This window comes from Agelaius tricolor, unplaced genomic scaffold, assembly GCF_023055355.1.
Source record: "Agelaius tricolor isolate 1412-34295 unplaced genomic scaffold, bAgeTri1.0.p SCAF_11, whole genome shotgun sequence".
NCBI lineage: Eukaryota > Metazoa > Chordata > Aves > Passeriformes > Icteridae > Agelaius > Agelaius tricolor.
In genome coordinates, this window is record NW_027269271.1 from 13720362 (window position 1) to 13830385 (window position 110024).

At 40.2% G+C, this 110024-nt stretch overlaps 4 protein-coding genes and 1 long non-coding RNA gene across 10 annotated transcripts; 1 reads left to right on the forward strand and 4 right to left on the reverse strand.

The window, feature by feature from the left end:
- Positions 1-17810: 17810 nt before the first annotated feature.
- Positions 17811-28684, reverse strand: RWDD3 (RWD domain containing 3). 3 transcript variants are annotated; one of them, XM_071436223.1, is made up of 5 exons: positions 28557-28669; positions 24294-24444; positions 22862-23340; positions 22044-22159; positions 17811-21945 (listed from the first exon to the last, which is right to left on the reverse strand). In XM_071436223.1, the coding sequence occupies exons 2-5, from the start codon at positions 24313-24315 to the stop codon at positions 21831-21833; spliced, it is 732 nt and encodes a 243-aa protein (XP_071292324.1). In that variant the 5' UTR covers positions 24316-24444; positions 28557-28669; the 3' UTR covers positions 17811-21830. The 3 variants fall into 3 exon arrangements, with proteins under 3 accessions (XP_071292324.1, XP_071292323.1, XP_071292325.1); XM_071436222.1 differs by lacking the exon at positions 24294-24444 and having other exon boundaries at positions 28557-28684; XM_071436224.1 differs by lacking the exon at positions 28557-28669 and having other exon boundaries at positions 24294-25655.
- A 6581-nt stretch (positions 28685-35265) lies between these two features.
- HCCS (holocytochrome c synthase) lies at positions 35266-42246 on the reverse strand. 2 transcript variants are annotated; one of them, XM_071436225.1, is made up of 7 exons: positions 42106-42246; positions 41528-41677; positions 40667-40815; positions 39931-40079; positions 38682-38801; positions 38065-38151; positions 35266-37640 (listed from the first exon to the last, which is right to left on the reverse strand). In XM_071436225.1, exons 2-7 carry the CDS (start codon positions 41640-41642, stop codon positions 37442-37444), a joined length of 819 nt encoding a protein of 272 aa, XP_071292326.1. In that variant the 5' UTR covers positions 41643-41677; positions 42106-42246; the 3' UTR covers positions 35266-37441. The 2 variants fall into 2 exon arrangements, with proteins under 2 accessions (XP_071292326.1, XP_071292327.1); XM_071436226.1 differs by having other exon boundaries at positions 42111-42237.
- A 3879-nt stretch (positions 42247-46125) lies between these two features.
- On the reverse strand, positions 46126-72476 carry TLCD4 (TLC domain containing 4). Of its 2 annotated transcripts, none has more exons than XM_071436227.1 (7): positions 72149-72476; positions 67033-67198; positions 62429-62518; positions 59638-59696; positions 57704-57798; positions 55765-55838; positions 46126-52489 (listed from the first exon to the last, which is right to left on the reverse strand). In XM_071436227.1, exons 2-7 carry the CDS (start codon positions 67185-67187, stop codon positions 52174-52176), a joined length of 789 nt encoding a protein of 262 aa, XP_071292328.1. In that variant the 5' UTR covers positions 67188-67198; positions 72149-72476; the 3' UTR covers positions 46126-52173. The 2 variants fall into 2 exon arrangements, with proteins under 2 accessions (XP_071292328.1, XP_071292329.1); XM_071436228.1 differs by lacking the exon at positions 72149-72476 and adding an exon at positions 71796-72055.
- Positions 72477-86006: 13530 nt separating this feature from the next.
- Positions 86007-86458, reverse strand: LOC139594310 (uncharacterized). The gene is made up of 2 exons (XR_011680593.1): positions 86295-86458; positions 86007-86163 (listed from the first exon to the last, which is right to left on the reverse strand). It is a non-coding gene; the product is annotated as an uncharacterized lncRNA (long non-coding RNA).
- Positions 86459-86729: 271 nt separating this feature from the next.
- Positions 86730-107006, forward strand: ALG14 (ALG14 UDP-N-acetylglucosaminyltransferase subunit). Of its 2 annotated transcripts, none has more exons than XM_071436231.1 (4): positions 86730-86960; positions 89199-89350; positions 93397-93523; positions 106326-107006. In XM_071436231.1, exons 1-4 carry the CDS (start codon positions 86825-86827, stop codon positions 106505-106507), a joined length of 597 nt encoding a protein of 198 aa, XP_071292332.1. In that variant the 5' UTR covers positions 86730-86824; the 3' UTR covers positions 106508-107006. The 2 variants fall into 2 exon arrangements, with proteins under 2 accessions (XP_071292332.1, XP_071292331.1); XM_071436230.1 differs by having other exon boundaries at positions 86770-86960; positions 93397-93519.
- Positions 107007-110024: the final 3018 nt, after the last annotated feature.

Sequence of the window (110024 nt, forward strand, 5' to 3'; positions counted from 1 at the left end):
CTCCGCCCGCCGCAGGGGCAGCCCCGGCCGCGACACCGCCCGCAGCGGCCCTGCGCCCCGGGACACGTACCGCTCCCTGCGCCGTGCGCGTCCTCGCCGTCTGGCTCCTTCTGGCACCCAGCGAGGAAAAAAGCAGTGGGGAAGCTTCCAAAATGTCTGTTCGTCTCGTTAAAATGCCGTTATCTTCAGACAGGTGATTTACCAGACAAGCGCTGGCATTTCTGCAAAAATTTCCTCTCAAAAACTTCCTCCGATCGCGGCCCTGGGTTTAAAAGGCCATGTATGATATTAGGCGTCGCATATGGACCCCGATTTTCGGGCTCGGCTTACCGAGGAGCCTGGGAGGAGCCCCCATGTCGCCCCTGGCTGCCAGGACCCCTCGGCTCCGCACTCCTGTCCCAGGACATGCAGAAAGCTCAGACTGCTCCACAGCCCCGGCCCAGACTTGGTTCTGACAAAGGCTGTTGACTCTGCAAGACTGAACTCTTCCTTCAGTACACCGGAAAATAAAAGTGGTAAGATCAGACAGTTTCTGGATACAAAAATCAGTTTGGTTATGAGTTAAAAAGATCAATGAAATCAAATAAATCACTGAAAGGGAGGAAAAAAAGCTCCACTGTAAGTTTCTACTAAATGTCACTTTATTTGAACAAGAAAGGGAAGAATGAATGTGAGGAAAGCAAACAGTGTGAATAATCTCAGCCCTAGCGATTAATAATTGCTACTTACCTGACATCCGAAGGCCCCCGAGAGCCCTGGGGACAGGGCTCTGCAGCTCTCTGCTGTGCAAAGGCTCGAGGGGCTCATGTTAAACCCCAGGCATGGGGGCATCAGGCTCCTGCACACGAGCTCTCTACACAATCTCTTCTACATCCTTGTAATCCACCGACACAGCGCTCTGGAGTCACCCAGGAGCCACTGCTCAGTACTGGGTGCCTGCTCAGGAGCTCAGGCCACTTCACCATCACACCCTGGACCAACATAGCTCACAATGACCTCTTCATGAGGACAAACCAAACCACTGCAAGCTATTCCTTCTCCTAATTCTGCCTTTTTTTTTTTTACAGGCAGAGCTGTGCAGGCACAGATCCATCCGTGGGTTAGGACAGCACCAGCAGCTCGTGTGCTGCCACTGAGCTGTGGGAACTGAGTGCAGGAACTGCCACACTCTACTGCTGGAAGGAAGAGATGAAGCACATCTGCCTAAATCACAAACTCTAGCACAATGCATGACTCGTTCTTGCACCTAGAAAGGAATTGCTTTTGCTCAGGTGGCACCAGCAACTGAATTTTACATCCAGTTTTCCAGCTTTGCTTGCTTCCTCCCATATGAAAAAGTGGGGCCCTGCATTTTTCAGACTATTCTTGGAAGTGGTCTATTTCACTGTGCCTGCATGGTACTAAAAACACACCCCATCACAGACTACCAATTTTTCAAAAATAAGTGGGCAAAATCAATCTCTATTAAAAAAAAAAAAATTAAAAAAAATCTTAAAAAGGGAAATAAAAAAAGACCTTTAAGGGCCCCATCTGAAGTTACAAATATGTCCAGGATCATTCAAGCACATAAAGGCAGGTAAATTAACCCCCAGCATTATTTTTAAGTAATTATCCAACCAAAACAAATGCAAATGGTTAAATTTAATCTAAACAGACTGCACTGGGCAAGCAGATTCTGGACTAGGGAGCCCACAGAAACCTAAGTGTTTAAGAGTCACAACATTAGGGTATCTACCACTGAATTTTTGAGCAATATATTTTGATCAACTCTTCTTTTCCTCCCCCTTTTTATATTCAATTGTCTGAATTGTCAGACAATTGAGCTTGGAAGGGAGCGTGAGAGTCCATCCTATCCAGCCTGTGCTCAGGACAGGGTCAACCAGGAGACCAGACCAGGTGATTCTGGGCTTTGTCAGGCTCTTGAGAACTTCCAAGAGAGGAGGCTGCCCAACCTCCCTGCTGCACTGCTAGAGCTCCCCCACCATGGGGAAAGTGCCTCCAGCAGGCTGCTGGAAGGTGACCAAATCCATCCTCCATGCCCTCCCCTGGCTGAGCAAGTCCCCTTCCCTCACCTCTCCTGCCAGGGCTCCAGCCCCAGACCAAGGTGCTGGCCCTTCACTGAAGGGTGTCGTTAAGGATGTCATTGCTGTATTGGAGGTACAAACTTCATGGATATCTAGACAAGATCTAGCAAGCCTTGAGAAGAGATAATCACTTTCCTCAACTTCCTGGCTTTGCTCCTGCTGAAAGCCCAGGATGCTATTCTTCATTTCTGCTGCACTTTTCCACATAGCTGTCCCCAGACAGCCCATCCCAGGGGAGCCCCAGGGGTTTCCCTTTCCCCAGGGCACAACTTTGCATTTGTTGCTATTGAATTTCATGAGATCCCTGGCAGCTCCCTTCTCCATCCTGGCTAATTCTCCCTATAGATCAGCCCAGGCCTCGAGTATGTTGATAGGTATCCCTCCCCCAGCTGCAGCTGGTGGCACCTGCACACTTGATGAGAGTGCACTCCATCACGTCCCCAGGTCCCTGACAGGGATATCAAACAGGACAGATCCCAGGACAGACCTGGTACCACACTTGTGACATGCAGAGCAACACCCATCACCCATAACCCCCGAGACCTACCCTGGCTTTATATCCTCACAGCTTTCCACCCATCTAGGTCTGAGCAACCTAAGCTGGATGCTCCTATTTAAAAGTGTTTTATCTTGTACTGACGTAACACAAAAAGAAATGTCTCCATCCAAACCTCCTCCACAGGCAGAATAAGCAACTCAATCACTGGAAAAGACCATTACCCCTAACAAAGAGTGGAGAAATAAGAAAACCACAGCAATGTCCTACACTTGACTTTAGAGACAAGCTTGTTTATGCAGCATTGCCTTATGCCATAAGTGCCTGAGCAATTCAAGGAGTCATTACACAGTGTAACAGATGTTTCAATACTTTACAGATCTAACTGGCAAGTAAAAGCCACTCCATGCTGCTGTCATCTGCTTCAATGCAAGCAGGAAAAGATTTGAACCCCCAACCCCATTTATTTTACATCATTAACTTCTTTCTTCACCAATTGCCTCTCCTCTGTCCCCACTGCCTGTGCCTTTGCACCTCCCTGGGCCAAGGCCCCCATCTCCTCACTGTCCCCAGAGTCCCTGTCTCAGTTTCCTCTCTCCCTTCTACTTTCACTGAGGGACACAAGCAGCCAAAGCCAGACAGGCCAAAGCAGACATTTTCCATGGTCAGAGAGACCCAGGTGGGACTCTCCTGACTCTCACCTGTATCCTGCTGGGGCTTTGCTGCACCTTCTCCAACATTTCATGACAAACATTTTCCATTACATTTTCCATTTCCAACTGTCAACCTTTCTATCATACGATTCCAGGTTAAAACAGCAGGAATTTTGTACGGCTTATCTAGTACAATGTGATCTTTCTGTCAGCTGCTGAAAAGAGATTGTAGATGTTAAAGCCAAAAGCCAAAATCCAGCTGTGATTCATCTCCAGCCTCACCCTAGAAACTTAACCTCATCTCAAATACCGGAGTTTTTCTAACTGAAACCAAAGGCTTACATACATGAACCATCATCTGTAACCTTAACAGTCACAACACACTTTCAGCCACCATAAACAGATTTTCCTCAGCTCTGTATGTTTTTTACTGATTAACAAAGTACAACAGCTAAAATAGAAAATACTATGTAGTTTCAGCTACTGAACCTGTATTTAACAGCTGCTCACTGCCCTGTGGGACTGTCAACACTGCTTTTGCTCCAGGCAGATAAAGGAAGAGTGTGAGAAGAGTCACGTTGGCTTAGACCACCAGGGCATCCAGGCAAGGGCTCTCATCCCAGCCAACAGGGAAAAGGAGGAGAACACACACACCTACAGGGATATTCCCTCTGGCCATCTGTGGCCTTAGAGAGAATGCCTTTATATTAACAAGAAAACATACAAGGAAGAAGAACACCTGGCTGCTGTTTCCTACTGCATTCCTAAAAAAGGGGGAGAAAGCTTCTGACAAGAACAGTCCTTCCCCAAACTGGCAGTTTGCAGTGCTCCTGTTAGAACAGCTCTTCCAGGAGACCCAGAGCAAGCTCATGCCCTAAACCTAACACATAACAGCTCTGCAGTGCCACATGATTTATATGAATTCGACTGGACTAGAAAGAGACAAATTATATTTCTGCCATTTAAAGAAAACTCCCATATTTAGACTTTTGATATCATTTCACAGAAGGCTCCATACCCTTTTAGCAATCTCATCTGTAGCCTGTGGCAGGTTTTTCCATATTTTCCATCTTCCTCATGTCAGAGGAGTGGTTCCTGAACTGCAACCCACCAAAGCAACTGGTCCCCAGGAAAAGGCACAGAGGGGCTTGCATTGCCTTTGTAATGCTGAATAAAGTTTAATGAGGAGGACACTCATTCCTCCAGTGGCCACTCCTTGCAACTTCATAGTTGCCTGTGCTGGAAAGGCAAAAAAAACTTAGGAATCACTTTCTGCTTTCTGTTCCAAAGAATAATGGCATTAAAATGAATTTTTCCAATGACAAAATTCATCTGATCATATAACCAATTAGGATAACTAAGAAATTCACAAAAGTATGTCTCTGCAGCAAATGACAAAGATTCCAGAATTTTGCAAATCCCAGACACTAACTGGCTTGATCTTCTAATTTACACTGACACCACATAACAATGACCTGCCTACATCTGACATTAAGCATAATTTAATGCTTGTTAATCAACAATGAGGGGAAATGTAAGCCCTGTGTTCCTTATCTAATACTGTCCCTTTCCTCTGCTGAGAGAGTTAGAGGATTTGCCTTGTTCTGTCTATCATCTTCTTTGGTAAATACCAATCACTGCAGTAAATCTGGTAAACAGGCTGACTTCTGACCTCTTTGTTCTTATTTGTGCCATATATAAATATGTTGCTGGCAATATTCTCTGGTGCTTTTTTAAACACATTAAACAGAAATGCATTATAGAATAGAACAGAAGGGTATTTCAAAGTATTATAAATATAGGATTAGGAAACTTGCCAGCAATATCTATTGCTGACAGCTGACTTTATTAAAGTTCATCAGCATTAATTGCCTCATTGTTGAATGACTTTTGCATGTAATTATCACCAGTCTAAACACAGATTGCCTCAGGTACAGTATCTAATGTGATCATGCATTCTGAATCCTATTAAAATAGCCAAGATGTAGCAGAAATTATTCTCTCCCTACCAGTAAGGAAGTGGAAGAAGCAACAGAAACAGGGGGAATTTCTTTTGTTCAGTCTAAACAGTATTATTTCCTTGTCTCATTCCAATGTTTCCAGCAATACTTTGGTGCCATGGATGCTGAAGCAAGACTTAAGAGATGCCAATTCAATACCAGCGTCATTTATCTCAAGGACAAGTGGAAATTCCTGTGCCCCACTAGAAAGACAATGCCCGAGGCATGATTGCTAAAATGGGCTTTAAACGTCATGCTATATTTTAATAGACAGAAAGATGGATACATCAATGTCTAAAATAATAATTCTTAGATTATATTTATCAGAACAAGGAAAGGCTTGAATTGCAATTTGAACAAGTCTAAGTTCCAGTACTGTGAGCTAATATCCAAGGAGAGAGGACACATAGATCCTTCTTTGAACTTCTATGCTGTTTTAAGATGTTTTCAAGATCTAAAGGCTCAGCATCAAAGACAAAATTTCATACTTTTTTTACACCTTCCTAAAATCTTCACACCATATTACTATCCCATTCCCAAACCCCACTTTCCCAATAAAAAATAAATAAATTCCATTACTATTCTCTTTTCTCAATGTGCCAGCTCTTTTGAGAATGAACAAAATATACTCTGCTCTTTGGAATCATTACATGCAGTAGACACATGAAGGATTTTTTTAAAAAATTAAATGGAATAAAATTTTGCAATTTAGCTTGCAGATTTATTTAAAGTCTTCAAAAGGATAGTCTTAAAAGCTTCAATATCATCTTAGAAATGAGTTGCTCATAATAGCAAATTCTGTAAATGTCAAATACCCACCATTCTCATGCATCTGCCTCCCTATATGCACACGTACCTATTACCAGCCAGGCTTCTGGAGTGACTTTTAAGAGAAATTCATATTCAGGATTGTGTTTCAGCCACAGATTTAACAGCAATGGGTATCAAAACTATTACACAGTATTTAGAAAAACAGCATGAAAACCTACGTTGAATATGGACTTTCAGCACAGAAAAAAGATTTTACTATGAAACACAGGCAGCTTCAGGAACTCTACAGTCTTTTCAAATACTACTAAGCTGTTCTCCATTTGATGTTGTCTGTTGTCAAGGCTTTTGCAGTTCTCTTGTAAGAAAAATAGCTGCAGAAATAAATGCTTGAATAAAGACAAAACTTGCCACATACTACCTTCCCTCACCCCTCCTCACATTGCTTTCTTTCACAAGTTTATTAACATTAATAACTGGAAGCACTGATGTAGCCTTTTAGGGTATTAGACCAAACCTGTAAATTAATGCATTGGTTCATCACAATTCATTAATCAAGCCTGTGCTGGATTTAACAGACAGCAGATTATTAAAGACACCAAATTACACAGACGAAAAAGCCCAGTTCCCAGAGGGTCAGCTGTAATGTGAATGGTTTTGCATAAAACCATAAACCTGCTATTAAATTAAAAACAGGCAAAAATTATGTCCACTGCTTATCTAAAGTAATTTTTTTTTTAAAGGGATGCTACGCTAATTTACTTCTTAACTGGTCCTGGTTACACAGCAAAGGACTAAAGGTTAACAGCAATGGCTCCTCTGATGCTTGGTTAAGCAACTTACACCAACATATCCTGACTGAGGTGAAGAAATTAATGAAATTACTACTGTAATTCATTACTAATGGAAAATTGTCAATGCTTTCAGCCAGCAGTTCACACAAATTTTCTGCAGGCATGAAGACCCAGTACAGTGACTCATGCTCTTAGACTTGCTACTCTTATTTCAAGTCCTGGCACCATTCATCACGGCCGAACTTTATGCCATGCTATCCAGCAAAGTTGAGCAACCTTTGATCTCAATAGCTGAGGTCTTTCTACTTCTGTGACACTGCTTTATGAAGGAGGAAAAAATAACATGTAATTTTCAGCATCAATCCAGGGAATGCTAAAATAGAGGAGAGAGGCAGAATCACTGCAACCAGAATCCAAAGTATAACAAACATAGGAAAGGGTGTAATTTTCTAACTAATGATGCCAAAACCAAACAGTGTAAATTAGTGTAAAGTTTATATATCAATTACCAATTTAAACGACAATATCTGTAACAAATAGTGAACATTAACAGCTAGTGAAGAACCTAAACAAGCTTGTCTGGTTGTACTAAGTAGTCTCGGCTTATCTTTATATTCCTCACTAGACCACAAAACAGAACATCAGATCAAGGATAGCAAAATTATCCACCCCAAAAGAGAGAGCTATTCATCTGTGACTACTCCAGTAGTTGTCATCTACAGAGAGCAAGAATATGTAATATTCACTCTGACATAAATAAATTATTTAATATTACTTGACTGCATATAACAGGAAACTCCTAACAGGAACATTATTTTACATTAATTTATAGAACAATGTTAATTTATAGAACATTGTTTTATGGTTGTGGAGTTATGCAGGGAGGAAGCTAATAAAGATAATTTTTATGATCTTCCCATTGATTTGTTTTTCATTTGTGAGCAAGAAAGGTACTGTTTCTGATGGCCATAAATACCCACAAGATGAGAATTGTGCAGCATGCTTCCCAAAGGAGCAGCAGGGTTACATTTATGCAAACAAATTAAAGTTTGAATATCAGTATGATTTTCTCCCATGAGGAAAAGCAGAATTAAAAGAGGTAAGGAAATCCCTACCCCTATAGGAACTTGACAAAGCAGTTTTGGATGTGCTTTGACTCTTCTGTGCATCCCGTGTGAAACAGAAAGATCTGGCGCAATGGTAGTAACATCAGCATTGGGGAGGTTTTAATGGAAGAAGATGGCAGATTTGCTGTCACATTCTTCCCTTCCTGTGGGGAGTGGGGCTCTGTGGGTAACATGGCCAGAAAGTCACTGTACATCACCTATTTTAAGTGATAGATGCTCTCCTCAGGAGAAGCCCGTGCAAGTAAAAAGACCAAAACAACACGGACCAGGGAGGAGCCTTTCTGCAGATACTGCCCATTCCTTATCCTTGTTCTACAAGCATCCATCAGCTGCTCCCTGGGAGCAAGTGCTGAGACAGACAGCACCTCAGTACTCCAACCAGTATTTCTCAGGCTAAGCTGAGTTCAAAAATTAGCATTTCTCCTAACTCAGAGCAGGGTATTATAAAAGCTCATACTCAAACTCCAGCTAACCCTGGCATCACAGTGCACACAGAGAGCAAAACACTGTGTAAGAAAGTGTCTGCCCACTTCCCTTTGAGCTGTTCCTGCCACGGATTAATACAGAGCACAGGTCAGAAATGCAACCGAGAAATCACAGGAACAGTAATGTCTTCATGGAAAAAAGATGCTCAGAATGTATGCAGTGTAAAAGCCTCCAGTTATGTTATTTAATACATAAAAATTGCCTAGACTTCTAAGCTAATTCTCACTGAAATCAGATGAGAACTGCCTTTGCATACACATCTATACTGGGAGAATACAACATACTGCATCAAGTACAGCCCTTTTGCCTGTGCCACAGGCCAAATCTTCAAACACTGAAACCTACAGCGCAAATCAGCAACCCTTCTGTCAAGTTTTAAAGCATTTTAAAGCATTCTTTTATTTATTTTTATTCTATATTAATGAATTATTTATATTCTTATTTTAATCTTAAGGCATTATTTTGCAAACCCCACTCTAGCATTCCATGGGACAGTACATAGTCCCGTCCTTTATGCCAAGTGTCCCCAGTGCCTGGGGGATTGGGGAGACACAGTACATATATAAAACACTGCTGCAATAGCTGGACTTCTCTATATTACAATCAGGTGAAAACAACAACTAGCAACAACAAAGCACACCTTCTTAGCACTATAGAAATTACAAAGTGTTAATGAATGTGTTGAATGCATTCCTTAATTATATAAAACTCTGAAAAGAATAACATGATTTAAATTTATTATTCAAATGCTTTTAATTTATAACAGATTGCTACTTCAAATACAAGTATTAAATCTCTATTAGATTCGTTGAGGTAATGCACTAATATGCATGACTGAGATCTTAAATTCCTAAGCAGCAATAGTGTTGGCTAGATGCAATAAGGATTACCTTAATTAAAACACTATCCTCAGCATCTCAGAAGATTTAATCCAAATCTTTATATAGGGCACATTCATTATCTATCTCCAGTTAATAAAAATATGACCTACTTTGGTTACATTTTAGAATTTAATCTTGATTACCATTTTGTTAATAGAAATAAGATACTAAAGACTTTAAAGACAAGCCAAAAGCAATTTCACCAGCCTAATTAAAATACTATTTAATGGCCTCAGAAGGAGCTTTATATTTATTCATAACTGTGGATGTAGACTTTTTAGAAATGTTTTTAAAATATCAAATTAGACAACAGACTCCTAAAAATGAACCTTAGAATAACAAGTGAGATTTATAACCAACGAGCTTAAAGCAGAGCCTGAAGAGATTCAGAGAACTCCTAAACCCCACAGGGACACTTTGGAACACGCGAGCTGTTCTGATAAGCTCAACAAGACTCTGCACTTCTGTAGGAGGAGGCCCATACCATGTGTCTTTGCAGAAGCAAGGCTTAAATTAATCATAACACTCCAAATGTAGCGTCAAGTTACTGCTAAGTAGTAGTTTCCAAGGAGACATGATGCTTATCAAAATACTCTGATGCACTGCAGGCTGCCAGATCTAAGACAGCATCTGAATGGTTTAGTGAACTTCTTAGCAAAATGCAGCTTATTCTGCTTTAAACCAGAGACACAGCAGGCTCAGCAAGAAGGCAGAGTTTTGTGAGAGCCGGGGGAGCTCACTTCCACACCATAAACCTTCTCCTGTACACACTACTGACATATTAAACAGCATAAAACGAGTAAAGAGAGATCACAGCCAGCCAAAGCATGTGGTCAGAGCCCCCACCACTTCCCCAGAACACCCATTCACCTCCTTGGATTTCTCAAGCTGAAATTGTCCTTCCAGAGCATTGCTCAGCAAAATGTAGCCTCCCTGTGCATATTGCCTTTTCCCTGCAGAAAGGTTGGACAAAAACATGCATCCTACAGAGAGAGCATATCCTTCAAACTCCCACAAAGGTGTCACCTACAATATCCTAAAACAAAATACTTACTTTTGAAGGTATGAATGTCAAGTGATGGCTGAATTCAAAGCCTTGTCCATCTATCACCCAACAAAAAATTTCTAGCATACAGAGTTCTGCTTGAGAAAATTAATTCAGATTGGATAGCTCTAGCTATTACTGGGTTTCATTTTTTAAAAGGGCTTGAGAGATGAAAGAATCTTGTTGCTTTCAAGAGACACAATGCTTATGGCTTTCTACTAAAAGTGATTATCAATTCATACATTGAAGATGAGGAAGCATTCTGGGTGAACAATGCCACAAACCTCTCACCAGGGTTCTCACCACAAGAGGCAATTCCCAGTTCAATTAAAGTCAGTACACACAGCTTTCTCTTGATCTCCATCATGTAGAAGCCACCTGCTCCAAACAAGGGAACCAAGCAGTCAGTGCCTACACTTGGAGTTTACAGAGGTTGGGAGACAAAGTGACATGAGTGACACTGCTCAGAGGAGGCTGCAGGGAGACACAGAAGCCTTGCTGCAGTCTGTGGTCTCCACTCACACTTTCTGCTCTAACACACTGTGCTCTGTCTGGCACTCTCTGCTCCCTTCCCTCACACTGGTTTTGGCATCAGTTTCTAATCCAATGTCTTTTTCCTCCTCCTTCATTTAGTTTTTAGTATAGACTCTATTTCTTCTCTATTTTGTAATTCTTTGCTGGCCCTTATCAATAAAAAGTGTCTTCCCAACTCTCAAATACAGTTTCAGGAAAAAACAGGGATAATGATGCACTTTCATAGAACCATAGTATATCCTGAGTTGGAAGGGACCCACAGGACCGAGTCCAACTCCTGTCCCTGCACAGCACCATCCTCAGAAGTCACAGCATGTGCCCGAGAGTGGTGTCCAAACCACTCTCTTGAGAGAATTCTTGAATTCTTCAGAATTCTTGAATTCTGCCAGGCTAGTGCTCCCTGAGGAGCCCATTCCAGTGTTCTTCACTCCTCTGGGTGAAGAACCTTTTCCCGATATCCAACCTAAATCTTCCCTGACACAGCTTTGGGTCCTGTCACTGTCACCATGGGGAAGAGACCAGTGTCTGCCCCTTGTCTCCCCTCGTGGGGAAGCTGTAACTGCAATGAGGTCTCACCTCAGTCTCCTCCAGACTGAACAATTTTGCCACACACAGTCTAACAGCAGCAGCTGTTGCCCAGAGCCATTTTGATGGCCACATGCCCATGGCCAGCAGCATCCTGTCCTGTGTCTCTGAGTGTCCCCAGCCCCACAGCTGCCTGGTGCACCCCCTGCCACACACACCCACGGGACTGCTCTCCACACCTCCCAAAGGCCGATGGCCGAACATGAGGAGTTAATTTTATAAGAGATACAATTCTGTAAGCCTAAAAAAACTGATGACATTAGAAAGCTCATTGTAAATTTTACATAAAGAGGTCTTGTCTCTTTATCATGTACATAAATGTCACCCACTGGAAGACTGTTGTCACAAATGCCTCCCATGAGTGCCAGATCTGTCTGTACATGGCATATAAGATGCTTGTTCTTCAAGTATCTGCACTTTTCAGCAATTATTAATTCCTTAAACATTTAAAACAGACCTTTTCAATTGTGCTTTCACCTCTTGAGGTCAATGCAGCAATCTCAGCTTGTGTGGCTCATAGTCCCCCTTTTAACATTCATTTTCAAAGACATATAAAACACCCAGACAAACCAAGAGTCAAAAGCAGACTCCTGAGGCTAAGCTCTGTTTTTCCCAAAAAACTCTTCCATATGTTAATATGGAACCCTTTTACCAGGCTTCATGCATGAGACAAGGGATTCTAAAATATTTCTTATCTCAGGGAAAGCACAATAGTCAGGATTTTTCCCCTTTCAACTCTCAGCTATTTCTCTCCATGAGACCATAGGCTGCAAAGATGATAAGGAGAATATTCTAGCAGATCTATCCCTCTCTCTTCCTCTATTATTAAGAAAGCAAAAAAATAAAAAACCCATTACCTCCAAAATGGAGGCAGGAATTTTGTGAGATAAGCCACTCCTCCACATCATGTATTCTACCAAAGGGATTCATACTGGGCTCAGTATCTTCTAATGGTTTCATCAGTTAACATTAAATTGGTTTCAGATAGGAAAAAGGAATTTTCCTTGCACTGCACTAAATAATATGCCTTTATAGAGACTCCATAAACTACATTTCTGAAGAGGAACAACAATTATTGTTCCATTTCTATAAGTGACAGATTGACAGTTACATCCCATGCTGTCAGTATTTTGCTGTCTAGTTGACTTTCACCATTTGGTTATTTTCTTACTGCGTAGAAATGGAAAGACATGTCATGGTAAAAAGACAAAAGGATGGTGTTTTGTAGCACAAAGCTCTGGAATTAAGGCCTTCCCACCCTCATGACAGCAAGAGAGTCCCTTGTGTCAGGGCTAGAAATGCCCATATACACAAAAGCACCCCTGTAAATTGGACAGTTGATGGGACAATGTGACACATAATGGATGTGGGGTGACAGTCAGGTGTCCCCACAGGCACTGTCAGTACCAGTCCTCATGCAGCCTAAATCCAGCTCTGATAGCCACCTGACCCTTGTGCCTGTCACAAGGTGGCCAGGAACAACCACTGCTGGGAACAGCCTCTGCTCCCTTTGCCTGGACAGAGCAGACATGGCTTTCCCATTTCTTCCAGCCCCAGCTGCCAGAGCCCCTTCCTCAATTCTGGGGCCAGCCTGAGGGAAAATTTGCCCATCTGGTGCCCTTGCAGCCAGCAGCTGCACTAAGACAAACTGCAGGAGAAAGCCTGGGAGAACACTGCTCGCAGCATGTGCCTGCTCCTGGAACAAGCAAACCTCTGCCCTCTTCTCTAGGTGATTATTGCAAATGGAGACACTGAAGTAACATCCAGCCTCTCCTGACCACAAGCATCCTCCATGGGAAGCAATGGCTTTACCATGCCAGCTATAGCTTTCCAGGAAAATGACACTTCATCACTAAAAACCTTAGGATGCTGCCATCATAAGCCAATCACTACATCTTTATTTACAATTAATAATTAAATTACAATTAATAATTACTAGTCTTTTGTGCAATAACTAAATAACACAGTAACAGCTGGAGCTGGTGCCTCCGAGGAGGGACCCTGAACAAAGGAGCTTCAGGGCTTTTACCCCTCACAACCCAAGGGTGGGAACATGTGGGGGCCCTGGGCTCCTGTCCAGTGCCCAGCTGGGCCAAGGTCAAGGGCAGCAGTTCAGGCCCTTTCCCTGCAGCTGGGGCTCACCCAGAGCTCCCTGCACTGAATGTATTCCCCAGCACACCTTTGGAACAGCTCACATCATGTTTGACTTTGAGTGGCAACCTGAGGTTTACTGCAGGTTACTGGTTCACATACTAGTTCTTGCTCAAATGTTTCAGCGCATTCCAGCATCCTTTCTAGCTTTAACAGGAAAAAAAGAACAAAATCAAACCAGAAGGCACCTGTGCAGACAATAATCTCTCAAATACATGTGCACAACCCAAAAGCTATCACTTCAGATTGCCACAAGCTATATTTTACCATTAATCTTTTCCCTGCTCTGGGGTTCGATGATGTTTGGTTTTGAAACTTATGAATGAGACATACAGATTTGTTAAAATCTGTTACCCCTTCATGGTATTCCAGAATTATATCCCTTTTCTTTCTGATGCCAGAAAGCTGGCATAAATGGAAACTCTTTTCTGGCTAAGGGAAACAAAATGAAATTATTACTATTCAGAAAATTCTGACTCCCCTTTGCTGCTAATCCCAAGGGTCTCTGCAAAATACTGAATAACAGCAGTTATACTCACAACTTTTTCCTGTAGTTTATTCCACAGCAGTTGAAATTTTTCTAATGCTTGTGTCAGTTCTTTAATGATTTGCTGTTAATAAGACATTTTTAGGGAGCTGTAACTCATTCCTACTTCAGATCCATAAGAAACCTAACAGTTAAAATTTCTCTTAGAACTCTCTCACATTCTACCTAAAGCAGAAAAACTTTTGCTGATAAACAATTATCCACAACTCATTTGTTTCAACTTAGCAATGAATTTCTAGAAAAAAAAAACCATAATCACATAAGCAAGAATCAATGTTTTTTCCCTTTTTCACAGCTATTGCTAAGAACCATGTAAAAAAAAATCCCATGGATTAGCTTTTCATTGTCTCACTGCTGAAAACTATCCAGCTTTCCAAAACCAATGCTCTCCAGTACTGAACAGCTTCAGCCTCTACAATCACCACCTCTCTTTGGGAATGATTACACAAATTCACTTTTGTTACCTTTTCTAATAGACTTGATCTGTTAAGTAAGAGCCAGTACCAGAGCTCCTGTGGATATTACTGACAGTGTTGCACAGGGAGTAGCCCAGCTTTCATGACTGTTCAAAAGCTGAGACCCTAAAAATTGTCAGCGTGCTGCCTGTGCTTCCAAGCTTTTCCTTTAGCTGTCCCCAGTCTTCCAGCACAAAAAGCTCTTTAGTGCCAGCATCAGGCACTACTGAGTAGAAATACCTGTTCTCCTCTGCTAAGCACTATCAGCTTCTACCAGAGCTCGGAGAGATGGCAACTCTGGACCAGTGGGGGGACATCTTTATTCACACTCTGCTTTATGATTCTTCTTCTTGTGATACATCTTTTTTTTTACAGCTCTAATATGTAAATTAACAGCTTCTCCTGAGATTTTATCTCTGTTCCTTTATTTGTTTTAAAAAGCATTCCCCTGCTTCTTCAAAATTAGTCTGAATGAAACCTGTAGCATCTTTTAGTATCATAAGAACAGAATTCATAGCAAGCTCCCTTTCTGCAGCTGCCTTGAAATAAATTAAAAATTAAAGGGGGTGAAAAACATAAATAAATCTGGTGCAATGCTGGCAGAGAAGACACAAATACTGTGCCCAGCACTGATTGTACAGCCCAGAAATTCTGATTGACTCCCTCACACCTAGCTGAGTTTACAGCATTTGGCTCCTTGTCAGGGCAAGGGTAACCTGTAGTTTTCCTTTGCCACACCAGCACCTCAGAAATATGACTTCCTGGATTTCTTGTAGTTATTCCAGTGGAAAGTTTTCTTCCCCTCCTGTTTTTGCTCGTATTAGATGTGCCTTGTCTAATTAATAGTTAAAAGCTGTTTCCTAATTCCAGAGCAAATCCTTGATCCAGAATAGGTCTGCAGTACTTAAATCTTTTCATGCCACTGACCACCAATATCACCCAAAAATCTTCTTAATGGATGTGGAACTGAAATACATCAGGTTCCCAAGACATTAGACACTATTTGAGCAAGGACCATCTAAAATCTCTATACCATGTGTCTATTGTATCAATGCAGAAAAAGTCTTGTAAAAATTAAACACTTACCTGTATTCTCTGATTCCACAAGTAAGCAGATTTTTTTTCCCCCAGAAGTGATTTGTCAACCCCCTTAGGCCTTGCTTTCCAGAACGCTCAATTTTTGTAAAAAATCTGCTCCTGGGAGCTGCTGGGCACCTCTTCCATCAATCCTCCCAACTGCTCAGAGACACAACAGCCTGGTTTTCAAACCATGAGACTTTTGGAGTTTGTTGTCTCTACAGAGTCTCTGTCATTTCTGAGTCATTTGAGGACAATTTCTAAGAACTGTGCTAATTCCTGCATGGACAGCCTACAGCTCTTGAGTGAGGTTTGTCATTTCTATACTCGTGAAAACTTCCACTACTTGTTCTCAGTTCTACATGCTGGTTCTGCTAAAAAGAGAAAATGACAATGAAGCTGCATACTTATTTCAGACATTTCTACTTGAAGCTTGGATACAGTAGAAACTTCTTTGCTTATACTCCAAAACTTCTTTCCAGAGAGAAATCAATGCAAAACCCCTTCCTTTTGGCTTCTCTGAGAGCCACACCACCAGTGTTTTTATTGCTGTCTGTTCCTTTCTAACACCTCCACTTCCACCAAATAAAAATCAGCCTCTGGCACAGCTCAATCCATACAGCTCAGCTTCTGTTCAGCATCTCACGTGGACAGCATTCTCACAAGCAACTCAGTTATTTTACTTCAAAAAAACCCAGCTTTTTACTGTATCTTGGCTGAAAGGTAGTCATAGCACCATCTCCCATAAAAATGCATCCTGTCTCTGTATACCACTACAGATGAGTGACTGATCAGAGACCAACAAAATCATTTTACATTGGTCTTTTTTCTAAGTACAACTAAAAAATGGTCAAAGTACATTGAGTTTACCACCTTCAGTCTTAAAATCATGGCACTGATCTTGCTGTGCAGTGTTCCCTGGGATTAGCACATGTGTAAACTTAGTTTATTACCCTCTGTGGCTCTAACCTAAAAGGAGTATCAGAGAGCTTTCCTGATGTAAAGCTCAGATCAAGCAGCAGCCAACCACTCACCTTCTGCATTGGTGGAATTCACTCCATCGATTCTCTACACAAAGTTCAAGAAATATCCAGCTAATCCCTTCAGTGGCAGTTAGATGTTATCAAAAGTGGTCCCACAAAGCCCTGGAGAGCAGCCTGCCTCCACCCAGCTGGCACTGAGATCTAGTGTGACACACTGGGTTGGCCTGTTAAGCTCAGCTCCAGAAAACTTGGACAGCCTCCCATAGCTGCAGGAATGTAAAAGTTGACAATGGGAAAAGCAGCACAAAGTAGTTAATGGTCTCATGAAGAGCTCTTTTGTAATGAGTTTCATCCTAAAATGATGCTTTGCATTCAAGTTACAATAGGTAATAATGTATATACATATAAAGAATCAGAGATATTTACAATGGGAAATACTAATAAAATATTGACCTGAATTCCATGATCAACTATGTTGTAACACAGGGTACAAACTGATTACTGGTATCACATTAAGAAACACAAAGAAAATTCAAAAAGTGCAGCAGTTACTACCTTATTAGCATAAAATTAAAGCATCTGAGTGCATAATTAACTCAAAACATTAAGGGCTTCACCTTTAGAGTCCAAAGAATTCCTTAAATTTAATGTATTTTAGGCAGATTTTTAAGTCACCCTAAAGAGTTCTCTTCACTGTAAATTAATACTTTGAAGTTCAACAACACAAACTAACATAAAAGCCAACACATGAACATAGCAGAGAAAAATTGCTGCAAAATGCTATCAGCATATTTATATTCCAAGTTCCATTTATGTCTATAATTAAAAATATAAACAATCATAACTCTTCCATAAGATAACAAAAAATTAAGTATACATACAAAATATAATACCATAGCAGAGTGCTGCCAGTGTTGCATGTGTTATACACAAAAAGACAGGAAGATAATGCTTAGTACCACTATAAGATATATTAAAGTTGATTCCAGCAGTTGCACTATTTCATAATATAAGCAATTTCAGTCTCAAACTCTGGCAGAAATATAGCAAGTGCAACATTTCATCATCTTATTTCAAATGTACTATAGCATGGTTATGTTTGTATTTTCACAGATAAAGCTAAACAAATCAAGGGACACTAGGCTTTAAATCATCCATACGTAGGGTTTATTAAACTATTTTTAAAAGAAACAACGTAAACAAAATATTTTTTCCACTATGAAGTTTCTTAAGGCTCATTACAGTACCTCTGCATATAAATTATACTCAATTCAGTGGGTTTTGTGGGTCATTCACACCAGAAGAGACAAATGCTCTTATTATAGGAAAATGAGATGCAACTACAAAACCACAAAAATCAGCCTGATCCACAAAACAATCAAATCTACTTTCATTTATTTTTAATTGATTGTGTCAAGGATTTTCATATATGAGTTCTTACAGTGTCCTGTCCTCCCTGTAACATCAAATAACAAATTCAAGGGTGGTGGGGGGAAGAATTACTGAGACTAAGCATAAAAACCAGGTGAATTCCCAATACTGATGTCCTCCATTTATCTCCCTCCTCTGGATTGTTCTTGTTTCCTCAACCTATTTTTTGTTTTCTTCATACTTAATAAGCCAAGGTATTCAAAAAGACCAAAACAGGTATTCAGAAAGACCAGAAAACCTCAGTTTTGTCCTAAAAAACTTGATTCTTCAAGTTGCCATTCCTATTGCAACATCTTTCATTTTAGCCTGATTTTTAAAGGAAACTATGATTATACATCTGCACTGTCTATACAGAAGCAAGCATATTATTACTACAAAGTTTTCCTAGAACTTCTGAATTTAAGTCATTTCAATTAAAATGAAAGGTTAACAACCTGAAAGAAACCAAGTACCTATGACTTTGATGAAGAAGGTAACAGGCGAAAAAATGCTACTCATACCTTAAAGATTTATGCAAGAAATAATCAATTTATGCACAATCAATACCAGGCACAGGGGAACCCACCTGGAGAGCACCATCAGGAATCTATCTCCTGCAGGGAAGACTTCATGTGTGCTATAGCTTAGAAACTAGGAAGGCCACAGGAAACAAGGCTTTACTGACCATGCTGTTTGAAGAACTGTTTATAACATCCCATCCACAAGAAAGCTAGCTTCTAACTTGTTAAATCACCTTTAATTTGTGGATTTCTTCTTCCTTGCAACTGAATTTTCAGATCCAGTAGTTACATGCACTTCACTTTTTACACAGTGATGCACTTTTTCCTTGCTTCTTATTCTTCTGCATCTGTGCATTTTGTTCTTCTGTGTCTGCCTCAGCTCCCTTGGAAGGCAGAACATGCACCACAGGACCCATTCTGATGACTTTTGTGCCCCAGAGGCTCACAGGCTAGCTCGGATCTTTTTACAATGAATGCAAACAAACCATCACTTAACAGACAGCTGCAACATCCGTCCAGAAGAACAGCCTTTAAAAATATTGTTTACTTGTCTGAACAGAAGATATCCTCCTACCCTTCAAAATAAGTGACTGATTGATAGGTGGGCAAAAGCATTTGCTTTAACAGAATCAGACTGACATCAGTTCTCATGTTCTCTGCTGTCTGAACTGTATCAAGCTGATCAGATTTGTAATTTTCCTGAAGCACATCAAACCAAGCTATCAATTGTAGTCCTTTCCTACAGTGAACTTGTGGATTTGTCCACTGTGAGCTAGTGAGTAACAGATTTAACCATGGTAAAAATCCATTGTAAAAATTGGATTTTCCATCTCCTGAAACACAGAAATCATCCAGCTTCCTACAACTTCATTTGGCAGGAAGATGAGCACACTCTCTCAGGAGAGAGCTGCAACCCACCCAATTATTAACTTTTTCAATTGGCTGTTCCAAGGCCAGCTCTGGCCAAACAGTTGACCAGGAAGGCATCAGGCAGTAAAACTCAAAAATACAGGTTTATATTCAAGTGCAATTGGTAGCCACTGACACCATAAATGGCTTTTCTAGTTGAGAGGAAAACTTCAGTAAGTCTGCATCTAATCTTGCAAGAAAGATGTGATCACAACTTACGGCTCCGTTATTTTTGAAGTCACATGCATTTTGAGATCACATGAGTAGGTAATGCCATTCAACCTGATTCCTAAAATCAGCAGATTTACAATGCATCTGGCAAAACCTTAACAATTTAGTTTTGCAGAGAGATACTGATTATGTTTCCTTATGCTGTACATGCATAGGCCTTGAGTTTGATATTTGTCAGATCAGTCACACAGAATAAGGAGACATTCTCTACAGCTTTTCAAAACTTTATACTGCACTGACACAATTTTTCAACACCTGAGAACAGCTCGATTCTGGAAACTGTAATTTAAAATACATGTTATTTTAATATTTTAAAGATACTTCTGTTTTATTCTTCTTTGTAAAAGTGAGGATTCATCTTCACAAGCACTTAAAATGATAGAAAATTAGATTTCCTGTCCCTCAGGAAGCAATTTCAAAATAATATAGAACAGATTTGTAAAATCTGTTCAAGCTAGTCTCTTTTCTGCTGAGCCTGAAGTACTGTATGTGGTAAACATGAAATACTCACTAAGAAGAACTTTGCTACTATCTCAGTAAAATTGCATCAGTGCATAAAATAACATGCAACATACATATTTGAGACACTTTATATTAGGAAAATCGCCAAAATCCTGAAAAACTTTAGAGACTCTCAAACAATATAGAACCCTTTATGCATCTGATATCTCAAACAGTAAAATATAAAAATCTTCCTAGTCTGCTTTAGTTACTTTTCTTGAATATATAAAGGAAGAGGTATGATCTCATGGTCTGAGCATGAAACAGGAAATCAGATCTTACATAATGATTTGCCAAACCACACTTTCAGAACTAAACAAATAGTATTGGTCTTGCCGCAGAACAATGGAAATAAATTAGTTTATACTGAATTGATCAAATCTGTTTAATTACAGAATACATGAGACATTTGGCTTCTGAGACTGAATTTTAGAGAGCAGTAAAGCACATGTTTAGCTACATGCTAAAGCCAATTGAAATGGCAAATGGCAGTGCCAGCTACTAAGAAAATCACGATTGCAAAATTTTTATTACTGGATAATTTATCTAGTCTTGTTAGAGAATGGTTTCAGGTAAAATAGAAACCAAAGGATACACATTAATAATCATAATAAATAAGTATCCAATCCTCCCCAGGTAAACAGAACTTGCACAATTCATAAAAGTATGCATACAATTTGTAACATTATACAGATATAAAACACAAACTACTGATAAAAAAAATTACAGGTTGGCTAAGGCCAGTGGCCAACCCAAAAAAACCCAAATAAACAAACAAAAACAACTTGGCAGAAGCTTTGAAAGATGGAAGACTAAAGTCTGCATATATACTGCTCCAACAGTTTAATTGAATCCATGTATCTGAAGTTGCACAGACAGTAAAACTAGATAAAGTGCAAAAAGACATCTGTAAACAATCAAAGAAAATATTACAACTGGCTCTACCTCAGCTTTTTATCAATTTAAATCCTCCATGTGGGTGTTTTTATAAATTTTAGAATAAAAACTAATATTCAAAAAGACACTTCTAAGTTTTTTTCAGGCCTCAAGTGACATGAGCTTTTTATTCAAATCAACTATCTGGTATTTGTAATCAATTAAAGGGAGAATGAAAAATTAGCATATGAACTCCTAAGGGACATTAATTATATGCTGTCCTCACATATTTAAATGTGTGTTTGCTATGTTTTTATGGAAATATCTTCATACAGTCTTCCAAAGCAAAATTAATCGTGTTCTAACAAGCCATTATTGACAAATTCTACCATGAGAGAGAGGAAACAGAGCATTGAAAAACAGGAACTATAAAACAGAGTCTGACTAGAAGACTATTTTTTTATCATTATTTCTTCCCTGTCTCATGCTTGCCATGCAATTATAACAATCAACATCACATTGTTTTTTGACATGAATGTCAAAAAAGTATCAGTTCTTAATGTATTAATTGCCTTTTTCTTGCAAAAGGAGGACTACTACCGGTATTTCTTGCAGAAAAGCTTCAAGATTGTTTTGCCACATTAGTCCTTTTATCTTCCATCAGCGTCTGCAGTCAACCACTGCTTTGGTCAGAGGTCCAGTGGTTTCTTTTAATTTTACTTTAAGAGAGGAGACACAAACTCAGAGAAAAGAGTTTTAAGTCCTGCAGTTTCAAATTCCTTTTGTAACTCCTCCAGTGCTGAGTATTCTTTGACTTCAAACGTCTGAAACCTACATTGTAAAAGGGAAACTGATGAATATGCCTGGATTTGTCAGAATGTTATTATCAATTCTGTTACTTTTCTACCCACAACAGTACTAAATTATACCTTTTATGCTGGGACTGTAGTTCTGTCTCACACAGTACTCTCATCATTTTCTCTTTGCATTTCTTTCCACTTGAGTCCACATCTACCTTAGAAGTTTTCTGAAGAATCAAGTACTCCTAAATGACAAAAAAATTCCCAAAATATTAAATGTCACCTAGTAGTTTCAAAGTTTAGTAAAATGCAAAAGCTCACTCAAAATGTAGTCTTTCTTTTTTAAACACAGCAATCAAACTTTGAAAGTGCCCATGCCAAAAAGTGCACAACTACTTCTATTCATCAGTTTTAAGTTAAGCAGGCCTAACTGATTAAGAGAACATGAGTTAGAAAAGCCAAAACATTCTCCTCCAACATCACCACAAAAACCCACCTAAGGCAGTGGGAGTTTGTACATACAGACAAAAATTTCAAAGCCCATGCATGCACTAGGAGCACCACATGGTTTTAAGTCAAGGAAAGAGACAGTTAATAATGAGTTAGAAATATGTCTGTTATTAGTTCCTCACCAAAAACTTTTCCACTTTCTGGGGCATTTGGGAAATAGAGGAAACTGAATCTAGGCATATTAAGGTCAGGAAACAAAAGGATATGGGGGTATAGTTCCAGTGGGAAGCAAAGCAATACAGGCCGCAGGTATCACTGTAGACAGAATAGAATACCTTTTTCTTTAATACAGAATAAAGTCACTGGGTCTTCCTACTCTCATAATGATCAATTTGCTTCCAAAATTGTTAATCTTAGAAAAACACACACAAAATATTCAGACACAGAGGTTTCAGTGGTAAATCAATAGAACTAGTCAGCATTCATTGTTCCTGCACCTTAATGCTGTTCCTGTCACCCTGAAGAAGAATCAATATTATCTTGCCCATGAACATCAGTCTTCCAGTCAGCCTTAGATCTGAAGCCCATTTTTCCACAGTTTTCACATATTTTGCTTTTGCTCTCATGTGATCTAAATTCAAAAGGAGCATCCAGATACCATCTTCTGTTACTTTTGACAAAGTAGGTTTTTCATTGAAAACTGCTGCCGATTGTTTAATGACATCTTTAAGATGCTGCTGTACCCAAAGGATCAGATCGTGTACCATGGGCTCAGAAAGATGCTTCTTGGCTTCTTCAAGTAATTTCTCTCTCACATCCATACACTGGGCCCTTGTAAGCTGGTCTGAGGTAACAGAAATATCTGGTACAGTTGATGGGTAATTGACTGGTAAATGAAATAACAGCTTTAAAAGTACATCTGTATCCAGCACTTCTTTCACACTGATTTGAATTCTAAATGAGATTCCATGCGTTTCTGGAAAATAGAAAAAAACCTCAACATTAATAGTTAGCTTGAAGTTGAAATACATATTTATCATTAAATCATATTATTTTCTTTAACAATTCAACTCAAATAATTGACATTTCCTATAAAATAAGAGGGAGTGATTTTTTTTTTCTGCAGGGTGGGGACTTGCAACCAATGGCTAAAGCTATACCTGCAGGGAATCCTGAAATGAAACACTTCTATAACATAGTAGAAGAAAAGTTATTAACACATTCTACAAAGCATTCACACCTTTTGGCTCTTTCAAAGTCTAGACAAGCCAGTAATAAAGAATTGTCTCTCTCAAACACATAACTAAGCTTCCACAGCTCAACAGCAAAAGCAAGGGCAACTGAAAATAGAGACTTTTCTGGATGGGCTCAGCACTGCCCTAAGTTTACTCCTACAGAAATCTGTAAGACTTCTAACATCAATACTAATGCAAGGCAAACAGACTTGCACCAGGTATTTTTTAAGACAATCATTCAAAAGCAGTTCCACACTAAGCAGAGACTTGGAAAGAAAGAAGTCAGATTCTTTGTCCCCTACAACTTGCAGAGAAAATACACTTAAATCTTTTCTGCCAACTCCTCTACAACAGTTGCACTGACATAAGGAAACCATCCCTGTTGGACACCTGACCCTAGATAATATATATCTAATTATGTATGTACTCATATTAATGTATGTTTATATATCTTCATAGCTGCTCAAATCTGTTGTAGGGCTACTTCAGAATTATTTTCAGAGTGGAAAGGATACACTCAGTATGCAGCAGGAAAGGCTGGAAGATCACATCATCCTGATAAATCATATAATCAAAGATGCTTAATATTAAAGTTATGTACAGTATTTCATTTCATGAAATAAAACCTTCTTAACTAGAAGTTTCACAGAAAAACAATACAAAACTTGACAAAGTAAAAAGCACGGACAAAGACCTTTCTTTTGCTCCTCTGCCATGAAGTAAGAGGGTATCAATCAGACAAAAGATGATCTTCTTCAGATGTTCTCTGTCTCACCCCTTTGATGCATTCTAAACACTTCACTCCTTTTCTTTCAAAAATTGCTAAAATGTCAGGTTGATTCACTCTACGAGGGCAGGAGAAGCCAGATTTGAAAGGCAGATTAGAGGAGAGCTGAGTTTCAGAGCCGGTCTTTTGAAGTGACTTGCACTCTTCCCCCTCTACCTTACCTTGCCTTCCTTTACATGACAGTCAGATGAATTATGTTTGATTAGTATTACTGATGCCACTAACCAACCTCTCACATAAAATGTATGATTTTGCATTTGAAACCTACTAAAAAGTGAAAGAAGCTAAAAGTGACTTGGACAGACAGAAGTACTTTAGAGAACTTATCCAAGGGCTTGTTTTCAAACCTCCTTCCTGGGTCATACAAAGAACTCTCAAGGTCAGAGAAGTCACAAAATAAAATCAACACACCCTCCAAACCCAATAATCAAATTCTAGCAGTACTATGAAGAAGTCTCCAAGTCAAATTCAGTGGTGAAAGCAGTAGATGCAATTCCAGTGAATTCAATGAAATCACACCAAACCACGCCCGTATTTACAGGCACCACATGCCAAAAGAGTAATTTCCTGCCAACGGGAGTTTGTCTTCTATCCTCCAAGTCCCTATCAAAGGTTTCAGACTACTTTTAAGACAAATGCATTCCTCAGAAAAACACCAGCCTTCAAAGAAAACCCTTGCACAGGGTCAGCAGTTACTGAGGAGGACCTCAAGCCTTCCCACTCCTAAATTCTGTTTTCTGCTGCCCTAACAAGTGTTTCTTCCTGGGTGCCAGCAGCAGTAGCTCCTCTGCCATTACACTGGGCTCAGCACACACAATCACAGACACAGGCAGCAAACCTGCCCTGCGTGTCCTGGGGCCCCCAGCAGCCTCCTGGCCAGCACGGAGCTGTCTGCACACGCAGCCATTGCCCCAGACAGCGCTGCTGCCCCACTCAGGGCAGCCCCACCTGGCATCTGCCTGAATGCGGCCAGCACCATTGAAATCCTGCCTGAGAATCACTTTGTTTTAAACTATGTTGCCACGAGATTTTAAAATGCACAGCCTATATAAATTGAAAAATACTACTCTATCACCAGCTTAATTACAGTGACAGAAAAACAGGTTACCTTTCAGATAATCCTCCTAGGATTTTTCCACTAGCTTGTCACAACAGACCTCACCAACTCAGAAGGAACAGAGGGATAGACAGGCCAACCGTGCCCCTCCAACAAGGGCCTCCTGCTGCAGTGATCTTATTCTTAAACCTGCAAAAATCTCACACTTTTCCTTGTGATGAACTAACCTGAAGGAGGCAGAACAGCCTCGCATCCCAAGGTGTATCACCCTGAGCCATCAGGAAAAGCCCAGCCGTGCTCATTTACATCTGCTTCAGACTTTACTTTTTTGGAAAGCAGAATCAGTTCAAAACCTTTGCAGGGCTACAGCATCTAAGTTTAAATAAACCTTGCAGCGTCCATTTTCTGCACCAGCGCTGCAGACAGTGGCAGAACAAAGAGCAAACCACCGGCGCGCCGCACAACCTGGCTCCAAAGAAATATTTCCTTTGTTTGCACATGCTACGAGGGCCGAGTTGTCTTCACAGCAACATGATGATTATTTCTGAAATAAAAGGTTGGGTATGACTGTTCTGCTGGCATTTAATGCACTAATCAGACCAAACTCAATACATTTTAACTCATTTCCCCCCATAGCTGCATGCTTATCAGTATATTTAGCTCTAGCATACTTCAGAATTTTTCTTATGTTCCATGTCAACCAGACAGATATCCCCCTCCTCTCCTGCCCAAAGGCATTTTATGCAACACATGCAGTCTATTTTTAAATTCAGAAAATGGCACCTACTAACGTACAAGCTTAGAATATCTAAATATATTTTTATAGCAAGCTTGGTGAACAGACCAAAAGAGAACAGATTAACAATTAAATTATGGATTTCTATCTGTAACACTAATCTTTGCAAACAGATATATAAGGTAAAAAAGATACACTGTAATTAGTTTATTTAAATTCATCCACACATTGGTTTTGATAAAAACACATTTTACATTCTGAATACTTCATTGTTAAATTCCAAAAAGCCAAAGTTTTTACCATACCAAGAGACCTGTAAAAGCATTCTCTCACATTTCTCAAAACCACAAATCCCCAATGGCCTCCTTTTTGATCCCATGGATCTACACACAAATTACTCTTAATGTCTTAGAGATTGCATAACATAACAGTCTTCCTGGAAGTTATGTCTGTGCACCCTTGGTCAATGACAATTTACATGGTTTGAAGAGCTAAAGCAAATAGAATCTAATGACTGGAGTGCAAGTCAATTGTATACTGACTAGAGATTCTACAGCTCCAACAAGTAAATTCCAAGAGTAAGAAAAATACAAATAGTCATCGTTGTAAAATAATATTTTCAATGCCAGCAGAAAATTACATAAACCAATCAAATATACCTGATCCTACCATATCATGAACACAGCCTGGTTAGAGGCCCTCCAAGATCACATAACAATATAAATAAAACAGTCTACTCCCATTTCGCACTTGTGGCACTTCACTTTATGTCCAGGAAGGATTTTAAACCTTTTAGATTCTAGTAACTTATAAACACAAAATCATTTTTCCATATATGAAGCACAGAGAAGAATGTGCCTACACTTTTCAACAGATTTGGAGGAACAGATGTGTATATGCAATGCTCAGATATGCTCACGTTTTTTAAAATTAACATCTGATGAGCCTGGATACTGCTTTTTCAAACTATGCCCAAAATAACATTCTTGGAATTTTCACTTAAAAAAAAACTCAGTTGAAACATTTCATCAATCACGTTTTAAAAATACATGCCTAAATACCAATTTAAAAAAATTAAATGGCAGAATTACATGCCTGCACTAGAGCAGGAGGTGTGTCATTTATCTAGATAGAAAATTGGTAGTTTTAGATTACTGTGGTTAATTGTGCTCCCTACAGACACTAATGCCTTCATCCAGCCTCTCCCCTCGAGCACAGTCACTACAACAGGACAACTGCCCAGGACAATATGCAGCTATTCGGAATATCTCCAGTGAGGGAGACTCCACAAGCTCTCCTGGCAGCCTCCAGCACTCAGTCACACTCACAGTAAAAAAACTCTCCTTATCAATCTCAGTTCTTTAGGGCTGAATACATACATATGCAGACAAAATCTGACCACTACATCCACCTTCAGCAGCATTGCCCAGGACTTCACTGCAGGAGCCTGCTCCCTGTCCCTCGCTGTGCTGGGGAGCTGGGCAGAACTCTGCAAGAGCTCCCAGACACCGGGGACGTATGGTACACAACACAGGCATACTCTGTGCTTATATATGCACGTGTATCTCTCTCCAACAAATATCTAAGAGTTGTCACATCTGTGCTAGGCACCAAGCAAAATTTACTAATGGCCTGGATCTGGACACCAACACTTGCATATCCTACCTGACAATTAAGCCTGACAGAGCTGCCATTGTACACTGGAACTACTGAGATTTATTCTCCCTTGTTAAAGGGGGCATCCTCACAGCATCATACAGCACAGACTGAAAAAAGCCATCTTTTACTACTGTGCTCTGATCAGTGGCCACCATGGCTGGTGCACAAACCATGAAGGCATCCACTGCACTCCTTGTCTACAGCACCCAGCAGCTAATGGCAGCAAGTGCTACAAACCTGATCATTCCACCCACGGCAGACACGACATATCAGCCTCAGTACCCTGTAAAACCTACAGCCGTACATATTCTGCTGAAGCAGCAGTAACGTCTGGCACGTCACAATGCCCAGGTAGTCAGCTTACCCCAGAAAAATACAGAGATAACCCAATGCTTCTTACGCACTGCAGCAGCTGTACCCTACTCAGTATTACCAGAAAACAGCTGGGCTTGCTAACGCGTACAGGATTCACTTGCTCGTTTGCCTAGAGAGCAGCCAGCCCGCTCCCAGCGCTGCCCCGCAGGGCACTGAGCAGGGCCCGCCGGGCTCCGCGCCCCAAGCGCGGCCGCCAGCACAGACACCCAGCGGGGCAGGGACACGCGACCAGCAGCGAGCGACTGCGCCCGTGCTGCCCCTGGCTGAGCCCCACCGCGAGCGGCCCCAGAGCCCGGTCGGGCCGGAGAGCCCGGGCTGTGGGCAGAGAGCGCGGCCGCATCACCTGAGGCCGCCAGCACCTCGCAGGCGCCCGGCTCGCAGTAGATGGCGGCGAGCGCCGACAGCTCCTCCCGAGCCAGCTCCGACATGGCCGCCGCCGCGCGCCGCCGCGCCCCCTGCCGGCCGCGGGGTCTGCACCATGGCCGCCAGGGGGCGCCGCCGGCCCGGAGCGCGCCGCAGGGAAGGAACAAAATGGCCGCTCTGTGGGGCCCGCAGGTGGAGCTGCGTCCGGGTGTCCGGCCCTGTTCCACAGCGGAGCGCTGCGCGACGGTCTGACCCACATGAGGAAGAGCTGGCTCGGTCTCGGGCTGTACACCCCAGGATCGCGGCCACACACAGCCCTGCGGAGAGTAAAATAATGTTACCTAACTCTACTACCGTGGCTTCACAAGCCCGTTACCAGCCCTCACACCGAGGTTGTGCATTGCCAACAGCACCATTATGATGCCCGAAAGACAGGCTGGAAATACATCCCCATAGATGGACGTCTATAGAGCAGGTGTTTGCTTATTGCAGCGCTGGGGGTGAGGGGGATATCTTCACCTAACTCACCCACCCATGTCTGTGCTGTGGTATATTTATGCATAAGTACTGCTTAGTGTCACTGTGTCACTACAACATCATCACATAGGCTCCAGAACTCATTTACACTGTGTGATCTGGTGGTTATTAGATCATTCTTTTACATTGTGCATGTACCTCCCCAATTCATCAGGGGTCTTTGATGAAGGCTTCCAAGGTCTTCTTCACATCTGAATTTTTCAACTTTGTCTTCAGAACATGAGCAGTTACCGTGTCCCTTGGTCTATCTGGTCTTGACCAGCCCAAATTCTTTGCTTTGTGGTTAATTGGCTTTGAAGTTGTCAATTTATCATTAATACTATAATTACCTATCTCTAAAGCTATCCACCTGGCAAGTTTTTTCTTCTTTTTTGTTTATTCAGCATTAAGCAACTAGCTAACCATATACCAGCCATTACAATATATAAAAAGTTATTTATATCAGGTTATATAGGTATGAAAGTTATAATTTAGGTTATATAGATATATAAAAAGTGATGATTTAGGTTATATTGATATCAAGTTATATAGATACATCAGGTTATGCTGATATCTTTTAACTCAAGCTATACAAGCACCCTTATAAATTTGATCTAAATTATATAGGCATCAATTAACTCCCAGACAAAATCTGGTATCTCCTATTACTACAAAATCACTTTTAAAAGCAAGGGCTAAGTGGGGGGGGGGGGGGGGGGGGGGGGGGGGGGTACTTTTCAGGATTTCTAACCCCCTAACTTGTGTTGAAATGACAAGAACTATGAGGTGGCTGAGCAGGGGAGGAGGAAGATGCTGGGAGGGAGCAGCACAGCCAGGCCACTGTCAGAAAGAAGGCTGTAGTGGAAATTAGCCTTAGAAGTGCCTCTATTCTATTATTAAGAACTTCCTTGCCCTGGTCTTTCCCCTTCTCCTCTGCCACTTTGCATATTCCATTTTACATGTTTAAATAAAAAAGTCGATGTAAATGTCTTTTGAATTGACACTATCACAAGACATGGAGGTCCCTATGAATAAGTTACTGCACTCTGACATTTGGAAGTCATCAAATGAGACAGTATAATGTCAGCTTGATATTTTTCACTCTATGAAAATATCAGCTTCATGTCAAAGATCTAAATTCCATCTTAATGTAATGAATTTTCGTGTATTCACAGACAACTGAAAATGCTAAATATTTAAATTTGAAATGAACATCTACAGTTACAATCTGGCCTTCATATTGCATTATTACAAAATTGAAAGTCAAGATCTTATTTCCTCTCTTTCTTTATTTCTTCAAGCATTGAAGTGTTTGATAGAATTTTAGCCACATTCTCTAAATGAATACTTCCCCATCAACACACAGCAAATAAAGTTAAAAAAGAAAAGCTTTGCTTCTTAGTCAGCCTATATTAAACCAGCTCCAACATCCAGTCACAAAACAATTGTGGCACCAGTATCTCCACTTTGCCTGACAAGGCAAACAGAATGCAACCTTCCATACATAGGTTAGATTAATCTTCCCAGGGTTATTTGCAAAAACAGTATCCTTTCCCTCCCACTCAGTATAATTACAGCCTCAACCAGGTGTTGTTTCAACAGCCACTAGTGAATATATATAAAATGGTGCATTTGGACCAGTTTTTCCCCTAACCTGAGTGGCAAATCAGAGGAGGAGTATGTCATTGTCATACCATAAAACTTTCATACCTTCTTTATGATACCTCATGGGCAGCTCCTCAGGGCCAGCTGACTCCTTCCTCTTCACTGCAGCACAGCCAACAAACCCCAATTGTCCCTCAGTTAGCCAGCCCACCCTTTTATAACACTCATTGGGTACACCTTAGCCTATTAAGGGCAGGCCTGTTCTTAATACCTGTAATTAGCACAGCTGCAACTCCTCAGGGGTGAGATTGCCTTTAGCACTATCTCTTATTCTTCTACAATCCAACCTCCCACAGGAGCAGACAGACATTTGGAAAAAAGTAAATTTGGAACATCCATCTGTACCTTTTACCATCAATTCCATGCCAGCCCCTTTGCCACCTCCTCGATCCTAAGTGCAGGCAGTGCTACAAGCACATCCTCCAGAAGGCATTAAAGGACATTAGGAAGTCTAGGGGTCACTGCAGTTGTCCATTTGGGGTTCACAAGACCAACACTGATGAGGAACCCATAACCACCGTGAAGGTGACAGCTGACCAGTGCAACACCTCTGCCTTTGGCACTGCTGCAGTGCCCACATTTCCTGATACAACCAACAGTGCTGCCAGCTCTAAGGCAGCCAGAATGGCACAGCCAGAGCTGTCCTTGCCTGAGTTAAATAGCACCACCTTTTCAGAGACCTGAGAAAGAAGCTACCATTTCTCTAATAACAACTGTAAGTGTTATTGCAATGGTAGAAGTCTTACCCAAAGTGCCTTGTACAAAAATGGCAGAGAGAAACCAACACGAAACCTGTAAAAATCTCTCCAAATAAACTAAGGCAAAAGCTTGAAGAAAACAGAAAGAGAAGCAATCCCAGTAATTGTGAAAATACAGGATAAAACATGGAAATATTTTTCTCCTAGTATTCTTAAGTACAGCTAGTGGAATTTTTTTTCCTGTCGTTTTTTTACAGTTGAAATTAACCCATTTAACAAAAAATTTACATTGCAAATTAAAGCTGGCAAAAATTGCATGGTTTGCTATAAGGTTAAATTCAGCATTTTCATGAGGTTTTGCTTTCCAGTTCTTCAAAATGAGGCAACAAATTCTCATTGATATATAAAAAAAATACTTAATTTGAGGGAAAAACAAAGCAGAGGAAAAACCTTTCCTCTTACTTTTCCTTGTAAGTATTTCAGAAGCAAGTTTTTCAAGGTTTTGTGATCCAGCAGTGCCTTTTAAAGGCACTTGCAGTTATCCTCCATGCATTAAACTGCTCTCAGTCAATTCCCTGAGACACTTAATCTTTTGGCAGATGGAAACTCATTTTGAAAGTGTACTAATGATCAATTAAAGCATTAGCTATCTCTGCAGACAGAAGGTTTATGGGGTCATAGTCTTCAGAAGCTGGAGGCAAGAACAGCAGCATGTTAGCAAAATAGCTAAAACTTTCTGTAGTTACCACAAAATTGGCATAACATGGGAAAACAAAAACGTGACAGTCTTTTTTATTTTTTTCCCATAATATGTAGAAAACAAATGTAATGATTTCTATTTTATGAGAGAGGCCGTGGTCCAAACTGAACATCAGCAAAAGAAATAATCTTTTAAATTTTTTTAATAAAGCCTAATAACTATCCTAATAGTTCCAATAAATCTATATAATCCTTTGAAAATTGGATTCATTCAGACTCCAGTCAGAAGTAGGCACCCACACTGCAGATAGGCACACCCATACTGGGGGAGCTGCCGTTGGAATCTGTGGCTCCCTGGTAATAATGTGTCATTTCACACGTGGCCAAGGCCCCATGATAAGGTCTGGAGTCCAGGACACTGCCCAGAAGTTTCTATGCAATGTGATGTACAAGTAGTAAGACCAAAGAGATGTAACTGTCACATTCATAGAAGAATATAAGATTCTTCCTTTAGGAGTTTGACAAGCCATTTTTTCTTGAAGGAGAAGCACATAAAAGTGATTAGCCATCCAAAGCAAACTAAAATTGTTGCTTTTTATGACCTGACACGTCTAATATGACCATAGATTCCACTGATGAGAGAATCAATACTTACTTGATTCACTGCATAAAGATCTTTGCTTGCAATTTACCTTGTACAAAGGTAGAATGATAAACAGAATACATTTTCTTTCAGTGGGAGTAAAAATGCATGAAGTTGCCTGCTAAAAATTTCTAAAAAGCTAGCCATTCTGTGCATTTCCTTAAATAACATATGTAAAGATACTTGTGGGTAGGGAAGGGTATGATACTGAAGAAATAAGCACACCTAGCATCTGTCCTTAAAACATTCAGCTGCCACATCAAGTACATTGGCTTGTGGAACCTCACTACATGGATTCTCCTCCAGGTGTAAGCAAAGGAGACAGATAATTAGTGTGCCCCTATCATTTAGTAAGTGCTGGGAACAGATGTCTTTAAAAAGTGATGGCTCTGAAAGAGGCATTTCTACTCCCTAAAAAAAACAAACTTTAGTAGAAGTCCAAATATTAGGAAGTGCTTCTTAGTCTGACAGTTCATTTTTGGCTGCTGAGCTACAGCAACGTATCTGCCTTCATCTCCTGCAATTGGCACATTAGCTCCTCTTCCCCCACGCTTGGATGCAAGAGTGGAACAAACACAATGGGAATGTGTAAGATGACAGACTATTTATGACCATTTTCAGAGCACTGAGAGATCCTTTGTCACTCTCACACCTTTTGAAAGCAGAACAGTATTCATCAGCACATTTGAGACTTCAAATTTACAGAGCACATTAAAGTCCTGATGGTAAATAAATTATGTATACACTAGACAAAATTTCACACTAAACTAGCATGCCTCCTTCACCTCATAATTCAAAAGTGGTAATCCAGAACACTTTGCTTTGGCAGTAGAAAGTAGCAATAATCAAGAATGGGCACAACTGTCTTACAGCAACAGAGTCTCTTTCTTTTACAGCAAAGCAGGGCAGAAATTTTAAGGCTTAGCTGAAAAATTCTTAGGGGGATTGAAGCTAGGACCATGAGCATAGTATGAAAGGAAGGAGCAAAGTTGTTTCTAGGGGACAGGGGAAAAAAAAGTAAATGAAAGACAGAAGAGCTACAGCTCCCCCTTCCAAACTGCCTCCAAGGGCAAAATGCAGGATGACTCAAGAGTCAGGAACTCCAGGCATCCCAGAAAGATCAGCCTCTGAATTACTCCCCAGCTACAGAGCACTCATGTTGGCCAGATACTAACAGGACAATCTGCAGGAGAGCACAGAGCTGGTCCCTTGTGACTGAGCAGGGAGGGTGCTGGAGGCAGAGCAGGCAGTCTGGTGCCCCTGTAGAGTGGCAGCAGTGCCAGGGTCCCCAGTGCAGGGCAGCCACTGCAGCCTGAAGCGACACAACTGCAAGTGGCCAAAACCCATACCTGAATGCAGAATGGCTTCCTGCTCCAGGAAATCAAGGTCAGAACCACTCCTGACTGCATGTGATTACAGCTGGGAATCTTATGCTGGAGTCCTTTTCCACCAGTCCCAGAGAGTGCAGTTTCTGGGCTCTCTGACATCTTCAGGGCAGGCCAGGAGGGCACCCCTAACTTGTTTCATCTGCAAGAGTCAAACACAAGAGGTCAAGCAGGGCTTTGGTACAGCGAAGCAGAACACAGGTGAACTTTAGATATCTAAATACAGAACTAATTATAGAAGCAGCTTTTCTTTAGTGAGTGTCTGCATTTTCCCTTTGGAATGTGCACAAGGTTAACCTTAGTTTGAGATGGGTTCCTAAATTTTGTTTCAGCCTCACCATGATTGGGAACCTGATGTCACTGCAGAATTCCCTGAAAGGACTTGATCAGGATACTTCTTCACTTTCTTGGGCTCCATGAACTCTCCATACCTTCCTATACAAAGGAATATACTTCCTATCCTTACAAAGAAAGGATATAAATGTATTTATATATGTATATACACATTTCTTTTAATATAGCCTGAACAATAGTTTTTTAGTTAAAACATCCTTCCTAAGGATTAAAAAAAAAGCCCAATTTAAATCACCATTTTTCAAATTTACATTGGAATTATAATTTTAATTCTAACATCTATGCATCATGCATCAAGAAACCCAGGCCTAAAGAAAACTTCATTTACTTCCTTAAGTCTTACTGCTTGTAGAAATTAATTATTTTCATTTAGTCTTCTAGGAATTTATTTTTTTTAATTTCCTTGCATTCCTCTGAAGTCAGCCAGGCTCAGGATGAATGTATTTTTTGTCATATGCTCTTATTCTGAGAACTGCTGTTTCAGTTAGCAAACACTTGAATTTAGTCCTTGGGTTTTGGTTTTGTATTCACCTGAAAAATGAGTAAGGATATATTCAAAGACATGACAATAGTTAAGCTGTAGTAATATACAATAATGCACAGTAACAATATCAAATATATACTCTATAGCAACATTTTAGTTGTAACAGACTAGAATCTCATATGACACATATAAAGGCTCATTTTAATAATTCTTACAGCTAAAAGCATGATCACCAAATACCAAAGTTTAGAAAAGTATATTTATTTGATTTTCCCTTTAATTTGATGACAAATTAAATGATGACATTTCATCAACAGTAGCACAGAAAAAAACAATTTTGAATCTGTGGTAGATGAAAGGTAACAGGAGATAGTAAACACATGAAGTGGCTTGTGACAGTTTCCCCAGATTCAGCAGCAATTACAATTTCCACACTCTCAACATCACACTGCCAAAATCAACAAAGCAAACTCGTGCTTTTGAAGCTTCTGAAATACTCCCTACAGTGGTTTAGCCTTTCCATATTTAGTTATGAGAAATACAGAATCCTCAGTGTAGCAAGTTGCCAAATACATAAACCAACAACTACCAAAATAATCCCATAGGAAAACAACTCACCACCCCAGAAAGAGTACTCCTCAATCTTTACTGTTAGAACAGAGCAGTTCCTTCATGAGTCAGTTCCTTCACTTGCTTCATACAAACTCTCTTTTCATTTATCTCATCCATATATTGCCTATTTAGATGGAATTTTTTTCTTCCCAGTTTATCATATATATACGTATATATATATATATATATATATATATATCACTGAAAAGCTGAAAAAGGAATGAGCAAAGTGCATATGGGTAAGAGCATGGTTTTCCTCTTAGGATTCTGGATAATATTTATTCCTACCATGCACAACAGTTGTCTCTGAAGTGGGAACTAGTTGTGATCATTAGAATTCCAAAGTAGGAAAGCTTCATTGACTAATTTTTCCCTAAATGGGAAGTAACTTTCCGGAAACATTAAGAGAGGCTTCCTATCAAAAGAAAAAAGGAAGGGAAGGGGAAAGGGAAAAGGAAAGGGAAAGGGAAAGTTCCAATGTCAGTTAAACACAGGCCACTTTCAGAAAATGAAATGTACAGCTACTTTCCCATTAAGGTTGGGAGTTTCAAGAAGGCAGCTTCCCTCATTTGAGAAGGTACAATGTGCTATTCTCTTACTCCTTTCCATTCCCAAGTGTTTTGCACAGCATCTGAAACTTACTGAGTCGTGCAAACTTAAAGCTATTACATGGAAGACTTGAAAAAGTTAGTTTCCCTTACTAAGCACAGACAATAATCAAATCTTTATGCCATGCATCACCCTTAGAAAACACTCCAACCAACCTCCTCCCTTGGCACTTTTGATACCCTTTTAGCCTTTTAGTTATGGACACACCTGTAATACACCTCACTATACTCATGTGTTTGACTGTGTAGCCACACCCCCTTGTGCAATTCCTTATTATATAAAAAACCATGCTGTAATAAATATCATTAATGCAGCCAGGATGTCAAATGCAGAAGCACTGCAGGAGGTTCTTTAAATAAGGCTTAGCTCTGTCCTGAATTCATTACATGACACACATTACGGACATGAAAATACTGTAATAATGTATTTTCTTACATCAGAAAACCATCTTTTAAATATTCAAATAAATAGCCATTAAATATCAATTTTGTCCTTTTAGAAATGCTGTTTTAAAAGTGACACTCATTTCCTGCTTCTAACAGTGTTCTTCGGTTCAAAGAAAAATTGCAGATTAAGGCATGAGTGTTCTCCTTTTCTACATAACATACCTTTAAAATACTCATACCACACTACACCTCCTTTAACTGATTAACTGAAGTTTTCTGAGGATGTATTTGAATAGGTAAAATGTCTATGTGAAAACAAATACATGGTTTTATTATGTAAATAAAACATGTAATTTGAAAGAGTCCGGATCTTTTACCGTTTATTCATCATGGAGGTATCCAAATACTTTAAATATGTGAAATAATGTATGAAATTTCCAGTTTTCAATAATCAAGTAATACTCAAAACTCCAGTCAGAATCAGAATTGCAATGTATTTGGAGAAGCACTGAAGTCATGAAATGAAAAGAAGGAGAGCTTACGCAAAATCTGAGACGAAGAAAGGCTCCCCAGTTCTTAAGAAAATTAAGATACATGTTTTTGCCACTGTAACTTTATTATTCCATTTGAAACACCACAAAGCATTGGTGTACTTAGGGAGAGATTTCCCTGTCCTCCCTTCCCACCCCCAAAGAGGAGTGGTGATGATGAAAGCAATGACAGCTGCAGCGAACCTCTATCTCAAGTCCTGGTATAGACACGTCCATTGTCTAGGAGCAAAGTGGTTATTTTCGGGTACACACCGCAGGAGCAGTTAGGAAGTCCAGCGCCACCAGGCCACCTTGACTCTGTCCCAGACGGCCGAGAGCGAGTCCAGCGCGGGGCGCACGTCCAGGATGGTGAACTGGTAGTTCTCATCCACCGCCCCGCCGTCGTAGTAATCGATAACGTAGCGCACCTCCTTGCCACAGCGGTCAACGATCCAGTCGTGCCTGTCAAAGGGCAGCTCGTACCTGGAGAGGACAGGGAACACCCATGGAGACATTTCATGGGTAATATGAATCTGGGAGAGGGAGTCCCATTCAAGATTTGTTTGTCCATAAGATCCCACTAGTAAGTCTAGCTCCCGGCAATTCTAACGTGCAATACCAGTTCTGAAACATCTTTAAATTAATTCCACACCATGTTTTCAGACACATTTCTCCAGCCTGCCTTTTTGACCAACAAGTGCTAAGACCTGGCTATGCAGTAACCATTGTAACAGGAGCTACAAACTGCACAGGACTATTTCAATGTTCATCCCACCATGTGGACTCTAAAGAGGCTGTCAAGTGCAACAAGCAGGTGGGGAGCCAAGAAACATTCAAAAAAAGTCAAAAATAGTCTAAAAAAGACTATGGGAGGCTGGAGACCTTTTTTCTGAAAAGACCTACGTACCCCATCCATGAACGTATTCTGGCTCTTGGCGAGTACTCCTTTGCTTTGCCTCCAAACCGCATCAGTGATGGCCCACATGGACATTCCCTGTGCACACAATTAAAAAGGAAAAGCGTTTTCACCTGTTAACACAGTCTTATTTTCAGTGATTAAACCACTATGGCAATTTGTTTTAGTAACAGAGAAACTGAGTAGAAGAAAGCAACAGTAAAAAATTAATTACAAGTGATATAACCCAACATTTTTTCCTTTTTCTAAAGCTTTGAAAAGTCATCCAGTTTCTGTCAGCACTTACTGCTGGTATGATAAAGTATCCCTGATCTGCTCCAAACCATTGTTCTAATTTGTAAACAAAGCAGTTCTCTGCAAATCTAATCTACAGATTTAACAGATTAAAGAATAGAAAACCATCATCCAAACTACTGTGTAAAAACGATCGTGGAATTTCAGAGAAAAATTTGTAATACCAGATGCTTAACTAGTCTGTGTCTTGTAGGAACAGGGACTATGCTGATCTAAAAACTGACAGTCTTGTCACCAGTCATGCTAATCTAAGTTTACAACTCATATCTTTGTCATAACAAATATTCCATATGCAACATTTCACAGGTACGTACGTAGCATGTAGAGCTTCCCACTTCAAAATCTCCTTCCAAGCTTGCTCATTATTTTGATTATGAATCTTAATAATGTTGGTCATGTCTTCACTTGTTATGTCATCATCTTTCCACCTCCACCTAAAAAATAAGAACTTGAAAATAGTTTATAAACATTACAGCATAACTACCTTCCTAGCTTTATCTGATAAACTTTTGAATGAAGATTTAAGGCTGTATGCAAGACACAAGACAAGTATGCAAACTTCTAGCTCATCTGCTTAAGCATCTTGAGAACCACTTCATTTTCTGTGCAGAAGTGTGGTTATCCAACTTATCATCACAGAGATCTACAAATTCTACATAGCTAAATTAACAGCTTAACTGGATCAGAAAGTTATCAGAGTGTGCAAACATCACCACATCCACAGTATTCATAAAAAATGCTTAGGAAAAATCCCACTTGCATTCCTAATGCACAGAAGTCCTGTATTCAATACATTTGCAAACACTTAGAAATACTTTCCATCTCTCTTGACACTGCATTTTGACTGCATGTGTGCTTCCTTTTCAACTAGCATAACCTTAACACATTTCAGTGTTTACAGGAGCCAAACTTTTATGTTCCATACAGGCTGCTTATGTCATATTGAGTTATGAACCATATTGGGCATGTAGGAAAAAGAATTCCTATTGCTCCAAAAGTAAACTACCTGTAAACTTCACCTGTTAGAGAATGACAAATCATTACAAAAGAACAAGGAAACATCAGCACAGGAGGATTTTTAGTCTTGCCTACACTAAATTTTTGTAAATACCAAAAATATCTACTTGCAAATTTCCCCAGTTTTAGCAATTGTGCAAAGTTAGATGTTCTCACATAGAACTTCTACTGTCATTTCACAGCATTAGCATGAAACCAACTGGCAATCATGCAGCTGGCATGACTGCAATCATGCAAATTTTGTCTACCCCTGTACAGGGACTTTTAAGAAAATCTTCTGAGCCACTAGCAGTTGCTTGACATTTTTTACCATCCTCCTAATCACTAGAAGACACATGGCTTTTGAGACCAACTCACCCTTTAAAATATAAAGATGTTTATAAGAAAAGTACTTTTTTTAAAGAGCTACTTTATTATTTTTATTTACTGGTTAAAATCCACAAGCTCTCATAAAAAAAAAAAAAAAAAAAAAAGAACAATAACTAATGATACTAGTTCATGAATTCCAGGCTCACAGACATATCTGATAATTCACAGTGTATTTACCCTTTTCTTAGCATAGCATTCCAGAACATTTGCTCTGAAGGATAGACCCATTTCTTGTCAGAATGTGCTCTAGGAATGGAAGACTCTTCTCTAACAGTTGACAATGGAAATGGTTGACCCGGAGATGGCTGCTGATTGGGAGGAGGCATCTAGAGAACAAGGAGAACCAACAACAAACTACAGTTTTAGCACTTTGGTAAGTTACAGTGTTTGAGAAAAATCAAAGCATGATCAATCAACTCCTACAAAGATCAAGAAGTTCAACCTTTACTTAATTCCTCCAATTTTTTTTTTTTTTTTTCAGTAGAATTCTTTGCACAAGTTTGTCATCAGGAGACTACAGGAAAGCTCTCAGCCTAAACTTCAATTTTCAAAAGAGCAATGCTTTTTGTAAATCAGAGGAAATCTTAGAGATGCTAATCAGAACTCAACCATACTGCTGTTACACAGAAACTAAAATCCAACAATGTATCATGAAAAACATTTATGTAAATAGAGAGCAAAAGATATCTTTAAAAACAGGAAAACCACCAGAGATGTAAATTTTAATACAATGTTAAATAAGATGCAACTTGTTTTTAAATAAAAAATTGCCCAAAAAAGCAGTCTTAAAAATAAAACAATAATGTTATTTCCCATACTTTCGAGCTTACATAGTAACACTATTTACATTTTTGGGTATAATACTTCAGAAGAAAGAAGACTAAAGAAAACATGTGAAGTAAGCAAAAGTTACCATATTGCTGGGATCTATGTCGTCTTTCATTTGAGCTGCACCAGACTTCACAGGACATGCTACAAACTCATAAGCTCTTTCTTGATGTGCAGGAACATCATCTGTGTTCTCAGTTCTATGATCAGCAGTCTTCATGTGCATTGGACAACCTTAAACACAACAGTAGTATACATTTTGTTACAAGATGAAAACTCTAATACATGAAATGGAAAAGTTCATTGAAGGCTCATGTAAATGCAAATGGGTATTTCACTATTTCTTCTGAGCTTTTCAACAGTTTTGACTGCTCTCTTTCCTGCATGTCAGGACCCAAAATCATGATAACATCTGAGTTTCCTGTGTAGTCTCTGAATGCTCATTTCCTACCCATCCTGGTCCCAATACTGAACTGTCTGTACTTAAGACTTCCTCGGGGAAGCTGACCCAGTGCATTGACTGAGTCAACAGAAGAGCTGATGTCCTTCTCCAGGCATCCATTGCATTCCACCCTTCTGCGGCCCTTTTCCAGATGCAGTTTTTAGTGACAACCAATCAACCCATCACCATCTGTGTAGGGCTCCCTGACCCTCTGTGGCTGCACCACACCATGGAACAGATTTGTAGGGCCCCTGGGAAACCAGACAATTGGAGGTGACCCACTGCTTCTACAGTAAGCACCTCCTGTCTCTAAAAACAAAGCAGCTTGCACAGTGTTCTGGTGAACAAGTGACTCCTCCTAAGGAAAATTTACTTGAGAATGACTTTTGTTGAACAAAAACCTCGAGTTTATCAGAAGAATTTCTTCCTCCTCCCCCCCGGACAAGATTTTTCATTCTTGTTTCTACATAGAGTTTAGCACATTTAGGTTTCAAGAATGATTACCGCTCATTTTTTCTTGATGCATGGGACATTCTGAAGGCGGAGACGCCGTCTGGTATTGCCTGGATGCATTTGGTGGCTGCTCTGTGGCAGCCGGGGAAGACGCGGACAAACCCATGGCCTCTGCACACCGGGCCTTTCAAAATCAAATTTCTAAACAAGAAGAAAGCAAACACTCGTAACCCAAAACTACACTGGCTATTTATTAAGGTGAACGCCAAGTGCAGGTGCAGTGCTGCACCACAAATTTAAAAATTAATTGAAAAATCTATTTAATTAACAACTTCCACCCAAAACAAAACCCAAGCCCCTGGCGAGGCCGCCCCGAGCTCCTGCCCTGAGCTCCTCACGGTCCCGTCGGGGCTGTCCCGCACTCCCTGAAGGACAGCGGCTCCCGCCCCGGCCCGGCCCCCGCCGTGACCGACCCGCAAGGTCAGGGCAGGCCCGCCCCTCTGCGCGGCCCGGCCGCCCCAGCGCCCGCCTCCCAGCGCCGCCGAGCCCGGCGCTGCCGCTGCCCCACCGCGGCCCGCACATCCTCCGCACCCGCACCCTCATCCTTCTCCTCATCCTCTTCTCCTCACCTCACCTCGCCCGGCCCGGCCCGCGCCTCCGCGGCGGCCCCGAGCGCCTCGCGAGAACCCGGCTCCGCTGCACGCCTGCGCCCGCCGGCGAGGGGCGGGCACGGAGCCGGCTCCCCGCCCAGGGCCCGGCCCCTGCCCAGGTTCCCGCCCGCTGCCGGGGCTGCGGGAGCGGGGCGAGCACGGGGCCGGACACGGGGCCGGGTCCCCTCTCGGGGGCGGGCAGGGGGCCCGGTCCCCTCCCGCCGCCGGGCACAGGGCTGGGGCCCCAGCGGCCCCGGGGGGCGCCTTCACCCAGCGCACGGCTGCCCAGGCCTCGCAGCCCGAGGACACAAGAGCCGGGTCTGAACTTGCCAGCGAGAGCGAACTGTGCCAGCCGAGGCTCGCGGGAAGCCCCGGGCAGCTGCGCCAGCGAGAGCTACGTGTGCTGGTACCTCGTGCTGTGGGCTTGTGTGTGAAATCATTGCCCCTTACAACCGCGAATAATTGCTTAAGTATAGAAGGAACCCACAACCTACCAGCACCACCGATACCGTAAAGGTGTATCCTTTTTAGTAGTAAACTTGCGGAGATAGTAAAGTTTTTTAAGATTATTTTTAATCATCAACTAGCCAAAAAAAGTATCACAGCTCTTTTAAGATTTCATAAGAAAACTGCCTCGTTTCCAAGCCAGAAGATGCATTTTACCTGTACGTGTGAAGTACCGTGCATAACACGCAGAAGATGGAGCTCACTGTGCGCATCAAAGCACAGAATACTGCCTTCATCACTGCCCTTTTTGATCAACAAGTGCTAAGACCCGGCTAAGACCCACTGTAACAGTAGCTACAAACTCCACAGGACTATTTCAATGTTCATCCCACCACGTGTTCTCTGAAGAAGCTGTCAAGTGCAAAAAGCAGGTGGGGAGCCGAGAAACATTCATTATAAATGTATAACAATTAGAACTGATTTAAAAAATAAATATAGTTTTTTTCCCAAATAGTCTATTTCATTGTAACAATTAAAAATAGAACTAAAGGAGAAAGGAATTTAATCTTCAAGTGACATAGTTATTACAGTAGCTCAGGATGAAGAAAATCCAAACTTTTACATGCCATCTTTCAAAGTAGGATCTTTCTTATTAACAAGGACATTGCCATTCAGTGTGAAAATGAAAAAACATACAAGTATAAAACAATACCAAAGATTCATCCTTTCAGTCATTTTTGCCCTTTTATAGTCTTGATTACTTAAGAGGAAATTATTTTCTACCCCCTCTGCACGCAGGAATTATTAGCACAGCATATTGAGGACCTTAAGATAGAAATTTACCATTATGTCAGGAACTGAATCTCTACTATATGCCTTAGAAAACATTCTGATTGCCTCCATCATTTCCCAGTTCAGGCATATTTGGCTTTACTGCAGTATCCAAGACTACACTCACAGTAACAGCTGTGTAAGCAGCACTAAACAATTATTTTATGTCTTCATGTGCTACACGTACAGAACCACAGAACAATTTCAGGCAGAAGGGACCTTAAAGATCCTCTCATTCCAACCATTGTGCCATAGGCAGGGACACCTTCCCCATGAAAGGAATGAGAAGGAGGTGTCTTTACAAACAAGCTTGATGGTAGATATGGTCAGATAGAGAGGTGAAAAAAGCAATGGGGGAAATCATAAATTCCAAAGGAATTCCACTAATTGACAGTCTGCTACTCACTCAAGACTGTGTTAAATCTCTGGATTTAGAGAAAAAGAATGGAGACACAAGGAAAAAGAAAAAAGGGTGGGGGGTATTAGGTGTTTCAGGGAGTCTGTACCTCTGAAGAACCTCAGCCAATGGGGAAAGAGAGAGGAAAAATGCGGCCAGGAAATAAGGATAAAAAGGAGGCTGTGTCCCCTAAAAATTTTGAGACCCCATGGGAATGCCCCATGTCCTCTCCTTTTATTTGAATAAAGTTACAGGACTCCTCCTTTTTGGACTAAACCTCTTGTGTTTGTGGATTAATTTTCCTGACACCTACACCAGGTAGCTCAAAGCCTCATCCAACCTGGCCTTGAACAGGGGCATCCACAGCTTCACTGGGCAACCCGTTCCAGTGTCTCACCACTCTCACAGGGAAGAATTTCTTCCTAACATCCAATCTAAACCTGCCCTCTTTCAGTTTAAAGCCATTCCCCCTTGTCCTATCACTACATGGCTCTGTAAAAGGTCCCTCTCCAGCTCTCTTGCAGCCCCTTTACATACTGGAAGGGGCTCTGGAGTGTCCACAGAGCCTTCTCTTCTCCAGGCTGAACAGCCACAAGTCACCCATCCTGTTTTCACTTAACGACACTGTTTAACAAGATCCTCCCACAAAGCAACTGAAATCTCTGCTTCTAAATATTTCAAGTCAGTGGCAAGAAGGACTCTATGGTAAAACAGATTTTGTCTCTCTGATGTTCTCAAATGGAAAATTGCTTCTACTCCTTCCTCTCCAAGTACATAATGCTGTAGATGTCACTATGCCATCTCCCTGCTTCCACCATCACTCTCCACCAGAAGCAACAACTGCACTATTAGTCATTGTATAGATGATAGTTTTCACTATTGTAAGCTAAGCCAAGTAGCAAAAATTTTTTTACTCAATGTAAAGGCTTCTTTACAAAGAACACCAAGGTCCCAGTCTCAATGAAGCAGGGTCTACCATTGCACTGTGAACTCCAGAAAAGTAGAGCAAAAGAAGACAACACAGTACCCCACCTTCTAAAATATGACAGATCTCCATTGCAAAGATTGAATTTTTTTTTAATATTAGTGCAAAATTATTACACCAATACAAGGAGAGAAACCAAAGTTTTCAGCAAGAATACAAAGAGTAATAAAAAAAAAATTGGGAAAAAATGAAAAGCACCTGTGCATTCAAATATGACAAAGAAGTGGCTATAAAAAATACTTCCTATATCCTACATCTTAGGGAGAGATAATGTTTCTCACACTTTAAGCAAGACTTGTTGAATGCATCAGTTTAAGAATGGCTCACTGAAAGGCATCCCTTGTTCCCAGCTGTGCCCAGTCCTTCCTTCCCACTATTCAGTGTTAAAAGCTGCCTGGTGCCAATACAAAAGCCTCCTACCAAGCCCCATTTTCCTTCCTCAAGCAGTTAGAAATCTGACCTATATAGCATCTGACCCCAAAGAACATCTGTTCCCAGAAACTCCCACTCACTTTCTAACATACCCATTAGTTAATGAGTAGTTTACTTACACTAGCAGCGTAAAATTACTACCTTAAGTATATAATCTACAAATGCAACTAAATAACCTTCAAAAAATGAAAGGAAAAAAAAGTAAAAACACTGTACTGCTTTGTGTTTTCTTCTAGTAATTTAACCACTGCATAACACAAGAAAACCCAAAGAAACCTGTGCTTGGAAGCCAGTGGTTAAGATATAAAACAGCAGCAATCTCTAGGGATGCTCAAAGAAACCTGTGGGCTTTACCACACAATTCATGCTTCCATGCACATATAGAACCTAGGAATTGCCATACTGAGGAACTTAATTGCCATTTGAGTATTCAGTAAGGGACTATGTAGTTCATCATATTTATAATATGCTGACAACAGCAGCTCTTTATCCCCAGAACCTTCAGGAAACTGTCCAACCTATGCCCTGACACACGTGGTAGTGCAAGACAATGCAATAGAATTATACTATCCAATCCAAAAGTTCTTCCCCAATACACAAATTTACATAATATACAATTCCCCAATACACAAATTTGTAGTTTAAGTTACATTCCTGGCCCCTGTGATGTTCTACATAAAATTTCAGCATTCAAAATTTCAGCCACCTGAGCAACAGTGGGACTCAGACCTCATTCACCCATCTTCACCTTCTTTAAAATAAATAAGATACAGTATGAAATCTCGAGATACCATAAAAGCCAGTTGTTTCAGAATTTAACCCCCCAAACTATTCTTTCATGAAGTACTCATTATAGGTACATAAGCTCTTATCATATTAAGAAAGAAAAATTCACAAAATAAGAAGCTGTGTTCCTTTCCTTTATTACGATGTACCAATACCTCGCATACAACATGCAATTTATTGCTTATTGACATTATTGCATATATCAAAGGGAAAAAAAATCAGCCAATATAATTTTATGCAAGCTCCTAAACTGTTCAAACAAAATACAGAAATGCTTTACAATATCACTGAAATGCTAACAAATAATTCAGATTCTTTCCTGTACTAGAAAGTAAATTTAAACCCATAATACTTAATAATTCACTTTGCTATGACGGATTACTTTTATCACCAATCTTCAGAATTGTTATATTGCATGTTTAAATTCTTGTGCCATGATAAGGATTGCTACCCCCATCAGGTCACATTACTAGCTGAATTTAATAATGTGATCCTGATATTTTGTGACAGTATTAGAATTTACTGCAAACCAGATTGTCAAGATTTACCAAAAATCAGTCTAGCAGAATCTACAGTTTTCATCCTGGCTCTGCACATAAGTTAGATAAACTCATCAAGTTTCTTCTTAGATAGATAATATAAACATTTTCGAATTACAGGCTCCATTACTTATGCCTAACTTGTAACTCATTTGTTCCAAACAGGTTTTCTAATTTGATTTTATAACAGGTTAGCTGTGCTTATTCTACATAAATAGGTATCTGTCAATATTGAAGAAAACACTGTTTGGTAAATGCATGCTAGAAACAAATCCAGGACATTTGGATGTGTGCATATTAAGTGTGCAAATTATATAGCCGAGCTCACGATTAGCCCTTTTCCTCCCTTCCCCTTATGATTTGGTGTTTCTTGTGAAACTGGAATAGGATTACTATAAACAAAACCACATTGCATTCAAAATTTTGTATTCTGTATTACAGCTTAGTATCATATTTAAATGTTGCTTTCAAACCTAGCAAATTTTTAAAAATACCAAAATTTAAAAACTTAGAAGACAATTGACATGCAACATGTTCCATTTGGGTGCAGATTCTCATATACTTAAATATTTATAGGCTCATAAAAGCATGTCCTGTCCACAAGACAAGTACAATATTTGACATCCCACACATAGATTAAAAATAAAGATACAATACAGAATATTTTATTTGCTTTTATATTTTCAATTTCAGTAAGTAGGAAGTTATAAATAGCACACTGAATCATTATGTGGTTGATACCATGCCATGCTGATCTCTTTGACCTTCACTCTCTTACAGACACTTCTTTTACTCACAACTAGGTTAAAAATGTATACACTTCGTATTAAACAGATGCCCTCTCAGTGCAGGACATCACACCATGAAACTGTTCTCAGAAGAAATTTTGCCAAAATATTTCTTATACCAAACAATATGATTTATTCTTCATAGCTACCTTCCATTCTTTACTGAGCTATAAAGTGCTTGGTTATTATAAATAGAACAAGACTTGAAAGGAGGTAGCTAGTAGGAATTTTTTAATGGATAAGAAACCTTACCAAGTGTTACCATCTAAAAGTATGACTTGATGCTTTATCCCAGATCTCTAAACAACCTAGGCAGCACATATTTCATCTTCTCTGCCATAAAAACAACTTTCAAGTTGCTTTCAGAAAATCCTAAGAACTTCACCTAACACAGATTTTATCCAGGTTTGGATGAAGGTTAGAAGTTCACAAATATTATCACTATTTCCATCTGGCTGCCATCAATCAGGGTATCAGCAATGAAGTACCGTTCTTTTTCTGCCTGTATTCCACAGACAGAGAAATCTGACCAGGAACAAACTTTCCCTCGTGCAATTCCTTGTAGCCAGATAATGCTGTTGTACTGTAGGATATTAAAATATGAAAGGGGCTTGCAATAGTTTTCAGTCTTCTACACTTGCACTTTTTCATCTGAAAATTCTAGTCCCTTTCTGTTTGCTTCATTGATGGCTTTCAGCAGCAGCCAACAGCACACCAGACCCTAAGCTGGAGTCATTGTCAAGCAGCCCTTTATTTTCCTGACTGGCTCAGCAGAAGCATCACAAAACAATTTTTCAGACTTCTCTATTAAATGGTCTTTTACATAAAGCTTGAACATACATATGCTTAAACACACACAAAGCCATGAGAAAAAGTCCTCTTCATACAATAATCAACAACTGGTATTCCATTTTATACAGCTTGAAAGTTCTAAAGAATAAAATTTAATTTTCCATCGCAAACACAGACACAAACACCTAAACCTTCCTGCTATTTATCTGTCTGCTGTTGTCGCAAGCACAGCAGTAGGAAGACATCTGGATCTCTAGGTGTGTACTCAAAGTCTCCTCCTCCTCTCCTCTTTAAAGCTGCCTGAATGCATTTGCTCACTTGTGTAGGCTTTTACCCTTAGGTTGTTAGTTCTGCAATATGAGTAATTTTCTCCCACAATATTTGAAGCAAAGATGGAAGCCATTCTCTTCAAAACATTGTAACGAATTTAACTTTTAATAAACTTTAGTACATAATTTGGAATTGTTAAGAATTTATATATGAAGCCAGCTCCCCTCATTTTCCTGTGTACATATTTCATTATTCAATGGTTTATATGTTTTAAGCAATTAAGTTATTAAATTATGGAGTTCCTTCAACATAACACGTATTTATAGAGGTAAAGTAGGCTTCAGAGATGTAATTCTTACCACTGAAGAATTCACACAGATAACCCATACAGCATCCCTGTTGTGTGAGCCTCCACTGAAATCCACTGAAACACTCTGAGAAAATGAGTATTTGAAGTATACTTCCTCTCTGCAAGTACTGATTCCAGAAATCATTACAGAACACCTAACCTACCACTCTCCTGCAGTTCTGAAAGTGGTATTTACTCATCTTTTGATGAAAAATTAAAGCCATACAAAAGGGAAACTTGCATTTCTACATACAGCCTAACTGGTACCAACAGTCTGTCTCATGATCAGCAAGCTACTGTCACCTGGTATTGAAGAATGGAAAAGAAAAGAAAACCAAGCTATTTTTTTACAGGAGTCACTCCTTCCATTTGATATGCCCACAGAAAAGACACCTGGTGACATGCCAGGAGTCTGCTTTTACAATGCATCTGTTGAAAAATAAAGTTTTAAGCCACTAATAAGATATCACATTCAAAAGCATTTGTTACGATGCTAATTACCATGCATTTACTTTTTTGCATAAAAAAAGCAAAGACACAAGCTTACAACATTAAATTTTATCAATATTTCACAACATTTTTAAAATTAATAAAGTGCAATTAAAAAATGGGTGCCACAGCTATCTAATTTGCTGTATTATAAGCTTTTAATGGCAGGTAAAAAGTGCCCTATATACTACTGTATTCAGTACATCACAACTTTGCTGCCTGTTTACTGAAGTCTTTGCTGAAACCACAGCTGTTAATAGTTTTTTTAAGTAAGAAAATTTTCTTCTGATGCATCAGGACATAACTGTGATAACTTTTTTTAAAAAATTATAAAATTTAGATCTAATGCATTGCAAGATAGGTTTTTAATTACACTAATTTTGTGCAGCAATCCAAAATACTAGCTGTTCTAAAAGAATTATCTCACTGCCCTTCAATCCTGGATTGTTGGCCAAAGCGTAGTATGCAGAGTTTTGGATTGTTTTTTGTTTCTAAATCTAGTTTTAACATCAATTTTATTATCGTTTGACTTACTTTTTTTTCCCCCATCAAACACAAGTCTATCTAGAAGTGGAAGAAGTAGGCCATTGTAATGAATGGCCTCCACTGACAACAAAATATTTAAAATACTGAAATATTAAAATCAATGTAAGAAATTATAAATTTCAGAAACTTTTCATGAATTATCACCCTAAGAGTTTCTCCAAATCATCTTATCAATTTTTTAATCCTACTTCCATAAAAAGAAAAGCAGACTTCTATTTTCAAGCCTACTTCTCCAAAACGCTTGAATTTACTCAATTTTAGAAAGGAACAAGCTTTGACAAAACTATTAATCACAGGGATCTAGTGATGTAAAAAGTAAATAAAAGATTATTTTGCAACAGGTATACTGAAATCACATTTTAAAAGATACCAGGTTCTGCAAATGAGCATAAAAGAGAGTCCATTGCTTTGAGCAGGATGGACTCTCTGTGGATTTACTGGTACCCAAAGGAGGCACTGCACTCACTCAGATCATACAGCTCAAGAGATGAATTGTTAACTCTCCCAAGGCATAAACAGATCTTTTGTCTGTAGGCTGTGAAGTGTTAATAACCATGGGATCCAAACCCACAAGTACTGACAATCCTTGCTATCTCCCTCAACAAGGCAGGATTGGGAAACTTGTAGAAAAAAGCCTGCTGAGCTGAGCAATGGAACAAGGCTTTCAAAAGTGCATTTTACACAAGTCCAAACAATACTCCCTGACAGCATTTCAGCTGGGGAACTAAACTTATTGCAGCTGCCTTGGTTAGGAGGCATTTCAGCCTATGCAGTTCTCCTGGGTCATACATGCAATTTCTGGATGAGGGGAGTGCCTAGTTCCTCACCAGGGAGGACAGCACAGGCCACTCACACCTCTGACTATGGAGGGGAGAGCTCATGTCACCCAGCTTTGTCAGAGGGAACAGGACTAATCACCTACGCAGGGTAAATAAGCTACTTTTCTATTTAAAAATAAATTGCTTTAAAGATTGCTACAATAATTGGGATGTGCACCAAAGTCGCAGTGAAAATGGACACTTTTACCACACCTACACCAAGGAAAAAAAAACAGATGTTAATCAGTCACAATTCCAGATAAAAGAAGTAAAACAAAACAAATTTACACATAACTATAGCTCTCAAAATAATTTAAAATAAAACATAACTCTCAAATTGTATCACAAATGAGATTTAGGACTATTCTTAGATGGTGAGATTCCTCTCTGATGACCTCCAAGGCTTCAAGTTCACAGACAGAGTAACTGAGTATCTATTGACAAATCTGTGGTTTAAAACAACAAAGAATTGTGTCTATAGAGGTCAACTGTTCCTTCTACAGAATTACCATACAGTTTTAGAGGAGTTTGGCACTGTTAGTTCAAGAGTGTTCTTAGTCAGACCTTGGATTTCTGACTCGATTAACATCGAAAATGTGACAAAAACCCTCAACAATTCATATCAAACAGGCCATTTTTGTGATAAGAGAAAAAAGTATTACTTAAAGTTACACATCACATATACAGAAGATTTTTATATCTTTGCAATTAAACTTTGAATCCAAATAGCCAATGGTTAAAAATACTCTGAGAAGAATTGCAGCACTTCTCAAAGGTAGTAGCAGCAAAGGAAAGAGCACTTCAGTAAGAACTGTGCCATTTCCACACATCACCTACCATATTAACTTACAAAAAACATTCCATGGGGAATTTAGATGATGTACTATTGCATGCAACCTAGGACATCACATGGGAATCCTTCCCATCAATGGGAGAATTTTAACAGCTCTTAAGATATCACGTGGTCTTATAATACAGCATTTTAGATAAAATTATTTCAAAATTTCCCAAAATGGTTTGCATTCATATAAGGCAGAACAAAAAGCAGTAAAAGACTTCATAGAATCAAAGCCAAATTTTTAGCTTTTCTTGCAAAAATTAAAAAGTTGTCAAGAATGAAATCTTGATTGTTATTCCTAGAAGAAAACATAGAAACGTGCCTGGAAAATTGCACCATATCAGGAGTTTGGGGAATTTTTCATTTTCTAAAAAAACAGATATGTCAGTATTCACTGGATTTATAAAACATTTTAATCAGAGAAACCTGAGAGAAACACTTTGAACACACTGGTGGACAATAAGCAGTAACCAGTCTGCTCCTTTCTAATTTCTGATGCTTGCAACTGCTTACAACAGGCATGTGGAGCTCATCTGTGTGAGCTTTTGCTTTTATTCCTCACTGGACAGGATCCGCAAAGCGTGGCCCTGGGTGTGCAGGCAGTGTGGCTAGGGAAAGAGTAAGGTCAGTACAGAGGTAATACCTTGTTTCCATAACAGGAGCATTCCATGGCAGAAATGTGCACTGTTTCAGTGAACCCAAATTATTTTCATAGCAGAAATTTCATTTATGTATGATTTCTAGGCAGATTTTCCATTTCTATGAGTTTTCGCTTCCTCCTGTCCAATAAGACAAATGACCTTGTAGCATCCTTTTGCAATTTTGACCATCCACATCACATTCATAATATCCAAGACAACACTTGAGATAATCCAGGCGCTCTGGGCTGCAAATCCTAATCTCTGGAAACCTTCTGTTCCAAATGAAGAAATGACGTGGCTGTAATACACAGGCATGACAGCAATCCTCACCACGAAGAACACAACTGTCATCAGCACACCATTGAGGATGTTGGCCTTTGAAGATTTGGGATATCCCAGTACTTCAAAAAACCACCTGCAAAAGAAGTGTTCACAAATACCAGGCAGACTTGAAGCCATCTCATTAAAAATTATTTTGCTTCAAGTTTATTTTTAATTCATCATGTATTAATTGCTTCTACCTTTATAATTTCTAAATTATTGCACTTTGTCTTGGCTTAGTTACAAATCCTTCTGCTTGGCTGCACTTTTTCCCCACCACTTAAGCAGTGTATGAGATCCAGTATACTGCAGAATAACACATAGAAAATCCTGATATGAATTGTAAACCAGTTGACAAACCACGTGAATTTCAGTGACTATTGTATAATATACAATAATAAAACTATAAAGACATATTTATTACTTGCTGTTATAGTTTATACCAACAGCAGCTAAAATTCTTTGTCCCATTGAAAGCAACTCTAAAATTGCATTTGGATCTGATAATCCAGAAAGAGCTCTAATTTCTTGTAACTGGGATTTTCTGACTGCTTCTGTTCAGCTCAAAACCAGAACATTTTCAGAACCAGACATTGTGAACTCTTGATCATGTCACAACTTGGAACATTACCCAATGAAAAAAGATAAATCTAAAAACTGCCTCTCCATCTACTGCTGGGTCATAAATGGTCTTTAAAAAAGAATTCTTGCATACTTATTCCTAGATAGACAGGCATAACTTATCTATTGCCTAGCACACAGAATCTGAGGGTTGAAAAACGAACAACAAACTTCTCTAATCCTTTGTCATTCACACTTAAACCAGAATAAACAAGTAAAATTTGTGCAGCAATGGCAAATGGGACAAGAGCAAAATAACTTAAATCACTGTATTCATAATGGGGGATGGGGAAGAGAATGAAATAATCTGTTTTTCTCCAATAAGATACAAGGCTAAAATGATTTAACAAAAAACTAGTTCTAAACCTGGTTTTAAAAGTAATTTTTAATTTAATTACCTACAGATTATAATAATTTATAATTACCTAGGTAATTATAAACACACTAGAAAGATTTTCCAGACATCCAGCTCTAACAGAAATATTCTAGAAATTCATTAAGCATGCAACTAGGACAATTAAAATCCAGGCACTCGAGGTGGCAGTCCAGCCCGGAAGCAAGAGGCCTCACCATAGAAACACTTACTGACATGAAGAGAAAGACCTGACATGTTTGGTCAGATTAACAATCAAAGCTCTCACTTTCAATGATATATACAATACAGAATCAAAAATTAATGTAAAAACTGGTTTTCAAACATACTGCAACATGCCAGTATAGGTAATTTGCATCTGTTTAGCAGCTTCTCTTTCCCAGCAAATAAAAAAAGTCTGTAAATAACAGTTACCATTACAATTTTACCCACCACAGTTCAGAATTAATTACATAAATGCTGATACTAACATTAAAAGATCTAAATGCTTGGCATGGAGACAACATCCAATTAGAGATCCCTAACAACACAGACAGGAAATACAGAGACAGTTCTAAGATTAGAATATCTTTTATATTTTAATAAGAGCTCTTTTGGTAGACTAAGAATGCAAACAAGAAACATAATGTAAGTCGTTATCATTATCCACTACTCACTCTTTTAAGGGTCTGATTCACTTCAAATTTAATGGAAAAAAAAATCATGCACTAATGAGATGACATCTCTTAGTGCAAGGGACTTTATCTCCTGCAGCTATTTCTGCTTTTCTGAGAAAGTGCTAAATGTCAGTATTCAAAGACCCATAATCTCACCATGGGCATTTTAAAAGTATAAAATTACTTTTAAAAGTATAAATTACTTTTAATAGCCAGATGTACCACAATTCTTTCTAATGCCACAGTCGGAAAGGTAAGCATCAGTGTAGGAACACACATAAACCCAGGATGACATCCTATCTTGATAGAAGCTGGGACAACAGCCATTCTCTATGACATGAATATCAATATAAACCCTTTTCTCATTAAGTTTGAGGAAGTGTTTATTTAGTCTTTATTTTCTCTACAACAGGCTGATATCTCCCACTCAACTGCACTGGGGCAGAGGAGCACAGCCTCTGGAGAGCTCCATTATCCCACCCTGTCCTCCTGGGAGTTTGAGTTTACCAAACTGATGTTCAAAAGGGACCACAGCACAATCTTTTTTCTCTCTAAGATCACTGAGGAATGCTACAGTGTCATAAAACACTTCAGAGATTAAGTCACAATGCAGTAATGGGCAATAGCCTGTCTGCAGGAGGAATACAGTTTCTATTTGTTTTATCCTTTCTCTACCAGACATCTGGAGAAGCAAACAGATGCCACACTTGTAGAAGCAGTAAAGCAGAAATACACCCCAAAAAGCATGGTTAAGAAAATGGCATCTGATACACTCACAGTCCTCATCCTACCTTGCAAAAAACTGGAGAAAGAGGAGAAGACTGCAGCCCTGCTCTGAGCCCACCTCACCTGAGGTGAAGTCTTTGTGGGGCAAATCCTACCCCCAGCTGTGGCCTGAAGGCTACAGAGTAAGGGGCAAGGCCACCCTCCTCTCAGCACCATGGAACTCCAATGACAGCTCTCCCCTTGCAGCTGTACGTGGCATTACCAGCCTCCTTTTCTGATACAGCAGCACATCAGGGAAAAACACTTCTACCAGCAGCCAAGGCAGGCTCTGAGCTCTGCAGGACAAGCTTCAGCCCCTTTCTTCTCTAACCACAGGTGTGAAGATTAACCATAACCATTATAGTTAAGTGCTGAAAATAGCTTGCAGAACAATTTTGGAAGGCAAATAAAAGAATATACATTTATATTATTCTAGATATTAATATGCTCAATATTAATATTAATATATAAATATTGATCTATGTGTGTAGAATATTGGAAAATAAACTTCAAATTATACAGGACAATGCAATTCCATTCTAGGATTCTGATGACAATATTATCTTGCCTCTTTTCCTCATCCATACAAAGAAAAAACATCCATGTTGAAGATGGCTTTATTATAAAAAATAAATGAATATACAAAAGTTAATAAAGAATATTTTATTTGTGAATTTTTTGTCTGGTATTTTCATAAAAAGCTGGTATTTCATACAAAGCCTGGTCTAATCCAGAAAGGAACTGGGAGATGAATACATTAGTTATACAGTTGCACCTATAGCAGCAAAATGTTTTCATAGCAAAAAAGACTTTCATATAGTAATCCTTAGTTCAATATAAATAAATTCCCTGTCAGCAGACATTCCACAACTATAAAAAGACTTCCTAAGTGACAGAAATAGTAATGCAGATTCAGTTTTAAAAGAGCTACGGAAAACCTCCCTAACCACTTACCGCTGATTGACAAAAGGAGTGGAGAACTCTGCAAGGAGACGGAAGTTTCCAAAATAAGCCAGCAGACCTTTGCTCTGGTTAGCAAAACAAAACAGACATACAAAAATCAACAATGTAGATGTGAAATTGCCATTTGAGTCTTTAAGTATACACAGAATGATACATCATCTTGACTTCTTTAATCGAACTGAGTTTGCCAGCTGTGGCCAGGTTTCCTGCACTTTCTAAGCAAGTTTTTTCACAAAAGCTGCAATTGTCCTTCAGGTATCTCCAATCAGTAGCTTCTTACTTCAAATAAATCTTTATAAGACCTACAGTTAAATTGCCATGAAAAGCTAACTAGAGAAGACTTGCACAAGTAGTCAGAGATTACTAATAGCATTACTGCCTGAAATAATTATAAACATTTTTGATTTTTCAACATTTAAACAAGCCCAAACAGAAACACTTTATGCTGGAGAAAAATCTCCCTGCATTGCTGTAGGAACATATTTTGCCAAAGCAAAGACGAATTCCAGCTCTAATCTGACGGCAGGGAAGGGCACAGGAAGCCCTTTCTTCCCTCCTGCAGAGGGCAGGGGCAGCCCTGCCAGCGGCTCTGCCAGGTCCCTGCCGTGCCCGTGGGTCGGGCACAGCTCCTCCACGGGGCACATCCACACCACATCCCCTCCAGCTGAGCTCTTTCCCTCAGGTCACACACACTATCCACTTGCACAACTGCTGGGTAAGCAGCAGTTTGCAGGTGTAGAGGTAAAATGATTGGGGGTTTTTAATTTCCTTAGGTTCCCTGAACAATCTATGGAGTGGGTGTCACGATTCGTCTTTCCCCACTAAGCAAGCAAATACCCACCACTTCAAGCTTTTCATTGTCAGTTTGCACTACACCAAAAGAACATCTGTGTGTTTAACAAAATTATTTTTATCCCCAAAAAGCAATTTGGAAATAACATATTTAGGGGTGACTTTCTCTGAAGACAACAGACTGAGAGCAACACACTGGCATCCACAGGCAGAGCTATATCCACATAGAAATAAATGCTTTTAAAGAAGCTCACACTAATATTATGCTTTCTGTTTCCTCCAGAAACAACTAATGAATTTTCTGCACAGAGGATTAGCCTTGGTAGTGGTATTTTAATTTATTTAATATTCAGCTCTAATTCACTTTCATCCATGATAGTATTACTAAATTTAATTATCTTCAGCCAGAAATAGATTATTTACTTGACAGTGTACTTCAGCCCCTCTAAACCCTTACATGGGAAATCTGACAGTAATCTGGCATCTCAACACTTTCACTGTTATTCACACAGTAGGCAGGGAAGACATGATTAAGGTTGGAAAAGACCTCCAAGATCGAGTCCAACCATTCACTGTGCTCACCACTAAAGCATATCCCCAAGTGCCACAGCCACACACCTTTCCAACTTCCAGGGATGGTGATTCCACCACTTCCCTGAACACTTGCCTGACCACCCTTACAGTGTAGAAGTTCTTCCTACTATCCAAACTAAACCTCCCCTGGCACAACTTGTGGCCATTTCTCCTCATCCTGTCACTTGTTACCTGGGAGACAGAAGCAGAACATAACCACTTGAAACCATTTCCTTCTAACTTTCCAACTAAATATTCAAGCTTGTGGTTTTATTTAAAACCCTGTTCTACAATCATATGAAAAGCTCTTCTGTCAAAGTCTCTTTACAGCAAAAACTGAGAAAAGTTTTTAATTTCAACGAAGTTACACATTTTTGTTGGAGTGTAACAATGAAAAGTCATGCATTTACCACAAATAACTAATAACAACATTTAAAATAATGATTCAAAGTATAAGTATGCCTTTCATTAACCAGTGATTTTTTTTAACATTAAGCAAGTGAGGTCTATAAAAGCTGTTTCTTTAATCTAATCTGCTTCTGTTACAAGAAAATACAGCACTTACCAGTACAAAATAGTAAGCATACAGAGCTGCCAAGTGATGTATTACAAAAAAATTGTCACCAATTGCCTTCCAGTAGTAAATAATAAGCAACAGATCTACAAGAGAACAGAAATAACTATAAAAAACTATTTATTATACAATCATTGACCTCAGAATAGCTTCTCACATTTTAGAGAGATACCAAGACATGGCATCAGTAGAAACCCTCTGAATTAATGATGTCCAAAGAGAACACCTTCATCATAAAGACTTTACTTCAGTCAAAGCATTAGGCAACAGCATTCTCCCAACAATTTCCATAAATGATTATTTTCCACATCAATGGAAATACAGATGCAGTAACTTTAGCTGAAGTATTTTGGAAGGAAAAGGTGGATCCTGAATCTCATAGTGACCTCACACTTATAACCCCAAAAATCTGGAACATATGACATAAAAAAGGCAGGTCTGCAGGGGGCATAGCAAACATACAAATACATGCAACAAATGCAGAGATCTATTACAGAGAAGCTCTGAATCAAAAAGCAAAGTATATTAGTAAATTTGGTACCATTTACCAAAACTATTTTGCAAGAGGCATTTGGAATAAGAAGCATATTTACTTTATTAAATCCCAATTTTGTAATTACTGCAAAAGTGACATAGCAAGTTAGTGTTAAAAAGAAAGTTTTAACATATAATAAACCAAAAAAAAAAAAACCCTAAAAATTTTTCTTTTCCCATGATAGTCTGAGAATTCAAAAGATCTTGTTCTCTGTACAATAACAAGCAATTTCTGTCCCTACTTTCTGCAAATGAGTACCTTGGACTGGAATATTATTGACCAAGGTTCCAAATCAAAGACTTTACCCCTGTGCCTTTCTAAAGTCCAGAGTGTGCCTTGATCTCTTTTATATTAGCTATCCTCAGGCAGAGCTCTACATCATCTGACAGAGCTGCTCACTTCCTATTAATAATTAAACATCAACTATACAGGGAAGTGAGAGAGAATGAGTGGTCAGGTTGAGATGCCTGTTGAAAGGCATTCATTAATTCATAATGAAAGTTTAATGTATAATTATTCAAAAATAGATACTGATTAATTTAAACATGGGAGCTGAAGCTATGAAAAACTCCAGACACTTAAAGTAATGCACAGTTTAACTGAATATGCTGATCACCAGATTACCACTTCCACTGAGTGGAGAAATCCAGTATGAGATAACCAAGACTGTGGCCCAGGCTCTGATCAGAAACTTCATCCTAACATGAGAAGTTTTCACTGAAAGTAGTCCAAGTCACAAGTTTTTGCTTTGATATGCCAGTATTATCCCCACACAACATAAAAGAAAGCTCCAAAGCATTTTGTAGCAAAATTCCCATGCCAATTTTAATTGACAGAAAAATTAAGAACATAAAACATATGTAGAAATAAATAACATACAAAATAAATAATTGCCATGTTTTATACATGACTGAATTTTGGCTTAAAAGGAGACCAAGATGGGCAGGCAGGATCCATTTGCCTCAGCTTGTGTTGAGGGTTACTAAAATTCTTCTGCCAGCGTTCTGAGGTCACAGGAAGAAACACCTGATAGAAGGGATACGAGCTGTAGGCACTGAGAAGAGAGTGAAGGGCACTGCTCCAACACCTCCTCAGCTGGCCAAAGGACAAAACTGACCTGGAGCTGGTGGCTGCACATCAAACCATGACAAAGCCACACAGTGGCATTTCCTCAGTGCTTGAGGAGATAGTCTATCTTTGAAATCTGCTAGCAAGATGCTGTGATTTCACCACAACCCACAAACCCATCAGCAATTTTAAAAGCCACAGCATAACTGTATTGTATACACATACCACATCTTCACCACAGTGGCTCAGGATAAACATATTGGTATAGTGACTCAATATAAATAAACAGGTCATGCATGCTGTTTACATGTTGCATAATTACCAGAAATGAGGTAGCCTGTGGTAATAGCAATATTCAGCTTCACAATTGAAGGGTCACCCCTGTAAACACACCAAAAATACATAGTTACAGCCTAATTTGCAAAGGACATACACATCTCAAACACAATGCCATCAGGGCACATTATTCTTGGCTCATCAGTAAGAGATTATGCAATCTAGTTAAGAAGGGTTCTAATCACAAGTGAATTCCTTTTCCACCCAAACATAAGACACCTACTAGCTACCCTAACCAGGATCAACCCCTGCCTCAGCACAGAAACTGCCCCAAGAGCCTTGCTAGAGATTTGAACTGAAACCCAGCAAGTGCTCTGAGCTGGCTTCTCAGGAAACTGAGGATAAAAGAGAACAGCCCAGTCTCTGTCTCTTAGCCCTTTAACTGACACTCTGTGTCTCCATTTTTGTTTTCTGCCAATGCTAAAAGTTTGGTAAGGGTGACAAAAATATCTTGCTCAGCTGGTGCTTTTCATATTCATAATCAGATGGATGTTTATAGGGATAAACAGAGTAGAAGGACACAGGAAAGGAATTATTTGCCAGTTCTCTGAAGCCAAAGAACCTTTGAGCAGAAATGCTTTTCAGAGTAGTTTCCACACCTTCTATCCCTTTTGGTGCCAAACATTCAGCAGGCAAAGCTCTTAGTAGCACACACACAGCTCCAGTTTCCTGTAGAATGTTCAACAAACCCAAACTTGTGAATACAGCTCCAGAAGGGAAGCATCCACGTTACAGCAAGCAATGTTTGTTCTTCTCTCCACTGTCCTCTGTGCATTCCTACTTTGAGGAGTTGACTGCCCAAGACAAGCTGTGAAAGCAATCCTTGTTGTAAACCTTTCCAGAAAAAAGGAACCTGTGCTTACAGCCAACTCCAATACAAAGTCTGCCTCAGCCAGAACACAGTAAAATGCTATTACTTAACTATTTTTTCTTAATCCTATTGGAATGGAGCAGTGGGAAGAGATTTCCTGTATTATTACAATCTGTTCACTAAATTGTAAAGCTTTCTTAGTGTCTAAAACTAACTGTTCCCTCAGTGAAAGGGTAGTATACAGGAAAATAAGACTCACAAAACCAGAATTCTGCTGTTAGATGAAGAAAAACCATTACTAGGAGAGTCTGGAACTCACTCCATCTGTTAAGACTGGCTGTAGATGTTCTTTAAAATACAGCTTGAAATGGGAACGTTTTTCAATGCTTCAAAATTTGATTTCATGAGCTACGTATGTTGTGGGCTGAGTGCTTCTTTAGGTTTAGACATAGAGGCAGATATGTTCTCCTAACTTTAGCATAAACTCTTTACATAGAGGCCTCATGTTACAGCTCCCACCTGCAGCAGGAGCCTCATAACTAAACTTCTTAGGGGTCCCAACACACTTCAGCACATCACCACCAAGACAGCCTGCACTCAAGAGCCTTCATAGTTTCCAGACAACATGCAAAGGGCTGAGTATATGCAACTGGTTCCTTGATAATGGTAGACATGACTTAACTGGATGGGACAGGGAATGGTTCACTCCCCTCATTATTATTTTTCCCCCAGAGAATGATTACTTTGCATCAAACCTCCTCTAAGCTTTCTAAACCAACAGTTCAACAACATATATGGCTGCACTGTCCCACCTGTCACATCCCTTCAAGAAGAGTCTCTGTCAGAATCCCAAATTATTCTCAATAAGTGGAGAACTTAGAATTTAGTCTAAAATCTTCCAGACTTCCTGACCTATCTCCTTGAATGGAAGGTGCAATGGAATCATGAGCCCTGATGTCTGCAGGCCAGTGTTGATGCAAGCAGGAGCCCAGAGTGACAAACAGGGAGTGACTTGAATAAGCAAATGGGAAGAACTATCTCTTTGGTGATTGCTAAGAAGGTATGTGTGGCAAATGAATTACACATGAAGATGCACGGGCAGATAGAACAAACGAAAGAAAGTCCATACAACTGACTTTCTTCAAACTTCTTTGCAGATATAGAGTCATATAAAATGCTAATCAAGCATCAAACTTGAAAAACTGTAATGATTATGAAGTGAACAGTCATAGGAAGGAGCCTGTTCTCCTATGAAGCCACAACTTAATCCACTTATTTACGTCTTCTCCCTCTCCTTATCTGATCTCTACCACCTCCACATTTTCTACCATGTGATTCTCACTACCACAAAAACAATTTCTACATCATCTATGTTAATCTCTACTACATACAGAAAAAAGGAAAAGTTTTATGAGAAGTCCTAGACCACCAAAAACGTGACACACAACACTGATGTCTCCCTGGAGCTTCCCAATGTTCCAGTCCCTGTTATGATCTACTGTATCTATTTTCAGGCATTACCTGACAGTAATACCACATCCTCTCTCCATTGAACCCAAACCCTTTGCAGGGTTCAACAGAGAACTTTCACACAGATATACACTATCCAGACCGACTACAGCTTTTCAATTCCACTTTAAAATTATTGCTGTAAATAGCAGAGTTTCAGTCATACTGACTTATAGTGACAGTTTATTCTTTAATAATTTAATATGCTATTTCAAATCAACTGCTTGTATTTTATCTATTCCACTTCACAGAGACACACTGAACTAAGACACTAATACTGACACAATAGTTATCAAATTTTCAAATAGTACACACATAAAAATGAACACATCACAACTACATATTTTAATGGAAAATAAAACAATAATGCAGTACTTAATACACAGGATTCTTTTTTTTTCCTTCTCAATTGTGTTCTTTTATTGTGTAACCACAACATGTATGCAACATGCCTTACCAGAGATGGTCAGCATTAACAGCATCATCGTACAACAAAATGTAAAGGCAAAACCCTCCAACCACCAAGGCATGGAATGTGGACACTGTCCTGAAAAAGAGATCACAGTCACAAGGAGGTACTGCTGCTCACAACTTCCCATGCTGTGCTCAAGGTAGGATGTATCCCAAGGCATTCTCAAATCTGCCTGCAGATACTTCTGTGGGAGACAATCATCTGTTCTCTATGCTACACCCAACTCCTTACACAAGGACAGGTGGGAAAAAACAATCAAGAAGGAATCTATTAGATTGGAGTGGGATTGACAATATTAGATACAAAGTGAGTCTTAAAAGTAAGGGAGATCTAAGTTTTCTTCAAATTATCCCATATATTAATGAATCCTTAAAGACAGTATGACATCTAGCTCTCTAACAAATGTTTTCTGTATTGTCCCATTTGCTGGAAAATGTATATACAATTTCATACTCAGATTAGCCCAGGAGTCCTGCAACAGCAGGTTTCTCTTTTCAGGCACCAAATTAAAAGACCTATAATAAGTCTAGTTTGGATTTGGAAGGTGGCATTAAATGAAAAATCCTAAGCTTCAGATAGAATTTCTAGTGCATTTGAAGTAGATTCTGGTTTTCAAAGAAAAAACTTGTATAACTTGGTTGTAGCTGAATACCCAAGGTAAAACAGCTAGAGGTTTATATCAATTAGCAGCTTTGTACTGGACTAGGGAAATATAAAATAAACGTCACAGTAATCAAAGTTGCCTTGTCCCTACCTGGGTACTAGACACAGTTTTGCCCCAAAGACAACAGTCTCCAGTTTACAGGCTGCATACACAGGGTAGACAAACTCTGCATGCTAACAAGCATGCACTTTTAGAGAAATATCTATTTACAGAAACCCCAGCAGGGTTTCTGCCAGCACACAGGCCAGGGCCCCTCCTGCCCTTTCAGTCCACATGTATTCTTGGAAGGTAGAACAATGCAATGGGCATGGGTCCAAAACGTGTAACCTTCCTGCTCTAGCCATGGGTTTAACACAACTATAAGCTGCACCTAATACTGTGTAGCTACTGTCAGCTTTCCCACTTTCCAAATGTAATTAGAAAGAAAAAAAAAATGATGTGCAAAAATATCCATAGGGAATCACAGATACTTTTTGAAAGATGAGAACTAAGTTCAGTGCTGTGTAATTGGAAACACTTCACACCATATTCACAGCACCAACAATATACACACAAATGCACAGATGCTGTTAGTTATTATTCCTGTCTTTGTACATATTGAATACATGTATTTGAAAGTCATTAATATTTTAGATGTCCTTAAGGCACTCTCAGGAATCTAAGCTCTACCATGCAAGATTTAAAGAAAACATGTTACTTCCTGCAGAAGACTGCAAAGAAAGAGGTTATAATCCCTATTCCATTTCCAGAAGTGGCATTATTATCTACTGGCAATAGAAGATTCTGTAACTATTCATAAAAGAGACTGTATTTACAATTTGTTTCAAGAGTGTCACTGCACTATTTTCAGCAGCTTTTTCAATAGTGTGACAGAAAATGAATGGAGGTTAGTATAATATGAGTAGTCAAAAACTGGATGAGAACAATTAATAATCATTACAGCACAGGCTGCACTTCTGCCCTCTCATTTTTGAACAAAGAAAGAAAATTTAATTATCAGAATTGTAATGATAATTAATAGTTTAATTAAAAGGTCTACTCTTGTAACACAGGATTAAAAAAGATAGGAACTTTTCTTCTTTTTAAAAACAAAGCAGAACACGCAATATTAGTGTCTGAGAAATACCTGGAATTTTTGAACTTGAGGAGAAGATAATGCTACAAGAACGAAAATTTGTCCTAAAATATAGCTCATTAGTTTACAGTTGTAATTTGGTTTTGAAGAGGCTGTTTACCTGAACCTTTCTGTTTAGAATACAAGTTATACACAAGTAGAACACTTGATGGGAGTGAAATAAAAGAAAAACAAGAAAGAAAAGAAAAACAAGAAAGAAAAGAAAACGCAGCAGATTTCCTCCTTAACTCTGGACTTTGAAGCTTCTCCATAGGCAGAGCAGAAAAAGGGAAATAGTACAACAGTCCATTTTAATAAGGAATCTAGGTCAAGCTATCAAGCTCTGTATATTTCCTTGAAATTTTTTTCAAAGCTTGCATCCTTTAACTCCTCATTAAGCTGCAAACAAAAAAAAGCTGCAACGCTATGTTGCAGACTTGCTTTTTTATTATTGAATATATATTTTTTTCATAACTACTTAATAGCAGTACAAGCATATATTACAGGAGAGGTGACAAGAATATATGCACAACTTGAAGAGTTATACTACATCCATGACCAAATACAGTTTTTAACTCAATTTGAGTGTCCATATACTTCAGATGCCAGAAGCAATTACTTTATTGGTTCATAATTCTTGGAAGGTCAGAATGAACAAACTGACAGCATGGAAAATACAGCCAAGAGCTGCAGCTCAAATGCTTGATTACGAAGCCCTCCAAACTGTAACAATATATTTTCAATGCTACAGCTCATTTCAGGCAGATGCCCTCTTCCAGACCCAGCTGAGCTGATAAAAATGCATAACCATCCTCTGTGCCAGTTTCCTTAGCACTGCCAACAGAATCATTTGTGTGTGCACTCCCTACACCAGTTCAATATAGGACAAAATAACAACCATCTACTTTTAAATAATTTAAATTAAACCAACAGATTTTACTGGGACAAAGTAACTGTCTCTACCTGCAGAGCTCCCTGCAGAATAAATACATACTCATCTGCATTCTCTGAACTTGCAAGATACTCCTTGAGGCCTCTCTTCGTTTCGGTGAAACACTGGAGTGACAGGGCAGTTTGAGAAACACTGTGTTTGGTTAGCAGAGCTGAAGTAACACAAGCACAGCTAGCCTTTCTTTCCCTTCATGCCCTCCTCAGAACATCCACAAGATGCTGATGAACTATGCTTTGTGTTTCATGCCTTCTAACTCCTGAGCTGGATGAAGCCTGGGACCACAACCCATCTGTGTGCTAACATCTACATCCTGCTATCAACCCCAAGGAAAAAAAAAGGTGCAAAGAGGTAAAAAAGGACATAGTATGGGGTACTGTATCAATTGAGCAGTTAAACACCTTATAACAAAGTAGCCCAGAGATTTGAGCAGCTTATTTCCAGCACACTTGTGATGTGTAAAACAATTCACGTTATTATGCAAAGCACTACACCAGTGCAGCACTACCAGGCATGGGGTAAGTTCTCATAAAGCCTATTATGCAATTCAAAGGCCATTTGATGTGGCTTATAGACAATAGCTCAGCTTCACATGGGAACAGTTTAGTTTACTTTTCCTGTCTGCCTCTTATTGTTAATTGGAACAGAGAGGTAAACCTAAGCTGCACTGATACTGGGAACTGGCATCCTACACAGTTGTTCTGGCAGATAGGTAATTATTCAAAGATGGAACTGAAATCAAGATGGTGCTTTTAAGAACACTGCAAGTGGACATTTGCCAGATGGAAGGGCAAGGCAATTTGAGTTGCTAATGCTGCCTTGAACAATGGAAACAACTTTAAAAGTATCCACCTGATACTAAATAGCATCGAGGAGGAACAGAACTGCAACTAATGAATTTTGAGTGCAGTGACAACCATACAGTACACATTTTTGAGCTTTAAATTTGGGAAACATCTAAAAAAATATTTTAAAGTTGTAATAGGCAAAGGTATACTGTACCCATCTATTTCAACTGGAGAACCTTGTGTACTATATATACCCTTGCAGAGTAGTATGTTGCAAATAAAACCTCATTGATCACCCCATTTTCAATTACTATCTTATACTTCCCTTATGGCTTAAAAGACTCATTGGTCAAACAAGTTTCTAGAAGTCCTGTATCTGAGGGGACAAGTGAAATGCAGGTGGATCCATCCCATTGATTGAAATACAGAAACACAGAGAAAGTGAGGAACGTTTTTGGACTGAGTTTCCGCAACTCCTTCCTGCGTGCGTACCCTGTGTCTGCTACAGCTTCCCCTCCTCCTCCTGCAGTCTCCTTTCCCTACAACACACATGAACCTGACTCTTTTCAATACTACACTCAAGTGTCATTAAATTCCTTGGAAAACCTTAACCTATATAAAACAGTTTGTCGTGTAGTAGCAGCAGGTGAAAAACGGCTTTGCTCCCGAAAGCATGACCAGAGATACACTAGGATTTTGAATAAATTGCAATAGTTTTGATTTTCATACATGTTTGGAATGGAATTTTTTATCTCTTCTCTTTACTAGAAGCATCACAGAGCATCTCTTCAGTTTATTACCTCTCACTAGTCACTGTTTTATCTTTGTACTGACTTTTACTGGGGCATCACTGTCTAACAAAGCATTTAATGTACAAGCATTAGTAATGCTGTGTTTCTATGAAGGGCCTCAGCATTTCACATGCATTATTTGTCCAGTGTCTAGAGCCAGCCCTCTGATCTTTACCTTTAACTAATAGGGTTTTCTTCAGTCTTACACACACACACACACAGGTGGTTCAGGTGTCCATGATTTCAGGTAAGTCTTTAACTGTTGTTGTTTTGAACACTTTACCTTGAATTCCATTCGATCTTCCTTTTTTGGCTGAGATTGTTAAAACCAGGTGTTATTCGTGTTGACACCCAAGAACTTACAACGTGGAACAGGAGCTGAAATACAGTAAAACTGGCAAGAGCAATGCCAATAGTCAGGTTGCTGAAGGAAGCCATTGTTCTTCAACCTGTGAAGAGAAGCAGAAGGTAATTTCACTCTATTCCCTATTTAACTATTTTAAGCGAGCACAGAAAGTATTTTTGACAGCAAACTTATCAACAGAAATGTTATTCACTAATAGTTTCTACTTGTTCAATGTCTCTACTTAAGCATTAAGAGTATAAAAGTATGCCCAAACTTTTAGATACACAAGTTGCATTTTGGTTTTGGGTTTTTGTTGTTTTTTTTTTTTTTTTTTGACATTTGCATATTATACATTTTTGTGGCCTAAAACTGCATGTATTTTTGTATTTTTTTCTACACAGAAGGGGCAGTGAAGACCCCTGACCAGGCCAACTGCCAGCTCTGCAGCCTCCACTCCTGTCCCAAGGACCTCCAAAGTTAAAACTTGTTTCATTATTGCCAGATTGCCTGCTGCCAACAGGAGTTCAAAATGCAACAATGCAATCAGATAAGCACGGAAGAAAGGTTTTTGGGTCAGCCCAGAGAAGAAGTGGCCTTGCTGCAGCTCAGTTTGTGCACTCTGCAGAGACAGTAGCTCCCAATTCCCACTGTGCTCAGCCGAGAGCTTGTCCTTGGGATGGCTGTGGGCTATTGGAGCTTTCCTCCTCCACAGAACTCCAACCTCCACACATCTCCACACTCAGTGGAAAGCCATCAGAGCTGCCTGGCTTTTCAATTGCTGGATGCTCAGCTATTTCATGAGGTCTAAATACCTAAACAATTCCAAACAGAACTGTCAGTCTCTAAATGCTTCAGTCGTTTTTCCTGAGTCACCAGTATTTGCAACACAGAATGATATTTTCCCAAAAGCCACAAACCTCTGACATGCATCCCCAATTTGACAGTGAAGTGGTTTACACTCCAAGACTGGCAAAAGGTATAAACTCAAAAAATGTCAATTTATATTATGTTGAACTGGAAAGAGGGAAAAAGTCAAATGGCTTCATTTCAAATATTTAAATAATTAATACCTATTAAAAACCTGCTGTCACTTATTTTAGTTTTACTTAAGAAAATATCTAAAAATAAAATGAAGACTTTTAGGACAGCATAATCTGATGTTACCACAGCAACCTAATGGTCAGCAGAGCGATACAATGACATAATACATTTATGTCCACTTTTATTTCACGTGCATTACAGAATGAGTGAACATGCCTTAGATTTTTGAAATTGTATCTGCATTGCAGATAGTAAGAAACTTGAACTTCAGGAGGAAAAAAGAGGGGAAAATGTCCACCATAATAGCAAAATATTCTCATTCTGGGGTGTAAATGGTGAATATATTGAAACATATAGATCAGAAAAAACATACTTTTATCTTCAAAGATTTAGAAGCAGAAGGTTCAATGGTCTCAAACTTTTCCCCCCTCTACCTCCTTCTTTCTTATTTATTCTCCCTGAACTGAAGACAATAAAACTTCCTCTGACTAGTACCCACAGACCTACAGGTACAAAAAAAACCTGCAGGACAAATAAGAGCAGATTTGCTGAGTGAAACCTGCCTCTATCATGTAGATTTCAAGTGCTTACTTCAGACCAGCTTTAATTCTGTCCTAGGGACTCCACAATTCTTGGAACATATTTGATGTGCTCCTAGGGCCTATCTTCCTGCCCAGCTGAACCCAAAAGGAATCCAGCTTGCATACTCTGGGACAGCTATGCAACACAAATCACAGGGAATGATTCCGTTCATAAATGCCTTTTTAATCCAAACTAAAGTTTTTATGTACACACACTGCAGTGCATTGCATCAAACTAATTGATTCCAGTTGTTTTCTGATTACCTGTTCTAGTGCAGCAGCATATAAGTCCTGCATACTTTTTAACGTTACTCTATCAAAACTTCCAATTTCAATTACAGTCCCGAATATTCAGTATTCTCGATCCTCCACATACTTTTCCATTTGCCTCCACTGATCAAGAAGACACAAACCACAAACCAAATTTTATATCCTTTTCACATAGTGTAAAGTACCAGAGACAATGGGTGTTAAGCTCAACTTTCTAAAACCTTACCATTTGAAGAAATAAAACAATTTAGTTTCTACCAGTTTAAACCCACTGAGAATCACTGTATGGTATCCAGTTCAAGATTCTAACCCCAAGGACAAAGCTTTGTTATTACATTATCTCATTTGTAGCAACCAAGTCTTATCTTGGACAATGTAAGGGAAAAGAAATTATCAGCTGGTTTAAAGAAGGAAGCCAAAATCCAGGTCAAGTACAAATCTCTTCAGAAAAATAGCAAAACACTAAGCATTAACCACACCTCTTTCATCCTTTTGACTAAAATATAGCAATTGTCATGATGCTACATTTTATTCATCTGCAGTTACTACAGCAGAATCTCTGAGTTTCGAAGACACTGACATAATCTCTTGGACAAGAGAAAACCATGCTTTGTTTTGTTTCCTTAGTACCAGAAGATTATATTAGATTATATCAGGTAAGTAATGTTTTAGCTTTTGATAGGTGTTCATTTTAGTACACATTATGGAATTAAGCAAACCTTGCAAACATCCCTTGAAAGAAATGCATTAGAAGACTAATCTTTCACCTAAGGAGCCGTGGATGGAACTCATTTTTAAAAAAGGTACTTGCATGCAAAGTGCATGACCTGACTTTCAGCAAGTGCAGAACCCATGATGCCCATGAAGGAGAATGGTACAATGGTTTTGGAGGAGAAGAGAGGCAGACAAAAAATTAATCACTAAGCCTCTGTGGTTGGTCTCACAGATGCTCAAGTTTTGCAAGCCTGATTTCATATATGCTTATCAAGATGCTGTTTAAGTATAGTAACTACCAAATCCAGAATAATTTTATGTTTTACTTCAGCAATTAATAGTGTCATATTTTAATTCCATTCAAGGACCTGGTGTAAATACAGCATTTCACATGTGTTCAGCTATAAATATTGTCCCATATCTATAGGTTGTTATTTTCTCATATCCCTAGGTTGTTTTCAACTGTATCCTCTTTAACATGAAAATTTACTGGTTTTACCAGATTTTCTTTTCATTTACAAGAAAAATTATTAATGTTGCTGAACCTAAACAGCTTGTTGCATTGTGCTTGTTCACTTAAAACAAGCACAATTAGCTTCTGATTACAATTTTCCGTGACAAAGCCCAAAGTTAGTAAGCCAGGCAGCTTCAACTACACTGTGGGGTTTTTTTCCAAGTATCTTCTATTAGCTGTACAGCAAAGTCTGATCAAGATACAGAACTTCGTGGATTATGTATGAACAGACACTCTATCACCTAAACTGCATAGTCATTGATTACTGTTCTGTCAGCTGATACAGGGTTTGAGCTAATGGGAGGCTGGCTGGGCAGGAGGTTTATTGTAACTACTTTGTATGCAGGAAAAACAGTACAATACACAGTTTGGGTCTCCACCATTAGCATTTGCATTGCTTACCCCAAATTACCCAAATAAACATTCGGCTAGACAGTAACTACATATGATCAGAACTTCACTCTTGTAGCTTTTCAATGGAGTCTTTAGGTAAATAAATATTACCAAACACTTGAAACTAACATTTTTTCAGCAAGGTATTGCTTACATGCCTAGTGTATTTCAAATTACTCCATTGACCCAATAACTTTGAAAAGGTTAATAACACAGGGGTTTTTTTCATAATACTCCATAAGAGTTAAAAATGTTAGTTTTCATTTGCTATTTACATGCAGTGGTTTTCCTGCAATTCTGTTTCTACTTGAAATTTAGAAGAAAAAGCAATATCCATTCACCCCCCAATACGATAACACTATGAACTCCTGACAGAAACAAGTTGGCACTTAATGAAAGAGGATAAAGGGGCAGGAAAGTTATCATCAAGTGTTGTACCATCAAAAGCATTTAGCATTTACGTTCTCCTCCTCTTACTATTTCCACATCATCAAAATAAGAAATGCAACAGTATAGCGACACATGGTAAGAAGGTGCAGTGGAAGGTTTAAGGCCCACAGCCCTTACTTTCTTCGAGGCTGGATTTGCAGATGAGTTGGATCAATTTCCAAACAAGATTACACCGTAAAGCTGCTATTGATACCAGGACATCGCATGAAATACTGTGCTCGCCTGATCCGCTTAAAACTGAAAGCCAAATCCAATAGCTGTAAACTTGTCAGACCAATCTGCAGAGAGCAACACTGGACTACTGACTGTTTCCACATTTTATAATAAGCCCAGTAACAAAAGCAGTGCTGGAGCTCTGCTGTGCTCTTGGTTCTCAATGGTAGATCCTATTCGTCTGATATCTTATTTAGCTCAGTAAATAGCGTTAAGGAGAAACACAACAAAATTCAAGCCACTCACAGTTAAGCCGTTCCCTTTTGTATTTAAGGTTATTCACACCCTAAACTCCACTCAGCTTTCTGCTCTTAGAACATCAAAGCAACCGGCAGATGAAGCATTCTTATAAAGGCAGTGTACTCAGGATGAGGTGGCCGCTGCGATACCATTTACCCAATTTCCTCAAACCCCGCAGGCAGTCTGGGGTCGTAAAGCCCCCAAGAGGGAACCCACCCATACTCGGTGGGCGCGGAGAGCCCCCGGGCTGCCCCCGAGGGACGCTGCCCCGAGCCGGGCATTACCTCGCTGTCCCGGTCACCCGCGGCGCCCGCCGTTCGCACCGGCCCCGAGCGGCCGCGGGGCAGGCAGGCAGGCAGGAGAGCACAGCAGCGGGCAAGCAGCGGGCAGGCAGCGGGCACCCTCCGCGCTCGCTCCGGCCGCGGCGGCGGAGGAGGCGGCCCCGCGCAGCCCTGCGCTGTCAGCTCGCCCCGCGCCGCCGCTTGCGGCCCTCGGCCCCCGGGGCCGCCCCGCGCTGAGGGAGGGAAGGGGCCGCTCCGCGCAGCCCCGGGGGGCGGGGGAAAGGGGCCGCACCGCCCCCGCCCCGCCAGCCCCGGCCTCTCAGCGCCCTACCGCCTTCCCTCCCCGCACGCCGCACCTGGGACCGGGGTTACGGGGGCTGCGGCGCCGCCTCCTCCTCCTCCATGCCTTCCCCGCGCCGGGGACGGGACAGCCCTTCCCGGGCGCAGGATGCTCCGTGCTCCGACGGGGATCGGGTTACGGCGGCTGTAGCCTTAAAGGGGCCGAGCCGCCGCCGCCACCTGCCGCCGGCCTCCGCTCGCCGCCTCCGAGGGGCCGCGGCTTCCCCGAACCCTCCCCGCGCTGAGGCCGCCGCCCCCTCTCCGCAGCCGCCCCCACGGAGGGCCGCGCTGAGCGGGGCTCGGTACCCACGACGATGGCCCGGGACCAGCCGGCAGCTCCTCGGCGCGGCCCGAGCGCAGCCGCGGGGACACCGCGCGGGCAGCACCGCCCGTGCGGGCAGCGAACCCCGCCGGCCACCGCGGATGGCACCCGAGCCCCTGCGAGCTGCCAGCACGGGCTCAGGGGCCCTGAACGCCGCTGAATGTTCACGGTGTTTGTGCTGGGGCAGGATAAAGGCCGGTCAGACATAGCACCTCACCTTCCAACAGCATTTTAGTCACTGTGTCTTTCGCTTGCACAGCCCGGTTGTCTGTACTGTGTCATGGGAAAAATGCTGACGTGACCGTTCGTGCCCTGGGAATCCATTTATGCACTCTTTGGGAGCACTGTACAGCACAGAGCCATGGGGAACACACCCATCATAGAGAGAACAGGTATTGCCAATACTTGCCATTTACTAAGTTCAAGGCTGTGATTTGTGACAATTTTTTTTTTTTATTTTACATTTTTGAGCTGTTGTGTTGAAAAACAGAAGCAAACTTATGCTGACAAAATTAAATATGATAGATAGACATAGTTTCACCAACTAGAAAATGTAATGGTCATGACTGTTCCTCTTGACATTCTTCTGCTATCATCCACATCCTAAACCACCTCAAATTTACATTTCCATTAATGATTTCTGATTAATAAATTAAAAATTCTCCTCTAAAAAAATAATGATGAAGATACTACTATACATCTCACCCTATAGTTTAAGCTGCAGCTGACAAGTCATCTACCCCACTATGTACACTGATCTGTCATGCCAGACATCTCCCACAGCAGGATTGCTCTGGCCTGAATAGAAACTGATGTTGGCTTGCCTTAATGCACCAATCTGCAAAATGCAGAAACCCAGGTGCTGATTAATGAGGCATTGAGCCATTCCTGCTGCAGAAGTGGGAACCTGTGGGAGGTGGGCAGGGCACACTGCCAGCATCTCTAACTGTTTCCAGCCAGCTTGCCGTAATTCATTGCTGGGCATGAACCAACGACCAGGTGTTTGTGTAAACATCAGAACTACTGAAGTTTGCTTTCCTGTGGACTTGTGTCTTATGACTGACCAGCTTTTGAATTGATTTTTGCCAACAAAATTTTATGAGATGTCCTCAGACAAGTGAAGGGGATCCCATTCCTGCTTTCAATCTCCTTCCATTTCAAAAACAGATGGACAAATAAAGACAGCAATACTGTATGAACATAGTATCAACACAATCATCTAATTTCTTAGTGAAATTAAGATTAAAACCTCATGTTTTACTCTGATGTCATATCATTCTTTATATAAATAAATATTTCAACCTATTTTCTACTACATCTGCAATTTTTAGTGAATCAGAATAGCCACTAAATCCAAAGAACTCCATGGTAGGATCATAAACCACTTTTAAGATCACATAAACCATAAAAATTCCAAGAGAATTTTTTCTTCATTAATTCACCTTCCAAAGAACAGCCCTCACTTTTTGCTTAATACAGAATCAGTGACTTTTAAGTTTCTTTAGATATACCCTTTTCTCTTTTGAGTTGTAACAGCTGTGACACCAGTACTCCATATGGACGAGCAGTGGGCTTCTGGGGTGACAGAGGACCTGCAGTGGCAGTAAAGGCAAGAATGGTTGTCCTCAGGCCTGCACATACTGGCAAGGACTCTTTCCTCTCATGGTTAAGAAGCAAAGGCCTAAGGCTCTGAACAACAAGCTCTGGCAGATTTAGCTGCTGTGTTTTAAAATGTGATTTTTCTCAACTGCCTGAGGTCACAATCATTCTAGGAGAGTACAGCAATGAATTTAGGTATTCTTTTAACATGCCAGCCTGTGACCTGGAGTCTCCACTGTGAGAATGTAGTAATACCTAACAGCAGAGTAAAATAGACACTTGAGAGTGGTAATGTCTTAAACTGAATGGGTAACTCTGCCAAAGACCACTTACCAGAGCTCTAAGCCTCAAAATGACCGATCACCATTATGCACTTACAGGTTAGGAAGCATCTAGAAGACAAACCAGACTCTCCCCATGCCTCTGTATCAGGCCTGTGTAGCATACAGCCTACCAAAGAATTCCTCTGGCCCAGTGTGCTGTGTGGGTGAAGAAAACAAGTTTGTCCTGCCTCGCTGCTCTCTTCTTGGCCTGAGATCAGCATGTTGTTGGGCACGCAGCAGATCCTGACCAGAGGCAATGGCCTCTTTCAACAGCCCCATCCCATAACACGTGCTGGGCTGAGAGCTGCTGACTGTAAAGGTGAGAATGGTGATGCACTGAGGATTCCTGACTCTCTCCACATGAGCACACAGCAGGGTACCTCTCACACTTTCGACAAAGGAAGTTTGCAAACAAAACACTAGCTATGGGGAAGCATGAAGGCATTGCAGAAGGGAGACCTGTAGACATGGTTAGATATGGCTACCATATCCAGGTTGTCTTAGATTGGTTGTCTGTCCTCTTTTCCAACCAGAACTGTTTTCCAGGGAGATTTTAAGGACTGTGTATGTCTAGGATTCTTGGTATCTAATAATCTCATCATGTTATGCATACATGCAGCAGTCTCAACCCTGGATGTCCCATGTCCAGCAATCCCAGAGACCTCAGAGCAAACTCCATAGGCCCATATTCTATAGGCAGTATAATGCCAACAAAACTAAGGGAGTGCTCTACCACTCCTGCAAAGTGCTGCATGAACAGACCACACAATTACTTTGGGCATTTCCAGCAAGTCCTAAAAGTATAAGGTTTACTGTACTTGCATGATGCAATTGGAGCACATTTTTCTGCATCAGAAATAGAGCAGCCAAAGGGTGGGATAAAGAGCCACCAGAGCAGTATCACAGCCAACTGGCTGCTGTACAGTGGCCACAGCCTGGCTTTCACAACTAATACACCTCTTCCTCCTTCCCTTGTGATGTGCAGCCATCGCCTTCCAGCTGCTGCAAACCAAAGCTGCCCCTGCTAAACAGCAACTGCCAAGAACTTTCCTCAGTAACAGCTGCAGCTTCTGAAGTGAAGCTTCAGAACAGAAGGGAGGTACTGGCAAGGGGCTTGCTAAAGTGAGCTGCACAACAGAGATTTAGCAACACAAGACAAAAAATAACAGTGTATTCAATATCAACACATATGCATAGCAAAGGTAGGGAGGATGGGGAGGTATCACAGTAGCATTTGCAGGCAGCAGCATAATTTTGTTGGCTTCTGCTGAATCATCTTATTTGTACTATGTAAGAGAAAAATAGGGCTGTGCTTTTCATCTATTCTTTAATTACAATAAAACTTCTTGATTATATTGGTGATTTTCAACTTCATGTCAATTAGACCCATTAATTCCATAAATGAAGAGCAAATTTGGATAAAATGGATGGGATTTGTTACAACAGGACAGTAATTGGAAGGCAACCCAAGATAAGTAGTCAAAGTCTGCAGTAATCTATCCTCAGCTGAGTTGTACACACCTTCTGTACAACTCAGAACTCTGTTCTGTACCCTTCTCCTTCTGGAATTATTTTCATAGTGGCACTTTAAGTATGGTAAAAATTTGTTGTCAGATGACTGCTCCCACTAAAATCTGCAAGAGGGATGTGGCCATAAAAGAAAAATACACAGTAACCTTTCCAAAGTATGCCTGTAATTTCAGAATCGTGCTTTCCCAGAGCTGAGCCTTCTTCTGCCAAGAATGAAGCCTTTATCATGGTTGCTGTACTGAAAAGTGAGACATAGGTGAGAAAGAAAAATACTTATAGAGCATTTGTGTGGTTTTAAATATACACAAGATGTAACTAACCTTTACCCACTGTAGTAAGAATAGATCTTAATGAATGTTTAAAGCCTGAGCAGTTTATGAAAGAAATTATATAACATGGTGTTGTAGAAGCAGTGGATTTAATTCAGTGACCTAAAAAATGCTTACATTTATTTCTGTCTTAGGAAGTTCCTAGGTCTACCTGTCAGCAGCAGAATATGTTCCCAGAAAATCAATTATACATGTAAACAAAAATATCATGGAGATTAAAGAACATATGAAAGAGCAAGCACAACTCTTCTTTCACAATACTGTGAATCAAGAGTAACTTCACTGAAGCCAATGAGTTACAGTGGTGTGAGTGAGAAAAGAACCAGCTCCATTGTCTGAAAATTACTCGGGCCACCCATGGAGTCCAATCACAGGAACTGCAGGCAGCTAATATTGCAGTATTTAATTCAGAAAGCTCAAGCCTGAAAAGAGGAGACTGAAAAGAAAGGATCTGAATTTGGTTTCAGTTAAAAAAACCCTGGAAAATAGCAGGAAAATGATGAATGGAAATGAAAATCTCCATTTCTAAAAAATCCTCCCTCTCAAAAAAAAAAAAATTACATAGACCAAAGAACAAATCTGTATGCTTTGGGCTTTTCTTAACACCCTGCAGGTACCCAGCTAACAGTGGCTTAGCTGTATGCTTCCCTGAAGGGAAAGTGTTATCTTGGCTTTCCAAACAGCAGCCACATTTTATGAGTTGATGCATACTGTGCTACACCTACTCAGGTGAGTGCTGCAGAACGAGTGTCACACCTTTCCAGCACAGGTAACATATCCTACCACATTTTTAGCTAGTAACATACCTTCACTTTCCCTGCTTTAGCTTACTCCCTCTAAACACACACTCCATTTTTCATCAGAGGTCAGTGAGTTTAACTTTCCCAGCTCCTGTCACCTCCCACTTGAGAGAGCATTTCTGCCAGTAGTACTTACTCTCCATAAGAGAACAAAGGCTTGTTTCTGGAAAGCTGTCTGTTCACAAACCTCTTCCTGTCCCTTCTTCAGTTTTCTTCCAGTTTTTCTGTCTTCTCCATTTGTGTCTCTCATCACGCGCTGTCTCTTTCATCTATTTACACCTCACCTGCAGCATTTCCCTCTCCACTGGTATTATTGTCCTGATTATAACTGTCCAGAAGCTACTGAGGACCTGTAAAACAGCACATTGTGAGCTTACCATGCTGCACTAGAAAGCCCTACACTGATGCACCACGTCAGCATTATGACAAGACATCAAACCACATTAAGACAGATGTGCTGAGTATTATCCACAGAATTCGCAGGAACGCCATCTCTCTTTTTCTTTTCCAGGTCACTGTCTCCTTCTTTCCCCCCCTCTTCTACTTTACATTCTATTTTACTAGCACCTTTTCCTTTCCTGTCACTTTATTCCTCCCCTGGTTTCCTTCAGTGTCCACCTCACATCAATTATATTTTCTTCCCTCTGATGTGCCTGCACAAAGGAGCATAATGGAGGCAGTACTGCAGCTTTGTTAAACATGCCCTTGGCTCTTCAGTAAACAAAGCAGTAACTGGGTGCATCTTTGGGCTCTGCAAACCAGAAAGGTCTAGAGAAAGTGTTTCATTCCCAAAGGCTTAAGCCAGAGAGCTCTGAGATTTAGAAAACTTCTTGGTTCCCTATCTCTGACATGAAGCACACCACAAACAGCAGGAGGAATTTTGAAATAACACTCGATTCTTTTCTTCACATGCACATATTTCCTTTTGCTTTGTGAGCTGAGGCTCTTAGCAACAAAAGCACTGTAGAACAGGGTAGTGACTAGAATTTGATGATGTCAGAACAGCAGAAAATTGAAAAATATGTACTTTGTAATGGCATACAATTTGAAAGAATAAAATTGGTGCCAAGCAGTGCTAAAACCAAACAAAGTATTTCCCAATAATTCAACATACAGAGGGTCAGAAAGCAATCTGGGTTTTAATGTTCTGACTGGTAATTAAAATCAGCACAATTCAAGTGCAGAACAAAACAGTGCTTGTTGATACAAGGTATTGTGTTTTATGTGATAGCATCAGACTTTCAGGTAAAAAGACAGAGCACATGCTTTGGATGGCATCACTCATGTGTATGCTAAAGATAGCTCCTGAGCCTGGCTTAGCTCAGTCTGAACTTTGGCACACGGCACAGCAGCTGCGCAGCGCGTCACTGTGCCTCCTGCAGCTTTCCACAGCTTGGAAAGAAGGGCTGGGAAGGATACTTTAATGGCACATGTGTCAGCCTGAACAGGTCAAGTAGTTTCTTCAGACAATATAATTCCCTCTGAATGCTTTGTCAATTTTTTCAGATTTTTCAAAAAACTTTCTACCATGTTTAGTGATTTTTTGATCCTCTGTTGATCTGTGAAAGCCTTGAGGAAACAAGGAAGGAAAATGGCTTGATGACACAAGGAAACAATAAAACCTGATCCATACTCACTTTATATACGTCTAAATACTCTTGAAATCTAATTAAAAAAACTGAGTAAGAAAGCAAGAAATTGTTTTCCACATAGTTGTCAAAAGTAGTAGTCAATAGTATTTGTAATATTTTTTTTCAGAGAACATGACTTTAAAATTTATATTTCTTAAATATTAAAACTTTTTAATTTCATATTTTGGGAGAGATATTAAAGTGGTATCATACATTGTTTCAAAAGTAAATATAATTTATGTCTTAATTTTGTCAGTTTAGGAGGTCCAGAATGTATTATTCATTTTTCCTTTATTACTAATAATGAATTCTAGCAAAGCCCCTGCTTTTACCACTGCTATAGTGATCATTTTCTGATTTTGCATTGGCACTATTATAGATTCTTACCTAGGGTTTAATTGTTACTCTCATTGATATCAGGAGCTGTAGTGATTCCCCTCCCAAGGCCTTGTTCTGTATATTAATTCACACAGACATGTTCCTTTGTACAATTCTAGTCATAGGAAGGATATCATGCTCAATAGTGTTCTTTCAAATCTAAGATTTAAGACAGAAGTCCTGGTAAAAACATTCAAAAAGACATGAAACTACATTAAATACAGCAGTGCTAAAGTACAGAAAGACAGCTTGCCTTTCAAATCAAGTGAGGAATTTTGTTTAGGCTTCTACTTCCAGTGACACTATTCAACACTATGCCTTACTGATTAGACAAATACTAGAAAATATTGACTACGAAACCCAAAAATACCTAAAAATAAAGAAAATACAAAATTAATCCTAATTCTATATGTGAGATATATGGAGATAGATAGATAGATAGATAGATAGATAGATAGATAGATAGATGTTAAGGTCGAAGAGTTTCACCATGAAAATGTATCATGCAAACATTATAAATGGATTTGAAAAGTCACCTTGTGAATTGCACCAAATAACCAAATATATTGTCTAACTGAATAAATTGCAGAAAAATTGCATTGTGATATACACAAATTAGAACATGTTGGTTGTGGGTTTTTTCAGTGTTGCCCATTTCCTTTTATTTTGTTGTAAACATTTTTCTGTGATAACTCTACTGGGACTGCTCAAAGAACCAACATTTCAGCACCTGTTCATCTGATTTGCTGAATAAGGGACATTACATATCTGGAGTGCCTCTGGTGACATCCTCTTCTTCTGTTTGGAAATTATGCTCCAGTGGAAACAGGAATCTCACCACTGAAAGTGGAAGCTTTACAATTAAAGGTTTGTTGGACAACTGTAGTGCACATACACAGACCAAAACATTCCAGTCCAATGCCACGTTCTGCAGTGAGTTCTGGCCACACTGTACCCCACACGTATGCACTCCTCAGTTTCACTTGGAACAAACCTGTTTTCTCTTTTCTGTGTACAGTACTCTTTAAAGGTGATTGCAGTTACAAACAATTAATCAATTAAATAACAGTAATGATAATAATAATAATCATCATCAAGACTTATACCAGCTCTTGGCTTGACTATTAGCTACTTAACAATTGCTTATATATACAATTGTACCAGTCCTCCAACACAAACATACAAGCAAAAAAACCAACATATTTTTTCTTCAAAATATTCTAAAAAGAGTATGAAATTACATGTTTCTTTTTGGAAATTATTTCTGTTTTTTATTTGCTTTAGTTAGTGTTAGTAAATTGGAAGCTGACATTGGAAGCTGACTTAAAACTTGTGCTTCCACATGTATAAAGTTTTTTCTTTTCAGTAATATATTAATCACAAGTCAGCTAAATAATTAACACCATAACTTAATTCTAAGCAATTGTCTCATTATCACTGTTTAATTCACAGGCACTGGAGTCGACCAGCTAACTCTCCTGGCACCTTAACGACACATTAAATTCACAGTAACTAATGCAAATGGTTTATAATTTCCTAACATTCATTAAAACTGTAATAAAGGCAAGGACATTCTTTCCTTGGACTGTCAAACAGAGATAGAACAGTATTACATATCACCTGTGCTTGATGAAAAAAAATGTGAGGCATATCTGTTTTTAAATCTTATCACATAATTAAAGACTGTTAAAGTACAGTGCAGAGGGCAAATTATGTTGGCAATAGCTGGACTTTAGACTGTGTCAGCTAATAGGATTTGCTATGGCTGATATCATACATATTTTAACAAAACAGAAGAAAAAAAAGAATTTCATATTTTGAAATCGTAATATTTTGTCTCACAAGTATTATACACAAACATAAAGAAATTAAACCACTGAAATACCTTTGGCAGCCCTTGCAAACTCTGCAAAGAATTCAATTTATCTCCATTGAGAGCTAGTGGAGTCATTACATTCAATTGACTTAAATAGTACTTGATCAAATCCCTAAATCCACAGCCATACCTGGCAACATCCCCAAAACAATAGTCAACAAATTATATATTTTTAAACACAACTGCATGAATAAAAGATGGAAGGAAAATGGGAGGAAAAGAACATGAAAGACAGTGTAGAGCAAAACCAGAAGACATCTTCCCTTCTCTTTTAATGTGACCAGTTATTTCCAGTCCAGCATGGCATTAATTCAATGCTAGACCTTTCGAAACCTGAACAGCTCAAAAAAACTGTCCTCAACTGAGTAGCATTTCCTTCCAGAGGAGGGTGTCAGTTCTGCTGCATTTTGAATGCTCTTAAGGAGAGGAGGGAGAGAACACAGAAGGATGAGATGCCCTTTTAGGAATGCTGAGGGCTGGGCACTCAAAAGCAGAGCTGTGACAGCAGCAGCAGCCCCACAGCTGCCTGGGTTTCAGTCTGAGAGAGGAAAAGCTCTGCACCCAAAACAAGCTGAAAGCTTGGTCCCATCTATCTCCCTGCACAAGCAGTGGTAAGGTTTTCTGACAGCAGGAACCCAGGAAAGGCAATGTACATTTCTCTTCATCCTCCTTACAGATGCTTACATGGAAAACTCAGGAAAACCCCAGCCAAAAAGCAGCAGTGAATAGGTAGAGAATCCTACATCCTAACCCCAAGTAGCCTGCAAGTTTCATTTAACATTACAGATCAGAAAACAGATTTCCAGGAGATTAAAAATAGACTTCAAATATATTTTTAGGTGTGTTTTTAAAAAAGACCTTATTTTTACAGGCCAAGTGGCCTGAGGCACCCAAGTGACCTCCAGGCCACACAGTATTTTAAGGAGTGAAACATCAGTCTCTTTCTCCTGGCCTTTTGAACAGAGAGAAGAGCATTATTTTACCTTACATTACAGGGACTGCTCCTGAACACACTACCCAGTAATTACAACTTGCATTATGTCATGTCAGTTCTGTCTACAAAAGTTTCTGCTTCATAAAAGCACACTCAGAATGCACCAAATGGTTACAACACCATGTGTCATCAAAGGCACTCGTACCAGCCCTCCAGACACCTCAGATGCAGCAGGTTAAAGAAACATTGGCTGGCACTGTGGCTCATGCCTGTCAGAGAAAAACATTCTCCTTACAAATTGCTGCTTTGATTCTAAATTCGTACATGGTATTTAGACCCAAACAAATTTCTAAAAACAACCTCCTCTCCCAGTTCCAAAGACTATTTTCAGAAAACTTGACATTGCCAACAAGAGAGAAATGTAGGAGTGAAGGATACCTTATTTATTGAGCTGCTGTAAACTCACAATCACTTTGCTGTCTGTCACGAAAATTAAAGTGTAAAGAAAAGCAAATGTGAATGGGAAAAAAATAAAAAAAAATTAAAATTTTTAAATATGAAATAAGTCTTATTATTTGGGGAATTTGGTTCCACTTTTTTTGTTTTTTAGCACAAGCATTGTTTAAGTGGTTGCAAGTGCTGAACTTTTATATCTAAACAAAACAGACTCAAATATATATGAGAAGTGCCCTTATACCAGGAAGCACAGCATTAACTGTAATGTTAACATAAATATTACAGCTGTTATTGATTGCAAATACAAATCAGGACTTCTAAGATTACATTCCTTTAATTCTAATGACTCATAAGAAAGTGTAACTGCACTTGGCCCAAAGCAACTGAAAGTAGCAGCTGTCTAAAGGGACAAATCTTGCCACAGACTGGCTCTGATAACATCCTAATTTTTCCTTCAAGTGAGATCAGCCAGTAGCTTGTCTCCAGTTGATCCCAAATGGTCTACTCCACTGATTAATTTAAAAAAACCTTTCTTTCCCAACCACAGAACTTGTTATAACACTTAGGATGTTATTGCTCTTCTAGAGTCTTCCAGATACAGTTTGCATTTCTAATATTAAAGAAGAACCCAGTTAGAAGTCTTCAGGTTTTGCCTAATCCAAAAGCACACCACTTCTCACAGTGCTCCTAAAAACACCATTAGCACATACAAAGAAATAACTGCTTCTGGCAAAAAAAAAAAAATCAATCCAGTTTCCTTATGTAATGTATATGTTCTTATGAATCACTTCTATGAAAATATCATGCAGAAACTAAGAATAATATTTAGATACATTTAAATAAATTACTGAGCTTTAACATGAAAAATGGTTCCACATTACAATTTTTTCCAGTAGCAAAGGCCAAGTGATTCCTGCCCTTTTTCTCACCCAATTGTTTCTACCATTTTTCTAGTTTACTCATCAGTAGTGCTGATGCAACTGTTTGTGGAGCTGCACTCTAAGCCAAAACGAGAAAAAATGACCTCATTTTAGAAAACAGCAGTACACTGACTCTTGTTCATAGGTGTAATTTTAGAACCTGTAATTAGAAGGAAAAAAAAAACAAACCCAAACATCACAAGTATTCAAAGTGCCAGTTAAGAAATCATTAATATAAGGTGTATTTCAGTTGTTTAACAGTTAAGAGTTAGATCACTTACAGGGAAACTCAGAATGGGAATTACTGCCAGATAGCCAAAGCTGAGTACATTTCATTTCAGGGGAAAAAATGGTTTCATTTATATTCCAATTACAGCCTTTCCTGTTGGAGACAAAAGAACCTGAAACACAAAGAGCGAGCTTTGCTCAGTTCCCTTTAGTGCCCAGCAGTGTAACTTTCAAAGGAACCATGCACCCCAGGTACCAGGAGGCTTCCACAGAGAATATTCACATTTAAAAGGAGAGCAGCATGTCTTTCTTTGCAACATTGTCTCACAAGTGATACATGAAAAAATACTGTACCTATTTTTTCCTATTCAAGAGTTATAGAGTGGGACAACAGTGACCAATTATTTAGAACAAGTGTGGTTCATTTCTCCTTCAGAAAAGTTCCAAGCTAACTTCCTGTATCAGAGGTGTCAGAGGCAGCCTCTGCACCTGCATCACTTTCTGTCCCATGCCTTTTCAGACCAAGTGCACACTTCCTCCCACACATACAGGTCACTCACCCACTTGCAGTATCAGTGATTTTGCAGACTGGAGAGCAGTATCAGCACTAACCAGTGCCTTCCTCATGGACCCCTGCACTTCACCTGCTTCCCTCACTGAGCTAACACAGCCATGCTGTGCTAAACTTGAATTTCATATTAACTTTCATATTAACTGTGCATTTATGCACAGCTGATGCTGAGATGAAGATTTCTCAAGGCACTTCCCAGACTGGAATCATGGCCAAGCATTCAGCACACACCTGGAGGACAGCAACCTGCTTTCTTCAGAACTGCTAACAGCTGTTGCACTGAAGTCTCCCAGGTCCAGAACATGGTATCAAGGGAGCAGGGAGTTGCCATGATGAAAGAACACAAATACACCTAAGTCCTACTGAGAAAAGGCAGGATTAGCAGTGTTACACTGCAAAAGGGATCTTCATGAGCTCTGCTCAGTCTTCACAAAGGCAAAAAGCCCCACACAAAACTTTATTGCAACTAGGTATCAGACTGTTGCCTCAGCCTTTAGTTATTTTAACCAATTTTAGCAAATTCTGAATCCTCCCTCAAGCCTTGCCATCTTCTGTGGATACTACTTGAAAACTATATCCCCCTACTCCTGCAAATTTAACAATGAGTTAGCAGACTTCAAGCACTAGATGTAGGAGTTTATGAAGCAAACTCACTGCTTAGATTTTTAGACTCCTTGAAAGTCAAAACCTTTGCTTTGCATCTAAGAAACTGTCTACTCCAAAGAACAGGTCTGCATCACTCTAATTTTTTCCTCTTGTTTTTAAATGCCTTCCAGCTTCCCTGGTTTTAGGTCAGTTTCTCATTAATTTCACCAAATACATTTACAGAAGGATTCTGTATTAGAAGGGGAAGTGTGTACATACAGAATAAATACCATGAAAAGGAGAAAAGAAGTTGAAGCTTTTTATATCAATCTCTACTGCTGAGTTTCCAGGACTGCTTCTTGGAATCAAATGCCTCATAAAAAGCAGTTCTTTAACATTTATGGTAGGAAAAAATAAGAGCAAAAATCTTGAGAAATCTTGGAAAAAAGCCACCTTAAATAAAACAATTGCTAGCTACACCTGCTGTGGCAACTGGGATAAATTCTATATCAATGACATTTATTTTGATTGAAGAGACTACAAGTGGGGAAAAGATGACCATAGACAAAATTAGTATTTGAACTGCCTATAGAACTTACTGTCTTGTTTTAACCTAATAGTTCATGTCCTGAAAAGGTATTGTGGTACTTTCTTCTGTCATTGACTTGTACCTCTGTTGTCCCTACTTATTAGTTTTATGTAGCTAATTAAGTGGAAATCAAAATGAATTTTGGAGATTTATGCATCATCAACAGAACTTTTAATTAAAACCTTGTTGCTTCCAAATGTCAATAATGACTAGGCAGTGAAATACTTTTTGTGAGGTTACTCATTTGGGTGGAAGACAAGTTTACTATGGTAATACTGTTTTTAATAATCTCTGCTTAAAGCAACTGCAAAATTATATGTTATAGTGACATGAAGAAAAAAACATAATCTGTATAGCTGTAAAGCATGAATCACAGACTCACTTCAGATCCTAAGATGGCAAAGGATTGGTGGAGCCTGTATCTTTTACTTGTAAGACATACAATAACCATTGGAATCCACAACTGGAACACCTTTGTTAAAAATGAGAAAGAAACGTTAAGTTTCCAAGGCTGGTAGGGTCACAAAAAGTCCAATTCATTCAGGAGGAGTAAGAGGGAAAAGAACCAGCCAGAGAAACCATGGCAGGCAGATGCAGAATTGCAGTGTGTTTGATCTATTGTGGTTGTACACTTGAGGTACAAGTGCACAGCCCTCACATTTCTTGTATTTAGACAACTCACCCCATAAAGCAGTAGCATCAAACCTCTCCATAAAGCTCCAGAGTTCACTGCTCCTGATTCACTGGCCAAGAGGAGGGCCTTGCTCCCTGGCAGATAATTTAAAAACAATGATGAACAAACTCTTTCCTCATCATAAAATGCAGTGTATTACTCTTTCTAGCAAACACACGTCGCATCTGAGATTAGCCCAGGGGCTGAATCATCGCTTTCTCCCAACAAAGGCTGGATGCTGATGGAGGCAGAAAGAGCGCTGATCTGCTGCTCCCTCCACACTTCTTACTGAAATAAAAAGCTGAAGTATTACCACGAATGAAAACTAGGACCACGACAGGCAGTGAAACGTTAATATTGTTTATTTTACGCGTTACTGTAGGCTGTGTAACATTACAGCTGCATGTAAGCAGACGTACCTGGATCAGTATCAGTGCATACAGCAGTCATGCTCCCGCAGGAATCCATCCATCCGTGCGCGTCACGGAGCGCCCGGCTCCGCCGCAGCCCCCGGCCCCCGCCGCAGCCCCCGGCCCCCGCCGCAGCCCGGGCACAGCCGGCAGAGCTCTCTCGGCTCCCGCTGCAGCCCCTGCTAAAGCCGGCAGGCCCCTCTCAGCTCCTGCAGCCCGTGCACAGCGGGCAGGCTCGGCCTGCGGGCCCTCATTCCGCCCGTGCTTACGGCGGTATTTCGCAGCTCCGGGACGCCGGCTGGGACGCAGCGGGTGCTCGGAAGCGCGGGGAGCACCGGGCGGACACACGGGGAGACCCTCACGCCGCATCACCGCGCCCCGGGCCCCGTCCGCCCGCCCGCCCGCAGCCCCTGCCACCGCAGCCCCTGCCATCCCCGGAGTCACCATCGCGCTCAGAGCGCGCGGAGCTTTGAACCGCGCCGGCCGCCGTACGGGGGAGGTGCCACTGCCGCTTCCGCGAGAGGTGGCCTCCGGCGCGTATGGAGGAGCTGCCCATCGTCGTGGTCCTTCTCCTCCTCCTCCTCTCTTCCCTGCTTGTCCCGCTGGTGCTCCTGGATAGGAGGCGCCGCGGTCGGCAGACACCTCCGTTCAGTCTCCTGGTGGTGGCCGGCTCTGGTGAGTGGCGGTTGCCGCCGGCGGGAGCGAGTGGCTCCCTATACTGCCGCTCCAGATTCCTGGAACTACCAGTCCCGGCATGCAGCGCGATGAGCGGCTAGCGTAACGTTGCCGTATACCGTGGTGCATGCCGGGAGTTGTAGTCGCGGTTGTGTGTGTCAGGAGCCGGTGCCGGGGCCCCGCCTCGGCAGCTCCTGCGGTGCCCCCGGGCCGGGCCGGGCCGGGTGTCCTCGGGGCCGCCCTTGAGTGTTGTGGTTCTCTATTTGAGGCATTGTTGCGCGTTTCACCGAAGTCACGGTGAGAGCACCGAGAGCACCGGTGCAGGACTGAGCCGTGCAGCTGCTCGGCCTGACTGGAGGTTGCTGAGGCGATGCAGGGCACGGCGCTCCAAGGACTGGCTCACCCCTCACACACGTGGCATTTTGCAATCTGCCCAAACCGCATTGCTGTGATCTGCTTACAAGAGTCCCACGTGGATCCGTCAGAGACAAAAATGTCACCCCTCGCTAAAGGGGATGTACACATCTGCTACTCCTTGTTACCTTGTTATCAGAGTTGATGGGCAATTAATTTACCTCTAAAAAAATTATTTGAAAATTTGCACTTCACAAATACAGGTCAGCTGTGATTTCAGCACCTGAATCCCTTTGGTTTTTGCACACCAACTAACTGAGTAATAATCCTGAGATCTCTCTGCATCTCAGTTTGACTGGCAGGTTTGTAATTCCTCAGGTCATCTTTACATCCACTAGGGCTGGAAATGTGTGTATTTTCTTTCAGTCCTTTGGAATCTAGTTAGTCTGTATTAAAAGAATACTTCCACTGTACATAAGCCTATGAGGTGAAATAATACATGTCAGTTAAGATCCACGTAATGTTCAAGCCTATTCTTTGAGGTTTGTAAGTAGAAATCTCCTGTGAATGCTCAGCTAATTGCATTAAAATTTGTGAAACTTTAACAAACACCACTCAGGAGAAAATATCTCCAAACGCATTTGAAAAATATCACATGAAATTGTATGGAAAGGTGGCAAAGTCTAGTGCAATGCTGCACTGCTAGTGCAAACTCCTTGTTGGCAGTTGTTCACCAGCTGTGAGTGTTTAACCTGTGCAGCAAAGGTCTCTTGGGAGCCCTAGAGACCCTGAGCAGCAGGAGGTGTAGGAATACATGCAGTTTACTAGTTTTGGTCTGCAACTTCCAGCAGATTGAAAAGCAACACATCCAGTCAACACATGATGTATTTATGGGTCTGGTTTCATGTTGGTCTCATGCAGTCCAGCCGATAAAAGGTGAGATTGCTCCACTTTACTACACACACCATCTTCCTTCTCCCCCCCTTCCACTCTAACAATGTCCCTCTATCTGCTTTTCAGGAAACTCAAATGACAAAAACCCCAAAAATTTACCCAGCTGCCAAAAAGCCCAGTATGTACAGCCTCCCCTTCTCTCTGGTTTGGTGCCAGTTTAGCTCTGGGACAGAGTGACCCTGCAGTTAGAAGGTTGTGAAGGCCTCTTCAAGGGCAGTGCTCAGAGCAGTGCCTGAAGCAGCATTGTTTGTTCTGTCAGCACCCAGCAGCTACACTGCTGTGGCTGTCACTGCTGTGGCTGTCACTGCTCTGGCTGCAGGGGGACACTGCTGTGGCTGTCACTGCTGTGGCTGTCACTGCTGTGGCTGTCACTGCTGTGGCTGCAGGGGGACACTGCTGTGGCTGTCACTGCTGTGGCTGCAGGGTGACCCTGCTGCCTGGCTGGTTTCAGTGTGATGAGCTGGGCTAGCACACCCCTGCCCTGGCAGGTCACAGCACTGGCACAGGGCAGGGTCAGTGGCAGTTCTGTTTCCAAGGTGCAGCTCTGAGCCAGATCCTGTCCAGCTGCATTTTGGCCATCACCCCATGGGGTGGCCTTTGAGTGCAGAGCACAGTGTCACTCTGTGCCTGGTTGTTCTGCACCGTGTACAGGACATTAAACACAAACATCAGACTCCTGTGTGACCCCGGTTCAATCCCATTTCACTGGAAAACATCCATCAATATCACTTCCCTGGGAGCTGAGTTCCCTCCATGTTATGTAAACAGTCTCAGCCATCCTCTTGATTGAATCCTTACTCTCAGAAAATACTTTCTCACTGGTAGTAGTAATACTCATGTGCTTCAAAATGAAAAGTGACTGATTCAGCTGAAGAAATGGAAAGTTATGAGATTTTTCACACACTAATTGCAGTTTGCTTTGTTTTACAGGTGGGCACACAACAGAAATCCTGAGGTTACTCAGCTGTTTGTCAGAGTCATACTCTCCTAGACATTATGTTTTGGCAGACTCAGATAAGATGAGTGAAGCTAAAATTCGTTCTTTTGAACAAAAAAGGGCTGAAACCTTCTCCAAGTCCCAGGTAATTTTTAAATATTCATGTAAGAAAAATGATCTTGACATTCTAATTCAAGGCAATTTGGAAATGATTCTTTGAAAGGACATTTATAGCAGCTAGCCACTGAAGTGTTACTTGTAGCTGTAAGAATACTGGGGCAAAAATATTGCAGAGGGGATTTTTTTTTTTAGTTTGGCATTTCCCTCAGTGACACATAATATTTTTTTGAAAGAAATTATATATAAAAATATTTTATCTAAGAAAACTTTAATTTAAATTGTATTGGCTTTGTGTGTTTCTAGACTGTGTCTTGGTTGTATTTTTAAAATAAAGTATTAAATGTTTGTTGAAAAAGGGATGCAAGGCCTCTGAATGTCAGTTTTCTGGCAAATGCTGAACTTCTAAAACTCATTAAAAAATTAAGATATCTTGTTTATTTTTTTCTCAGACGCTTGCTTGCTTTCAGCTCGTTTGCTGTATGATTAACAGACAGCAGCATAAATGCTGACCTAAAGTGTGATCTGACATCCAGTGAAATTAGTAGAAAGTTTTAGTGAAATAAGTACAATGGAAATGAATGTTTTGACTACAAAAATTTAAGTCCTTTTGAGCAAAGAGTACAACACACAGTAAATTAATTATTTGCATGGTGTTGATTTCATATGGTGCACTTCCACTGTTTTCAGCAGTGCTGTTGGGACAAAAGACTGTAGGACTCAGTACCAATGACTTTCTGAATAAACCCTGGTAATGTTAGGCAACTGCTGCTAAGGCTTACTAAGGAATGATATTTTTGTTTACTGCAACTTTCACGTCTCATTGTGCACCAAGGATGAATGTTTAATAAAGTGACCAGAGATGCTTCCTGTTCAGAGACACCTTGTTGGGTAAATAGCCATTCACACAGTCATATTCACTTACCTGAAGAATGTCCAGCCCTAAATTATTAGATTTCTTAAAGATACATATTTTCAGTATTAAAAGGTTATGTGGCTTTCATAGCTCACTTCTTTTTGCTAGTTTGCACTAGCAGTGCAGCATTGCACTAGATTTCTCTTTTATAACCTCTCCAACTACTAACAGATCCTGTAGTTATATTTTCCCTCAACACTGAAAGCCAGAGGAGCATTTTTGGCTGCATGTGAGTTTGATGTCTGGATAACAGATGCTCATTTTCCTTTGGCCATTCTCTTTCTACTAAGCAAAAATATTTAGAGTGAAAATGAAAGATAAATTTTGGAAAGTAAATATCACATGCCTGCAACATATATTTGTTAAATTTCAGAGTGTGCTTTCACACACACATAGTGTGTGTTTTGTTATTGGGGGCACTGCAGATCATCAAACATTTAAAAATTATGTCTTAATAACTTCTTGAAGCTTTGCATAAGTGAAAGGGAGAAGTCTGAATGCTTCAACACATGGTCATTCCCTTCCTCATCCTGTTAAGGAAATAGATTTTTCCAGAACTAGGGACCAGATGGAAGACAAAGTAAAATAATGATGTAACAGAAAACCAGTGATGTAAGAGAAAATTAAACACACACACCTCCCCACTCCTCCAAATAATTTTCTTTTTGATCTGTGCTCTAGCTCTGTTCTAACAGCTATTCAGGGAGAAGGAAAGAAAGCCAGAATGAGCATCTTGCTTACAAGAAGAAAAAATGCTGCACCTCAACCCACTAAGCCTCTTAAAAAAGAACTGAAAAATGCCACCTATGAAAAGTCTCTGGTCCTGTATTCACTGGCCTCTTTGTTCTCTATCACTCCCCACCTGTAACCACAACTATTCCACAGGGATGCCCCCAGAACTGGTACTCAGAGAACCTTCTGTGCTCATAGAGAACCTGTTTCAGCTGCTGGCAACATACTCTAGCAGCAGAGAGACAACTTATTGAAGAGTATGAATTCCTATAACCCCATGGTATAGGAGATGAGCAACCAGATTAACTAACCTTTACATAAACCTCTTCTGACCATATGTTCTTTTCCATTTCATGAGAGGTACTATGCTAAGAAATCTAATTTCTCATCATGAAAAAGAATTATGTAAACTCAACTTCTTTGCAATATGTTCAGCTGAAAATATTATAATAATTCACAGCAGTTGCAGTTTTCCACTAGCTTTTCCTTACATCCTTGCAAAACAACATTAACTAGGTAAAGGACAACATCACTGGTTTTGAAATTACATTACAGATTTGCCAGTTTGGAACATTTGTTTTCAAATTAGAAAAAAGATTCTGAGTGCACTAAAGATGTAAAGAAAAAAAAAGATGCAACAATATGATACCATAGTAGATAGGGGAGAAATCTTTTTCTGGTGTCAGATATTCTATGCAGTGTTCCAGCAAAATATACAGGATGTACCTTTGGAACATTGACAGCACTTAATGAGAGGAGAGGCTGGGATTACAGAAGCATCTGGCAGTGGCTTCTAAACAAACAAACAACAACAATACCCCCCAGTTTTGGTTTTTCATTTTAATACCTAGGAGTTGTTTGATGTGTGGATTGAAGTCCCAACATGACATAGACACTGATGTGCAGAGTTTCCACCATGTTTTTTGAAAAGTATAGATAAAATCAGCTTGATCTTTGCTTGAACTCTCCAAGTAAATTCCTACTTTGATACTGTTTGGAGTTCCTCCCAAGCTCTGCTGAAATTACTTGGGTTTTTCAATGATGATGAAAATCACCTACAGTTTTTTTGTCAAATGATCTTTAATACCATTCTTACAGTGAAGGTTCATCTGAATAGTTCCACTGGACCCTGATTGCCTAAAACCACTTTATCATACCCATATTTCTTGCAGGGCTGAGTGCTACACAAGGGTCTAAACTCCACTTAGAGCACATCTTTTTATCACCTGAACTCTTCCAAAGCTTTGAGAAACAGAGGCAGTGATAACCAGAAACCTGTTGAATAGGGAGCAGGGGGTATGTTTATCTTTCCATATTCTGTTGTCAGAATAATGCAATCAGAGTTTCAACACCTGCAAATAAAACATTAAAGAATCAGTTTGTAACATCTGTTAATGCCTTCCAGTATCACAGCTGTTGAAGAAAGATATCACAATGAAACAGGACAATCTCAGACAAGAAAATTAACATTCTGCATTTACAAATGTTGGGGGGTTTTTTATTCTTTCCACCTCATATATTAAAAATAGTCCCAGTTACTGCTATTCAAGACAGATTTGTAGTTTGTATTTACCATATAGCTTTTATTAACACCCTCTTTCAGGGGCACAAACCACCAGGACTAAACAATTGGCAATGTGCACATGAAGTAACTGGGCAATTTTCAGTACTTAGAGTTTCTCACCCCCATGTGAAGTAAGGTAACAACCACTATCCACACGTCAGCATACTGAACACTGCACTGCAGCCACTACATTTGCCTTTCATTTACACAGTCCAAAATGTCATTGGCATCAGGAGTGCCTTCTGCCATAGCAATAATTGTTAGGTGCAGCTCCTCTCCACTGAGGTAAAGGCACCTGCAAGGAGGGCAGGCAGCCTAACAACTGCTCCCTGCTCCTGGGCCTTCAAAACAAAAGGAATCATCCTTGCTTTATTAATTTGATACCTTTTACACACCATGAATAATCTTCATTTAGGGAAAGAACAAAGTTACTTCTTTACCTATTTTTTACTTAACGATAAGATGTTCTTTCCTGTTTCTTTACGCAGATATTTTGCATTTTGAATATGTGTTGCGCATATCTTTTGAATAGTCACTGAGTACTCATTTAAAGGGTGATGATATTCGCTTGTCCGTGTTTAGTGGCACTCGGGAGCGCAGCTGTGCGATCCCCGCAGCGCGAATGCTCCGAGCGCCGCCGGTGCCCACGAGGTGCCGCCCTCGCCCGGCGCTGCTGCTGCGGCCTGCCGGGCTTTGGGGAGCCCGAGGCGGCACCGAACAACAGCTACGCAGGTCTGGTGTTATCTGTGCTTCACTGTATACTTTTTATACACAGTTCCCAAACTAGACTAAGAAAAGGGGGGAAAAAGGTTGGCACAGACAGAGTTAAAGTAACAGCTCCGCTCCTCGTGCTCTTTTCCAGTTCAGCCTGGATCGCATTCCCAGAAGCCGGGAGGTCAGACAGTCCTGGGTCTCCTCTGTGCTAACAACACTGTACTCCATACTTTACTCTCTCCCTCTGACCTACAAACGGAAACCAGATTTGGTAGGTAAAGAAAATTTTATTTTATTGAGAACTTGCTAATCCACACTATAAAAGCACTTCGCATATGCAGACTGCATCTCATATGTATGCTTAAGTTTACAATTCACAGGAAAACTATTTTTCATTTTAAATTAAATATAGCAGCAATACATCAAGAAAGAGAGAACAGGTTGCACTGCTGGTAAATTAGAATAGCAAATACCAGTTTTCCCTCGCAAAGTTTGCAAGTACCTTCAGAGAGTCACTCCCTTGTTATGCTGGTAGAGCTAGCAAAAACAAGATTGCTGCTTCCTGATAGCATCTCTTCAGGATTGCAGCAGCACAAACTATGCCTGAAAGCCTGGTTATCCTGTTGGCTGGACTTGCTTCTAAAATGGTATGACCAGTCTGGCACAGACAGGTTCAGACTAGCACAAATATATACAGATTCAGTTCTTGTGCTTACATGGACTTCTGAGCTACAATGCATATTTATTTAGTCTTTGGCTGACTGACATTAATTATCTCATCTAATGACAAAAAGCATCACTGCTGAAGTAGCAACTCCTCAGCACTTTAGTAGCTTTTTCAAGCTGTTCTGAAAACTGCACTCTCATGCTAATTACATTTATTTTAAAATATTTCACACACTTAAGTCAGAAGTATTCAGGGTTGTTAGATGGTAGAACTCCAATGGAGATATTCCACCAATAAAGTTTTGTGTTAACACAGAAGATAGTGCACTGGTCTCCTAGCATTAAGTCTTACAATTTTGTAAAAAAAAATTTGGTTACAGCTGGCTTCTTGCTAGAGTTGTTGTTATCTTAAGGAATCACTGATCTAAACTTGAGGATTTTTTAAAAAGTATTAGTTCAGCAGAATTTCAAATTAATACTTTAGGAGGTTTAAAATGCTTAAATGAAACATGTAAAAACCAGTGCAGTTACAAAGTATTTTTCATAATTTAGTAGTAGCATCTATACACACACAGATATTTGTAAGGAGACAGATATTTGTAAGGAGACTATTTTTAAATCCCTCTGTGACCTGCATGGCTAATTCTAAAGAGGCTTTTATAAGTTTGTGGTATTTTGAATGTTTAGAGAGGCTGCTGTGAGTAATGTGATCTCATTTGCTTCAATAGTACTGGTGAGTTCCTGTCAGATCAAAAGCTTCTCACTTGCTGGACTTTTCAAACAGTTTAGTGTGCAAGACAACAGAAGTAGGGTTTTTTGCAGTTGCTGTTTTTCAAGTCTATTCTGAAAACTGGAGATCAAACTGGGAGAGGGGAGAGGGTGGCATGCTATTCTTTCTACAGTGGTTTTGGTTGGGGCAGTGGTAATAGTCACGTTTGTTTACATGGGCAGACAAATGTGAGTAACTATTTAGTAATCACTTTGCTACACCACTGTGTTAGGTTAGTGTATTTTTTTACTTATTGCAAAAGAAATTGACTGGAAAAATCTCACTGTGTAGCTTAATAAAGGAAGCAGGAAGTTACTAATCTAATTCCATGTTTTCTGTTTACCAAAGGAATTTAAAGTGACAGAGAGATTTACACATTGAGTTATTAGAAATGGTGTTGGAGCTGATAAACTGTGATAAGCTATCAGAAGATGAACATTTTGGAAAACACTTGTGCTTGTAAAATTAAGGATATGTTTTAGGAAGGCCTTTAAGCCCTTTGCAGTGGTTAAAGTAACCCCTGTCTCAAAATGAGATCCAAAGAGTGTTTATCCATGGTTAAAGAGCTGGAGGGGAAGGCAATCCAAATTACTTTTAGTCAGGAGCTATTATCAACCAAAATAGCAGCTGGCAGAAGCATCCCTGGCATTATGGCAAATCATGTACCACTTGAAAGCTGCTTACATACTACTATTTGTATGTATATCTTAGTTTAAGAATTCTGTAAAATATTATAACTCAGAGAGCTGCAAAGATTTTAAAACATTTAGCCAAGGAGACTGTTTCAGGGATTAAAATACCTCACATTGCCAGTGAAAAGACTGTATGGTATGTGAGGCAACTGGTAGTGTTTAATTGCCTTTGCACAAAAATGCTTGCAGTGAATCAAAACTCACTCTACTCACTCACTAAGCAAAATGTAATGCTTAGTAATGTAAAGAACTAGAACTAGGCTGGGACAAATGCTGGCACTCTCAGGTTCATCTATAACTTTTGGCATGGGAATCAACAACCATGTTTAGAAACAAGCACAGTATTACATCATGCTGAGAGCTTCATATTTTTAAACAGGAGAGCTCATGGGTGCTGTATATTTTCAGTCTAGACACTGGTTTTGTTTAACTGCAGGAGGGAAAGACAACCTTGTTTCTAAGTCATTTGTGTGTATGAGTGATCCCCAAACCCTTACACTTGCTTTCAGGCTTGTCAGAAATAAGTGTACATATGGAGGAATGACTGAAGTCTTCTGTAGGCAGCCTAAAGCTAGAGGAACACAGAAGTGTTGCAGTGGTCAAGAAATGCAGGACAAGAAAAGTACTGCAAAGGGAGCCCAAAACCATTAGGTGCACAAAGGCAAGATTTGGAGCAGATATGGTAGTTATGCCAACCTAAGCCTGTCTGTGGAGTGCAAATAGCTGCAAAAGGGAAACAGCAAACCCAGCTGCACTGGAGTTACTTGATGAGCACTTGATACGTGCTTTACTTGATGAGCACTGGGTCCCTTTTGTATCTCACACTGATCTGGCAAAGCTTCTTTCATCAGTTTTCCTGAGCAATCAGTTCCATCTAACCCTTCTTCAAGATAGTAAGTTCAGAAAGAACCGAACAACTCCCAGGAGATCTTTGCTGTCTTGCAGGACTTGACCCACACTTGAAATGGGCCTCCAGAGAGTTTAAGAAATGTAAAAGTTAGTTGAGTTGTTCAGCTTGAGATCATCTTCAGGAGGCCCATCTCTAAGTTATGAACATCTGCACTCTGCAAAGTTAAGTCCCTTTAGAAATATTAAGCCAAGTAACAATTAAGATGTCAGAAGTGATGATTGGCTGGTGTTTCTATAACCAAGAATTACAGAAATGTAAATATCAGTGTGTTTTGCAGGTGAATGTATGGTGAGCAGTTTTTTATAACATCTACCTGCCTTAGATAGGCTTCCTATACAGAGGCCTAAAATTCCAGGGAAGGAAAGGCTTGTGCCAGCACAGACTGCCTTCAACCACCTTCCCCCAGAAAAGCTTTTAAAACCATTCATCAGCTGCAGCCAGACATAGCATGCAGCCTCAGAGATTGCAAATTCCTACCATGAAAACAGGCAGCTGGTCAGAGAAGAGAGACTTCTGTTGTATTCATTGAGAGAAAGGCTAAAAAGAAACATAAAACTAGAACAAGATAAGATCTATTATCTAGAAAAGGATGCAAATCCTTATTTATAGAAAATTAAACAAGCTACACAGAGATTTTTTCCAAAGATAAAGAAAATTACTGCATCCTACATAGATCATTTGATATACAAGAAGGACTAAACTAAAGTTACATCTTTCCTTTAATATGCTTGAAGTCAGTCAGTAGATACAAGTTCAAAGGAAACTGGTCTTCAGTTCTCTGCTACTTACAGAACCATTGTCTTTGGGCCAGTTTGCCAACCCTGCAACTAAGTTTTCAGGTGATCTAGCCTTTTGTCTGGATCATGATTACCCTGCTCATTCTGGCATACCTGAAGTCCAAACTGAAAATTAAGGATGTGCCCCTACCACACAGCAGAAGCTTCAAAATATTGTATCCAGTCCTTTTTTTCAGCCATAGAAGGGTTATGTAATTGGGTCAGTGATTTGCTATCCTTTAATATAATTAAATTTCACCTACAGTTGTGCAGAAATGCTGCATAAAGCTCCATTCATTAGCAGATTGCACATCCTGGACCCTTAGGACCAGACTTTTTTCCTTTTCTGGGGACTCTTCCGAACAGTTCCCCCTGCCTCAGGGCTCTACAGAGCCTGAAATAAGTAGATATTTTCAGATGACTGCTATTTGGGAAAACCTGGGTTAAATCAGGCTAAGAAGGCAGTCCTCCCACATTAGGGCCTCCTTCCTGTGGGAAGTCTGTAGTAAGTTTGCACATTTGCACAGTAAGTACATGTTCTGCTGTCAGAGAATGAGAATGAAACTTCTTTCTAGGAGCCTGAAACCTGCACAGCTTATCATGCTTATAGCAATCACCTCTTCTTTTATGACTGCACCTCCCATCACACATGCCTGATCCCCTGACTGGTTAAACTGACTGAGGCAGCTTCTGGTTACAAAAGTGTTTGCACAGTAAGCTAAATGAAAGGAGATCATTATTTCATTTAGCTAAGATTTTCCATTCTTTGTGCTCTGCCCAAAATGTCTTAAGTTCATAACACTCTCACAAATTACTGTGACAAATAGTAAGTTATTGTCCCTTATATCATGGCTCTAATTGGAACTTTGTGGAAGCTACAAAATCTGGGTGGTGACATTTTTTTCTTTATTCATTTTATAACAAGTGATCTTTGTATAATGTAATATTAGGACTATCTGCTGCATTCTTTTGTACACTGCATCTTTCCACAGTGTTTATAATTCTTTAGACCAGACTGACTGTATGTCTGATCTGCTAATGTTCTTCTAGGATCAAAACAGTCAAAATAAGCAAGAATGAGAACACTGGATTAAGAATTTCAGCAATACAAATTTTTTTCATCCAAAATCAAAACAATGTTAAGGCATCAAAATTTAACTTCTCAGTGTTGATGGAAATGAGTCTTATTCACCCCTCCTACCTTGTGTACAGCTTCCCTGCAGCCCCAATGCAGAATTACCCTGTGCTGAGCACAGATAGACATCTGGAGCTATTCCAGTCAGCTGGTTCAAAGCTTTGCTGTAGCTCTGCCCTTTCTGTGACTGCTAATTAACTGCCTATAGACACTCCTTTTCACAGGGAGGACAGGAGCAGCAGTAAAGATGAACTGAGATCTTAGCTTAGATTTAAGGAGGCAGTTTTAGACGTAAAGAGTCTTAACTCATCAGCTATCAGGGTCATTATGAACCTAATGACCACCCTGGTCACACTTCCATGTGTGTTATAAAGCATAACAGTCTCACACTGGTAAATCTAACCACTGGTATGCAGAGACAGAGTGCCAACACCTCTAGGTTTTACACTGTGAAGATATTTCAGGCAGTTATTTGATGCACATTCTTGCTATACCAACTTCAGTGATTAGGCAGTAGCCCAAGAGATGTTTTATGAACATTTAAATATCATGCTTAGTTAACCTAAAATACTGCTTTCAAGTTGAAGTTAATCAAACGCCTGATTAATGAAAGACACACTGAGATTTGCAATTAAAGGCTCAACTTAGGCCACTCGTAGTAACATATATATTTGAAAGTCCTTGGATTTAATTTCTCCTTTTGAGTAGAAGCAGGCTACGAGAACAAGCAGTACTTTTTATATGAAGAGATATAAAAATTATTTGTAAAGAGGCTCTAAAAGGTTGGATGGTATTTCTCATGGTGACCAAGAGACTGTGGTCAGGTTCACATTCAGCCAAGGTGACATTGCTGAAAGCCAGATAGTTCCTAGTGTTGTAGCTAAAGATGTAGTTCAGTAACTACCATTTCATTTACTTGGCAAAAGTTTTTTACTGAATTCTTTTATGACCAACTATTTCATCTACACTAGGTCAAATTTCCTCTACTTCCTACTAATTTGTCAGCAGCAATAAACCACATACCCACTCCATAGTAATGTAGGTAGGGAGTTAGTTTATTCAGTTAGTTTATTCTCCACCCTGTATCTGCTTTGATAATCTTGTTCTTTTTTAACCAACCTATCCATCTCCCACAGTTTCTCAAAAGACTCAATGTTTGTTTTGTTGGTCCCACTGACAGCCTGGGTGTTCATGTAATGTTTTAATAACCAGCACTAACAATTTAACAGACTTGAGCCTTAGTACCAGTCTCACAGCTGTCATTTATTATTATTTTTAATTGAACGTTCTATGCTTCTCATTTTACATTTGGCAACTAGGCTGGGAAGTTTGCTGATGGAAACTACCACTCCAAAGACCTTTGAATCCCAATGACAGACCTGTCACCTGGCATACAGGGGCAGTTAGGTATGGTGCCTAAGGTTAGACTCCTTAGAAAAAATTAAAGCCTGCATGTTTCTTTAGGCATCCAAATGAACCTTCCTCACTAAGCTGTTGCCTAACTTCTGACACTCTTAATGACCCCAATCATATCTTCTCCTTTCATCAGTAAAGCCCTTGGGCATACCCACAAGCAGACCTGAACTGTTTTAAGTCTTTACAGTGTCAAATAGCCACATGCATAGCTAAGCTCTGCTGAAATCCAGGGGCTGGGAGCTTCCCTCACTCCTCTGTATTCAGAGGCTGATGCAAATCACATCAGCTGGGCCTCTTCCCTTGTCTTGCCCGAGGACAGTGGGTTGGTAGCCCTGGCTCAGGCCTAGAAGGCAGAAGTGATAATGCCTAATGCTGTTACAATTAAAACCTTACATCCAGTTCCTAGTGGGTTTGCAGAAGCTCTCCTTTTCTCCCATAGAAAAATCCACTAGGTAGGATTTTTTCTGTCTCTCCCCAAACCTTTAGAAAGTGAGAGCTGCATAAAAGGTGATGCTTCCCAATCTATTTCATTCTATGATGAAAGTAACACTCAGAAATAAATAGGAGCTCAGCTGTGTAGTGTACTAATTTAGAGTCCTTGCTCTTCAGCTTCTCTCTTCCCCACTCTGGCATTCACTAATCTTATTTATCCTGGTTAGGTAATCTGCCTGTAGGACCACACAGGTCTCCACTTGTTTTGAAGAGCACCTCACTTACTGCTGTATTGTATGATAATAACAACAGCTACTGTACCAGTGAGATCCAGAGGGGAACAAGGAAGGTTTTCATGGCAGTACTACAGCCTACAGTTGCTGACCAGCCCAATCACAAGCTGTTCCTGTAGGACACTAGAACCACCTTCTTGCACCCCTGATGATTCAAGTGATTTAAACAGCAGAAGATAAAAGTGTACCCAGGTATAATTCAGTTCTACCTTAATTACCTGATTTACATCAGACTACCCAGCTAGTTTTGGCTTTTTTTTTTTGTCCTGCCTTGCATTCTCTAGGTAAGTTCAAACAGAAAATAGGGTGTGAAGTTTTAGCTGGTTTTATATGCAGGTGGTGGAGGAAAGTGAACTGGATAAGATCTTCACTCTTCAAAAAGAATAAACCAGTAGGTAGTTTAATGACCTTTCTGTTGTGCAAACAGAACCTGAAATTCTTCTTTCTCCCCATCAATAACAATAATAAGGAATTGTTGAAAAAGGTTCCTGCCTTTTTTAAACTGTAAAAAGTATTAACAATTCTAAACTAATTTTTCTCAATGTTCAAAACTTGAATTTTCAGACATACTAAAGAGCAAAAGCTTCCATAAGCACTCCCTCTCAACATGCTTAAGTATTTGAGTGTGAAGTTTTTGAAATAGTAATATAATATTAAAACCAAGCAAGGCTAATGAGCTCATGAAATGCTGTAATTTACATAGCAGAATACAAATTAATTCATTGCAGATTCTCTCTTCTTGTGCCACAAAAACAACCACCTCCCCCCATCAAAACAAAAACCACACAAACAAAAGAATTCATTATTCCTGTAACATAGGAATATCTAATAGGTTTTCCCTACATTGTACTTGCATAGATTTGGATCATTCAGTTAACCCAGCTTTGGTCCATTTTGTATCACTCCACTTGCCTTTGCCTCTTTTAGTTGTCTATCACCACCACCTCCTGTTCCCTTAGTCTGATCTCCAGGTGTTCAGCAGTGTGGAATAGGGAGCATTACCAGAACAAAGAAGGCCCAGGCAGTGTCCTGCAGGTGCTCCAGGAGGTGGCTCCATGCCTGGTAAGCAGCACAACCTTCAGCTCACACATGCACATCCCCACACCACCATCCTCCCCAGCCCCAGCAAGCAGGGCAGGTTTTCTGCTCTTGACCAGGTGACAAAAGGCCAATCTCTGCAGAGGTCATTAAGGAGAGCAGCAGGTGTTGCCAGTTCCCTATGCAAAGCAAATTGCAAATTAGTTTTCCACTTTCTACTAAATTGAGGGGGACTACATTGTCCTCCTTTTGATTGTTGTACTTTGGGAACATAAGTAAACACTTGTTCTTTAAAAGATATGCAGCAATTGAGCGTTTATGTACTTACGAGAGAAACTACAAGTCTACTGCTTTACTCATTTTTGCTTTGGCCAGTGACATTTAATCCCAGTGAAGCTGCAAGCTCTGCTTTCAGTGTTTTCCCTGGTAAATGTCACTCTGCTACAGTGCTGCATTCACCAACTCTAAAGTAGCTTTTATCAGCAGTGGTGCCGTGTGCCAGTGTTCCTGGTGTTCCCAGACTGCTGGCTTAGCTTATTTTCTTTCAACAGCTGTGGAAAATATCTGAAGCACAAAGGCAAGAACTATTCCATTTTTATATAAAAACAGTTAATAGGAAATTAGATTTACAGAGTTGCTGAAGGTAAATGTTGTATTCTGATCCTTTACTTTTAAACCTGCATTAATATACAGCTTCATTTGTTTCTTTTACTGTTTAGAATTTGGTTAGATTGGATTGGCAGAGAATTTTAGTATGTAGGGCTTAGTTTATAGATCTAGCTGTGAGCCCAGGCAGCCACTGAGCCAATTTAACAGTGAATTGGACATTTCCTTGCATCAGAGGTGCATATGAATGGTGTGGAGAGACCTGTAGCACTGGCTTCTGGAACAATCCCTTACAGCTTCTTGGCAACAAAGCAGGAACTCCCAGAGACCAGGAAAGTCCTTGGACAATTGCAGCTTAAGAGGTCACAAAAGTGACACAAAAATTGTCTTTTTCCCTCTTTCTGCTGCCTCATTAAGGAAGGCTGAACTCAGAGATTTTCAGAAACATATCTCATGCAATACAAATATTCTACAGTCATCCTTGTAGCTAAAGTAAATAGATTCTGAAGGAAACAGATAAAGGGAAAGAGATTTCTGAGGGAAACAACATTTGCAAATGCTGTTTGTAAATAGATGCTCGAGGGAAACACTCTCAATAGCTGCTTGACCTTGTAGAGGGCCTGGTCCCTTGTCCAGTAGGTGCCTGCCTCTTCCCCAGAGCATACTGGTGATTGCCATGGGAGATACTGGTATTCTGCTGGTGGGGAAAAGCAAAAGCCTTGGTCTTTTCAAGGTGTAAGACATCAATCATTCTGCAAAATTTACTTTTGAATAGTGCTTTGAAATTCACTAGTAGGACTGCTCATCTTCTCATCTTTGAGGAAGGCTGTAGGTGATTCAGTTCCTTTCCATCATCCTTTCCAGTCTGTGTACAGCAGGAGCTGAACAGCAACATTTCTACCTTACACCTTCTGCAATGGTTCCTCATCTTTATAATGTAGATATTTGTTTTCTCAGAAGTTGTTTCCCCTGTACATCAAACACTTGAGGAGTGTATTATGACACTTGAAGAGTTTATGATGTTGGACTCCAAGCGGAAGGACCACTGGTCTCCCTTCCTGCTGGCAGTGTGAGAGAGAGTAAATTGGACTGGTCAGACCAGATTTTTGGAGAGGAATTGCCACTGCAATTGCAACTACACCAGTTCTAAGCAGGACATGGCTCTAGACACGTACTGAAGGTTAACTGAAGGTTACTTTTTAGCTCTGACTTACAGATCACAGCCACCAGCTCAGATAGGGATCTGTTTGTGGGCTTCAGCAGGTTTATAACAGTCTTTTTCATGGCCAGTTCCTAAATCCAAGCATTTTGGGATAGGAACATCTATAACCAGAGTATTATATGTGCATTTTGCATACAGAAATCCTATAGAGCCACATCTGCTTTGCCCTCTTTGAACTCATATGTGTGGAAAGGGAAAGAGTACAGGACATGAGTTATGATCAGACCACGTTTTTTTTAAAGATGCCAAGTCCATCATTTTCCTGATCCTTTTTCCTGCATGCAAGTACTCTTCTGTGGATCAAAGGGCATCTGAGAGGCAGCTTACAAATTATAAACAGTCAGTAGAAAGTAAAAACTGAATGCATCATATCAAAACCTGAATACAGGAGAGGTATTTTATTACTATTTTAATTTTGATACCTGTCTTCCTGTTTTGTACCTCAGCAAAGTAATAACAGGAGCTCACTGTGGCCTTCAGAGCTACACAGAGATTCACAAATTTATTCTTATTTCATTACATCATCTTTTGTGAGTACACTTAGTTTGGAATTCACTGTGGCATTTACCTCTATGTGTGCGTCTAGACACAAGAATACCAAAATACCAAAAGGGCTGGAGCTGATGTCCAGGCTTAATAAAGGGGAGAAGTAGGATGAAGTCTATGGCTTGATAAAGACAATGATTGTAAAAATTCAGCTTTTTCTAAAACCTGTTCTATAGTTCTCAACTTCTGGGTTCAGTAGAATGTTAGGATGGCTAAGTGACCTAAATCATATCCATAACTGGTATATTTTGTGTCACATTCTGGAAAGAAAGGGACCAATATTTGAGCTTTCATTGTAGATGGAGGCTAAAAGAGTGCAGAGCCATTCAAGAAGGAAGACAGCTGGAAGGGTGTCTGAGAACAGGGATGCAAAGAGAGATGAACACCAGTGATCACCAAAAAAAAGGAAAGAGGGTGGGTGGGGGACATCTCAGAGGATTGGGTAGAGTACAGACAAATTGATGGAAAAGGATGGCAATAGAATGGAGAAAGGGCCAGGGAGCAGTGAAGATAAAACAATATGTGTACTCCAGGTAGCTCTACTAAGGAAGGGGAAAGTGGAGTTTCTGTTCAGCAGTGGTGCACATTTTGGTCTGTTCCCTTAAAACTGAATTTTGAGTAGGAAAACAGTAGTTAGGCTGTATATTCAACTCACAAAAATAATAAGTAGTAAATCATTTTTTGGGGCTTTGGGTGTTTCTTATGCACTTATCTGGAACAGCCCAGCTTCTGCAGGGATGCTGGTGGGTTTTGCCTGCAGACACAGGAGAACAAATTGTTTCCTATGCCTACCTTTACACTACAGAAACAAATGTTATTACAAATAGAGATACCTAAACATGCCTTAAGTTACATGTCAGTAGCCATTACCAGCATCACAGCCAACATTCATGAGAATTAATCAAACTTTCCAGGAAATATGCCAAAGTGCATTATTTAGTTTACAGATATGGAAAAATTTCTTTGAAATGCAAAAAGGCAGCATGTGTGGTTGGTTTGTGTCCTTACTCACCAAGCCAAATGTATAAAAAAACAGATCTGCATTTTCAGTAGATTGTAGAGTAGGTTATAAGGTCCCAGTGTGGATGTGCTTGAAATCAGGTTCAGCAGGAGGTTTGAAACCACAGTATTCTTCTCTGATTTCAAAACTCTAGGATGTAAAGATGATGAGTTCAGCTTCTGACCTATATAATACAAAAATAATACAAAATAAGTACATAGTTGCAAGTTTCAAATTCAAGTAGCTGTGGATGTTGATACCCTAAAATTTCAAGATTAAAACTGCATACAGCACATTACTTGTAAGGGGGGACTCTGAGAAAACATCAGCAAAGTCTTGCATTAATAAATAGTTCAATTAAGATCAACAATTAAATCAGAACATTTTTAGAAACAGTATTACAGTCTGTTGATTCTGGTCAGAAAACACAGCATTACAGTCATCACATCCCCAAGCTGTATTTCTGGAGCTATAATCAAGGCAGAGAATAGTTGAGAGAATTTGGAACTCCAAATCTGTTGCTGCTTTTTGCTGTGGCAAGGTGCTGCTAACCAGATTATCAGTGGGATCTTGCCATGAAGCAGGAAAGGAAATGTTCTGAACTAATTGTTACAGCCCTGAAGCAGAAATTCAGATTTTTCCCCCCACCAGTATAATATCTTTCACAAGCTGGTGAACTTGGAACAAAAAAATGTGAGTTTATGGGGTACAGGGCCATGATTTTATAAAAGAACTCTTTATTTCCATGTAACCCCAGCTGTGCAGAAAAGTGCTGATTACATGGTAGTATTTAAGTTTAGTAAGAAATTTCTTGCCTGAAATCAATTTAGATACCAAGTGGAGTGCCTAATATACCCTGGTTTCAACCTTTTACTTTTAAGCAATCTGTTTTTCAGTTGAACAATGGCTAAAATTTCTTTTATTGTTAACATTTATAAGTGAATTTGAGATCTCTGCTCGAAGGACATGACATGTTTTTACCACAACTCCTTCCTTCTGTATGCTTTTAACTGTCTCCTAGTTTTTATTAAAAATAAAAAATAAAATCTAGTCACACATATTAGCTAATAGATTCTTGTGAAGGTCCTAATTCATCAGCACATTTTTGATGAACTCTTAAGTGTTTGGCTGACTTAAGCCAAGGTTCAAGTGGTTTATAACTGGATCCCAGGTTTAATCCTAATTAAATTTCTTTGGCTTTATTATGTGCACAGATTTAATGACTGACACAACACAAAGCTGTGACTGAGAGTGGAAGTTGTTTTGGTTATATACCCATGAATCAAGGAATTGTAAACTTTTCCTTCATAGAAATAACTGTGCTATCTCAGAGGTCTTTTCCTCCTTCATAACATGTAAAAAATAGGGTATTTTGAATATGGTATTATTTGGTACTTTGAAATAATGTGTTTTGTTTGCCCCTCCTATTTTTTCATATTCACCTCCCTTTTCTGGGTTTTTAAAGATATTTTTTGAAATATATTTTTGTGTAAATGTAATGTTAAATGAATATACACTTAATTCTTTGCTGTATGAAAAAACTCATTACTTTTGCAATGTGTTTCATCTCTTTTAGATATTGTGCAATGGACCAGGAACATGTGTTCCTGTCTGTTTATCTGCTTTTCTTCTTGGCCTTCTACGAATAAAGAGAACAATTATTGTGTATGTAGAAAGCATCTGCCGTGTGGAAACTTTATCCTTGTCTGGAAAGATTCTTTACTACTTTTCAGATTATTTCATTGTTCAGTGGCCTGATCTAAAGAAAAAATATCCCAAGTCAGTGTATCTTGGTCGAATAGTGTAACAACAGAAGACAAGATAAACTTTACCTGAAATAGATTCTACAAGCTCCTCACTTGCATTCCTGTAGTAATTTATTTCCCAGAATTCCTGTTACTAAATTAGGCTGGTACTTAAAAATGAGACAATAAAGTTTTCTCTACATTTAAGTAAAATTTGTGTGTGTTTGTATTTATTGCTATCATGTAGATCTGTTAGCCAATAACTCAAAGTGGCTCTAAGTCTATCCTGTCTCTGTTTTCATCTAGGTTTTCTGCTATGTGAATGGTAATTTTTGTCTACAAACAAATATGGGAATTTGTATGAATGTAACATTTCCTGTAAGGAAACTTTGTGTCATTTTTAAAATTGCAGGCAACAAAGTCTTTTTCTAGCACAAGAGATTTTATTTCCTTCATGCTAGTGGTGAAGTCCCTTGTGAATCCTTAGAGAATAAAGGAAACAGTTATATTAAGTTGGCTTCATGACAGTTTGTACTTTACAGTCTTCCAAAACCCCCAGAGCATTAAACCAGTATCATTTTTCCTCTGGTCTTGTCAAAGCTGTCCTTATAATCTGTTGTGCACCTTTTGAAAATTGTTGCTCACTTTTTAAGATGAATAACAAGGTGACAAGTGTCATGCTACAGGCACAATACTCACCCATTTAAGAAGACTTTCTTCAAAGCTTATGTGCAAAAAACCTTACCGAATCTACATCAAACAGAGCAAAACTGTCAGTTGGGGAAATTGAACTGGTTCAAGCTCTGAAATAGAGAAAAAAAAATCAGTAATAAGGGAAAGAACAGAGTTTCCCTCTTTTCCTGATACAGTGAATTTGACTTCCAGTATATCCCGTTTTCTCATTTTAAGCACCTTACTTTGAACAGTACAATATATACTTAAGACTTTGCCATGAAAAATGTATCCCATACATTGGAACAGCTTTTAAAAGATATCTTGTTGGCAGTAAACGTTTGAAAGGATACTCCAGCATTTCACATTTATCTGGCAAAGTGTAATTCTACAACTATTCCACCTATAAGGTAATGTAAGCACATCTGTCATCTGTACACACAGAGGGCTCTGTGGCTGGCTACAGAAACAAAAACACAGAAAAAAGCTCAAAGAAGAGGAGAAATGCCCTCCAGAGTGCACAGCCTGGCTCTGGTGGAGCCCAAGCAGCTCCTCATGAGGAGACTCAGGGAGGGCTTTTCCTCAGCATCAGATGTCAAAACATTGCAATAGCTCTTCTGGTGGGGAACAGGGGTGAAATTTAGCTCACAGAAACAATAGTTCCTGCTATTAGAAAACAAGGGTCCAGAGCAATAGGCTGCTTCGTGCAGAAAGCCATTAGAAATCATCAGAAAACATTGTGCAGAAAACTGCTGTCATGATATTGCAAGGCCCTGTGGGGAAGCCAGCTGTTACAACCTGTCCAACAGGCTTAATAATCCTCAGCATAAGGAGAGTCCCTTGATGTGGTCATATGTGAGAACAGGGAGTTTTGTGGGTTTTAACCAAGATTATGTCTGAAATTAAAGAGCAGTTAATAGGTTAAGGCTATGTGAGAAGGACTTTGTGTAGCACATACTGAGGTCCTTGAAAATTACTTGGTTGAAGTAAATCTGATGTGTCCAAGGGCTTTTTTCCCCTGAACCGAAGTGAGGACTATCTTATCATGACTTTCTGCACGGTTGCAGATAGTTTGATAAGCTGGAGATACACTGGACTCTATTATGGCTAATGGTAGTTTATTTTAGATCAGTGCTTTCTGTTTTACAAGGGAACTAGAATAAAGGGGAAGGGGACAGAGGCAGCCTCTTCCTCTGCTCTGGGTAAGGGGCAACAGCACAGGCTCAGTGTGCTGGGCTTTGGAGAGGCCTGGCTGGAGCAGGGCAGTGCAGCTGCCATTGCTGCAGGACAGCCTGTGGCAGAGCAATGTGCTGGGCTTTGGAGAGGCCTGGCAGGAGCAGGGCAGTGCAGCTGCCATTGCTGCAGGACAGCCTGTGGCAGAGCAATGTGCTGGGCTTTGGAGAGGCCTGGCAGGAGCAGGGCAGTGCAGCTGCCGTTGCTGCAGCCCAGGCCCAGCAGCCAGGCCGGGCCTGCCCTGCCCCAGCACAGCCGGGCCGGGCCGGGCCTGCCCCAGCACAGCCGGGCCGGGCCGGGCCTGCCCCAGCACAGCCGGGCCGGGCCGGGCCTGCCCCAGCACAGCCGGGCCGGGCCGGGCCTGCCCCAGCACAGCCGGGCCGGGCCTGCCCTGCCCCAGCACCGCCGGGCCGGGCCTGCCCTGCCCCAGCACAGCCGGGCTGCGCTGTCCCCGTTCGGAGCAGAGCAGGAGCGGCCCCGGAGGCCTCGTCCCACTCGGGGTTTTGACCTCACCAAAAGCATCCCCGGCTGCTCCGTTACTCCCTCAGAGCCCTGCCCAGGGCAGGGTTTGGGGTTTTGGTGTGCTTCCCAACTGCGGGTTCATAAACTTTTGAGCCTGCCTTTGAACACTGGGGAGTTCCAGGAATTTTTTTCACCTGTCACCAGCATGGCAATGACTACTGCTAAAAGAAAGAACTTGCCTGTTCAGACTTGTCACTTCCCATGTAAACACTCTGAAGGTAACAGTAGATTTCTTCACAAGAGGCTGTCCTGAAAAACTGAATTGCTCCAGGCCATCTGATGAGAAGGAGTCTCATTTTCGAGGATTTGGGAAGACTTTCCCACTTTTCCTCACTGGCTGCCTTCTGGGGGAGCGAAGTCAAGAATATCTCAGCCTATGTTCCCCCAACAGCATGTTATTTACTCTGGGAAACAGAGGTTAAAATAGCACATATAAAGTGGTTTTTAATGCAGATTGTTGGCTATGAGGGTGTGGGATGGCAGCCATTTCCTGGGACTGCTATTTTCCTAACTGGCTCAAGTGCATACTTGAGTTAAGGGCATTTACTTTTGAGCAGTTTATAATTAGTTCTAACAAGTGAAAACTTGGATTAGAAATGACCTAGAAGTCTCTAGAGTTGAAGCAGTTAGAAGCAAAATGGGAAGATCACAGCCTAACTGACCAAAGCCTTCAACAAAACACTGCATCACAGTCATAGGAGATAGTTCAGAAAAAAAGACTTTGGCTCAAATTCTCCTAAAGGAAGTTTTGCTATCAACCAGAGTGACTTTTCCTTGAGAAGATTATCTCAAATAACTGCTAGTTCTCTCCAAAAGCACAGGAGGGCTGAAGTAAACTAGCATTTTGTTATTGAGAAGCTCTTTCTTATCTTTTGTTTTTAGAAGGTGGGTACAACCAAACAGTCTATTGTTCTAGGGGAAAACTGCATTCTTCCTCTCCCAGAACAGAACAGAAAACAGCTCTCCCAGGGTCTAGCTAAAGACTTAAAGGTCACTGACTGGATTCCTTAAGTTTAGATTCTTGGGGTTTGCTATGTCTCATTTTTTTCTCTTAAACATTAATATTATGGCAAACACATTTGCATTACATACAAGGAATGTTT

Excerpts from the sequence above, each read along its gene's own strand:
- RWDD3 (XM_071436222.1), bottom strand. The coding sequence starts at position 28,641 with ATGTCGGAGCTGGCTCGGGAGGAGCTGTCGGCGCTCGCCGCCATCTAC. Across the intron at positions 23,341-28,556 it reads CGAGGTGCTGGCGGCCTCAG|AAACGCATGGAATCTCATTT; the intron begins GTGATGCGGCCG and ends TCTATTTTCCAG. Across the intron at positions 22,160-22,861 it reads GTGACAGGAACAGCATTAAG|GAGTACTTGATTCTTCAGAA; the intron begins GTGCAGGAACAA and ends TTTGTCATTTAG.
- HCCS (XM_071436225.1), bottom strand. The coding sequence starts at position 41,642 with ATGGGTTTGTCCGCGTCTTCCCCGGCTGCCACAGAGCAGCCACCAAAT. Across the intron at positions 40,080-40,666 it reads ACATAGATCCCAGCAATATG|ATGCCTCCTCCCAATCAGCA; the intron begins GTAACTTTTGCT and ends CTTGTTCTCTAG. Across the intron at positions 37,641-38,064 it reads AGAATACGTTCATGGATGGG|GTACGAGCTGCCCTTTGACA; the intron begins GTACGTAGGTCT and ends TGTCCTCTCCAG.
- TLCD4 (XM_071436227.1), bottom strand. The coding sequence starts at position 67,187 with ATGGCTTCCTTCAGCAACCTGACTATTGGCATTGCTCTTGCCAGTTTT. Across the intron at positions 62,519-67,032 it reads AAGATCGAATGGAATTCAAG|GACAGTGTCCACATTCCATG; the intron begins GTAAAGTGTTCA and ends TCTCTTTTTCAG. Across the intron at positions 59,697-62,428 it reads GTTAATGCTGACCATCTCTG|GGGTGACCCTTCAATTGTGA; the intron begins GTAAGGCATGTT and ends GTGTGTTTACAG.
- ALG14 (XM_071436230.1), top strand. The coding sequence starts at position 86,825 with ATGGAGGAGCTGCCCATCGTCGTGGTCCTTCTCCTCCTCCTCCTCTCT. Across the intron at positions 86,961-89,198 it reads CCTGGTGGTGGCCGGCTCTG|GTGGGCACACAACAGAAATC; the intron begins GTGAGTGGCGGT and ends TTTGTTTTACAG. Across the intron at positions 89,351-93,396 it reads AAACCTTCTCCAAGTCCCAG|TTCAGCCTGGATCGCATTCC; the intron begins GTAATTTTTAAA and ends GCTCTTTTCCAG.